This window comes from Homo sapiens, chromosome 6 (genome assembly GCF_000001405.40).
Source record: "Homo sapiens chromosome 6, GRCh38.p14 Primary Assembly".
Classification (NCBI taxonomy): domain Eukaryota; kingdom Metazoa; phylum Chordata; class Mammalia; order Primates; family Hominidae; genus Homo; species Homo sapiens.
The window spans coordinates 167,989,833-168,127,240 of NC_000006.12; the positions used below are offsets into that span (position 1 = coordinate 167,989,833).

Genomic DNA, 137,408 nt, shown 5'->3' on the forward strand with positions numbered 1-137,408 from the left:
GTCCTTTGCCCAACAGGTGGTGACTTTATTTCCATCCAACTCCATCCCTCAGCACCCCCAGCGCAATCCGGCCTCCCTGTACCCACGCAGGCCCGCTCCCCCGTCTTTCTGTTGCCCACGGCCAAATCCCCCAAAGCCCAGGGCAGCCCCACGTTGAGCGCAGACCATCCTGGCGCCATGGATTTTCTTAGAACTGCCGTTCCACGCCGGGTGAGTCCCCGGGGCTCTGGAACCGTGGATTTTCTGGGATTTGCCGTTCCACGCCGGGTGAGTCCCCGGGGCTCTGGAACCGTGGATTTTCTGGGATTTGCCGTTCCACGCCCGGTGAGTCCCCGGGGCTCTGGAACCGTGGATTTTCTCGGAATTGCCGTTCCACGCCCGGTGAGTCCCGGAGGCTCCGGAACACGGTTTCTAACGCGCAGGCTGATGATTTCTAACACTCACGTGCGTGGTATTTCTTTCTTCCCCAGAGACGATCTGAGCCTTTGGGGGCCGGGGACTGAATTTGGCTGCAGCCTCTTCTTCAGTCCCATGAGGGTGGGAGAGGCTTCCCGGGCCCCCGCTCAGGCCCCACGGATCCGCCGGTGCCCTTGGCGGCCTCTTCACCCCCCGGGGCTCTGGGGAGCCTCGCTCCTCTGCAGTTCTCTGTTAACACCTTTCCGCTTCTGAGGAGCTTCACACGGAGAATACGGCGATTTTCTGACCTAATCGCACCCCCTCCGCGGCCGTCTTTGCTCCACAGTTAGTTTCGGTGACTTTGCAGCCTCCCTGCCCCGCTGCGCCCGGCTCGCCCCCGTCCCTCTGCTCCTGAGGCCCTGAGCTTGGCCGTCTCTGTGCCAGGACTCGGGCCTGGGCTTAGCTCCCCGGAGGCACCGCAGGCAGCGCGCGACCCCGAGCTCACACGCGGGCATCGCCGAGTCACACGTGGGCATCCCGGGCCTCACACGCAGCCCCTCTTCCAGGACGTTCTGCCTCCCCGCACCTGGCCGGGACCCTCAGGCTCAGCCCTGGGGATGCCTCCCCGACGGCTCCTGTGGCTCCGTGCCCCGCGCGCCCCTGGATCACCTGGAGTTGTCCCCACCGTGTTCCCTGCTGCAGTGAGTCCCATGCAGGGGTGGTGTCTTCTCTTACGTGGGCAGGTGCATCTGGGACAATCAGCAACCATTCTCTTCTCAGAGGAAAGAGGAGAGGTTCAGCTCTCCTCTGCTTCAGCTTCGAGGTTTTAAGACTTTAAATTGTCTTTGATTATTTTCTATGCAATAGTACAAGGGAAAGATTGAAAAGAGTCGCAGTGAGGCCACGCGGATTTCCACCCTGTACAACAAACAGCAGTGTCTGCAGAGAAACACACGCTCAGCCTTGAGCCAGCTGGGTCATGTCATTCAGGTAAAAACAGCTTCACCAGAAGCCAGAGTTTTAATTCATGCAGTGAATGTTTATGTTTGTTTCTGGTGAAATGGTTTAAATTATGCTTGTCAAAAGACATGTAATCTTATGGAAGTAAAAGAAGCCTTCATTGAAACCAGGAAAGCCCCTCGTGTGTTAGATACAAGTTTCCATCACAGGCCCAATCTGGTCTTCTTTAAAAGAGTATACCATCGTTACTATTTTCTTTTTTTAGAAAAAAAAAAAAAAAACACCAGAGTCTCGCTCTGTCGCCCAGGCTGGAGTGCATGGCGCAGTCTTGGCTCACTGCAAGCTCCACCTCCTGGGTTCACACCATTCTCCTACCTCAGCCTCCGGAGTAGCTGGGACTACAGGCGCCCGCCACCACGCCCAGTTAATTTTTTCTATTTTTTGGTAGAGACGGGGTTTCACCGTGTTAGCCAGGATGGTCTCGATCTCCTGACCTCGTGATCCGCCCGCCTCGGCCTCCCAAAGTGCTGGGATTACAGGTGTGAGCCACCGCACCCAGCTTATTTTCTCTTTCTTTTTTTCTTTTCTTTCTTTCTATTTATTTATTTATTTATTTTGAGATGGAGTCTCACTCTGTCACCCAGACTGGAGTGCAACGGCAGGATCTTGGCTCACTGCAACCTCGGCCTCCCCGGTTCAAGTGATTCTCTTGCCTCAGCCTCCTGAGTAGCTGAGACTACAGGTGCCTGCCACCATGTCTGGCTAAGTTTTATATTTTTAGTAGAGGCAGGGTTTCACTGTGTTAGCCAGGATGGTCTCCATCTCCTGAATTTGTGATCCGCCTGCCTCTGCCTCCCAAAGTGCTGGGATTCCAGGCGTGAGCCACCTCGCCTGGCCAAAATTGTTACTATTTTCATAATCAATTGCAGATGTTGTTCACTCTGGGAGTTCTGCTTTCTAATACACACTAAACAGAAGACTAAACCTAAAACCAAAACAAAACATAGGATTGGGATTCTGAGCAAATATCAGAAGGAAAAATACATTTTGTCCATGAAATGAATTATTTCAAATAGCTGTGGTAGCAGTTCAATTTTCTGAGTCAAAATTCTCATTTTAGTTAATCAAATTAAATCATTAAACTAAAATCTTACTTTAGTTAATCAAAGTTCTCAATTTAATTTTAATGTTAAGTGGTAGAAAACATGTTTATACATGTTAGACTAAATAGATCTGGTACAGCATGTCATCAGATGTGAACAGCTCCTGTTAAACTACTAATAATTTCTAGAAAGTTAGAAAAATTGTTATTCCCTATAGTATATTTGGCAATTCTCCAGGGTGAGCTTGTAGGAGGATATTTTTATACCTTTGGTTGAGAACATTGTTTTACCTTTTGTTTTAAACAATGTGACCATATAATTACTACAACAATAAAACATCTGTAAACAGGATTAATCTGTTCTCTATGTTAGTCAGAATTAGAGATATCCCACCCCCTCGTAAGCTGCATTAGTGTATTTAGAATAGATTTATATAAAATTAATTTTCATTCTCTTCCAACTGAATAAAATTAATTGAATAAGTTGTATGTATAACTTTATCTGTACTCCATATAAGAAAAACACTTTAGTTTTGATATTAAAATGTTTATTAATTCGTTATTAAAATGTTTCCCAAACATATGAAAGCCGTCTCCATTTTATAGAAAAGGAGATTTGACTAAAGAAACGAAGAATACTTTAGTTATGCTCCTGTGATTTAAGAGTATCTGATATTAAATATTAAGCAGTAGTGTCCTGGTTCTGTCACATCTTCCCATGGAAGATCCTTGAGATAATTTCATGGGGAGAAGAGGACTTTCCACGCAGGACATCAGTTGCTTTGCTCCCAAAGTTCTCTAAAAGCGTTCATATGTATTGTGCCTGGAATTTTATTATGTACATTTACATGTTAAGTTGTTTTCACCGGCCCACGTTTTCCACCATGTGCTCGTGATAATTGAGCTTCCAGAAGGCAGGTCTGGATAGTAGATTAGGAGGGTGGTCCCCATTTCACAGGCGGTGATGAGAGGCTCTGAGCCTGAGCCAGCATCGTGAGGAAGTCAACAATAGACGGAAACACGGCTCGCGCCCAGCATCGCCCCACCGTGCAGTGAGCGGCCCTTCCTACGGAAATTGGTGAAACACTTGACTTTCTGTTTCTTAAATACTTTAAGGGCATAAAATCACATGTACTGCTTTGAAAGTAGAAATCCCAGATGTATTGAGTCAGAACTTCTGTAAGTGAGCCGAGGCACAGGCAGCATGAAAACAGTCCTGGCGGGCATCGACAGGCCCGGGCCGAAGAACTTCTGCTTTACACCCTTCCAGTTAACAACATATCCCTTATATTAATTGTGTGGGTATGTTATTATTCTATAGAAACATATATAACAAATTCTTATGTAATTATACTGTGATCATTAATCATATAATTTTATGAATCGTGTATGTTCTTATTTTATAGAAACTTAACCAGGATATACAGGCGTTTCATTCTTCTTCTCGGGCGCTCTTAAGAGATTATCAGGATGAGTATCAGGACCGTGTTTCTGAAATAGTGACCGCGGTGCAAAGAACACAGCAGAGTGCCGAGACCCTGCTAGGTAGGAGGGCACCTTTCACCGAAGCCGGGCCAGTCCACACTCGAGAGAAATGTTTGCAGTTTTAAGAAAATGACCGGCTAGAATTTAAGTTTCCATTTCTTCTTCCTTTTAGCTGACACCAAATTCCACAGGTGAGGGCAGGCACTGTGTGACTCGGCCACGCTGGCAGGTGCACTGCTCCCTCCCAGCTCCCACTGCAGCCCTGCTTGCTGGAGGAGCTCCTTGTTCTCCTGGTCACCACAGGGCACTTCCCCGGTCTTGACGGTCACTGCTGAACTGGCACCTGTGTCCACGTTGGGCGTTCTGTGTCAGAGTTTCCTATAATATGACGTGAGATTTTTTTTTTTTTGTCTTATCAGTTCAGTTCTTTCTTCATTTCTAAGAATGCCACAGCATTTTGGCTACTCTTTTGTTATAATGGATTTATTATCTTCAGCTACTGTGCTTGAAGCCTGTGGAAGAGGTTACTTTGGTTCTGCAGTTTTAAACTCATCGTCCAAATTGCACTAGCCGGCCAGGCCCGATGGCTCATGCCTGTAATCCCAGCACCTTGGGAGGCCGAGGCGGGCAGATCACATGAGGCCAGGAGTTTGAGAGCAGCCTGGGCAACAGGGTGAAACCCGTCTGTACTAAAAATACAAAAATTAGCCGGGTGTGGTGGCGCATGCCTTCGATCTCAGCTACTTGGGAGGCTAAGGCAGGAGAATTGCTTGAACCCGGGAGGCAGAGTTTGCAGTGAGCCGAGATCGCACCATTGCACTCCAGCCTGGGCGACAGAGCAAGACTCTGTCTCAAAAAAACAAAAGAACCAAATAGCACCATCCCCACGTTCGTCTCATGCTCACAGCTTCTGCCCAGTGTTCAGTGTGTCCACAGGCCAAAGAGATGATGGTCAAGTTAGGAACTTGGTCAAGGGTTGTGCTGCTGATATTCCAAAATAGGTGTGTGGAAACTTTGGAACCTGTACTGATCTTCTGCGAGGCTACATGATGTTTTATTGAAATCACTGCTGTAGCCTAGTTTTCTTCAGTGCACTCTGCTCAGTAACTCCCCTAAGGCCGTGTTTGTAGGAGTGACGTGTGCATGCCTGTGTTCTTTTTTTGGGGGGCGGGGGGCGGCGGGGGACAGAATCTCACTCTGTCGCCCAGGCTGGAGTGCAGTGGCGCCATCTCAGCTCACTGCAACATCTGCCTCCTGGATTCAAGCTATTCTCCCACCTCAGCCTCCCGAGTAGCTGGGATTATAGGCGCCTGCCACCACGCCTGGCTAATTTTGTATTTTTAGTAGAGATGGGGTTTTACCATGTTGGCCAGGCTGGTCTCGAACTCCTGACCTCGGGTGATCTGCCCGCCTCAGCCTCCCAAAGTGCTGGGATTACAGGCACGAGCCACCACAGCCGGCAACGCCTGTGTTCTTATAAGCCATGTGCTCCAGGGAAAGGGACAATCATGTTATTTTGTGAAAAGCAGTGTACTTAAGCTTTGAAAAGGTGAAACTCAAAGGGAGAAGCAGGGAGCCGCCAAGGCTCTCCCGCAGAGGGAATGCTGACGTGTGAGGAGGCAGGGCCTGCTGAGGCCCTGCCTGTGGGAGCCACGGTGCAGTCCTGCCACACAGAGGGGTCCCCAGGCGGCTTATTTGTGCCCAGGCGTTAGGCTCAGGGGCTCGGGGCCTCCTTACCTGGCTTCCCTGGGGGCGCGACTTCTCCCCTCGAGTTCCATGCTCCTCAAAGATGAGCCTCAGCCACCTCAGGTGCCCAGGCAGCTCCTTTCAGCCGTGCTGACAAGAGGGATAGTGGGGACAGGCTGGTGGCTGGGGCCGGACACACTCAAGGCTCAGATGACCAAGTGACTGGGAGGGTCTCTCTCTTGCTGTGGGGGACCCTTCCCGCTTTCTTACGCCCACATTCAGTCTGGACCCGGTAACGGGTGTTTCTTTCAGAAAGGGAGCGTGCGCAGTTCTGCAAGTCCAGCTTGGTTTCAGGCCTCATGAGAGCTGCATCTGCGCTGAGGGGTCCTTGTCCCTGCAGGTCCTCGGGCCTGGGGTAGAAAGCCCCAGGCTGGGCTGCATCCTTTGGCTAAGTGACATGTGGAGGGGTCCCTGGCTATCATGACGCGTACAGCCGCGAGGCGTCCTCTGCAGCACGACACCGAGCTCCATGTCACACTCACGCTGCCTCCACGGCAATGGCCAGTCTGGGGATTGGGGTGTCCACGCTCGTCCAAGGCCCCCACGCGATGCCCACTCATCGCCACATCACCTGGCACCATCCTGGTAGGACAGAGGCGGGAGTAGAGGCCCAGGCCACTGTAACAATCCACAGCAGCAGAGCTGGGCCCCAGCATCTCCTTCCCTGCCCCACTCCCCCCTCACCAAGGGCTCCCAGGTGCTTTAGGAGCAGAGACCTCCTTGGCTGCCATGCAGACGATGGAGCAGCATTCACGGGCTGATGGCATTTGAGGCTGATGACGGACGGGGTGACTGTGGGGCCAGGTCCCCCAGGCGAGCTCTGTGAGTCCTTGGTCGTGGTGGAGACAGCGCAGCCTGGGTCCAAAGCAGTGAGGAGCACAGGCCACAGCACGCAGCCGGCCCTGGAGGACTCCATTATTTTTAAAAATGTCTCCCATACTTAGAGAAAGGAATTTGACCTGCTGGGCCCCATGGATGTCCTCTCCGGTAAAATGCCTCCGTCCCTTTGTCCTTTCAGCATGCCAGTCAAAGGTGGCGCACCTGGAGCGGGCCTTGCAGGACGTCAGTGCGCGTCACCAGCTGGAGAGGCAGAGAAGGAAGGTCCCGCACAACAGCCTGGTGGTGGGTGTGGGCGTCAGGGGAGACCTGGGGCGGCCCCGGGGAGAGGCCCACGCAGAACGTGCAGAAGCCTCCTCGCCGGAGGGACAGCGGGAGGGACAGCGGGGGGACAACAGGGGGGACAGCGGGGGGGGGACAGCGGGGGTGTGACAGCGGGGGGGACAGCGGGGGGGGACAGCAGGGGTGGACAGAGAGGTGGACAGCAAGGGGGACAGCGGGGCGGCCTGGCCGGAGGGCAGAGGGGCAGAGCTGCGGGGGCTGCGACCTGCGTCCTCTTCACCCAGGAGGCGATGGCAGCTGGAGGACGGGTGAGGGCGCCGCAGGCTGATTTAGGCTTTCGGGGTCACTCTGGCTGCTCGGTCGGGAGGCCACGACGGGGAGCAAAGGGGATGGCTGCAGTGTCACGGGGGCTGGTGGCCTGGGCCACATTGGTGGCGATGCAGGAAGTGGGACCGGCTGCTGTGAGGCACAAGGAAAGAGCTGTAGCGGGCAGTTGGGGGCGGGGGAATCTGCAGAGATGGGGGCGGGGGAATCTGCAGAGATGGGGGCGGGGGAATCTGCAGAGATGGGGGGCGGGGGAATCTGCAGAGATGGGGGGTCGGGGGAATCTGCAGAGATGGGGGGCGGGGGAATCTGCAGAGATGGGGGGTCGGGGGAATCTGCAGAGGTGGGGGCGGGGGAATCTGCAGAGATGGGGGCGGGGGAATCTGCAGAGATGGGGGCGGGGGAATCTGCAGAGATGGGGGGCGGGGGAATCTGCAGAGATGGGGGGCGGGGGAATCTGCAGAGATGGGGGGCGGGGGAATCTGCAGAGATGGGGGGTCGGGGGAATCTGCAGAGATGGGGGGCGGGGGAATCTGCAGAGATGGGGGGCGGGGGAATCTGCAGAGATGGGGACTTGCGCGGGAAAAGCAAGGATTTTGCTGTAACTGGAGATGCCGGTGGAGACTGCCCCTGCCCCTGCCCCTGCCCCTTCCTCACCAGCACCTTCCACCCACGTCTCTCACTGCCCATTAACAAGACCCAGAGGCTCTCGTGCTTTCTTGGTCGAAGGTATGAGACCTGAGATCCCATGAAATTTAATGTAAAGTCTCAGGGTTTGATTTTGCAACACGAGGATGCCAAGGTGGATGATTGAGTGGGTGACCCTCGCTTCTGTGAGGTTTGATTTTGATGGTTGCACTTTGGCCAGTTTCTCCGAATTCCACCTGCCCGAGGCCCACGAAGCCAGTGTTCCTGCGAAGCTTCTCTTCCCTGGCCATGCCGAGAGGTTCTCCAGCTGTTAGATGTGTCAAAGAATAATTCTCATTTTAAGCATCTACTTATGTAGTTCAGTGCTCCAAACATTGATATAAGAGAACATTTATTGAGTGCTTCCTGTGTACCAAGTACTTTTGAAACCATTTGGTGTATTTTCTTATTTAATCTTCACAATAGCACCACCTCTCTGGGTTGCTATAAAGACAAAGGGAGATATCAGTGAAGCACCTGGCACTTCAGAAAGTCTCACTACGCTGCAGCTTTTTTTTTTTTTAATCTGGAGCATGAAAAAGATAATATGAACCTTCCTAAGATGGAGTCAAGTCCCACAAGGAAGAATTGGTTGTGGAAGTTTCTGAGTGTTCCACCTCAAGCCTGGTCTCCTGGTCTAGCTGAGGAGCGTGCAGTGCGCGGCCCATGGAGAATATGCAGGCAGAGGCTGATCCCAGCTTCTGTGGGTTCATAGAGACCAGACGGAGGCTGTAAATCATTGGCCTATGACACCCACTTGGTTTTCAAAATGTAGAAGGAGCTGCTCAGCATGACAGGGTGGATAAACTTGCTGTGGATCCAAGACAAGATTTCAGAATGGATTTGGCAAGTTCTGAGCACATACGGAGAAGATGTGTTGCTCACTGGAAACCAGTGGAGTTTATGAGAATAAAAAGCTTCTAATTTCCTTCCAGTCATTAAATCAAGGAAATATGACAGATACTGAATTTCCAAAATCCCCTCTAAAATGCCTAAAATGTCGAGCCCAGGATGCCATTCAAAGGGATTTTCCTTGGTACTTATTACCAAGGGATACCCCTTTGCCAAGTGAACACATTTGTGAAGTATGAATCCAGAAGTTTAAAATAACTGTTCATGGCCGGGCACGGTGGCTCATGCCTATAATCCCAGAACTTTGGGAGGCCGAGGCGGGCGCATTACCTGAGGTCAGGAGTTCGAGACCAGCTTGGCCAACATGGTAAAAACCCTTCTGTACTAAAAATACAAAAATTAGCTGGGCGTGGTGGTGGGCACCTGTCATCCCAGCTACTCTGGGGGCTGAGGCAGGAGAATCACTTGAACCTGGGAGGCGGAGGTCGCAGTGAGCTGAGATTGCATCACTGCACTCCAGCCTGGGCGACAGAGCAAGACTCTGGCTCAAAAAATAAATAAATAAAATAACTGTTCACTACCCTGCAGGGGTCTTTCGAAGTGGAGACAGGTGCTGCAGATCTCACGGCCGCGTCTCAGGAGCTGGTGCCCGGTGCACGTTCAGTGGGGGATGCTCCGCAGTGCAGGCTCGCGCCCGGGTTGACACGCAGACCTCTTGATCATTGCAGGAGCTGAAACGAAATATCAGAGTTCACTGTCGGATTCGTCCTTTGTTGCCTTTTGATAGTGAATCCGACGATCCAGTTTTGCAGAGCAGGTAACCTGTGTTTGCACGGTGTGTGTATGTCTGTGTGCTCAGGGAAAAGACAGAGGAGTGGCACAATTTTAAATGCCGTCTACTGTCCTGTCCCCGGTCCCAAAGCAGGACATTCTCGAGTTGTGGGTGGGGGCTCTGTTTAAGGATGGCGCTGTCTTGCTGACAGTGGACACTCTGCAGCCCTCTGTAATACGGCCTGCAAAAGGCCAAACTGCCTGAGCAGGCCTCTCGTGCGTGGTAGTGGTTCTGCACCTGAGAGGGCGTCCGTCTTTTCGTGGTTTGCCTCTGCGGGGTCCGACCGAACAGGGACAGGCTTTGAATGGACTTTTCCCTTTATGTCACTATATCAAAAAGGGAGCACCCTGCCTTTATGAACCCCAAAGACCACCCACTCCGCCATGCAGGCAGTCAGTGAGTATTGACTCAACTGATACTTTTGACTTAGAGAAAGTTTTGATGGTATTCATGGATACAGCAAAATTATCTGAAGTTCATTTACTCAAATGCTTACTTGAAAACCATACTCAATATGACTTACTTCCTTCCCCATGAAACAAACCCCCTGGAAATCCCCACTCCCATCCTGACCACACCTGACCCTCCCCACTCCCATCCTGACCACACCTGACCCTCCCCACTCCCATCCTGACCACACCTGACCCTCCCCACTCCCATCCTGACCACACCTGACCCTCCCCACTTCCATCCTGTCTACACCTGACCCTCCCCACTCCCATCCTGACCACACCTGACCCTCCCACTCCCATCCTGACCACACCTGACCCTCCCCACTCCCATCCTGTCTACACCTGACCCTCCCCACTCCCATCCTGTCTACACCTGACCCTCCCCACTCCCATCCTGACCACACCTGACACTCCCCACTCCCATCCTGACCACACCTGCCCCTCCCCACTCCCATCCCGACCACGCCTGACCTTCTCGCCCTCCCTCCATAAACCTGCCCCTCCCCACTCCCATCCTGACCACACCTGCCCCTCCCCACTCCCATCCTGACCACACCTGGCCCTCCCCACTCCCATCCCGACCACGCCTGACCTTCTCACCCTCCCTCCATAAAGCTGCCCTTCCCCACTCCCATCCTGTCTACACCTGACCCTCCCCACTCCCATCCTGTCTACACCTGACCCTCCCCACTCCCATCCTGACCACACTTGACCCTCCCCACTCCCATCCTGTCTATACCTGCCCCTCCCCACTCCCATCCTGACCACACCTGACCCTCCCCACTCCCATTGCCGACCACATCTGACCTTCTCACCCTCCCTCCATAAACCTGCCCCTCCCCACTCCCATCCTGACCACACCTGGCCCTCCCCACTCCCATCCTGACCACACCTGGCCCTCCCCACTCCCATTGCTGACCCTCCCGCCACTCCAAGGTGCTGCGCTTCCCGGCTGTCCCAACGCCATATGGGGTTGGCCGTATGCACCAGTTTGCTAGGGGCACTGGGTCCCACTCCTGACTTTGCTTTGCTCAGGCTGTTTTTCTGGTCTTGGTTTCCTCCACTTAATCTGTCCAAATGAGCTTTCCCTGGAGGGCCTGGCTTGAGCCTCACAGTGTTTGCATCCTGCAGTTTAGCACCTGACTTGAGAAGGTCTTTAGAAAGCACTTGGCCGGTTCTACAGTGTGAAACAAGAAATTCGGATCTTTTGATAGTCATTGAAACTTTTTCTTTTCAAAGTGTTTAGACATGATTGTGCTGGCTCTAGTACTTTCTGCACTTTTTTGACTGGTGGCCACTTGTCACTTGTCAAAGGACTGGAAATTGGGCCTGTCGGATACGTCAGTGTGGCGCGGGACAGGCCAAGTGGCCCTCATTCAAAATGTGTGGGACCAGAAGAAGTGTTTCCGATGTTGAATTGTTTCATATTTTCGAATGTTCGTGTTTTGTATGGACCGGTTCAGCAAGATAATCCAGTGGGCATTTTCTTTCAGCGTCATCTCAGTGCTCAAAACGTTTTGGATTTTGGAGCATTTTGGATTTCAGGTTTTTGGATGAGGGATGCTCAGCCTGTAGTTAATGGCCCCCAGCGGTGATCAGCTTTCCTGAACTTGCCTTTTACATGGCACTTCCAGACGGCTTTTGTTACACACCAGCCTCCCTGCGAGCCTCCCACCATAAGAGGCACATACATGCAAATGAATGCAAATGAAATCCCATCAGAAATGGGGCTCCTCAGCTGCAGTAGCCTCATCTGAGGCGTGGCCTCGGGCAGGTGAGAAGACACCTGAGGCGTGGCCTCGGGCAGGTGAGAAGACACCTGAGGCCGTGGCCTCGGGCAGGTGAGAAGACACCTTCAGGCGTGGCCTCGGGCAGGTGAGAAGACACCTGAGGCGTGGCCTCGGGCAGGTGAGAAGACACCTGAGGCGTGGCCGCGGGCAGGTGAGAAGACACCTTCAGGCGTAGCCTCGGGCAGGTGAGAAAGACACCTGAGGCGTGGCCTTGGGCAGGTGAGAAGACACCTGAGGCATGGCCTCGGGCAGGTGAGAAGACACCTTCAGGCGTAGCCTCGGGCAGGTGAGAAAGACACCTGAGGCGTGGCCTCGGGCAGGTGAGAAGACACCTGAGGCGTGGCCTCGGGCAGGTGAGAAGACACCTGAGGCGTGGCCGCGGGCAGGTGAGAAGACACCTTCAGGCGTAGCCTCAGGCAGGTGAGAAAGACACCTGAGGCGTGGCCTCGGGCAGGTGAGAAGACACCTGAGGCATGGCCTCGGGCAGGTGAGAAGACACCTTCAGGCGTAGCCTCGGGCAGGTGAGAAAGACACCTGAGGCGTGGCCTCGGGCAGGTGAGAAGACACCTGAGGCGTGGCCTCGGGCAGGTGAGAAGACACCTGAGGCGTGGCCTCGGGCAGGGGAGAAGACACCTTCAGGCATAGCCTCGGGCAGGTGAGAAAGACACCTGAGGCATGGCCTCGGGCAGGTGAGAAGACACCTTCAGGCGTAGCCTCGGGCAGGTGAGAAAGACACCTGAGGCGTGGCCTCGGGCAGGTGAGAAGACACCTGAGGCGTGGCCTTGGGCAGGTGAGAAAGACAGGCAAGTTTCCATAGTCCCAGAGGCTTCTTTCTCCTGGATGGTGCGGCTCTGGGCTGTTTGGCTTCTCAGAGCTTCCTAAGAAGCTCCATAAACGTGTGTGTGGACTGGCACATTGTTTGTGTTCATCGGCTTTTGGTTTTGAAACATGTTGCATTTTTTCAGATTCATGATGGCTTGCAGATGCTTGATTTCCTGAAGGGGAGAACCTGATGAGCTTGTCTTCTAGATCAGTGGTCCCCAACCTTTTTGGCATCAGGGACCAGCTTCCTGGAAGACCAGGTTTCCACGAACTGGCGGGCCGGGGCAGGGATGGTTTCAGGATGACTCAACTGCATTTCATTTATTGTGCACTTTATTTCTATTATTATTACACTGTAATATACAACAAAATAATAATACAACTCACCACAATGTAAAATCAGTAGGAGCCTTGAGCTTATTTTCCTGTAACTAGAGGGTCCTATCTAGCAGTGATGGAGACAGTGACAGGTCATCAGGCATCAGAGTCTCATAAGGAGTGTGCAACCTGCATCCCTCACATGCACAGCTCACAGTAGGGTTTGTGCTCCCAAGAGAATCTAATGCTGCTGCTGGTCTGACAGGAGGTGGAGCTCAGGCAGTGATGCCAGTGATAGGGAGCGGCTGTAATTCAGAGAAGCTTTGCTCACTTGCGCACCGCTCACCTCCTGCTGTGCAGCCTGGTTTCTAACAGGCCTCCATGGCCAGGGATTTGGGACCCTTGTTCTGTATCACCACCGCTCTAAACTGCGCATGAAGGAGATATTTAAGCGTTCTTACTGGAGTATGGATGACTCTCCCATGCAATGCAGACAGGGAAGATGAAAACAAGAAATAAAGAACAGGGGTATTGGAGTAAAAAAATCAAGAGAAGACAAAAGGGGGTGGGGAAGAGAAGAAAATAATACATAAAAAGTAAAGAGTAAAAAAAATAAAAAGCATAAGGTCCAAAAGGACGAGTGGAGTTTTAGAAAAGGATGGAAGGGTGGATCCATGCACACAGGAAGAGGAGGAAGAGGAGCCAAGCCAGTGTCCTGGGAGACCAGGACAGAGACAGAGATGATGGCAGAGAAGCAGAGGGGTGTTTTAGAGTGACCAGGACAGAGACAGAGATGATGGCGAAGAAACACAAGGGTGTTTTAGAGGCTGAATGTTAGGAATTCAGAAAGCAATTTCTTCATGATGTGTATTTTCAATGTTGTTTCATTCCCTCAGCTCCATCTCTAGAGAAGCGGCCCATGCTGTTGATGACCTGAGTCTACAAGTTTCCTCACAAATTGTATTCAGAGAGCAGCTTCCTGCTTGGTGGGTGTCCGTAGTCCCCACAGATCCCTACAATGGAGAGCAACTCAGAGACTGAATAAATAGAAAATAATTTATTTTAGGCTTTCTTAGTTAAGAAGAGTTGTTTTTGTTCCTTGATTTCTATTGGAACATGAAATTAAGCATTTGACATGCTTTCCTTGTGGGAAACCAGCTCCTGACCCGTAGTTCTATGTGAGGAAGTTACTTCACTTCCATTTATTTTCCAGCCCAAATGATCAATCAGTGCAAATATGAGCAAGTTCTAAAATTTAGAGCACCAGGAAAAGAGATATAAATATAAAATCAGTGATATCATGGGTGAACTTTGTGATTCTAAACTGGAATCAAGCATGATTTTGTTTCTCCTGAAAGCCTCCTTGCTTTTTAGTTTTATCCACGAAAAGGCCGAGAAGTCAGAAGGAGCAGCCCAACACCCCAGGGGTGTCTGAGTACCAAGCCCACTGCAGGAGAAAAGCTCATTTGACACCTCGCATCTGGGCCAGGAAAGGAAGTGGGTGGGAGGAGCCTGGGGCACTTGGGGAGCTGAACAGCAAGGGAGGCCTCAGAACAGAACGGGGGCTGTCCCAGCACATGGAGCCCACGGCAGGCACTCCCTCAACGCGGGATAGAAGCCTGGGGATTAAGGAGGGACTAAAGCAGATTGAAATATATAATTATATGTACAATCTTGAGTTCATAATAATGAGTTTTTAAAAAGACCTCACATTAATTTTTTGGGTGCTAGAACATCAACTCATTATTCCAAAAAGTGATAGAAAGAGAAAAGGGTTGTGATGTCCTTCCTGTAGGAAACATACTCAGGGCAGATGCATGGTTTTTGAGGGAACAGAAGATTCTAGGTAATAAACTCAACAAATGATAAAACTGGAAAACCATCATTTGAAACCCCCAATGAAATGGTGACTCTAGGCCCTCAGAGGATGCTGGTCAGGGGTTGATGGGATCGTCACGATGAGGGTTCAGGGTTGCCTCAAACCCTCTAAGCACTTTCTCCTGAGTGGACGCTGCTCAGGGGTTGATAGGATCTTCACGACGAGGGTTCAGGGTTGCCTCAAACCCTCTAAGCACTCGCAGCTTCCCTGAAGTTGGGATGCAGAGACATGATGTCCCGAGGTGGTGCAGCAGGTGGGACACAGTGGGACTGATGAAGCACTTTTGCTTCAAAATCAAACCAGCATCTAATCAAGTCTTGGGGACAGTCATTTTAAAGGAGAGAAAACCATCTGCCAAGCCAGAATGCGGACATTTCACAGAACAGACTGCCTGGCTTCTCTAGTAATAACTTTTGTTTTTAAAGGCAGGAGGACACAGTAGAATGAGACGTGTCAGCCTCAGTGTGTCCTGGTTTGGAGCCTGGTGTGCACGAGCCACCTGTCACAGGCGAGCTTGGCGTGCACGAGCCGACTGTCACAGGCAAGCCTGGCATGCACGAGCTGACTGTCACAGGCATTGTTGGGACAGTGGGGGAAGTCCGAATGTGTCCTGGGTATATAGGGGGGCAAACCTTCTCCTCTATCCTCCTAGGGTCCCTGGTGGAGCCTGAGAATGGAATTGGCCTAAGGCAGGTTGACGGGGAAGAGCATCGGATTTGTTGAATGTGGGGTCTACCTGACACAGAGCCCCCCGGAAAATGAAGAGTTGAGGAGTGGCACAGCCTGCACGCTGCCCTGCGGGGTTGGGCAGAGGCCACTGTGGACAAGCAACCAAATGAGATGGGAGACAGAGGGAAGGCGAGGGCTGTGCTAACAGGTCTGTCTGTGCAGAGCTGCTCAGCTTCGACCCTGTATTAGCCAGGGATCTCTAGAGGGACAGAACGAATGGAATAGATACATATGTAGAGGAGAGTTTATTAGGTATTAACTCACACGATCACAAGGTCCCACAACAGCCATCTGCACGCTGAGGAGCAAGGAGAGCCAGTCCGAGATCCAAAGCTGAAGAACTTGGAGTCCGATGTTCGAGGGTAGGAAGCATCCAGCACGGGAGAAGGATGTAGGCTGGGAGGCTAGGCCAGTCTCTCTCTTCACATTTTTCTGCCTGCTTTATATTTGCTGGCGGCTGATTAGACGGTGCCCACCCAGATTAAGGGCGGGTCTGCCTTTCTCACCCCACTGACTCCAATGTTAATTTCCTTTGGCAACAGCCTCACAGCCACACCCAAGATCAATACTTTGTATCCTTTAATCCGCTGATCAAGTTGACGCTCGGTATTAACCATCACAGACCCCATCTACTGACGAGAACATGCTTTGTTCCTGGCCCAGCAAGGGCGGCTCTCATGGGAGGGTCAGGTCCTGCCTTCAGTGCAGGAGGAAGAGGGGAAGCTGGAGTGCTCTGCATGAGCCTCCTGCTTCTCAGGAACCTTTAAGTAAAGATAATCCTGATGCCAAAGTGGCATATTTTGGGGTGACATGTTCTGCCACTCTCCATGTGACATTAATTTTGTAAAGTGTGATGAATGGCATGGTGATTGTATTCTATTTCTTTTTTTTTTTTTTAGCGATGGGGGGGTCTCACTATGTTGCCCAGGCTAGTCTTGAACTCCTGGCTTATGTGATCCTCCTGCTTTGGCCTCCCAAAGTGCTAGGATTGTAGGCGTGAGCCACCACACCGGGCAAATTGTGCTTTAAAAGTGTTCTTATCATTTAAAAATGCAGCCTGTAATACTCAGCAATACAACGATCTGTTGTCTGGTTTTGAATGTACAGTATGCTGAGGAAAGGGAGGTGGGTTTTGCAGGAGTGTCTGTGAAACAAGACTGGCCGGATATTCCACACTTGTGGCACCGGGCGATTGCACCTGAGGACGTCTTGTGCTGTTTCCCCCATTTCTGTGTACGTTACAAAGTCCCCAGTGAGAACAGTTAAAAAAATGCTGGGCCTCTCCTTCATTCAGCTTATTATGGTGATCACAAGATGAATTTAGAAAGCACATGAAATGCTAAACACTTCACTAACATTGATAATTTTGAATTCAGGAAAATCTCAGGTCATGTAGGACACAATGGCCATTTTGAAGATGATTTTGTGTCACGTTGATTACCATATGCGGTTCTACAAGGCCCGTCACCTGAATCAGTCTGATGATGGTTACGTATTGTAAACTTTAGAAACTCTTTTTCAAAAGGTAGTTTTAGTTAACGGACTGATAGCCTTATACTTTTTAAAAAGGCCAAGAAAATTGTTATAGCCATACTTTAAAATTGCTCTTACTATGTCCCCAGAAAGAAAAACTTTTACAATTCTTTATTTTAAAGTATTATTGATTGATTGATTGATTCAGCTTTATTTAGGTAAAATCGACAAAAATTGTATACATTCGACATCTACAACATGATAATTTAATATACAGATGTATATGATTACCATCCATCTTTGGATGACACATGTGGTAATCAGTTTTACAACTGAGCATGGTGGCTCACACTTGTAATCCTAGCACTTTGGGAGGCCAAGGCAGATGGATCACCTGAGGCCAGGAGTTCGACACCAGCCTGGCCAACATGGTGAAACCCTGTCTCTACTAAAAATACAAAAAATTAGCTGGGCGTGGTGGTGGGCGCCTGTAGTCCCAGCTACTTGGGAGGCTGAGGTAGGAGATCGCTTGAATCCGGGAGGCAGAGGCTGCAGTGAGCTGAGATTGAATCATTGCACTCCAGCCTGGGCAACAAGAATGAGACTCCATCTCAAAACAAAAACAAAAACAAACACAAAACCATACAATCAGTAAAATGATTACCACAGTCAATGGTAATGACTACCAGGATGGCTAAAGAGTAGAAAGGGGGATTTTATCAGTGATATCAGTTTGCAAACTGAGAAGAGACAGTCTCCAGCTCTCTCTGTTAAAAGGTGAACTCCAGGACACACAGTTTGTGCACAGTCTGTATAAGCTGGCCGAAAATAGCTGGAGGTCTGCAGCTGCTTCTCAGGAAAGAATTGTGCAAGGCTGATCCTCTGCCTAATCAGGGTTGCGGTGGTCTGGGTTGTGAATCAGAGTTAGGGATTTTCCTGATGGCTCCCGTTGTTAGGGAGTTTAGCAAGAGTGTGGTTTTTCTTGTAGCCACAGGAATTTAGGAAGCTGTCAGGCAGCCAAGCCCTGAACCTCTGACTCATAGGTACCTTTTATTTCCTTAATCTTAGGATCCATCTTAGTTGATAAAGAAGCATCTATTGGTCTCTCAGATCACATTTCCCTGTTGTGGTCAGTCATAGCTTGGATTTCTGTGGGCCCACAGGCCCTACTGCATCACTCTTATCTTAAATGGCCTGAGAGAGAACTTCATGGATTTGTTGTTCTTTCCTTTAATAGAACATTCTCTTTAGTTTACTTTATGGATTTGGCCTACCTTATGAAGGAATACTGTATGGATTTGGCCTACCTTATGAAAGAATTTCTTCCTTGAAGCCAAAAGAGATTCCCATAAAACCTTTTCCTGAAGCATTTCCTCTGTGTTTTCTTCCAGTAGTTTAATCACTTTGTGTCTCACATTTAGGCCTTTGATCCATTTTGAGTTGATTTCTGTATAGTGTAAGAGGTGGGGGTCTAGTTTCATTCTTCTGTATATGGATTTCCAGTTTTCCTAGTACCATTTATTGAAGAGACCATCCTTTCCTCAATGAGTGTTCTTGACATCTTTGTTAAAAAATCAGTTGACTATAGATATGTTGGTTAATTTCTGGGTTCTCTATTCTGTTCCACTGGTCTATGTGTTTGTTTCTATGCCAGTACCATGCTATTTTGGTTACTATAGCTTTGTAATATATTTTGAGAGCAGGTAGTGTGATTCCTCCAGCTTTGTTCTTTTTTCTCAGCATTTCTTTGGCCTTTTGGAATCTTTTGTGGTTCCATACAAATTTTACAATTTTTTCAATTTCTGTGAAAAATGTCATTGGTATTTTGATAAGGATTGCATTGAATCTCTAGATTGCTTTGGGTTGTATTGTCATTTTAACAATTTTAATTCTTCCAATTCTTGAGCATGAGATGTCTTTCCATTTGTTTGCATCCTCTTCAATTTCTTTCATTAGTGTTTTCTAATTACCCTTTTAGAGGTTTCTCACCTCCTTGGTTAAATTTATTCCTAGGTATTTTAAATTTTTTGCAGCTATTGTATATAAATGGGAGTGCCTTTTAAATTTATTTTTCATTTAGTTCATTGCTCATATATAGAAACAATACTGATTTTTTCATATTAATTTTGTATCCTGCAACTTTACCGAAGTTGTCGATCAGTTCTAAGAGATTTTTGGTAGAGTCTTTAGGATTTTCTATATATCAGATCATGTTATCTTCAAGCAGGAACAATTTGACTTCCTTCTGTATGATTTGGATGCTCTTTATTTCTTTCTTTTGCCTAATTGCTATGACTAGGACTTCCAATACCATATTGATAAGAGTGGTGAGACTTGGCATCCTTGTCTTATTCCAGTCCTTAAAGAAAAAGCTGAAAGATGTTAGGATGTTAGCTGTGGGTTTGTTATATATTGTCTTTATTATATTGAGGTTGTTTTTTTCTATACCTAATTTATTAAGAGTTGTTTTTTTTTATCATGAAAGGATGTTGAATATTTTGAAAAGCTTTTTCTGCATCTTTGGAGATGATCACATGATTTTTGTCCTTCATTCTGTAGATGTGACCCAATTTGTTTAGTGATTTGCATATTTTGAACTGTCCTCACATTTTGGGATAAATCCCACTTCATCATGGTGTATTATCTTTTTGATGTGCTGTTCAATGCAGTTTGCTAGTACTTTGCTGAGAATTTTTGTAACTATGTTCATCAGGAATGTTGGCCTATAGTTTTTTGTTATTGTTTTGTCATTGTCTGGTTTTGGTATCCCGGTTATGCTGGCCTTGTAGAATGAGTTAGCAAGAATTCCCCCTGCTTCAGTTTTTTTTGCAATAGTTTCAGAAGAATTCGTATTAATTATTCTTTAAAGGTTTGGTCGAATTTAGTAGTGAAGCCTTCTGGTCCTAGACTTTTCTTCATTAGAAGACTTTATTACTGACTTGGTCTCATTACTTGTTATTGGTCTGTTCAGATTTTTAATTTCTTTTTTGTTCAATCTTGGTAGATTATATGTATCCAGGAATTTATCTGTTTCTTCTAGGTTTTTGAATTTATTGGCATATGGTTGTTTATAGTAGTTCTGGATGATCCTTTGTATTTTTGTGGTAGCCGTTGTGATATCTCTTTTTCTGTTTCTGATTTTATTTGGGTCTTCCTTCTTTTTTCTGTTAGTCTGGCTAATGGTTTGTTGATTTTCTTTGTCTATTTTAAAAATTAACTTTGTTTCATTGATCTTCTGTATTTCTTGTGTCAATTTCTTTTATTGTGGTTCTAATCTTTATTTATTTTCTTCTATTAATTATGGGTTTGATTTGTTCTTGCTTTTATAGTTCCTTGAGGTGCATCATAATGTCATTTATATGAATCTTTCCAGTTTTTTAATATAGGCATTTATTGCTACAGACTTGGCTCTTAATACTGCTTTTGCTGTGTCCCATAGGTTTTGGAATGATATATTTCTATTTTAATTTGTTTCAGAGAATTTTAACTTTTTTGCTGTGTCCCATAGGTTTTGGTATGATATATTTCTATTTTAATTTGTTTCAGAGAATTTTAAATTTTCATTCTTAATTTCCGCCTTCATCCATTGGTCATTCAGGAGCATGTTGCTCGATTTCCATGTATTTGTGTATTTTCAAATGTTCCTCTTGTTATTGATGTGGACTTTTATTCTGTTATGGTCGAATAAGACACTAGATGTGGTTTTGATTGAAAAAAATTGTTGAGGCTTGTTTTGTGTCCTAACATGTGGTCAATCCTGAAGAATGTTCCATTTGCTGATGAAAAAATGTATTCTGTAGCTGTTGAGTGAAATGTTCTGTAAGTGTCTTCTGGTCCATTTGGTTTATGGTGCAGTTTAAATCCAATGTTTCTTTGTTGATTTTATGTGTAGATGATCTATCCAATGCTGAGAGTGGGGTGTTGAAGTCCTCAGTGAATATTGTATTGGGGCCTATCTTACCCTTTAGATCTAATAATGTTTGCTTTATATATATATGGGTGAAAATATATTTACAATTGTCATATTCTCTTGCTGAATTGATCCCTTTATTGTGTAATGTCCCTCCTGTCCTCTTTTTTATGGCTTTTAACTTGAAGTCTGCTTTATCTTACATAAGTAAGGCTACTCCTGATTGCTTTTGGTTTCTCTTTGCTTGGAATATTTTTTTCCATCCCTTCACTTGCAGACTATACGTCTCTTTACAGTTGAGGTGAGGTGAGTTTCTTGTAGACAGCATATAGTTGGGTCTTGTTCTTTAATCTGTCAGGCAGTTTACATCTTTAAAGTGGGAAATTTAATTTGTTTACATTCAAGATTATTATTAATAGGTGAGGACTTACTCTTGTCATTTTATTGACTGCTTTTTGATTGTTTTGTCTATCCTTTGCTTCTTACTTCCTCTCTTATTGTTTATTTTTTGCATTTAGGTGGTTTTCTGTAGTGAGTCTGATTCCTTTTGGTATCTTCTTTTTGCATTGGCTATACAAGTGACTTTTATAGTTTTGTATTTTTTATGATGGTGGTTATTGTCTTTTCACTTCCACATGTAAGACACCCTTGAGTATTTCTTGTAAGTCCCGTCTTGTGGTAATGAATTCTTTTAGTTTTTACTTGTCTGTGAAAGATTTTATTTTTCTTTCATTTCTGAAGGATAGCTTTGCTGGGTATAATATTATTGGCTGAATTATTTTTTTCTTTCAATCAGCAGTTTGACTATATTATCCCATTCTCTCCTGGACTGCAAAGTCTTTGCTGAGAAATCCACTGTTGGTTTAATGGACTTATATGTGACTTAATGCTTTTCTCTTGCTGCTTTTAAAATTATTTGTCTTTGACTTTTGACAATTTTCCTACAATGTGCCTTGGAGAGGACCTGCCTGGGGGTTCTTTGAGCTTCCTGGACCTAGATGTCCATTTCTCTCACAAGACTTGGGAAGTTTTCTGCTGTATTTTTATTAAATATGTTTTCCTCAGCTTTTCTCTTCTCTTTCTGGAATGCCCATAATACAAATATTGATTCACTTAATGCTGTCCCATAAATCCTGTGAGCTTTCTTCATTATTTTTTATTATCTCTCTTTCCCTCTGTCTGCCTGTGTTATTTCAAAAGACCTGTCTTCAAGTTTAGAATTTTTTCCTTCCTATTTGGTCTAGTCTGTTGTTGAAGCTCTCTATTGTATTTTTTATTTCTCTATTATATCATATATTTCATTGAATTCTTCAGCTCTAAGATTTGATTCTTTTTTATAATTCTGTCTCTTTATTGTATTTTTCATTCAAATTATGAATTGTTTTTCTATGTTCATTGAATTGTCTGTATTTTCTTGTATCTCACTGAGTTTCCTTAAGATTGTTATTTTGAATTCTTTTTCTGGTATTTCATATATTTCCTTATAATTAGGTTCTGTTACTAGAGGATTATTACTTCCCTTTGGAGGTTACATATTTCCCTGCTTTTTCATGGTTGCTGTGTCCCTAACATTGACTCCTATACATCTGGTGAAAAAATTGTCTCTTCCAATTTTATGGAGTAGGTTTCAGGAGGAAAGACTTAGGGTGCATGGTTCTAGATGGACACAGCAATGTAGTCTCCATATTGTTCCTTTAGCTGTCATACACACTAGTGGTGTTTGTGAGTTTCTCAGTGGCCTACAGTGAGGGAGTCTGTGGTAACAGTGATGCGGCTTTTCCAAGGGTAGGCTCTCAGGCTATATCTCGGGTTCGGGATACACACATGCACACGGTAGGTCACCCAACATGGGGTCTGGCTCATTGGAGTTGGAGCCACATGGCTGTTCCTCCGGCCAGAAGCATGGGCACACAGTTGCTTAGCTGACCTGGGAGTGTGCCTGCCAGGAGTGACTTGTAGGGTTGTTTCTCTGATCCAGGACACCGACACAAGGCTGCTCAGCTCGTCTGGGGTGTGTCTGCTGGGGCCAATTCAAGGGGCTGTTTCCCATGTCTGGGTCACAGCTGCGTGACTGCTTGGCTGGCCTGAGGGTGTGTTTGCCAGGGGCTGCCCACAGGGCTGCTTCTCAGGCCTGGGACGAGGGCACATGGCTGCTCAGCTGGCCTGAGGTATATCTGCCAGGGGTGACCTGTGTGGCTGTTTCGTGGGTTTGGAGTACAGGTTTCAGGCTGTGTGGCTGGCCTGGGATGTGTCCACCAGGGGTGAACTATGCGGCTGTTTCTTGGGCCTGGGGTACAGGTGCAAGGCTGCATGCCTGGCTCGGGGATATGCTTACTGATGGTGGCTGAGAAACGGGGCTGTTTCTCAGGTGCTTATTGGGCAGGTGAGGAGCATGTCTGTAGGGTGTTGGGGTACTGTGGGGCTGTTTCTCATGTCCTGAGCACAGGTGCCCAGCCCCTCCTCTGGCCTGGAGGTGTATTAGCCACTAGGAGGCTCAGGTGCCTCTCCTGCTTGGGGAAAGGTGAACAGCAGCTTGGCTAACTCAAGGGCAGGGTTGCTGTGGGTGGGACTGCCAGGTTCCTCCAGCTGGTAGGGCAGTGATGGGGGTTGGTTTCCCTGCTGTGCAAGGCCGGAGTCACAGCTGATCCTGGGCCCGGGATCCATGCAGCTGGGGTTGTGACGTTCAGCCACCCGTGTAGGCTTGGAGTCATGAAGATGGAGCTCCAAGGCTGGAGAATGGCTGTGGTTTCCATTCCCCAGAGCAGGGTATGCTCCAGAGGTGGCTCTGGTCTCAAGATGGGGCTGTGCTGCAGCAGCTTGGCTCACAGGGATGGCTGGGGGGTGAGCAGTGCACACCTTGTGCTCCTAATCTGGGGCCATGGAGCTGTGTCGTGAATTCTCTGCAGCTCCCAAATGGCTGAGGGCCTGTGAGGACTGCAGGATTCCCCTGCTGTAAGGACTGTAGGTGTTTTCTGTGGGGGCTGGTGGGGATCTGCTGCTTCCCTTTCCCTGCAAGGGGAAGTCCCTTCTGCCTGGGCAGATCTGACCCAGGCAGGGGAGATGGGGCTGCAGAAGCCAGGTGCCTCCCCTCTGCCTTCCTGGACTTCCGGTCAACACAGGTGCCTCTCCACTCCCATGCTGCACTGCACACTCTGCCAGATCTTAGCTCTCTTCCTTCCACATAGTCCGAGCTCAGCTGTGTAGTCATTGCCTTGGTCCTTTCTTGGGCAGAGGGAGCTGAGCACCAGCTCTCTCTCATCAGCGTCTTGCTGACTTTGCTCCCACCATGCAAATATATATATATATATATTTATCTCACTTGATGCCTTAAGCACCAGTATTCTTGAGTCAAACAAAAGGAGACAGATTAAATCCTCATGATCAGGACTTCGTGTTAACAGGAGCCCTTGGGACCTTATCAATCCCCTCCTGTTATAAGTGAACACACAGAGTATTTGTGGTTAGTAATTGCCTTTCTACGCTTCCCTGTTTGCATCCTGGTTAACCTGAAGGAGTTTTTCAGTGAGGAAATGCATCCTGAGGCTGAGGCCTGGCCCCAGCCCCTGGGGAAAGCTTATTATGATTATTAACATCACTGTTTGTTGTTACTGTTCCTTGTTACTTTATTCATTCTCTTGGCAGTCCTCTCCCGTTCCTGCCAAAGTTCCACCGAATCTTCAGATTTGGATATTTGAGGTTTTCCATCTTACTCGTCAAAATAGAATAAAATTTTATTGGGACATTTTGGATTCTGTTTTTAAATCAGAATCCAAGATGTTGCTTTTTAATTTGATAGGCCTGTTCATTGAAGGGCTTCATGCCATCAAATCTGCTGAGAAAGCAAATGATCCGTTTTGTGACCTTGTATCTCCTGGCTCCCACGTTATGTTTTTATTTCCAAAAGTCTAAAGAGAGTTTGAGTTTGTATTGGACGTGTAACACGGCACTTCATTTCCATTTGCAATCTAACTCAGCATTTCATCGTTTGGATTCAATCTATTAATAAAGTCGATCTCAGATGGAGAATCTGGCTGCTGCCCTAGTTCCTGGTAGCTGTCTTAAAGGCTATTTATTTTCATTTTTCATTTAATTTATATCCACTCTGTTGATAATCAGACATGGGAGAACAGATTTCTGGCTTTGTATCAAGTTCTTGTTGGACTGTCTTTGTTCGTCCCTGATTCTCCCTTATTGTTAAGTTTGACAGTTACTGACCTGAATGTCTGAATATAGTCAACAGAGCCTATGTATCAAATGACACTTATTTAGTTACATGCAGCCAATGTAAAGCATATTTTTCTGGTGGTGCTTGGCAGAACTGATAGATTTGATACACCTGAGACAAAATTTTTAATGGTCAGAGACTGTATGGTCCTTAATACATTACTTGTTCTTTTTTAACGTGGGTTCGCTGGGCCTTGAACCACCATCCACAGGACTGATGATATCCACAGCAGGCAGCCTTGGCTTGCACGGAGCTTGTAGATGTGCAGTCCCTCCCTCCTGGCTGTTTTGTGTCTGCCTCTGGGAGAGTCCCTGACTCTGTCTGCATGTTGCTCACGGGTCTCCTCTTCCTCTCAGGTTTCCTTACTTAAAATGGAGAGGGTGAATTCAATGTACTTTTAGCTCTAAAATTTGATGGCAAAGAATTTTATGCCCCAAGTGCTTTTAAAGTTATCCTAGGAAATTGGATATAAATAAAAAACTAGATGCTACAGCATGTAAATGTAAGGAAAACAGTTTTTACTGATCATTGCCTCTGAGCCAGGTGCTTTTCACAGGCTGTTTCATGGGAACCTTGTGATTCCAGAGGCAGGGGCCATGCGTCCCCCATGCAGTTGTGTTCAGGCCTCTTCAGGGAAGTGGCTCCAGATGGGCAGTCCCATCTTGAAAAGAAGGATGCTGTCAAGAGCTTGAAAATTTTGATAAAAGAAAGTTGTTTAAAAAGCCAAGAGAAATGAATCCTTCTTGTGAGATTAAGGGTATTTAGTATCATGAGTGGGGAGGGTTTTTGGACAGGCAGGAACGCATTGAAGCTGTTTGGAAAAACTAAACTTTGCTGTGGAATAATTTCAGATGTTTAAAATCGAACGATCTCACTGTGGAATGAAGTTCTAAATAGCATGGGGACCCTTTGGACTCAGGCTTGTTTTTATGGCTTTGCACGTTTCTTGTATGGTGTCCCTTGAGCTTTCGGGTTAGACACTGTAGACCTTTGTGGTTTTCGTTTGCTTTTCTTTATGGTTAAAGCTTGGACATTTGAAGACAGCAGTAAAACACTCTGGGGTGTGTGTTCCTGTACGGTTCATACTGGAGCACTAGGATTACATTCTGGCATAGCATCAAAGGAACGGTCCCCGAAGTGGACAGCAGAAAAATGAAAATATGCCGCGAGAAAGGAGCAAAGGGCCTAGGCTGGCGGTTGGATTAGGGACTGGGAGGTCTGTTCTTATGGCGAGGCCAGGGGCTTGGTCCTGGCGGGTGTCGGAGTTTTGCTTCGGTGTTTTGAGCGTGAAGGGAACTGAAGAGCTGCTTCTGGCTTAGGGGATGTGACATTATCATGTAAGAACATGCAGGTTCCGAAACAGTTTCTGGTACACAGTGACTGCCCAGTAAATACTCAGCAGAGACATAAGCTTCTTCTGTGAAAGCCGTGCCGGAGCACGAGCACGCGCAACCTCCACATCCTGGTGGTCGTTTCTGTGCTGCGATGGAGACCACGGACCGCCCCAGCCACCGGCTGCTCCTCCCGGCATTGCCAGAGTCACTGTGGTGGGGCCTGCATCCCCACCCACTCTCCCAAAAGTCATCCCAGGAAATTGGATACAAATCACGGTAGCAAGTGACCTCCCAGTCTACCAAATCCAATAAAGAGTTTTAAACAAGGACCCAAGCGACCTCTCCCCAACAGGTGGCATTCTGCGTCACCCACTCCCTCCCTCTTAACTTTCTTTCTTTGGCTTCGGTGACTTCATCTGCTTTCTTCTTTTCTAATTTGCATTTGAGAAAGATTTCTACAGCAACAACATAAAGGACAGGTGGGAGGGGTGCTGGACTGGAGGCAGAGGCCAGTTAGGGGATAGCCAGGGCGCTGTTTCATTACACTGGACAATAGCAGTGGGCATGGGGCAGGGAGCAACCCAAGGCTGCCTACGAGGCACAGCCGAGGCTCTGTCCCCAGGCAGCGCGGGGCTGAGGCTGGCGTTCCGTCATTGCTTCCTGAGCTGCCCCACTGAGAGACACGCCGGGGATTCCCACGGCCTCTCACCTCTGGCAAGACAGGACAGGTTCACTATTTGATTATCTCAGCATTTCACATCGGAGACCTCACAGAATCCAGAGGCAGCAATAGTCCGGCAGCTGCCCACGACTGCCCGTCCAGCAGTAAGCGAGTAACAAACAGCAACAACAACCACAAACAGCTGTTGAATCTCACAGCTTTTGTCTTTATAAAATAGGCCACTTCTTTGACATGTTATTGCAGACACACACACACAGACACACACACTACTAAGAAGAAGGTGTGGAGGTATCATCCTAGCATCCGCTAAACACTGTTATGGAAAAAATCCAGTGCCTCTGGGTTATTCGCCACTGCAGTTGTGGTTTTCATTCTCCCTATCACCCCTGCTATTTCATGAATACACATTTTGTTTTAGAACTGGAACCAATCCAGGTTCATCTTTTCTTTGCTTAAGTGAAACTAAACTAATTTCAGATTTCTTGCTGAAAAATGCCTTTGCTTCCCTTACACAGGATATAATTTAAGAATACAGTCCAGCAAGATCGAAATTTGTTTTTGAAACAGACATGTTAGTTCCACTGGTTACGATGGAATATAATGATGTCTGAGATGTGATTTTTTTGCCATTTGAAAACCTCTCCTGCGAACTGTCAAGGGCCCTTAGAGTCAGTAATTTGGGTGTTGAACCCTCAGCCTGTGGCAGATTGAGGAGCTCTGTTGTGTGTTCCCCAGTAGATGCGACTTTCTTCTTCTCTTTATGGGGGTCGGCAAACCTTTTTGGGAAAGGGCCAGGGAGTTAATATTTTCGTCGTTGAAGGCCACGTGGTCTCCAACTCAATCATCCAGCTTTGCCCTTGAGGAAGAAGCAGCCATACACAGTCTGTAAACAAAGGACGGGGCTGTGTTCCAGGCAAACTTTGTTGTTTACAAAAACAGGCGGCAGGCTGGGGTTGGTGGGGCTTGTGTTTAATTAACGCAGCACACAAAGTCTTATGACGTCGTTTTACTCTTTTCTCTCAGGAAACAATTCTGGTGAAATGTGATCGTCCTGGCCACCCTCTGATTGATAAGACATATCATTTTGAAAGGTAAGTGCTTTTCAAGATGTCCTATAAAGCAAACTTCCATATTAAAAATACAAATTTTGCATTGGGGTTTGAGTAATGAAATATGTAATTTATCCTATCATTTGACTAATTGTGATTATAAATACAGACGGTCCCTGAGGTAGATTTTTCAACTTTAGGAAGGTGTGAAAGAGATACACATTCAGTAGACACTATGTCTCGAGTGCCCATTACAACCCTTCTGGTTTTTGCTTTCAGTACAGTACTCAGTAAACTACGTGAAACAGTCAACACTTTAGTGTACAAGCTTTCCATTTGGTGATTTTGCCCACCTGTAGGCTAATGTGTGTGTTCTGGGCACACTTAAGGCAAGCTAGGCTGAGCTACAATGCTTGGTAAATTAGGTGTATCAAATGCATTTTCAACTTGCAATATTTTCAACCTACAATGGGTTTCTCAGGTCACAACCCCATCATAAGACGAGGGACATCTGTAATCCATATGTTCATTGTTTTAAGTAAATAGACATTTTTTATATATCCAGTTTGTTGATAGTAATTTCGTTGTGATGATAGCAACTAACAATAGGGCTTTCTGTCAGATGCCTTCCTCGGCACTGGGTCGTGGTGTATTCCCAGGGTGGTAGGAGAGCCCCGGAAGGCTCAGAATCAATGCGCGTGGCCTTTGGAAAGCCCTGCTCATCCTCCTTCAGCTACCAAGGGCTGGCTGAGTGGTCCTGCTCCCAGGCTCTGTCCTCCTGCTCCTCGGAAGGACGTCAGTGCCTGAGGCCTCTTCCTCTCCCCGGCAGCAGCCTGTGTCGCTCGATAGGGTCACATCTGGAGAAGGGCAGAGGGTTCCCCTCAAGCCTCCGCTGAGCACTGACCAGCACAGGAGCGGTAAGAAGGAGGAGGCCAGGAAAGAACCACCGGGGAGGAGCCCGGGAGAAAGTCTGCAGAGCTCACACAGGCCTGGGAATTGTGAGTGCTCCCGCCGGGGCAGAAATACCTCGTGATACACAAGGCCTTGGGTAGAGTGAGAAGTTAGCCCTGGAGTAAAGGCTGCTGGTGCCATGCGGCAGAACTTAAATGCAAGCCTCGAGGGGTCAAGTTGTTTCCAAGTAACTGCTGGCATCCCATAATAAAGCCGAAGAAAAATTACTGGGATTGGAGGGTCAAAACATGGCGCACCCAGTTAGGAGTAATTAGCAAAGTCTGACATCAAAAATTACCAGACATGATTCAAGGAAGTAGGAAAATATGACCTCTGATGAGAAAACTCAGGCAACGGAAATAGAGCGAGAAATAACACAAATGATAGAATTAGTAAAGAAGGTGAAAACAGTTGTTATAAATCTGTGTGTTCAAGGAAGTAGAGGAAAATGTAAACACGTTGAGTGGAGATATGAAAAATTATAAAAAGACCCAAATAAAACATCTGGAGATGAAAAAAATGCCATAGAGGAGACGCGAACGTACTGGTTGGGATGCAGGAGAAAGACGGGTGAGCTTGAGGCCGCAGCAACAGAAATGACCAACGTGAAACCAGGGAGACTCCATAGCGAGTGGACAGAGTGGGCTCCGGGGACGGCTGGGCTGACGCAAGCCCCACAGTGCGAATGAGCTTGAGGCCCCTGGACGGCACACTTGAAATGGTGAAAATGTCAATTTTGTTATATGTATTTTTTTACCACAATTAAAAAGGAAGTGAACAGAGCATCATGGCGCCATGGGACCATGATGTATTGGCTTCCAAGAAGCCAAATACAGCGGGAGTTGCAGTCCCAAAAGGTGACGGGAGTGGGCGCTCAGAGAACATTTGAAGAAGTCGGCCGGAGGTGGGGCGCGGTGGCTCACGCCTGTAATCCCAGCACTTTGGGAGGCCAAGGCGGGTGGCTCACGAGGTCAAGAGATCGAGACCATCCTGGCCAAATGGTGAAACCCTGTCTCTACCAAAAATACAAAAATTAGCTGGGTATGGTGGTGCACACCTGTAATCCCGCTGCTTGGGAGGCTGAGGCAGGAGAATCGCTTGAACTCAAGATGTGGAGGTTGCAGTGAGCTGAGATTGTGCCACTGCACTCCAGCCTGGTGACAGAGTGAGACTCCATCTCAAACAAACAAACAAACAAACAAACAAACAGAGAAACACCAGAGATAAAATGACCAGAGTGAAAAGACACGTTGAAGACTCAGGGTCAGACATGAAAATGACCTTAGGCTTCTCCACAGAGCAATGCAAATCAAAAGATACAGGACCAGCACCTCTAAAGTACGGAAAGAGAAACAGTCCATCCAGAGTTCTGTGCCAGTGAAAATGTCTTTCAAATACAAAGACATTTCCAGACATGGGAAAGCTGAGAGAATTAATCGCCAGAGACACACCACAAGGAGTGTACAACGGATTCTGTCCTGAAGGACATGTGGGCATATGCAAAAGACGCTTTTTCTTATTAAAAAAAAAAAACTCTTCCAAATCTAGTTAACTGATTAAAGAAAAATAACAATGGATTGTGGAGCTCATGACACATGCAGACATAAAATGCACGTGAGCAACAGTGTGAAGGCTGGGAGTGGGCGTGCAAGTGTACTTTCGTATGGTCCTTATTTGGTATGTTAGGCGATAGAATCCGATTGCAGGCAGCCTCTAAGTTACATATGGTAAACCCTAAAACAACCACCAAAGACAATAACAAGCTAGAGATATATACAATAAGCTAACAAAAAAAGATACATGGAATTATAAAAAATCCTCAATCAAAAATAAATGTCAGGAAAAAGGGAAAGAGGATTTAAAAGATGGAAAAAGGAAAGGGATGGAAAAGATATATTTACCTGAATGCTAACATTAATCAGAGGAAAGCTGTTCTATATCTCAATAAAGCTATTTTAAAAACAAATAAAGGCGGTCAATACAATGGCAACCCAAATCATAGCAGGATGTTTTGTAGAAACGAAAAAGCTGATGATAAAATTTATATGGAAAGGTGAAGGAACTATAATAGCCGAAACAACTTGGGAAAAGGACAGAGTTGGAGGACTCACACTACCCGATTTAAAGACTTAAAATCATTAAGACAGCGTGATAGAGGCAAACCAACAGACACATCATCAATGGAACGGAGAAGAGTTCAGAAATAAACCCACACAGATGCAGGCAGCTGACTTTAATAGTTTTACTCTTTTAATGGTGGGGGCTGTCCTCTTAATTTATAGTATTCTGAGATATCTACCTTCCATGTTGTTAAGAGAATTTTTCTGGAAGAGCAGGAGAAACCCATTTTCTATAAAATATCTGTCCCAACATCAAAGTCATCAAAAGAAGCAGCAAGAACCGACCCTGCCTCCCCAGCTTCCGCTGCTTCAGAGGAGAAGCTCCCTCGAAGACAGATCATGGTGAAGTTTTCCCCTTTCTCTCTGCTTCAAATGACGCACGAGTTTACATACTGTGCTAACCTATTTCTGTTTATACAATTCATGTGCTTTTATATATAAAATTTATAATTGTAGAAAAATATACCTGACATAAAAGTTTACCATTTTAGCCATTTTTAAGTATACAGTTCAATGGGACAAAGTATGATCTGGTGCAACCATCACCACTATCCATCTTCACAGTGTTTTTTGTCATCCAATCCTGAAACTCCAAACCCATTAAACACTGAATTGCCTGTCTCCCCTCCCTCAGCTGCTGGTAGCCACTGTTCCATTTTCTGTCTGAGAAGTCTTATCTAAGGCATCTGTGCATTTTATCGAAGTCTGGTAGGGAAGGGATGTTCTTTGCAATAAGCCATTCTGGAAATTACAGATAGTGCTGGGATTTCTTAGCCTTTGCGGTCGTTCAGGATCTCAGAGCATGGGTAAAGTTCAACGTTATCAATTTTTTCTCTAGATGCTTTTAAGAGTTTTCTCTCTGACTTCAGTGTTCCAAATCAAAGTGAAGCTGCACTGTTTCACTCGGCAGTTGCTGAGTTTTTTGTTTGTTTTATTTTATTTTATAATACTGCTTGGGACTTTTAATCTTTGAATTAATGTCATTCTTTAAGTTGAACAATTATCAGGCAAAATCTTTTTAAAAGTACTTTCTCTCCTTCTATCTATATCCTTTTAATGAAATTCCTATTAGATATAGATTAGACCTTTTCATTCTACCATCTGTGTCTCTACCATTACCCGCTTTTGAGATGATCGCCTTCCTTGTATCTCTCTGCTGCATTCTGGGTAATTTTCCTGTGACAATCTTTTAATTAATTCACTTATTCTCTCTTCATCCATGGGTAAACTTCCATTTAACCCATCTGTTTTTCGTGCTTGTAAATTATTTGGCTCATTTTTAAATCTTCTTACCCTTTTAAAAATAGTCTTCCATTTTCCTTATGTTTTGTGTTCCTTATTTTGTATCTTTACTGATTTATTTTTTATTTTTTAGTGACAGACTCTCACTCTATCACCCAGGCTGGAGTGCAGTGCTGCAATCATAGCTCTCTGCAGCCTTGAACTCTTGGCCTCAAGTGATTGTCCCACCTCAGCCTCCCGAGTAGCTAGGATTACAGGCATGACTTTATTCATGTTTAACATTGTTTTCTTAAGTCTCTTTCAGAATGTTCTATTGTGTCTGGTTCTTGTGGCGGCTGCTGTATTACTTGTATCTTTGTTGCCACTGACTGTAGTGATTTATTTATTTTGTGTTTTATAAGTTTTTACTGCGAACTTATCTTTGGTGAGGAGTTTTTTTGATTGTTTGTTGTTGTTGTTTTTTTTTTTTTTTTTGGTAGGAGACTTGTGTACTCTTGGCTGTGGGTTTGCAACTATGATTTTTCCTGCAAGGGCCTGGGGTTTCACAAAAGTTCTGAATCAGTTTTCAGGTAACGTTTGTGGTTTGTGATTTCTCTGCCCTGTGGGCTCCTTGCATTTGGATTCTGTGCTCACTTGCGGTGCAGGTGTGAGGCTTTGATTGCTCACAGGAGACCTGACTCCTCATCTAGACTCTCAGGCACGTGGAATACTTTCTTACCACTTATCTGGACCCCCTTTTCAGGGACTAGGCCTATCTTTGAGTGCCCTGGACTTGCACAGCCATGGCACCTCCATGTCCTGCCTGCTGTCTCCAGAGGGCAGAAAACCCTGCCTTGTAAGCCCTGTTGCTTCTGTCTGGATTGGTTCCTCAGCCTGGGTGCTTGCAGTACCAACTCAAGCCTTCTACCCAGCCTTTTTCCACTCTTCATTTCTTGCACCTAGGAAGTTTCCTTCTTCCTTTTTTTTTTTTTTTTTTTGAGGAGTCTTGTTCTGTTGCCGAGGCTGGAGTACAGTGGCACAATCTCAGCTCACTGCAAGCTCCACCTTCTGGGTTCGAGCGATTCTCCTGCCTCAGCCTCCCAAGTAGCTGAGACTTCAGGCATGCACCATCACATCCGGCTAATTTTTGTATTTTTAGTAGAGACAGGGTTTCACCATGTTGGCCCAGCAGGTCTTGAACTCCTGACCTCAAGTGATCGGCCCACCTTGGTCTCCCAAAGTGCTGAGATTACAGGCGTGAGCCACCATGCTGGCTAATATTTGTATTTCTAATAGAGACCGGGTTTCACCATGTTGGCCAGGCTGGTCTTGAACTCCTGAACTCAAGTAATCCATCCGCCTCAGCCTCCCAAGGGCTAGGATTAAAGGCGTGAGCCACCGTGCCCAGCCAGTTTCCTTTCTTTCTTCCCTTCAACGTCAGCAGCATATTTTAAAACATATTTTGTTTCTATTTTATCTGCATTACTTACATGTTGGTTAGGGGAGAGAAAGGGAGTTGTATCTTAGCCACCATGTGTCGCGATCTGGTGCTTCAGAGACAGTGCACTTTGCAGAATGTGTTTTACTACTCAAGGATTGCAATAATATTAGAATCTGTATAGTCTCATGCATTTTTATTATTTACTGAAAAACATTTTATTTGTATATCTAAAACCAAATAACTTGATTTTTTTCCCCTAAAATAATCATATTTAAAAATCTCACTATGAATACTCAAGAAAATTTTCATCAGTTTCACATGTAATAAAGTAGCTTCCTGAAGAAACTTCCATACACGGTGCTGGTGGTTCAATGGATTTAATTTGTAAGAGCAAAGCCAGTCTTCACGTGCAAAAGCTTTTTCTCATGTCTGTGCACTAAAAACAGTATAGAGAAAAATGATACTTTTTATCAGTGTAGAAAAGAAGCAAATTTATGAGCACTTTGGAGTAATAGCCCCATGGCTTAGCTTCATCATGTTTGTTTATGCAAACACTTGTGGAACTTTGCTTCCTCGTGACACACAGTTTTTTTTACAATCCTTCACTGGGCTGACCTTTCTTCCACTATTGATTTTGTCCTCTTTTGATGACTCAATTATGCAGGGGAATAATCTTAGTAAAAACCTCTCTCTTTTTTTTTTTTTTTTTTTTTTTTTTTTTTACTGTGCTTCAGAGTAATCTGGTGTTGGGCTAGGTAAGGAGGGAAATGGGGTTGGCCTGACTCCTTCCAGGAGTTTATACCCTAGTTGAGAACTAGGCTTGGGATGGGAGGCTTGGGAGATCTTTACAATGATAAGTAATATCAACGTTGGCAGAATAAGGTGAAGCAATCAAAATAGGTGACATAATTGGCCAAGGATGGAGAAGAAAGGAATGTTCGGGGCCGGGCACGGTGGCTCACACCTGTAATCTCAGCACCTTGGGAGGCCAAGGCGGGTGGATCATCTGAGGTCAGGAGTTCAAGACCAGCCTGGCTGGCTGGGCACGGTGGCTCACGCCTGTAATCCCAGCACTTTGGGAGGTCTAGGTGGGTGGATCACCTGAGGTCAGGAGTTCGAGACCAGCCTGGTCAACATGGTGAAACCTCATCTCTACTAAAAATACAAAAATTAGCTGGGCGTGGTGGCACACGCCTATAGTCCCAGCTACTCGGGAGGCTGAGGCAGGAGAATCGCATGAACCCGGGAGGCAGAGGTTGCAGTGAGCCGAGAATGTGCCACTGCACTCCAGTCTGGACGACAGAGTGAGATTCTGTCTTCAAAAAAACGAAAAAGAAAGAAAGGAATGTTTGGAATGGAACAGGGTTAATGAGGGAAGCACCTCTGGGGAAGAGGCCTTGAGCCTGGACTCAGCTCTGGAGGTTTAGGTGGGACAGGCATCCCAACAAAGGACAGAGACTCATCAGAGACGCGGGGACGCTCACTGATGAAGGACCTGGGGGTGTGGCTGGGGAATGTCTCCTTCGTGATGAATTCTTCTCAGTTTCCCTGTGTCCCTCGGTTGGAGGCCGCTGCTCCAACTTCTCATTTCCCGCTCCTGCTTCATCTCTTGGAATAGTGTTTGGCACATTATAGTATCTGCTTCTACTATCGTCTTCCCAACTGGAACACGAGCCCCGCGGGGCTGGGGACAAGGTCTTACCTTGCATCCCAATAAATGAGCATTTCATTTAAATTGTGTTTAAAATCGTGGCTTGCTGGATGATGGCTGAACCGTGTCAGCTGGTGTCGGTGGTAGATACATTGTGGTAAAAGCTTTTTCCTTCCTCCCGACCCCACCTCCAATCCTTGCAGTTTACTGTTACACACCCTAGACTTGACTTGGGAAGTAAACAGCGCCAGCTTAAGGAAGCACGTGGCCTATTGATAAAGGATTGGGCTGAATGTTTAGAGCCAAATGCACCCTTCGGTTAAAGTGCTGAAGGATTCAATGCGCACCTTCGGGTGCTTAGCACAGAGCTGCTGAGAAGGAATAAAGTAGGGTCGGATTAGGAATAAAAAGTTTAAAGTATGATCCTTTCCCCACGCGGCTTACACACAGGCTGTGGGTATCGGTCATCACCGCAAAGCAGCCAGAGTCCCACAGAGTGTGCGGCCGAGTACTGAGTGACAGAGAAATTCCTGTGGGCAAGAGAGTCACAGAGTGGCTAGAGCTTGAGCTGGGTGGAGTTTAGTTACATACGTCACCTACACGTAGCCCTTGGCAGTCTCCAAGTACTTTCAGGCCGTTGGTCGTCCCAGGAGGACCTGAAGAGGAAGCTGCGGGGGGCACCACCGCCCAGTCTAGTTAAACGATGGCTTTTAGTAAGCGTTGGATTTGGGCAGAAGGTCTCAGTCTTTGGGTTACACCAGGCTGCTGCTCAGGTCAGTGGAGAAGCACAGGCAAGGGCACTGTGGTGGGGAAACCACCCTCGGGGATCGTGTGACCTTGTTTTGGGGAAGAAGGAAGTGGAGCAGCACAGTTCATGCCGACACGTGTCTTCTCAGAGGGCCCTGTCTCAATATGAATACGCTGAGGGTCGAAGGGAAACATCAAAATTGTGCTGTTAGAAGTGAACAGAAAAATGGAAGAATTTGTGCAACTTGCTGTCTATCTATAGAGTTAGGGGAGACTTTAAATATAAATCTCTGCAAGAATTCATTCTGGGGTAATATTGTTTAGCATTCAGGATCACCGTGTTTTTATAAACAGTGGAGCATATGGTTCTTATGAAATCAGAACATTGTTGGTTTTTATAACAGCTTTTTATGGAACTAACGAATGTCAAAATATTTTATTTCCATTCTAAAAAAAATTCCAACACTTTCAGCCCTTAACTTATTTTAAAAATAAATTTGTATGAGGGGGAAAGTTCAATTTTACTATTCAGAAAAAATATTAATAGGTCCAGGGTAAGAAGAAGGTTATTTTCTAAGTGAAATAAAAATATTATTTAAAAAAGGCAAACCAAAAGTAATGCCACTGATCCAAAATGCAAGGAGAAAAAGAATAAGTCATGTTCATTGTTTTGAGAAGAATTCATTTATCAGGAAGCTGAAGGACTGCTGGCTGTATTCTTGTAGAACAGGAATTTACAATGTGATATTCCTAACTGACACATTTGTGTGAAATTTCTATAGTCGTTCAAGTTCAAGCATTTTTCTGAGCACCTATTATGTGCCAGGCACCCTGTTAGACACAAGGGATGTAGGTGAGAGGAAGGCAGCATTTTTGCCACCAAGACCTAGAGCTGTAGGGACCGTTCCCAGGAGGCTGCGCTGAGCTCAGAAGCCACCAACACAGCAGTGGGGCAGGAGGCAGAGATGGGGGAGGCCCTCGACCTGGGGCTTGACAGCTCAGCTAACCAGGAGTTAACCAGGCATAGAAAAAGGGAAAGGTGGCCGGGGGTGGTGGCTCACGCCTGTAATCCTAGCACTTTGGGAGGCAGAGGCGGGCAGATTGCCTGAACTCAGGAGTTCGAGACCACCCTGGGCAACATGGTGAAATCCCGTCTCCACTAAAATACAAAAAATTAGCTGGACGTGGTGGCACACACCTGTAGTCCCAGCTACTTGAGAGGCTGAGGCAGGGAGAATCGATTGAACCAAGGAGACAGAGGTTGCAGTGAGCTGAGATTGGGCCATTGCACTCCAGCCTGGGCGACAGAGCAAGACTCTGTCTCCAAAAAAAAAAAAAAAAAAAAAGAGAGAGAGAGAAAGAAAAAGGGAAAGGAGATTCCAGGTTGGGGGGAAAATGGTCAAAGTTATGAAGAAAAAGAATGAGAATGACAGGGTCCAAGCACAGGAGCCTTGGGTGTGGCTGGACATGACTGTGGGAGGTGGGTGCTGGGGGTGCCAGGTCCCAGGGCCAGCTTCCCACTGGCACCGGGACCGCCCCTCCTCCCCGGACAGCCGCGTGGGCAAGGCCGGCTTCCCTCCACATCCCCACGGAGCACGAGGTCAGATGCATGGGTTGTTCCGGTCCGTGGGTGAGAAACGGGTTCTCTGTGTCGCGTCTCTTCAGAGCGAAGTTGAGTCTTTTCGTGTGCTTCTGACATTCGCATCTTTTTTTCTGTGCATTCTTCACTTCTCTACAAGGACTGACCTTTCCCTTCTCTATCTCTAGGAGCACTTGATAGAACAGAAATATTTAAGCCGCCGCTACTTTCTCAGTCTGTCGTTTGCTTCTGGTGTCTTTGAGCCACACGAACATGTTTACATGATCGTAGGTAAAAAGGCTGCCAGGTTCCAGAAGAACCCCCCTGTGGACTCTGCTGGGACACGCATGGCCGGGTGGTTTTCATTAAACTCGTGGTCTGTTGGGAATGTGTCCTAGTCCATTTTATAAAGAATTGACCCCATTTTATCTTTTTATATCTATTCATTTACTGCAACGCCACTTATTTTTTAAAATATTAATTAAAAATAATATTTTAAAATTTATTTATTTAAAAAAAGGATATAGAGATGGAGTTTTGCCCGTTGCCCAGGCTGGTCTCAAACTCTTGGGCTCAAATGATCTGTCCACCTTGGCCTCCCAAAGTGCTAGGATTACAGGCGTGAGCCATCGTGCCCGGCCTGTAACACCACTTATTAAAACACCTCTCTCCCCACTGACCTGAGATGCCCCTTTATCTGACAGCCCGTTGCCACATGGAGTTGTATCTGTCTTCCTTCGGCCTACTTACTAATTCACGCAGCAAGACCAAGCTGTCATAGATAGAGTCTCAGAGAAGGTTCCAGTGTCTGAGCCCGTCCCATCCCAGTTCCTCTATTTTCCAGGGCTTCTTTCTATTCTCGTTCTTTTATTTTGCCAAAAAAAATTGTAACAAAACTTTGGAGCTCCAGGAAAAACCTGACAGCATATATAGTATTTTGGGGGGGATTGAGGTAAGTTTATAAACCAACTTTGGAAAAACTGGCATCTTCATGAGTTGACTCTTCTATTCAGGAACATGCCGTGACTTTTCACTTGTTTGAGTTTAATCATGTATTTTCAGGAGCCTTTTTATCATTTTCTTCATGAAGGATTAGAACATTTCTTATTAAGTTTATTTCCAGGCATATTTTTGTTGCTATCACTGATAGAGTCTCATCTCCCAGCATGTCTTCTAACTCTGTTTGTATATATAGAGGCTATGGATGTTTTTACATTAATTTTATGACCTGCTGTTTTGTTAAATTATTTTACTGATTTAGTAATTTTCTTTGTCTTTTCATTTTGGATTTCTCAGATGTATGGCCATATTAGCTCCAAGTAGAGATTGTTTTGCCTTTTCTGATTCTTATGTCACTAATTGATTTCTTTTGTTCAACTGCATAAGCCAATCATAGCTCGTTGCAATATTAAATAGTATTGCAGGTAAAGAGTATTGCAGGTAGTTGGCATCTTGGACTTTTCCCTCCTATTATGGGAAAAACTCCAGTATTCTTTAAAGGTAAGATGTACACAAAACCTAAAATATTTACGATCTAGTTTTTTCAGAAATAGTTTGCCAACCCTTGCCATAGATTAGGAAACTTAGAAGGCAGCAACCCTGTGCAATGTAGATGCCATGATGAATTATTATTTCTAAAACACCAGCTGGAAAAAGTAACTTAACTAGACAATTAAGGAAATGCGAACACTGACTTTTGGATGGTGTTAAAGAATAACTAACATTCATGTTAAGGCATGGTCGTGGTAATACTGTTACGTTTTCAAGTCATGATCCTTTACAGATATACTGGCCTTCCCAGCTGACATGGACCTCAGGTCAGCTTCAGCGTGAGAAGCAGGCCAGGCCTGGGTCTGGAGCCGTCCTGGCCTTCCCAGATGACATGGACCTCAGGTCAGCTTCAGCGTGAGAAGCAGGCCAGGCCTGGGTCTGGAGCCGTCCTGGCCTTCCCAGATGACAAGGACCTCAGGTCAGCTTCAGCGTGAGAAGCAGGCCAGGCCTGGGTCTGGAGCCGGGTGATGTGCACATGGGGCTCACTTTTCTATTCTTTCTACTTTTGTATCTTGGTGTATTTTCTGAGTGAAAAGTTAAAAAAGATCTCAGCCCTGAGCATCTTCCCACACAGTGCTCACCACACCCTCTACATCATGCATGTGGAACACCTCATAAGGGTCCCCTCCCCCATGTCAAATTAATGCCGCTGCTGGAGGCGAAGTGGATCAACTGAGCGTCAGGACACACTTGAAAATGAAGGAAGGAAAAAACTTGGTTCCAGCTAAGTCAAAACCTGTCGTTCAGGAAACTGAGGTTCACATTAAAGCATACCTGACCAAGTGCAACCAACCACCAGTGCTGGGCAGCTGCCAGGGAGCCTGTTCTCTCACCGTGCTCCAGGCTTCTTTCAAATTGTGCAGGAAACGGCATTTTTTGGACGTTGCTTCCTATTTTATTTGTACCTGTTTATAGACCCAGAACCACATGAGGTTTCCTTTTCAGAGTGGACATCCAGTCCCATGATATCAATTCAAGTTCTGCTGAACTGACCTGGGGCCTAGGAAAACAAGATTTTTAAGAGCTTGAACATAAAAATCAAATGTTATATATCAAATATTGCTCAGAGTGGGATTTTTACATTGTGATTATTGGGCCCTCTAAAGTAGAGCTAATTTAGTTATGGGATAATTATATCCTCCCTCTGTCCCTCTCTCTCTCCCTCCCTCCCCCTCCTCCTCCCTCCCCTCCCCTCTCATCTTCCCTCCCCTCTCCTTTCCCCTCCCGCTCTTCCCTCCCTTCCCCTTCCCTTCCTTCCTTCCTTCCTTTCTTGCAAGCATCTGTCACTTCATTTATGCTTATTACATTTTCATAGCAGAAAGTACTATCTTTACTCTTTATTAACCTCTGTTATCTTGAAAAATAACACAGATTAATCTTTTGTTGAAGAATCCTGATGGCGTTGGGGGGATGGGAAGTACACGGGGCGTTGTGTTCCCAGGTTTCTGAGTCTGCATGCTAGAGCCGCTTTCTGCTGCTTCTATTAATACAGCATTTTCACTTTGTCTCTCAGGGTTTATGGTCCAGCAGAGTCTCAGAGCGCGGTCTTTGGAGATGTGTGCCCCCTACTCACTTCTCTCTTGGATGGGTGAGTTAAAATATTTTTAAGGCCAGTCATCATAGTTACATTTGAATATAAAGAAGCTTCACTGTGCTGTGGAGTGAGAATGTAGCATTAGAGTCTGAGCATTCTACAGCACTGCAGAGCATGCCCATGGGTCACCCAGCATGGACTCCACTTGCATCCGTGGAGACTATTTCCGCACCCTGGGAAAAGGAGTGAGAATGATTTGGAGAATGCTTGTTAAATGAGCATATCCACCTGGGATTCCAAACTCCACTTTAGTTACAGTGCATGTGGGCTTAAGCCTGTGAGTGCAGCTGCCATTCTCTCTGGGATTCTAACATTTCAGAATTTAAAAAAAATCTGTAAGGAATGTTAATGTCAGATTTAGGGACTTTTCCCTTTGGGAATCAGCCTTCTATTCTTGCAGTATACAACTACTGATGTCAAAGGCAGTGGGCTGTAATTTAGGAATGAAGAATTTTTTTTTACTTAATGGAGACACCTTAAGCCAATACTTTCCACTCTGGGGCATTTTGAAGAATCTCAGTTTTGTGGCAGAAGTCCACATAAAGTTCCTGACGAAGACTTACTTGCATTGTCCAGCAAAGGCTTCTGCACAGCCAACCTCAAGGAACCTCAAGGACCTAGAAACTGTAATTACACAGTGTGCTGCGCGTCCCAAAGGCACATGATCCAACGAGTAGGGTCAAGTCAGGAAGCTCCTGCATCTGACCACGCACGCACGCGGGGCCGCTCCGCCAATCATGATGCAGTTGCTGCTTCAACTCTTCCTCCAGAGGGCTGGGATTTTTATACCCATCTGAAGAAATGGTTTTGAAAATGATAGGGGAGTCTCTTTTTAAGTAGGCATCTTTTAAGTAAGCAGATTCCAGAAATAAAAAAGACATCGTGGTCACAGTGATCACTGCCAGAACTGCCTTTCCAGGATAATGCGAAACAGATGGAGTTAGTTTGAGTTCTGAGTCTTGTCAGCAAAAAGAGTCAAACCCTGTAAAATATTGGGAGAGATTTATCCTGAGCCAAATATGAGTGACCGTGGCCCATGACACAGCCCAGGAGGTCCTGAGAGCACATGCCCAGGGTGGTCGGGCGCAGCTTGGTTTTGTACATTTCAGGGAGACATGAGACTTCAATCCAATTCATTTTAAAAATACATTGGCTCTGGAATGTCTGGGTTAAGGTAAAGGATTATGGAGACTAAAGTTCTCATTTGCAGAGGAAGCCTTTAGGTAGCAGCTTCAGAGAGAACAGAGTGTAGATGTTTCTTATCAGATGTAAGATCTGTGTCGATATTAAGGCTGCAGGGTATCGTGAGGCCTGTCCGGCCCCCACTTCCCGTCATGGCCTGAACCAGACTCTGAGGTTAAATTTTAGAGTGCCCTGGCCAAGGAGGAAGTCCATTCAGATGGCTGGGGGGCCTTAGAATTGTGTTTTTGGTTTACAGCTTCCTTCTCCGGGAAGTTTCCTTTTAATGTTCATTCTTAAATGGTTGAAAGACTCCTGTAAGAACCCGTTTATCTGTTGTAGTCAAAGATATTCTCCACACAAAGAAATGCATGTAAATGAATTCAGGGAAGCTGGAAGAGACATAGCCTATAGTGGGGTTTTGTTATGAATGCCTTGAGACTTTTTAATCCTGGAAGGAAAACTCACAGGATGGTAACGCAGAGGCCTGATCAGCTTGGCGGGAGCTTGTGGTTTCCAGGCTCTTGTGGCTGGAATGTAACAGTCAACCCTAGTGACTCAAACCGTCAGCCCCAGGACTGGGCTCTGCTGCTTTTCCTGTCCTTTTCTAGGGGAGACTTAGATGTCAATCAGAACACTGTCTTGCAATCATTTTGTCAAAACAACAAGCTTTATTTGTTGGACTTGTGGTGGGTACACCACGTTAAACCGGTATTGATACACCGGAGTCACAGTTGACCAGTTAAGTCAGAATTTCTGAGTGCAGGACTTGCTGAATCTCCCCAGATGACTCGGACGGGGGGTCAGGGCCGGAGATCCTGCTCTGAGGCATGAACCCACTTAGCATCAGGTCAGGTGGACCCATACCTTTACAACCATGAACATCTTAAACATCATGACTAAGAGGATGATTTTCTATCATACTTATTTTAAATATTCTTCCAAATATTTCTGATCCTCCCATTAATATTTTGGGCTAAATAGCACAATTGGAAGGAAATGTAGGGATGTTGGTAGTTAACTTCTCTGAAATAAGCTGCAGTTAGCTAATTGAGAGTCTTGGGGCCGAGAGGCAGCAGGTGCTACGTCACAGAGAGGACCTCAGCACATGTGGATTGACTGTGGACATGAACACCTCAAAGTCGCTTCCAATTACAAAATACAAAATTTTTCTTTTGTATGAAACATACGCAAAAATGGCTCATGCTTGTAATCCCAGCACTTTAGGAGGTTAAAGCAGGAGGATCCCTTGAGTCCAGGAGTTTGAGACCAGCCTGGCCAATATGGCGAAACTCCATCTCTACTAAAAATACAAAAATTAGCTGGGCGTGCTGATGCATGCCTGTGATCCTAGCTACTTGGGAGGCTTAGGCAGGAGAATTGCTTGAACCCAGGAGGCAGAGGTTGCAATGAGCCAAAATTGTGCCATTGCACTCCAGCCTATGTGACAGAGCAAGAATCCGTCTCAAAAAAAAAAAAAAAAATAGATAGTTACAGTGAAGGTGTGGGGATTTAGGAAGGCCTTGCTAAGGTCAGAATCCCTATGTGAATGCTGAGCTGGTGGATGGGGAGATGAAAACACCCAGGAGAAACCGGGATGGATGAACCCACGCTGTGTGTGTGTCAGTGCAAATACCGTTTAATCCAATGTCGTACAACAAGATAGCAACAAGGATAGATTATGCAAAAAATAGTTGTAGTTAAATGAAAACCTAATTTATAAGAAATGGAGTAACAGGAGAATAGGAAATGAAATGTATTGAAGTTTCTCATACAAGTGAAAATTTTTCCTGGAATCTTCTTGGCACCCACGTGTGTTTTGCTGGACTGAATCTGCTCTGAATTTTAGGTACAATGTTTGTGTTATGGCGTATGGACAGACGGGCAGCGGAAAGAGCTATACCATGCTGGGACGCCATTCGGACGACGGCCCTGTTCTGCCGCTTGACCCACAGAGTGACTTAGGAATTATCCCTAGAGTGGCTGAGGAGCTCTTCAGGTACTGCCGATGGTGATGAGTGGGGCAGAGAAATATGGCAGGGAAGCCAGGCGGTCAGCACCTTGGTTATCACGTGGGAAAAATTATTACCATTTGAAGAAGGTGATCAAACCCCATAATCTCATCAGATACATTCAACACTATGAAGTGCTTTCATACTTCTGGGCATTATTGCTACCAATCCTGTGATGAAATTATGTTGCAATTCCATCATTAAGACTAAACTTTATTTTTAAATTTTTTTAGAGACAAGGTCTTGCTTTGTCGCCCAGGCTGGAGTGCAATAGTGTGATCTCAGCTCACTACAACCTCCACCTCCTGGGTTCAAGCGATTCTCCCTCCTCAGCCTCCCGAGTATCTGGTATCACAGGAGTGTGCCACCACACCCAGCTAATTTTTGTATTTTTAGTAGAGACGGAGTTTCGCTGTGTTGGCCAGGCTGGTCTCAAACTCCTGACCTTAGGTGATCCACTCGCCTCGGCCTCCCAAAGTGCTGGGATTATAGGCATGAGTCTCCCTGCCTGGCTAAGACAAAACTTCTTGAAAGAGATCCCGAGTTACAGGGTTCCTTAGGCAGGGGTGGAGGTGGGGGATGGTGAGGGATGGAGGTTTTCTGTCCTGGAATGGGAAGCACAGAGGGAAAACTCCCGTCCTTCCGTCGCCCTTCCTCCTGCCGCCATCAGGAGTGTATGCATTCGCTTCTCTTCAGGGGTCCAGCCAACATGGCCTGCGAAGATGCTCCCGACCCGTTAGCACATTCTCGAAAGAGACCCACTGCCCGTGTCATGATTTCACCAACATAGTTAGTTCTAGGGAAAAATAAAATAGTAAAAAGTCGTCTCAGTGGCCGGGCGCGGTGGTTCAAACACCTGTAATCCTAGCACTTTGGGAGGTCGAGGCGGGCGGATCACAAGGTCAGGAGTTCGAGCTTGCATGGATGGTGCATGTCATTAAATATTCAACCAGTCATTTTTCCTTCTGCTAAGCAAACTCTTTAAGTTCCAGAAACAAAGGCTCAGGCAAGAGCCCTGGGGAACTGAGGTAGAAAAAACAAAGGCTCAGGCAAGAGCCCTGGGGAACTGAGGTAGAAAGCGGGAGAGAATGGTGGGAGTTTCAAGACCCCCCGCCGCGTCTCTTCTCGTCTGTGAGAGCGGGGACACCACGGTGGAAGGGGGCGATGTGGTGTGGCAGCACGTCCCGGACGTCGGCTTCGCAGTGTTCCCAGTGTGAGCTGCGTGCGTGCTTCCGAGGCCGTTTCCCCCTCAGCTGGGCTTAGAGATGCACGATGCACAGCCAGTGAGAGCAGGCGTCGTACATTCCACGGCTGCGTTTCCGTTTGGCTCTGGAATTTGCCGACGGAAGCATATCCAGGGCGGCAAAGGGATGCCGGGGCTGGAACGGCGCGGCGGAGGAGGCGGGAACGGCGCTGCGGGGGGGGCGGGAACGGTGCTGAGGTGGTGGCGGGAACTGCCCTGCGGAGGAGGCGGGAACTGAGCTGAGGCAGCACTGGGAAGAGCTGTTAGCTGCCTAAAAGTGTTAGGGAAGATCCATCAGGAAGATGGCCAGGCGGCTGCGCCTCTCCAGAAACCGGATAATCAGCGTTACCAATGGGCCCATCGCATTACTGGCAAGCGTTTCAGTCGCCTCGTTTCTAAAATGGTTTTTCCGTTTTGCTGTTCTGAGTCTCGGGTGCTGTGCGTCTCCCTCCAGGGCACAGTGATTTGCGGCACTGGAATCCCTCAGTCAGAGTCTCAGAATCTCTGCTCTTCCAAGTGAGTGGCCCCGGGCAAGGCCGTACTCTCCCTACACCTCACCTTCGTCGTTTGCAGAAACGAGAATCGGAGCAGACACGGACCGTGTCCTCCCTCATCACATCCACACACGACCTGGAGAGGGGTGCACTGGGCCAGGGCTGGGGGTGAGCTTGGGTGTTCGTGACTCAAGTTGCAAACGGCCCTCTGCCCAAAATGATACAAAACCACAATGACATCAGTGCTGATATCAGAGATAGTTTACAGGAACCCTTTACCCTGAAAAGGACTACTCTTAGATTGCTGAAGTCACCAGATAAGCCATTTCCTGTCGTTTTAAAGTAAATAAAATGCTACTGCCTGGATTCCTTGGCTCTGCACGCCTCTCTCCTTTCTTCTAAACCTGGTTGTTGACACCGCCTCCTTCCCGACTGCTCTCCGCTGTCATCCTTATCAACAGGAGTGTGTGATGTTTCTCCACCTGCTACACACTGTCAGAGGCACAAGGGATCCAAAAGTGCATGTGATCAGTTTTCTGCTTTTAAAAAGTCTAGAGTGGAAACGGGTAATTATGACCCAGTAGAAAATGGGCAGGAACAGATGGCAGAGACAAAGCCTGGCCCCGCCCCTCCCCGCCCCAGAGAGTCAGGGGAGCTGCGTGCATTGGAATCACACTGTTCATTGCAGGACCTGGAGTCCTTTGCGTGTGTGCCTCGCCTTCTCAACACTTTGCTTCTTAAAGGCTAAGACTGCAGCCTGTGGTTTTCACCATTGTCCCTAGAATCTAGTCAACAGCCCAATGATTACTTGTGGGAAATCTCTCAAATTAACTCCTCGGTATTATGTAATTGAGAAATCTCTAACTTAGGTTTTGTGACACTCAAAGAGACAAACTGACACATAAATGATGGGCCCAAGTGTGGAGGTTAAGTTTCTGGATATGTGGTGCATTTTGCCTAAGGTGTGGAGAGGAGGAGAATGTAAAAACTCTAGTTTAGGCTGGGCATGGTGGCTCACACCTATAATCCCATAACTTTGGGAGGCTTAGGCGGGTGGATCACCTGAGGCCAGGAGTTTGAGACCAGCCTGGCCAACATGGCAAAACCCCATCTCTACTAAAAATACAAAAATTAGCCTGGTGTGGTGGTGCATGCCTGTAATGTCAGCTACTCAGGAGGCTGAGGCAGGAGAATCACTTGAACCTGGGTGGCAGAGGTTGCAGTGAGCCGAGAATGTGCCACTGCACTTCAGCCTGGGTGACAGAGCGAGACTTTGTCTCAGATAAATAAATAAATAAATATAAAGTAAAATAAAATCTGTAGCTTAGCTAACTTCATGTTTCACTGTTGCACACACTCAGAGTGTTCTCAGCAAACCCCAGTGCTGAACCTGTCGAATCCAAATCTTGATGCTTTGCCAATAATGATTTTTACCTGAGAGTTTTACTTACTTTCTCTTTCATTTTAGTCTTCATCATTTTCTTGACTGTTTGTCATTAGAAGACAAAACTCCTCTAGATCTGGATGAAAAACTCAGCCTGGCAGCGCCTGGGTGGGAAACATTCCTGCTGGATTTTCCCTTGAGTACAGATAGCATCCTGTCACTGAGGACTTCCCGCCCGGTTCTCAGAATAGCCTTAGGAACAAGAAAAGCACAATGCTCACCATCGGATTGACATCACCATGCAGGTGGTAGAGAGGCGGTCACCTCCAGCAGAAAGAAAGAGGCCTTTGTTATTTGGTGACGAGGTTGGAAGGGGAGTTTTGTCAGAGACAAACCAGAAAGCCAGAGGGAGGAGAGAGAAAGGGAGGGAATCCAGGGTTAGCACTCACCCATTTCTTGTTGTGGGATTAAGGTTTTATTTCTCTCTCTCTCTCTCTCTCTCTCTGTAGTATCTTTATTTAAAAACATTCCTACAAGCCAGTGCATAGTTCTTTAAAACATGGAGCAAAATAAGATGTGCAGCTGCTTTTTGTTTTGAGATGGAGTCTTGCTCTGTCTCAGCTCACTGAAACCTGCACCTCCCAGGTTCAAGCGATTCTCCTGCCTCAGCCTCCCGAGTAGTTGGGACTACAGGCATGCACCACCACGCCCAGCTAAGTTTTGTATTTTTGGTAGAGATGGGGTTTCACCAGGTTGGCCATGATGGTCTTCATCTCTTGACCTCATGATCCACCCACTTCAGCCTCCTGAAGTGCTGGAATTACAGGTGTGAGCCACCGTGCCTGGCTGTGCAGCTGCTTTTTAATGAGCCCGAGCTGGTTTTACGGGTCTTGCAGGAAAGTTGCAGTTGGAAGGCGTAAGTGGAATTGGAATAAACTCTGGACTGAAGCTTCCCTGAAGTGGAAAAGTTTTAAAATAAACAAACCCCATCACTGGAGAAGTGCTAGAGTCCTGAACATCCTTGCAGCTTGCCTTGGGTGTCTGCAGTGATTGGTCAATGGGGCATGGTAATTTCTAGACCACAGCCATGGGATAGTCAGGCTTCTTCGCCCTGTGTGTTTAGAATCCTCAGTGTACTGGTTGCAAAAGTGTTGGTTTAAATATAACTCTGATAAAATAACTGCTCCCAAGACACGTATTCACCCTACAACCTAAATGGCACACCCTATTTCCCTGAGTGATCTTCGGGTATGTAACATGCAGCCCTCTGCTCGGACCCCAGCAGTCTTACTGAGCATCCTGTAGGGCGTCTGGGGCTATGATTGGCTTACACTGAAAATCACTCTGTGAGACTTTCTGTAAGTTTCTCTTGTGTGTTTTCCCGCAGGCTCATTTTGGAAAATACCTCAAGAAGCCCAAAGGTTGAAGTCTCCATAGTGGAAGTTTACAATAATGACATTTTTGACCTTCTGGCCAAAGACAGCATTGCAGCAGTGTCGGGGGTCAAGCGTGAGGTGGTGACAGCCAAGGATGGACGGACAGAGGTTGCGCTGCTGGCCTCTGAGTGAGTACTGCACCTGCCCCGTGCTGCTGGCCTCTGAGTGAGAATGGCACCTGCCCCTCCCACCTGGTCAGGAGGCTGCACGTCTCTAAACGAGCTCCCCACGCCCAAGGATCCCAAGGAGAATCGGCCGTGGTGGCCCGATCAGTGCTCCTTGTCACTGAGTGGTTCCTTGTGTGTTTTCATGCTTCGTATGTGTTGCACAACTCTCAATTTGCTGTAAGAATGATCTTTCTTTAAAGGTGGCTATGTCAGGATGATATATTTGTTAATTAGCTGGAATGGGTGATCATTTCACAATGTATTCGCATATCAAAATATCAAGGTGTATACCTTAAACATACACAATTTTCATGTCATTAATATCTTAAAGCTGTTAGAGATAAAAGTAAAAAAAACCACAAAAAATATTTTTTACAATCAAAATTAAAATAAATAAATGTATCTTTAAAAAAACCTTCATAAGAGCCCCTCAGATGGGCGTCATCCCATCTGACAGATGAGGAAGCAGACTTGTGGAGGTGAAAGAACTTGCCCACCCCACTCAGGCTAGGAGAGATGAACTCATCCACATTTGTAAATATCAGTATTTCACAGAATATGATAATGAATCCTCTTGTAAAAGTGAGGATCCCCCATATTAAGTATTTTCCTCAAAGTTCCCTATTGTCAAATCCACATGGATGTGCTGGGTTTGCCCCAGTGGGGGTGCAGCTGGGAGGTGACAGAAGGAACCCTCCCCATGAGTGAGGGCCCAGTCAGGCTGCCCATCCTGGGCCCCGGAGGCAGCAAGGGAAGGGCCCACCAGCCATGCTGAATGTTTCACAGAGCTGAAGGAAATCATCCATGCAACCCTGATACGGTCACACAAAGTCGCCCAAAATTTGAGCCTTTGACTGACAGACTGTGATGGAAATGTTATCTCCTGCTGATTAAGAGCTCTGATTAGCAGTCATATCTCATCCACTAACACGGAGAAATGGGTTAAACCTTTATTTTACAAATCAGATTTGATACACAAAATATTTTTAAAACATGGTTCCTGGAGGCTCTAATAAATAAAGGAATAGGTGATGTTGAAAAGGTTAGCAACCTCTGATTTTGTTCTGAAACAGTCCATTATTTCAGGGTCAGCAATTAGAGATGCTATAGGTTGGTTAGGTCTCAAAAGGAAAAAGTTTGCTTTACCATGATTTATTGTGCCTGAGACTGGCTTCAGTACCCCACTGGCACGCGTGGCTCATGTGAGAGGCTTCCCTGAGCCGAGGAGTCTTGGAAGTCGCCTTAGGTAAGGGGGGCCGCCCTCACTGTGTTCCCCACTGCTTGCCTTGTCTGTAGGGCTGTCGGCAGCGCCTCGAAACTGATGGAGCTCGTTCATGGAGGTCTGCAGCTCAGGGCGAAGCACCCCACCCTGGTGCACGCGGATTCCTCCAGGTCTCACCTGATAATTACGGTGACTCTAACCACAGCCTCCTGCTCTGACAGCACTGGTAAGTCACCATTTGTGCTTGGTCAGTGGCAAGTAATAGAAAAACCCACTTAAGAAGAAAAAAATCAGGCCAGGCACAGTGGCTCACGCCTGTAATCCCAGCACTTTGGGAGACTGAGGCGGGTGGATCACCTGAGGTCAAGAGTTTGAGACCAGCCTGGCCAACATGGTGAAACCCTGTCTCTACTAAAAATACAAAAATTAGCTGAGTATGGTGGTGCAAGCCTGTAATCCCAGCTACTCGGGAGGCTGAGGCAGGAGAATTGCTTGAACCCAGGAGGCAGAGGTTGCGATGAGCCGAGATTGTGCCATTGCATTCCAACCTGTGCGACAGAGCAAAAACTCTGTTAAAAAAAAAAAGAAGAAGAAGAAGAAGAAAAATCAGCATGCCTGCAGCATCCAAGGCCTCTCATGGGACCCAGCATGGGAACAGCAGCCACACCTTTTCAGTATCTGCATCCCAAACCCAAAAGTCCACTGGGATCCCAGGCTGAGAAGAAAAAGTGAGAGTGGGAGGGAGGAAAACACTCTGCTAAATAAAATATAATGCAGAAAGAAAAGCAGGGCATAATACACCTTGGAGTACATGCATTTGTCATGGAAGAAACAATGAGTGTAATTTCAGTTTAAAACCAAAATTTCAAACTATGTAGTATATAAAATGATTCCAGTTATGTAACAGAAAGAACACAGGCCTGTGAAGCCTGGGCTGCAACTCTCAAACTTGAGCTGCGTCCAATTCCCTGCAGCAGGTGGTGGGAACTAATAGCAGACACCACCCATGCTCAGGTTCAGCAGGGCTGGGACTGGACCCAGAGTGTGCGTTTCTGCAAGGATGCGGCTCCGGGGACCACACCTGGAGAGCCACGGGTCTGGGGCCGGAACATGAGACTGTAGTCCCATCAAAACCTGGTCTCAGTGGGTTGACACTGGAAAGGCCATTTCTCACTCATATTGAAGGCCAGTGTGGCTGAACATTCCCCATCCTTCTTGCCACCGTGGCACTTGAAACATTTGGCCTCCAAGGTTGCTCAGGCAAGGGAAGGAGAGGTGACGGGGAGGTGCTGACAATAGCCCCTGGCCAGCCCAGAGTGGGCCACAGCTGGGCACACGGCCTTGTACCGCAGGGGCTGGAAAGGCACAGGCGTGTGATGTTTAGGGAACACCAACAATCTCTACCAAAAACGCTCCCGATACAGGGGCGGTGTGGCTGCCAGTGGTGGTGGGAATAAGACCGGATTTCATGTCCTTTAAAAAAAATTGTGTATACTTTCTATGTTTTGCACAGTGAATAAATGTTATTTTGCTTTTTTAAAAAACCTAAGAAGTTTGTTTAGGAATAACACACTACAAAGACATTTGCATTAAAATTAAGAGCCCTTTTGTTAGGATTTGTGTGGAAGATTATCGAACAGATTGTAGAATTTATTTCTAAAAGGGCTCATAGATTTTCTGAGTGGGATTTTAATTAACATGATTACCAAGTCTTCCTAAGAAGCATTATTTGATTTCCTCTGGGCCAATTAGGCATTAGTTCAACCTTCCACAGTGAAGAAAGCTGCTTTCTAACTTGTGTTTTCCCCCAGAGAAGCCACTATCCCCTGGACCTCTGCGGAAATCCCACTTCTTACTGGGTGGGAGGTGTGGGCAGGAGGGTGCAGTTCAGAAGCTTCTCGGCTCTGACTGAGGCAAAGCACAGCCTCATGGCTTCATGCAACTGTTTTCCTCCTCGTCGCTCCTTGGTCCCTTGCAGCAGACCAAGCCTGCAGTGCCACCCTCCCCAGGGAGCAAACAGAGGCAGGAAGGGCAGGAAGGAGCCGCAGAGCTTCTCAAGGGGCCTTGGCTCCACAGCTGGTTCCTGGGAACCCCGCAGGGCATGCGGAGCAGGTGCAGGCTCGACTACAGCTCGTGGACTCGGCCGGCAGCGAGTGCGTTGGTGAGCAGGGGCAGGCATTTCCCTGGGGGGTGGGTGCTGCAGAAGCCTATGATCTGATGGAGCTGGATGTGCAACCAGGCAGCCCGGGAAGCTCTGGGCGAGCCAGGCATTTCCCCCTCCACAGGTGAGTTCCAAATCCCGTTACATTCTCAGGGATTGGTTCTCTTACCCCGGCAACCCGAGAGTCGTGTTCCTCACACGGGCCCTCTGGGAACAGAAAACCTGAGTTCCCAGCAGGAGCTCGCTTTGAGCTGTGAGCAGAGCCATGAAAGACACTCACTCTCATGCCTGTCCCGTCCATGGCCTCCCCTCTACCTGCCTGAGAGCCGCTCCTCCCAAGGAGCCGGTTTTGCTTTTCCTGCCTCCTTTCTTGGTGCAAACGGTGATGGTGCGTGGCGGTCCTGTCCAGGTGTGTCTGGAGTGACCGGGTTGGCCCTGAGGGAGATGGCGTGCATCAGCCGCAGCCTTGCGGCCCTGGCAGGCGTCCTGGGGGCTTTGTTGGAGCACCGTGGCCATGCCCCGTACCGGAACAGCAGGCTCACCCACCTCCTTCAGGACTGCCTCGGTAACCGTTTTCCCCAAAATGCCCCAGGATGGGGGACCACGTACCCCAGGACATGTGCACACACTTCTGGCCTGCACGTCCTCGAGGGCCACCCATGCACCCCCTGCACCTCCTGTGTCCTCGCTGTGGCTAGCTGGCACTCCCACGGCACGGTGGTCATTCTCCTGCGCCGTCTCACCTTGGCCTGATTGTGTGCTTGTTCGGTCTGTGTGTGACTTGCCTCCTGGTTGGGGCTCAGTTTCTCAAGGGTGGCAGCCCTGGCCTTTCTCTTCACCAGGGGTCCGCCAGAGCAGCTGAGGGCTCTCTAGGCTGCTGCTGCATGTGTGGCCTGGGTCCCTCCGGCTGTGTAGACCTGCTTAGGCCCCAAGTTCCTTGGGTCTTTTGGGGGCAGGTGCCAGAAGCCTGGACGCAACAGATTAAGCACCAGTGCCAGGTGGGGCACAGGCGGCCCCTGTGTGGAGTCATCCAGCTGTGGCTGGATCTGGGCTTTGCGGTTTTTGGGGAGCTCAGTTAGTGCCCCCTCCCCCGACTCAGACTCCAGACTGGTTGAAAGGGAGGACCCGAGGAAGCATTGCGGCTCTTCCTGACTCAGGGTGCAGGCAGAGTCCCCCAGAGGTGGCCCTGGGCCCTGTAGGCCGTGTCCTGAGAAACGGCCACTGCAGGACGGCAGGGGCACATGGCCACCACAGTCGGGGGGCTCCTCCTTCCTGGGAGGGCCACCCTGGGAGGTGGTGGAGGGGCCGCTGGTGCTCGGGACTCGGGGAGGCTGGAATGTTCCAGACACTCTCCCTGTCTCTCATTGTGGGGTATTTCCCCCTCTCATGGCAAATTGGCTTCCTCCACACGGTGAATAACAGGGCTGTTCACAGGAGCATATTTTTGGATTCTGCCTTTAAGAGAGAGACCACCTGGTACTCTTGGATTCCAAAGTTCGCAGCCCCAACAGAGAGACAGGGCGACCTGGGTCAGGGGCACAGCCCACCCGTGATCTCAGGGGCGGCACCGTGGGGCACACAGTACCTGAGAGCCAGCAGGTCCCTCATGGAGCCCTGGCCTTGGCCTCTGGGGTCTGCACTTTTCCTCCCCCTTAGCTCTCCCTTCCTTCTCCACTGTTTTTGGTTTTCATCTGTAATTCTTAACCCTCGTTACGGGTCCTGAAAAACAGGAAGAGACAGCATTCCTCAGGAGGAGAAGTCCTGGGCACACGGCCCCTGCCCCAGGGGGGCCTGAGGGAGCCACAGGGCCATGGGCCGTGAGCAGCAGGTGTGGGCATGAGGGAGATCTAGAAAGAACAGCCCCAGGGGGCTGAGCGTCCCTCAGGGTCATGTGCAGACTCAACCTAGGGCTGACTTCATACCTCCCAATTCCCGGGACACAGGAGTGTGAGTAGAAGGCCTGCAGCTTCCCCAGGTGAGGGGCGCTAGTGACCGGCTGCTGACCCTCCCGGACCCAGGTGAGGGGTGCTAGTGACCGGCTGCTGACCCTTCCAGAGGGTGAGGGGTGCTAGTGACCGGCTGCTGACCCTCCCGGAGGGTGAGGGGTGCTAGTGACCGGCTGCTGACCCTCCCGGACCCAGGTGAGGGATGCTAGTGACCGGCTGCTGACCCTCCCGGAGGGTGAGGGGTGCTAGTGACCGGCTGCTGACCCTCCCGGACCCAGGTGAGGGACGCTAGTGACCGGCTGCTGACCCTCCCGGACCCGGGTGAGGGGTGCTAGTGACCGGCTGCTGACCCTCCGGGACCTGGGTGAGGGGTGCTAGTGACCGGCTGCTGACCCTCCCGGACCCAGGTGAGGGACGCTAGTGACTGGCTGCTGACCCTCCCTGACCGGGGTGAGGGGTGCTAGTGACCGGCTGCTGACCCTCCCGGAGGGTGAGGGGTGCTAGTGACCGGCTGCTGACCCTCCCGGACCCGGGTGAGGGGCGCTAGTGACCGGCTGCTGACCCTCCTGGACCCCCGTCCCAGGAACCTGCCAGACGTGGCCACTTTCCCGCTGGGGCGCCGGGCGGCCCTCTCTGCAGCCGCCCATCTCGGGCCCTGGTTGCTGGCATGTTGGCACTTTCAGATGCTGCTCTTCTTTCCAGCTTGCATGTTGTTTTTCTATTTTAAAGGAGGCGATGCGAAGTTACTGGTGATTCTCTGCATTTCTCCCAGCCAGAGGCACCTGGCACAGACGTTGCAGGGCCTGGGTTTCGGGATCCGAGCTCGGCAAGTCCAGCGAGGCCCTGCCCGAAAGAAGCCGCCCAGCTCCCAAACGGAGGGGAAGAGGAGGCCGGATTGAATGCATTAACAAGTTTTTCTCCTAAAACTGTGTTTCTTGTCCTTGCTTTATAATGCATATGTGCTTAGAAATAAACAGGTTTCACGTGGACTCAATAAACCTGGCTTTATTCCAAAGCACCCTCATGAATGTGGATGGGACCTCCAACTCCTGCCAGACCATCAGGCAGGGCAGGCTTCACAGAGGAGCTCCTTGCAGTGCGGCGGCCACCAGGTGTCACAGCAGGCACTCGCTGTCCTCATCAGACTCTCCCCAGAGGCCACCCTGGGCCCTGAAGGCCCTGCCCCGGGAAACTCGGGAGCCGGCAGAAGTAGCTGTGGGCAGGAGGGCAGGGGGCGTGAGTGCCCCACAGTGGGAGCTGGTCAGCCTGGGCCCAGTGCAGATCCCACCCGTGAGCTGGGGAGGTGCTGCTGGGCACGTACGGCCCCAGAGCCACCAGGCCTCACACAGAGCTGCCACCTCCGCCTCCTCGAGTTCGTGCTTTTCCTTTCCCCCCAGGCTCCCTCTTTCTTCACCACTGTTTTTGGTTGTCCACCACACTCCGCATGAGGAGCTGTGCCAGGCAGGGAGGGGGCGTCTGGGGCCAGCCTCACGAACCTGTCGTCTCATTTGACACAAACGCGGCCCCCAGGATTCCTCACCACAGGCTCCAGGACCAGATGGACTCTGGTTTCCATGGTGGCTCTGCCACCTCCCAGCTCTGCATCCCTGGACGGTTTGCTTGGCCTCTAAAGCCTGGCTTCCTCCTCGGCAAAGCCAGGTGAAACCAGAGGGTTGGGAGCCTTAAAGGAGACAAGGAGCAGCTCTGGAGACTGGCCTGTGACTTCCCCTGCCGTGGGGCTGAACTGGCACGTTTAAGCCCCACCCCACCACAGGGCTCCTCTCCGCCTCACAAGGGGATGCATGGTGACAGCTGCCCACCGCGTCCTCTGCTGGAAGGGTGCCCCCTGGGGCTGCCCCCATTTCCACCGGGCCCGCAGTGACAGATGTACCCTCTCGGACCCAGCAGATCCAAGAGCAGGGTCCCAGGAGGAACGCATGTGCGGAGGAATGGGGGGTCACAAGCACAGACCAAGAATACCCCATTTCTTACCAGCAACCATTTTGGCTCTGAGAATTGGCTGGGAAGCAGGTTTTGGAGAGGAGTCACAGCTGGTAGCTTTCAGATGATTTCAATGCCAGGAAAATGTTTTTTTTTTTTTACTCTATCCTGTTTATGCAAGAGGGAGGTAAAATGTCTTTTCTAGTAGTTAGCACAAACCAAGTAAACCTGTGCCCACATGCGGCTCAGGTGAGGAGCGTGAGCTGTGGTGGTCCTGACTCATGGCGGGCAGAAGGGTAGGAACCCCCTCCCTTCCTGGGAGCCCAGAGCAAGGGGTGGAGACAGGCAGGGGGTGTTCAGAGCCCAGTGTGCTAACGGCCTTTTCCTGTACTCCTTTTCCCAGGGCGGAGCATTCTGCCTCACTGCGAGTGGGGACCTGGCCCAGGCTGCTGGGGTCCAGCTTTTAGTCAGGGTGGCCAGGAGGGCAGGTGCACGGGGCATCATGCGCTGAAGACAGAGATGCTGGGCTTCTCCCTGCCAGGAAAGGACTCAGCCAGTGGGGCTGAAAGCAGAGACATCTGCTTCAACTCATGGTTTTTAATATAATTGGGTAGAGATGATAGACAGTAGATAGGTGAGATGATGGTGAGATGGTAGATGATCAGTCAGTGAACAGATGGCAGATCTGTAGATCCATGGATGATAAACTCATCAGCAGATAGATCAGATTTAATCTCATATATAAAAAATATGATCGTTTCAATGTGTAATCAATATGAAATCAATATAGAGATATTAATGAGATATTCAAGATTCTTTGTCCACACTAAGTCTTCAGAATTGGTGTGTTTCCCACTGACTGACAGCGCCCCTCAGCACAGGCTGGCTGCGAGCTTAGGGGGCCACAGGTGGGCAGCCCACCTAGCCCTGTGCTGAACCCCACAGACAAATGCCTCCATTTTGTAACACCACCTATTTTTAAGGATCCCTTGATTATCCTAAAGTGAAATTATACATAGATTATATAATCCTAACAGAGCATGCCTTTTTTAAAAAAAAAAAAAGAATCAATATAATGATGTAACTATAATATAATGGAGAAATAGGCCAGATGCGGTGGCTCACACCTGTAATTTCAGCACTGTGGGAGGCCGAGGCGGGCGGATCACTTGAGGTCAGGAGTTTGAGACCAGCCTGGCCCACATGGTGAAACCCCGTCTCTTCTAAAAACACAAAAATTAGCTGAGCATGGTGGCAGCTGTAATCCCAGCTACTCAGGTGGCTGAGGCACGAGAATCACTTGAACCTGGGAGACTGAGGTTGCAGTGAGCCGAGATCGCATCACTGCACTCCAGCCTGGGCGACAGAGCGAGACTCAGTCTCAAATAAATAAATAATAAAAATAAAAATATAATGGAGAAATAAAAAGTTTTTTTCTGTGTATATACACATAAGTATATTTCAATTCGTAAAACTTTCAAAACAACTACATCTGAACACACAGCGAAGTAAATGAGTTTCGGTATAAGAAGGAAGACAATATTCAATTTATGTATATTCGACAATTTAAAAATAAGGGCCAAGTGACTGTATCTGTGTGTGTGTGTGCACGTACATGCATGTAAAATCTCCAGGAATGTGGCCGCTACAAAAAGCAGACAGACACACAGACATGGAATTGTCACAAGTGTCCCATTTGTGACTCACATGTCACCAGCAGTATAGCAATGTGATATAATTTTGTACATGGTGAAAACCTCTTGGTAATGTTACAAAGTTTCAGCTTCTCTTGGTTTACACAACTGTTGCATTCCTGACACATAATGTACATTAAAACTGCAGAAATAATCCTTCCTGATTTTATGGAGAGCAGTGTGAGGTTTCAGGCCTGGATCACCAAATGCAGGATTTCCACCTGTGAATGTCTGACGGGGGCTAAAGCCACGTGGCCCCCGGGACAGTATTTGCTGGGTGGGAGTGTCCTGTGCCTTATGGGGACCTGGCGTCCTTGGTGCCTGTCTGCTCAATGTCACTTGTGTCCCCTCATCATTGTGATGACTTGAATGACCCCACAGGTTCTGAGATGCTCCCTCAGTGCCCAAAATAAAATCAAACTTCTCTTTAGGGTTGGCCCTTAGGCAGGCAGATGCCCCTGGCTCAGGAAGCCCCTCACCGGCTTGCTGAGGTGCGAAGTTCCTTTAGTAGGACAGAGACACCAACGCACAAATGATGGACTCAGGAGGTGGCAGCTCTGGTGAGATGGAAGCTTCTCTGTGGAGCCCGCACTGAACAGCAGTGCCAAGCAACAACTGCCGCCAGGCCCTGCCGTCCTCCTTCTGACCTTGAAGGGCCCGAGCTGCTGCCATAGCGTGACCGAAGGGACAGCCTGGCTGAGCCGCGTGACACTCGACAAGCCTTCTTTGTGTGTTTGATGAAGTTCCTCTCTGAGCAAGGCCGGCGTTGTGATAACCAAGCTGCCTTTGTAGAGGATGCGTGGACGCCTCGCCCCACAGCTGCGTGGGGCCCACAGTGGTGCCCCGAGACGGGCACCGTGTGAAAATGGCAGAGCTTCCCTCTGGGGAAGTGTTGGACCGGCTCTGGCCAGCCTCTACGCGGGATGGCAGAGGCGCGAGTGACTCAGGAACCTGCCAGTCACAGCCTAGAGCAAGGGCGTCTACAGAGACTGGGAGTTGGGGCAGTGGGCGTGGGGGGCGCTTGGGCCCCAGGCACCGGACCCCACTGCCTGCCACCCTCGACGCCCCCACGCTGCAGACTGGAACCCTCTGCCCCATCACAGGGCGTGCAGCTGAGTCCTCGCTTCCCAGGTTTTCGTCTGCCTCTCACTCCCAACTCCTCATTTCCTAGAAGGAAGCCTGGGCCCAGTCTTCACCCTGGTCCACTTGGCCACACCCAGAGTGCCAGGGTTTCAGAGCAAACCAGCCCAGTCTCCAGGGTGTGGGGCTGCAGGCACTCACCCCACCGCTGGCCACCACCAGTGATTTCAGTGGCCCATCACCGTGGTGCTGACACGCTGCCCCTAAGAAGGGAGAGGGAGGGACGGACCCAGGAAACATACAGAAAAAAAACCCAAAACTAGTCAGTGACTAAAACTCAAAGACGTCCCATCAATTAACAGCTCTGCTCTGGGGTTACTATCTTCATGTTCATTAGCTTCTTCCTCTTGGCTCAGGGCCTCTGAAGGTGTTTAGGATCAACCCATTTGAAAAGCAAGGACGCTGAGGCTGTGGAAGTCCACGTACTTACTGACTCGCAGCGCCTGTGAGTGGGCGGGAAGGAGCGTCTGCCCCTCAGTCGTGGTCCGGCTCCTTCTCTCACAGACGTGGACCTTTGGAGGGCAGTCCCAGCGCCACGGAGAAATGCATCTCCAGAAACACTCGTGGCTTCCTCAAACTGAGCACAACCAGACCTCCCCAGCGCTGACCTACGGCACAATTGTTCATGCACGAGAGCCGCCTTATGGGGTGAGTGCGTGACTCTGGTGCGAGGTTTATGTTCCCAGGGCTGACATGTCTGGGAGCTTCACAGCTGGACGAGGCATATTTGGAGGGGCGCCTTGAACCTGGACAGCACCCCCTCCTTGCCTCCCTCAGGCCGTTTGGCCACAGAACCTGTGACATGGGCAGGCTCAGGAGAGGAGAGGAGGAAGGGAAGGAGCCCAGGCCCCGAGGAGGGAAGATTGCCGGGGGCCAGGGTGGGGGTGGGGTGGGGTGGGGGCCCAGGGCCCAGGGCTGGGGCAGCTCTGGGTGCCAAATGCGGTTTCGTCCAGAGGACACTGCAAGGCTGGAATGAAACACCCTGTCCTCTTCAGCTTGTAGCGGGTCAGAGGCCGCTGGTTTTGAAGAGATTTGCCAGTGATCTGTGGGAGGAAACACTCAGCAGAGGTTTAGGTGGCACGTGGAGACTGTGCGGGGAATACAGCCCAAATGGGGAGGACAGAAGACACCACAGCCACCCAGGGTGTGAGAGCTGCGACAGGCGCCTGTTAGAGCGGAACCACAGGGGCCCGGCCCCATCTCGGGGTCCGGGGTGGCTTCCCTGCGGGGGCGGCCTCTGTGCAGAGGCCTGAAGGGTCCACAGTGGCAAAGGGGGAATGACAAAGTGTCTGCCTGTGCCGGACCGAGTGATCTGTACTATAATTACCCTGTGAGGGGCGCACGCTGCCGTCCTAGAGCGTCACAGACACCAGCCCCCGGGCCTGTTGGTACTCGCCGGAGGTCCCTGCGTGCCCAGAGTCCCGCCCTGGCCATCGTTTAGTGTGAGGCAGGAGGGGGCCAGATATGGGGGGGACGCCTGGCTCCCCCAGATCTCTCTTGCCTGCTCTTTCCTCCGCAGGCTGCCTGTGCCCCTCCCCCGTAGCCAGGAACAGGCCCTGGGGAGTGGTGGGAGGCCGTGCAGTGAGGCTTGCGGCCCTGGATGCTCCCTCAGGACTGTCTGGGACCAGGCTCGTCTCACAATCCGAATTAACTGCAGACCTCACTTCGAGAACAGCCTGGCCCAGCCCTGATACTCGGGGAAAGAGCAGCGGTCGGAGGAGGCAGGAGGAGCGCACGGAGGGCAAGCCGGGGGCCCATGTGTGGCTGGGGCAGCCGTGGCCTCCTCAGCACAGTGTGAGCCCAGCAGCCTTGCCGTGGCCAAGGCCCTGGGCCTGGGAACTTGTAATCCAGTCGCTGACTTTGCTTAGTTAGCAGAAATGGAAGACACCTCATTTGTGGAGACCGAGGTGGTGGAATGTTGACCCTGGGGGTGTTGCTGTGGGAGGCCAGTGAGCTGTTAGCCCAGTGGGCAGGACCTGGGTGACCGACGCCCTGGGGGTCTCATAACTCCCTGGACCTTCTCCTTTCTTGGTGGAGCTTGGCCAAAACCCACGGATATTTTACATCTGTTTCCCTGAAGTGCTAGGGACGTTCTGTAGTTTCAGCCATGCTCCTCGGGCAAGCCCCGGGATGGGGTGGGGGGGGCCAGAACAATGTGGGGTGGGCGTGGCCGGACGCCAGCTGCCCCTCAGCAGGGGCTTCAGCTCCATCACAGCCATGTGGACTGTGGCTCAGCCTGGGTGGACAAGGAGGTGTATACAGTTAGCACAGCCAGAGCAAGCCAGCCCTGCCCACTGAGGTGCACAGAGCACCAATCCGCTGGCCCTCCCTCCCTCTTTCACCTGTTCTGTGCCCATTTATTGGCTGCCTCCTGTACCGGGGTCTTGCTTTGGCACCGAGGAAACTGCAGTCAAGGCCGGAGGCTCCTGCCTTGAAGATCCCAAGACCGGGATGGAGACTGATGAGCCGGATGTGTCCCAGCGTGTAATGCAGGGTGGGCTGAGTGCGCCCCCCGACGTCTGTGTGGGAATCCTCACCAGCAAGGCCATGGTGTTAGGAGGGGGTGCCTGTGGGAGCCGGTGAGGTTGTGAGGATGGAGGCTCACGGGTGGGATTAGTGCCTTTGTAAGGGGGGCCCTGGGAGCTCGCAAGCCCCTTCCGCCCTGAGAAGACGTAGCGGCCAGGGAGGGGGCCTGGACCAGGAATGGAACTGGCCGGCACCTCGATCCTGGACTTCCAGCCTCCAGAATCATGAGGAGTGGGCAGAGTGAGGCCACACGGCCTATGAAGATCTGTTGTAGTGACCAGAGGGAAGACACAGTGCAGTGGACACGCCGGGGCTGGTGTGTGTCCTGCAGCCTCTCTGGGAGCCCAGGGCACCTGCTCCCAGGAATCACATGTGAGAAGCAAAACACAAGGACAGGCTGCGGGGAGGCGGCCCCGGACCCCCACTGGATGCCTCACTTCACACACCTGCCACCGAGGGGGACAGTGCCGGCCTCCCAGACCTGCACCCCAGCCCACAGGTGGGCACTCCACCCATGCACTGTCAGGGCTGCCAAAGCCTCATGCCCTCCCACCACCTTCTGCTGGGCAGCCCCTTCCTCAGAGAACAAAGAGCATTTTGGTTTTTTTTTTGAGACAGGGTCTTGCTGCATCGCCCAGGCTGCAGTGCAGTGGCATGATCTCAGCTCACTGCAGCCTTGACCTCCTGGGCTCAAGTGATTCTCCCACCTCAGCCTCCCGAGTAGCTGGGACCACAGGCGCCACCATGCCCGGCTAATTTTATTTCTATATTTTTTGTAGAGATGGGGTTTTGCCAGGTTGCCCAGGCTGGTCTCAAACTCCTGGTCTCAAGTGATCCGCTCACCTTGGCCTCCCAAAGTGTTGAGATTACAGGTGTGAAGCACCGTGCCTGGCCATAAAGAGCATCCCGGAGGCTCCTGAGGCGCGTCCTCCTCCCAGCCCACCTCCTGCAGAGGCCCCCATTGGAGGCCGGCCTGTTCCCACTGTTACGTGTTCCCATGTCCGCTCAGGAGGGAGCCTGGCCCGCACCCCACAGGGCACACTCCTGCATCTGGCTCTGAGGACATGCTTCTTCCTCTTCTCCCACTGCGCCAGGCCCTGCCGCCGCCCCAACAGCGTGGATGTCCAGGGCTGTGGGCGGACAATGGCCCTGATGTCCAAGGACAGACAACAGAGGGTGCGGCGAACAGGTCCCCACTTGGTGACGGTGACGTCCAGTTCCTGCTGCGTGCACTGGTTTGTGACAGCAGCAGTGGCTGAATGGAGAGAACCACACCCCTGCCAGCGGGAGGCCTGGCTGGTCACCTGAGCACAGATGCCAGGGCAGAGCCAGGAGGGGACTCAGGATGAACACTGCCACCCTGGGGCGGCTGGAGAACCAGGCATGGGCCGGCGGCGAGCCGGGAGGGAGCCCCAGCCTGTGCCCAGTGGCCCGGGGGCCTCATCCGTAGCCAGGGGATGTGAGCAGGGAATGGCAGCCGCTGTGTGACCCAAGGTTCTGAGATCAGAGGAGTCCTCACCCTGGGCCCCGTTTTGAGGCCTGAAACTTCCATGGTTAGATGGTGATGGGGAGCCCTCCTTCAGGGCAAAAGATAAGATTACAAATTCTAAAGTATGAAAATAAATCTAAATACAGAAACATTAAAAAACCACCACATCACAAAGTTTAAAAAGCTGAAAAACACAGTAACACAATATTTGGTGACGGTTTTATTGGTGAGCTGCCTGTGATTAATAAACAATTAACCCGCGCCATTTTCCCCACTGCGTGTTCACCTCTTCACGCGCCTTTGTAGAATACCAGCTTTCTCCCGGCAGGGCTGCCCCGGATTTGTTTTCTAACCTTGGCACCTGGAAGGCAGCCTCCCCATCACAGCTCGCCGCCGTGAGAACGGTCATGGGCCCGGCTGCAGGACCGGCATTGCCTACCACGTCCAGCCTCCCACTGCCAGCTCTGTTTCTCTTCCAGTCCCCACACCTCCCAGGTTGGGAGTACATGTCCGCCTCACCAGGTGACCTCTGGCCCTGGCCATCCTGTCCTGAGACTCCCTGCTGCTCCTACAGGTAGAGACGACATGACTGGGAACCCCGAAACGTCTCCCAGCAGACCGAGCCAAGTGTGTGTCCAGTTCAGCCTCCCCTACGCGGGCCCCACACACCCACAGGGCCCTCAGTGCCCCTCAAGGCGAAAGGAGCGTGACGGATGAACCCTGAGTGGAAGGGGCCGCCTGTCCCAAACACGGACGGCTTTTTCTGCAAGTTTTACAAACTGATAAACCTTTGTGAATGCACTCGCAGGGCCGCAGAGCTCAGCTTTCCCCGTGGCTCTGGCACATTTCCCCCGCCTGGGGAACCCAGAGTCCATGGGCCACGACGGGCTGATGCTCGGCTTGGGAACCACCTCTCCTGTGAGATCCCAGACACACAGGCAGTTGCTGGCTGCCCCGGGCCTCCCAGATGGGCACCTGAGGACCCCGGCCTCCTCCTCCTGCTTGGGGTTCAGCCCAAGAGCAGAGCTTCTCAGGCCGTCAATTACTGCAGATGGAGCAGGCTTTCCTGGAGGAAGGATGAGCTTTGTCTGGAATTCTCCATCTTCCGTGAGGGAGGCTGGGCTGATGGCTGAGGGCCCAGAGGAGTCCATGCTTCAACACAGGCAAGAGGGAACCGGCCACACCCTGCCCAGGGCCACCCTGTCACCACTCCAGACCAACTGCCCCCAGGAGCAGGGTCTGCCGCCTCCCACACCCCACCCAGCAGGGAGAGCTGCGCCCTCAGACCCAGACCCCCGCAGCAGCAATGCAGGTTCCGGGGCCCAGCGAGACCCACAGAAGCAGACGCAGTGGGGGGCTGAGAAACCCAGCCTGAACAAGCTCTCTGGGTCGTTCTTGCGAGTCTGGACCTGCCAGCTTGACCGCTGACCTGGCCCGGGCCACAGGACTGACCACCCCAGCCGGGCTCATGCGAGGCTGTGATGCTGGAGGTCCTTGGCCTGCTCCTTGGGGGTCCACAGGGACTGGGACAGGTGGTTTTCTTTTCCTCTCCACTGACAGGGTAAGACAGGGATTGGGGACTTTACCCTGTGCCCCTCCCCCACCGGCCTGCCTCATGCCACCTGAAGGCCACAAGCCCCCCTGTACACAGCGGCTTCTGCTGTTTGCAGGCCACCCCCAGCCCTGCCCCCCACCCTCCTTCTTAGGAAACATCCCTGTCCCTACCAGTCGGTGTCCATTTTTCTGGAAAATAGCCGTATTGCCTAAAAGACCTCTGATCTCAATCTGTGCAAAAAGAAAGGTTGGCTTCCCCGACTTCCCGCAGCCCCGCTCTCTGCTGCTTTCTGTCTGGGAAGGAGCCCCCTCCCAGGATGGCCTTCTGCTTCCAGCTCCGCTCCTGCCCCTCCAGGTGTGGGTGACGTGGAAGGGGGCTGTGGGGAGGGGCGGTGAGCAAAGCTGAGGCTCAAGCCTTAGGGGAGTCTGCCCCGGCCCCGGCTGGGTGTGTCTGAGCTGGTAGCCCACATGGGCTTCATGTGGCCTGCCTGGCCGTCCCCTCTTGGGCAAGTCTCAGGGCAGCGGGCCTCTAATTGTCCTCTCCACATACCCTGAACACCAGAGATTAGAGTCTTTGGAGCAGCCCTACCCGGTAGTTAACAGGCATCTGGCATAATTCTCCATGTCTGTCCACAAGGCCCAGAGGAAGGACAGAAATAGGAATCCCCAGTGGGGCCAGAGAAGCTTCTCGGGTCAGCCAGGGGCCATGGCTGCCTCGCCTCTGCCAGGACACAAGGCGCCGGGCCAGCTTCACTGATGCTTCCACAAGTTAGGGGTGGGCTGGCCCGGCCTTTGCTGCCCCTGGGGTCTATGGCGTGTGGCGAAGGTGACTGGCAGGGGAAGCCTGGACATGGGGAGTGTGCATGTATGGATGTGTGCATGTGTGTGTGTGCATGCGTGTGCATCTGTGTGCAGATGTGTGCGTGTGTGCATGTATGTGTGTGCATGCATGTGGATGTGTGCATGTGTGCATGTAGGTCTTGGCTCAGACCCTGCTTCATGGTGGACACCACCTGCTGTGTCTCCCCAACACTGGTGTGTACCTTCCCTCATGGTCCATGGGACTGGGCTCTTGCTTCCAAGTTTCTTCAAAGGAAGAAGATAGTCATTGCCCCGGAGCGGGGCAAATCAATCATCTTGTACTAATGGGAATGGCTTTGGGAAGTGCCCACATGCTCACATCTGAGCCAGCACTAGGCGCACCTCCCCTGCCGCACAGGAATTGTGGGCAGTCTTGCCCTCGGCAGCACTGGGGCTTGTGGCCATCTACAGAACGCAGCCTTCTGTGGCCGATGCCCCTGAGTGAGTTACAGCCGGCATCTCACCAGCCCCCCAGGCAGGCTGGTCCTGGTTCAAGCAGGAGGCATCTGCTCGGGTTCTTTATTACACGTGCCTGGGGCACACACACGATTCCCTTTCACAGAAAGGAGAGGGTCCCCCTGGATGGACCCGTCAAAGAGGCGGCCTCAATGCACGCAGCCCTGCACCAGGCCATGGGGCTCAAGCTCATGCTTGTCTCCAGTGAGCTGGAGGGTGGTGTGGCGTGGTCTTCACCACACACAGACAGTGAAGGGGGCAGTGGTGTTCAGGGCACAGGGCTGAACGATTGTGGCCTCTCAGTGCTCTGGGATGGGCCTGAGACTAGCAGGGATGCACGGGCCATTCCTCTAAATGCAGAGGACAGCAGGTTTGCACGTGTGCAGGAGTGTTGTGCAGGGGGAGGAGCCCTGGGGAGACCCTACCCTGGTGGCCTTCCAGAGCCCACAGAACCGAGGTCGCACTACCCGTGGAGCCCACCGGATCAGAGCAGGTGCCATGCACAGCTAGTCCCCCACTCTCCGTCTGTCACCAAAGCTTCGCCCCTCCGCCAGCTGGGCTGCACCAGCCCAACCCCAGCCAGGGCAATGGCTTAAGGAAGCCACCTGTGAGCAGAGTGGGTCCTGAGGCCTCATGGCTGAGATGGGAGCAGAGTCGGCTTCAGCTCCGGGGCAGTGGGGTCTTTGGAAGCCCTGGCTTGGAAGGGAAAGCACAGCCATTGACTGTGGATGGTGGAGGAGGGTCTCTGGCTGGATCTCAGGTGACAGAGCTGGGCTTGCACCACAAGAGGGGCCTCTGTCTGGCAGGCCCAGCGCTTGCAAACAGGAGTTGCAGAGAGGGGTTCAGGTCTGGGAGGAACCTGGGTCCTGCACAGTGATGACTGTGAACTCCGGCTTGGGAGCTCTGGCAGCCTGTGCCCATCAGGACTGTCTCTTGGGGAGCTGACAGTGTGGGAAACTGCAGAGCTGTCTCTCCAGGGTCTGGGCCCAGCTGTGTCACCTTCTCTCCCAGATTAGGATGGGTGACAGGCTGCCTCAGGGGCCAACACCATGGCTCTCTGGACACTTGACAGCCAGACCTTGAACTGGCTCCCTGAGACCCTGAGGGAAAGAGCTCCCGGGTGTATGGCAGACAGGCATGAGGTGCGGGACCTGTTTGTTACCTCCCAGGTTGATGTCAGAGCCAGCTCCACACCTCTTACAGGTGAACCTGTGGAGCGTGCTGGCTGCGGAAGTGCAGGCAGCATCTGGCGGGCAGGAAGGGACGAGGGCCATGTGGAAGTGGGGTGGGCAGGGGCTGAGCCTGGCGGTGCGGACGGTACTGCTGGGTGGGTGGTGCCTACACCACAAACTCCTGTGGTGGAGCCTCTCCGAACAGGTCCAGGGCGAGACAGTTGCTGGACCTCTTGCTGGGGAGAGTGGCCCTGGTCTCGCAGGGGCCTGCCAGCCTGCAGTCCAGGGCGCGGTGGAAGGTATGGCTGAGTGAGGTGGGCGCTGGGTGCAGGGCCAGCTGGTGCAGCTGCATGTCGTCCAGGCCATGGCTGTGCTGCTCCTCACTGACCCCGGCTGTCATTTCCTGGATCTGCGGGGAGAGGCCATGGGATGAGGCCTGCTGCCCCCTCTCACTCCCACCACCGCACACGGCAGCCACACTGCTTGTGGCCACAGAGCCACACTCCCTGCCAATGCCCACCCTGCGCCGCAGTGCATGGCCGGCCTGCCCCTGGACGGGTCCCCCAGCACACACCTCTGCGAGAGAGGCTTGGCATCTTCCTTTGATGCATTTCAGGAGGCCCCCACCTTGCCCAGCTTCTTTCCTGGGGCTGCTTTCTGCCTTTTAACTCAGTGGACCTGGACTCTTAGCGTTTGGTGTAATTTAGGATCAGGTCTGAGTGTGGGCCTTGAACACTAGCTCTGGAAGCACCTCAGTGGTCAAGAACGGCCTCCTATTTTATACGGGAGGAAACTGTCTGGGTTCAGAGGTGACTGTCCAAGGTCCCGTCCAGGTGGGCGGCCAGCGGGCAGCGTCATCGCCCTTAAGTGAAGCCTCCAGCCCGAGCTTCTCGGCTGCCGTGGCCCCTCAGATCTGCCTTGGACCACTGTGCTCCCAGGAGGCAGATGAGGCCCCTGGTGGCAGGTGGCAGGGGCAGGGGCAGGCCACGCCGAAGATTGCCCAGCGCCAGGGTCTGACTTGCCCTTCTACGCGTGTTTCCTTGTTTTTAATCAATACGTCTTTCAAGAGTGACAGTCCCTGGCCCAGAGCTCAGGCGGCTTCGGGCAGCCGTCTCCTCCACTGAGTGGGCTGACCTGGGTTTGGGATTGCCCCCACTGGGATGGGCCCGCGCCTGCCAGGACTTGCAGCCTCCCCTCCCTCCTCCCGTGCCCAGCCCTGTTCTCTCTCCATCCAGCCTCCGGTGCCCAGCCCTGTTCTCTCTCCATCCAGCCTCCCGTGCCCAGCCCTGTTCTCTCTCTCCATCCGCCTCCCGTGCCCAGCCCTGTTCTCTCTCCATCCAGCCTCCCGTGCCCAGCCCTGTTCTCTCTCTCCATGCAGCCTCTCGTGCCCAGCCCTGTTCTCTCTCTCCATGCAGCCTCTCGTGCCCAGCCCTGTTCTCTCTCTCCATCTGCCTCCCGTGCCCAGCCCTCTTCTCTCTCCATCCAGCCTCCCGTGCCCAGCCCTCTTCTCTCTCCATCCAGCATCACGATAACTAATCAGCCACAACCGATTTTCTGTGTCTTTCCAGGGGGATTCTGAACAGGGCTGACCAGAGGGGGCCTCACCCTCCTGTGGTGGAGCCGGGGGCGGGGGTTGGGGGGTGGGGAGGGCAACTCGGAGCCTGGCTGGGAACCCTGAGCCCACCTGTTCCCCACCTGGGCATCCAGGAACCACTGGCTCGCTTCTCCTCTAGCTCCTCTGGGGGATCCTAAGGCTCAGTAGCTCTACAGGAAGTGGGGGAAGCCTGGAGCAGCCCTGCACACACAGCACTAGGCCCCGGGTGGAGGAGGTGGACGAAGGGGACGGGGCAGCCAGTCTGCTGCATGGCAGGTTGCAGGGCCCAGGTGTCCGGGTCCTGCCTACAGTGGCCCGGTGACACTCAGGGCCCGGCCACCCCAGCCCCAGGCAGGACCCCTCCCTCCCCACAGTGAGCCGACTCACTCGGCCCTGAGGCTGAGGCCTCCACCCACGTCCACCTGCCCCAGTGCCCGAGAGCCTTGCTGCTCCCTGACTTGCCCGCTGCGTCTCTGGGGATGTCAGTCGAGGGACCCTCTGATAGGCCTAGGAAGGTCCCCAGGGCCCCTGACAGGGGACCTAGGAGAAGGGGGTGGAGGAGCAGGGCCAGGGCTTCTGGCCCGTGGGGGGGACTCTACCTGGTGCACGGCCTCGGCGCTCTGGCCTCTGGTCCTGACCTGGGTGCAGGGCTCCTGACGAGTGGCTGTGGGAGGAGGCAGCCGTGAGCACAGGTGTCTGGGTTCTGCCCGACATGGCTCCTCCCCAGGGCAGTTCCCTGCACTTCTGGGGCCCTGGTCTCGGACCGGCATCTCCTGAGGCTCACACCGCCCCCTTGCTCTCAGTGCGGTGACTGCTTTTGCTCCATTCCCCGACATCTGATAAAACGGCCCCTTGCTGTGCAGATGCGGGATTAGCACGGTGATTCCCGCTGGGTTACAGGCCACAGAGCTTGCATACATCCTCAGAGATGGAGGCCAACCATCCCTTCCTGGTGGACCAGACACTCCAAGGGCAATGGCGGACACAGTGGCTTAGTGACAGGAATGCCTGGCCCTGGGAGGCCCTAGGTGATGTTTTGTGACCCTGGATGGCCCTGGGTGACTGTAGGTGATGCTGGGCGGTCCTGGGTGACTGAGCCCTGGGGCTGGTCCCACCTGATCTCATCACATCCACCGTCAGGGCCGTGGGGACACTCAGAGACCAGCAGAGCTCACGTCCCCTTTCTGGGGCAATGAGGAAGCTCTTCAGGGCCTCATACACAGGGACTGGGCTGGACGCATCCCTCAGGACAGGGTGCTGCATCCTGGGCCAGGTGCACACACAGTCCTACACACAGGGAATGGGCAGGGTGCATCCCTCAGGACAAGGTGCTGCGTCCTGGGCCAGGTGGACACATGGTCCTAGAACACTCTGAATGGCTCTGTCTTCTCACTCCTACTCAACTGAGTATAAAAAGACATGAGTCTAACCCAGGCTTTCTGATGGGAGGGAAGCTGGTAGGACAGGGCTTCCTAGGAGTAGGGGGCTTCCTAGGAGTGGGGGGCTTCCTAGGAGTCAGAAGGCTTCCAAAGAGTTGGGGGAGTTCCTAGGAGTCCACGGGGCTTCTTAGGAGTGTGGGGGGGGCTTCCTAAGAGTTGGGGGGGTCTCTAGGAGTCCAGGGGGCTTCCTAGGAGTGAGGGGACTTCTTAGGAATGGGGGGCTTCCTGGAAGTGGGGGGCTTCCTAGGAGTGGGGGGTTTCCTAGGAGTGGGGGTCTTCCTATGTGTGGGGATGGGATTCCTGGGAGAGGGAGGGGCTCCCTGGAAGGGGAGCTTCCTAGGAGTTTTGTTGGGGGGCTTCCCGGGATGGGGAGCATTCCTTGGGAGGGGGGTTCTTCCTAGGAGTTGGGGGGGTGCTTCCTAGGGGCCAGGGGCTTCCTAGGAGTGGGAGGGGCTCCTGAGATGGGCTTCCGAGAAAGCTAAAGGACCTGGACTCATCTGCAACCCCAAGAGGATCCCACCTCTCCTGTCTCTGATCCCAGCCTGCAGCTGCCCCTTGGCAGGAACAGGAGACTCGGGCACAGCAGGCTGCAGGCAGCTCCTCCCTGCCATCTCTGTTCTTCCGGCATGTTCTGGCACATTTCCTGGGACTCAGGTCACAAGCAGCCCAGCCCCTCACGTCTGGCCACTGGAGGGCAGGCCAGGGCTTTGCTGCCTCGGTGTCCAGGGTCAGCCAAGCTGGGGCTGGCTGGACCACACTCACTGTCCCTGAGGCCTGGGCATCTCCCTCGGGCCCACCTTGGCTGTCACCACGTGTGCTGGGGTGGCTGCGGCTGGTCCTGGGGCTGGAGGACGGCTCCTTCTCATGGAGCCCGTGGACCTCCAAGGGCACGTCCACAGACATCTCTCTGGATTCCCTGAGCCAGGAGTTGGCCTTGATGCCTGACGTGTAGGAACTGCCGTGGCTGTCGGCGGAGTGGCGTGAGAGGCAGTGGGGGCAGTGCTGGCTGCTGACCCCACTGCCCGGGAAGCTCCTGCTGGCCAGGTCCAGCTCCAGCTCATCGCTGATATAGGACTCCCGGTAGTGCTGCTTCTCTGTGGGGAGTGGGGAGCACAGTGAGGGCGAGCTGGAGAGGGACCAGCCCTGCTGATGCAGGAGGAAGAGCCCGGGAGACAGAAATGCACACCCACAGCCCAGATGAGGACGTGGAACAGGCAGGGAGACCAGGCCTGCGGGTAAACGCTGAGGCCAGGCCTTGTGCTCAGGTGAGGACGTGGAACAGGCAGGGAGACCAGGCCTGTGGTAAACGCTGAGGCGAGGCCTTGTGCTCAAGGTGAGGACGTGGAACAGGGAGGGAGACCAGGCCTGTGGGTAAACGCTGAGGCCAGGTCTTGTGCTCAGGTGAGGATGTGGAACAGGGAGGGAGGCCAGGCCTGTGGGTAAACACTAAGGCCAGGCCTTGTGCTCAGGTGAGGATGTGGAACAGGAAGGGAGACCAGGCCTGTGGGTAAACACTGAGGCCTTGTCGGAACCTGCATTTCTTGCTCTTTGTGGGCACATGATGGGAGGAGAAGTGGAAAACAGACCAGGAAACTGAGAAGTGGAAACCTCAGGTGGCTCCTCAAGCTCCCAGCTTCCCCCAGTCCCATCTATAGAATTCCACTCCAGGCAGAGCTGGGGGCCACCACTTCGCCCTTCGACCTCAGCATCTGGGGGACGTGGGAGTCAGGAGGCCACAACAATAAGAGACAGAAGGCATAGTCCGGCCAGAGCCCAGTGTGCCCAGCCTAGCCCAGAAGGCACAGTCCGGCTGCGGAGCCCAGCATACCCAGCCCAGCCCCACCTTCTGCCTCCTCCCGCTGCCGCAGCTGTTGCAGAGTGGGCCGCACGCGGAGGTGGAGCTGGTGGCTGGCGCGCAGCAGGTGCAGCAGGTGCCTGGACCGCCAGGTGCACCCCGTGTAGTAAACCAGCTTCTGTGCTGCGGGCAGCCCATCCAGCTGGATCTCCAGCTTCTTTCCCTGAGCAAACAGGAGAGAAGTTGCCACTCCACAGGTGGAAAACCACGCTAGCCACAGGAAAGGATGATTTTAAATGTCAGCCATGGCCCCCAGGGGGACGAGGCCCAGGTTTTCACTTCGCAGTGCAGATGGCTGTTGGCGGACACTGTGCGCGGACACTGTGCTCTGCTCCGCCCTTGCTTGAGAGGACACAGCCCTCCTGGCTAGAAAGTGCCCGCAGCAGTGTGAGGGGAGTGGAGGTCTGGGGTGGGACAGGAAGACCTCGGTCTGGCTGTCCAGAGCAAGCCTGCTGTCCAGCAGCCCCCACAGTCACTGCCCTTTTATCCCCGGCACCCGGGCTGTGGGGTGACCCTGGGTGACAGCTCTGGGGCCGGGATGAGAGGAACAGAGGCCACACAGGTGCGTTTCTATGACCTGCTCTTCTTTTCTCCCTTGATTTTCTCAATTGGGAGCCAGAAGTTTTCAAGCGATAACAACAACTAGACCTCACCGGGCAGCTAAACACCCCACGCCTGCAGGGCCAGGGCCAGGCACAAAGCCCGTGAGGCCAGGACGGCCCTGATGCCCCCGAGAGGCCGGCAGGAAGGGACCTGCACCTCTTCGGGTGCAGAATTGTCCAGAAAATGCCCCGAGGATGAAGCTGCATCTGCCCAGGCTTTCCAGGGCACGGGGACCCCCCAGACACCCACCAGAAATGCCAGCTTCCCAACGTGGGGCCAGGGGAGGTCGTACAGCAGCTGCGGAGCACGGTCCACCTCCTGCGGGACAGCAGAGGCAGGGCGCGTCCAGGCAGGGCCAGCCAGCGCCCATGACCGCTGCAGGGATGCTACACAGCCCAGACTCCAGTGGGGAAGGGAGGAGGGGGTGGGGGCAGGACGAGGGGCTCTGTGAGGCTGGAGCCCCTTCGGTCACCTGGTAGATGTGCACTCCCCTGAGGGCCAGTCCCAGGATCACGGTGGGACGACCTTCCTTCTTATCCTAGAGGACACAGGTCAGAGGTCAAGTTGCAGGCCTGGAGGTGCTGGGCCTCACTGATGGCAGAGTATGGTCAGTCTGGCTAGGGGCCGAGGGCTCCATGGACCAGGCTGAGCTCTGGGGCCCATTTACAGACAGTCTCATTCACTCCAGCATCAGATCAAAGGCATAGTTGTCATAGCACAAGCACTGCCTTTCATCATGCCAGATAAACACCAGCCACGACCTAAGAGAGCCTGGCCATGCCGGGCCCGGGGTCCTGGTCCCACTCAGCCACGGGGGCTCCATCCATCCCTGCCCTGGGGTCCTGGTCCCATCCCACTCTTAGCCACGGGGGCTCCATCCATCCCTGCCCCGGGGTCCTGGTCCCACTCTTAGCCACGGGGGCTCCATCCATCCCTGCCCTGGGGTCCTGACCACTCTTAGCCATGGGGGCTCCATCCGTCCCTGGCCTGGGGTCCTGATCCCACTCTTAGCCATGGGGGCTCCATCTATCCCTGCCCCGGGGTCCTGGTCCCACTCTTAGCCATGGGGGCTCCATCCATCCCTGCCCTGGGGTCCTGATCCCACTCAGCCATGGGGGCTCCGTGCATCCCTGGCCTGGAGTCAGAGTCCAGCCCATCGCTGGCCGCCCTGGGCTCGACCTTGTGCAGCCTGAAGAAGTGCACGGGCACGTCCTCCAGCCGGCAGGCCTCCTGGATGAAGCACAGCATGGCCTCCTTGGGGCTCAGGCCCTGGCGCTCACGGTGCAGGGTAGGCATGTGCCGGAGGATGTAGTCAATCCCCCTCTTGGTGATGATCTGAGGACAGAGCCGGGAGGTCAGCTCAGACCCCTGCTGGTCCCCCCTTCCTCCTTGCCAGCCCCCTGCTCCGAGAAGCTTCCCCAGACTCCCACAGCTGGTGCCAACCTCGGTGGGCAGGGCCAGGGCCTGGCTGCTGAGCCCAGAACCAGAGATGAAGTCTCAGTGCCCACTGTGGCCCTGGGCCCTGTCTGATTTCCTGTCCCCCTCGGGTCCTCCCCAAGGGGAATGGCAGCAGCCAGCCCTCCTCAGACGTCTGCAGGTGGGGACTCTACTCCCAACGAGCCCTGGCTCTTGGGAACCTGCCCAGTGAGGACCAGCTGGGGCCATCACCGGGACCGGGGTAAGAATCGCAGGGACGTGGAATCACTGAGGGTGGAAATGTGCTCAGAGGCCAAGGGCACGTGTGGCATCCACAGCACTGGGAGGAAGCCTGGCTGGGCCCCACCCTGACCTCAGCGACTGCCTCAGAGCAAAGGTGAGAAGGCCCCAAGGTGCACAGGATAGAGAGGTACACAGGGATGAGCGGTCAAGGAGAGAAACCTTAAAGTTCACCCGGAACAGGGCCTGCATCCCCGGGGTGACAGCCATCAATCCGCGCGGCCATCAGGCCAGACAGCGCCTGGGACTGGGCACACAGTGGTACAGCCCACGCCTCTCCATGGCCCTCCTCCCAGGGGGATGCCACTCCTTCCCTTACAGGTGAGGAAGCTGAGGCTCAGAGACTCCTACGGGTCCCAGGATACTTAGAGAGAAGCAGGAAGGTTCACAGCCACAAGGCCCGTGTGGGTCACATTCCACAGCCAGGCAGCCAAGGGGCTCAGAGAGGTGAAGCCAGAGTGCAAGGCCACACAGCTGGCTGGGTGCGTCAGGAGCACAGGCACCCACACCTGCCTGCTCAGGGCCACTCCTCCCACACTGCCTGCCTTTGGGGGTGGTAAGGACCCTTGGGCCTTCAGGACAGAAGGACAGGTGATTGCCCTGTTTCCATCCCTGACCCTTGCTCCAGCAGCCCCTGCCAGGCCCTCAGTCCCCTGCTCCCATGGATGGCACCCGGTGGAGGTGGACAGGCACCAGACTAGCAGTGCTGGGAGGAGGTGGGCCCTGACCTTACCCACTGTGGGAAGTAGGAGTGTGGCTCGAAGTACCTCCCGGCATGGGCCGACTCCCGGTGCTCGCCCAGGTCAGCCTGCAGCGCGCAGGCAGCCAGCAGGAAGTAGGCTTCCTCCCGGTGAGCGCACTGTGACCTCAGCACGCGCTCCTTCAAGTGGCAGTAGTACAGGTGCCGTGCCCTGTGGTCGCTGGAAGGTGGCAGGGAGTGAGTTCCAGGACGACCGGTGTGGGGACTGCTGGCCCCTCTGGCCCTGCCTTGTCCCTCCCCACACCAGCTCCCAGGGCTGTCCTGAGCCCCTGGTACCTAGTTCCTGTCTTGTTATACCCACAGCTGTGTCCCTGCAGGGCCAGCACGGCACAGGCCCACACTCTTCCTGGAGCGGGGCACAGGTGACTTGCTGCCACCAAGGAGCCACTAGATGAGGCTCCACCTGCCGAGGTCCCACTCCTTCCCCAGTGAGCTTGGCCTTCACCAAACCAAGCCCCAGTGCAGGAGAGGTGCACAGAGCCCGGGCGACTCGAATCCCTGGAGGTGCACAGGGCCTGGACAACTTGAATCCCTGGATGTGGACAGACCTGGCTCCCAGAGCTCACCGCCCAGCACGGGGCTTGGCCATGGCTGGTATTCATTAATCACAGGCCAGGTGGAGGCTCGCCCAAGATGCAGGTGCAAGATCTTCTCATATAATTCCCCCGAACTGGCCCCATAGCACCAGGTAGCTCCATCCATCAACCCAACACTTTCCAGACCTCCCCTCCAAGGCTATCCAGAACCTTCCACATATTCACACACCCCTCACTCTCCAGAACCTGCCACACAACCACATACCAGTGTCTCCAGGGCTCTCCACACAACCACACACCTTTCACTCTCCAGAACCCTCCCACACAACCACACGCCCCTCACCCCCTAGAACCTTCCACACAACCGCACACATGCCTTTTGGAACTGGCAGGGATTGTGCCTGCTTAGGGAATTCCTGGGAAACCCCCTTAGGTTTTCCCCCAGGGTAAACCCTGTTCACGCACCCCTGAAGCTCTGTTCTGGAAGTAAGTCTCAGGATCCTCCTGAGGGACGTCTTTGTTACCCTAGAAGCTCTAAGGCAGCTCTGGAAGAAGCAGCCCCCGTTGGTTTAGAGTGCAGCCCACCAGATGTACAACTTACCCACTCCTGTCGGGGAAAGCTTCCCACTAGACACCTGCAGAGTGGGCAGTGAACAGCGAGAACCGCCACGCAGCAAGCATAGCAGCCCTTAGCCCAGCGACCTCCAGAAGCCTCGCCCACCCCCGGATGGTATACCCACCCTAGAGAGTACGAGTCCTGGCATTTGAGGAAGTACCACTTTAGGCCGGGCACGGTGGCTCACACCTGTAATCCCAGCACTTTGGGAGGTCGAGGCGGGTGGATCACCTGAGGTCGGGAGTTTGAGACCAGCTTGACCAACACAGAGAAACCCCGTCTCTACTGAAAATACAAAATTAGCCAGGTGTGGTGGCGCCCGCCTGTAATCCCAGCTACTCTGGAGACTAAGGCAGAAGAATCGCTTGAACCCAGGAGGTGGAGGTTGCAGTGAGTCGAGATTGTGCCATTGCACTCCAGCCTGGGCGACAAGAGTGAAACTCCGTCTCAAAACAAAACAAAACAAAACAAAAAGAAAAAGAAAAGAAAAAGAAGTACCAATTTATGACACAGTCTGTATACCTTTCGATTAAATAGAATTCCTGTGTTAACCCCAAAGCAAACAGCCGATATAGTGGGGTTGTTTGTTTGTTTTTTGTTTTTGGATAAACTCAAATGTAATGTGTGGCCTTCAGGGGACTTCCACGTCATGCGGCAGATTTTCAGTATTCCAGGAAACACCCCTTACAGTCCGCATGCCGTTACCTTATGACCCTTCCGTTTTCCACGTAGTGCTGCACTCGGAGGAAGGCCACGAAGGGGGCTCTGGGTTTCTCATTTCCCTAGTGGGGAAAATGCAAGAAAGAGCAAGTGAGCCGCAGGGAGGTGCCGCTGGCTGTCCTGTCTTCCCAGTTGGGGGGGCCTGGATTGCTTCACACTCAGCTTAAAGTCGAAGCTCAGGTGTCTGCAGCCATAGCTGACAATTCGACTCATGGTATTTTCTACCCGGAGAACCCTGAGTGGGACGTGGTCTACAGCGTTCAAGAACATCTGCAAAGGCGGGCTTCGGGCGGGCACACCTGCTTGCAGCCTCAGGGCTCACCACAGTCCCCCTGCGGACAGCCCCTCTGGACGGAGCAGCTGCGTGGACAGAAGGCAGCACATTGGTCCAGCACAGTCCACCGCGGTGCCTGCCCTCTCCCACCCCACGCATCCCACCACTGTCCACCGTGGTGCCCTGCTCTCTCCCAACCCACGCATCCCCGCGGTCCCCCACAGCCCACCGCGGTGCCTGCTCTCTCCCACCCCACGTGTCCCCGTGGCCCAGCACAGCCCACCGCGGTGCCTGCCCTCTCCCACCCGACACTCTACACTTACTTCATTTCTTTCTTTCTTCCAATCTTTTGAGAAGTACTTGCTGAGCTTTTGCTCCAAATCCATAAATATATACTCATTGTCTGAAAGCAAAACAAAAGGCTTCATCAGAGCAGTCACCATGCTTCTCAGGTGTCACCGTGTGTTCAAAACTGAGTGTGGCTTGGAGAGAAGAGATGCACAGCTGAAAACTGTGCGTCTGCAGCTGACGCTGCATATGGGGCTTTCCTTGGCTGACAACGCAGAAAGCATCTTAACACACATGCAGGTGTCAAATGCTTGCTTACTAAAACAATGTTCCAACGTGTAGGAATATTACAAGCTGATATTCAAAACTGGCACATGCTCCGGGCACGCCCTTTGGGAAAGCAACTTAGCAACATGTATCCCTACCCTCTTCCTCTGCAACCCAGGCACCCCTCTCTCAGCTATGGAATGAGTCGTTTAAAAAATAGAGATGTCAGGGTTGGATGCGGTGGCTCAACCTCGTAATCTCAGCAATTTTGGAGGCCAAGGCAGGAGGATTGCTTGAGGCCAGGAATTCAAGACAAGCCTGGACAACATAATGAGACCTTGTCACCACAGGAAAAAAAAAAAAATTAGCTGGGTGTGGCGGTGCATGCCTGTAGTCCTAGCTACTCAGGGGGCTGAGGCAGGAAGATTGCTTGATCCTGGGAGTTCAAGGCTGCAGAAAGCTATGAACGTGCCACTGCACTCCAGTGTGGGTGATAAGAGTGTGACCCTGCCTCAAACAATCAAGCAATCAATCAATAAAAATAGAGATGTCTATAATCTAGTACCAACGTGATCAACTTCAAGTCAATGATCCCAGCTTTACCTGTTAACCTGGTTTCCCTGGAAACTATAAGAGACGCTTCTTTCTAAATTAGGTGTTTCTATATTTTAAAAATATTTACCAGCATGTGTTTTCTTTATGGCCTGGAAAAATTAAACAATTTTCCTAGAGAGGAAAATAAAGCCTAGAGAGACACCATTCCTGCTGCGACTTAAAGCAACGTACAATCCCTCCGTGTCTGCTGGGAACTGGTTCCAGGACTCCCCTCGGATATCAAAACCCGGGGATGGTGTAGAGTTTGCATGTACCCTATGCACATCCTCATGTACACTTTACATCATCTTGAGATTCCTTATAATACCTGATGCAATGTAAATGCTGTGGAAGTCTTTGTTGTACTGTGTTGTTAAGCTCATATTATTTTATTGTTGTACTATTTATTGTTATTATTTTGAGTATGTTCAACATGAGGTTAGTTAAATCCAAGGATGCGGAACCCGTGGATACAGAGCACAGTCTACTCTTATTTATATTAGAAAACCTGCAGTCCTGAGAATAAAAGCCACAGGGAAAAGTTAGTCCCTGATAAGGCAGTACTCCCTTACAGCCACCTGCATTACATATGAAGATACTCCATCCCCAAGTGCTAGCACATCTGCAGATAAATGAAGACACCAGTGAGGAAGACTTACCCACAGAGGCCTGCAGAAAGGGCATCACAGGGCCGGGTGCCTGGCTCAGCCCCTCTCTGCCCTGCCTGTCTTTCTAATCCTTAGTACCTGGCTCTTCTAGACGGCGTTAGACCCAGGGGGAGGCTCCAAGGTGTCACCAGCCCCAGTTTACTTTTGTGTCAGGGAGGATCAAACACTTGGCTCATCGGTAACAACCACAGCAACTCACTGCTTAGACACTGGGTGCCATGCTCTGTGTTAAAGACTCTGAACCAATCCCTACATCTTCAACCTGATGGCACTGTTATCTACCCCCATCTCACAGACAGGGAGGCCCAGACTTGCAGAGTCTAGGGGAGTCCCCACCCCACCCCATAACAGGCCAAGGACCCTCAGAGCCAGGGGTTAGCAAACCAGGGCCCCAGGCCAAACCCCAGCACCCACTCGCTCTTGTTAATAAAATCTTGTTGGTAGACAGCCACAATCATTCTATTACATCATGTCCATAGCTGCTTTCGTACTGCAAAGTCAAAATATTTACTATGTGGCCTTTTACAGAAAAAGTCTGCCAATGCCCGGTCTAAGCAAATGCCGAGTGAAAAGGTCTAGATCACCATTCTCTGGTCCTGACTCCCCCGAATTCACTATTTGGGTACTCGAGCTTGAACTCAGTGTTTGCAGCATGAGTGGCAGATGTTTAGCAATGTTCGCTAAAGGATCTGGGGTTACCTTTGCCTCGGTAAGGTCAGCAAAAGGCCTTTTATTTGTACATTCATTACCTAAATCACCCCACTGTATCCTTACCAACTCCATCTCAAATCATAATAAGGAGGACAGAAAATGAACTCCTTAAGCTTAGTACTTCCTAGGACTTAACCTCAAACACTACGAGAACAATACTTGCGGCAACACCGATCTAGAAGATGAAACCACTTGTTTCTCAAAATCATCACTGTCCCCCTAAACCCCTGCACCCCTAGCAGTGGGACAGCAGACATCATCACCTCTGGTGATGGGCGCACCCTTCTTAGCCCGGCCACAGTGCCCCGCTGTATGGTCAAAGCAGTCTAGATGTCACTGTGAAGACATTCTTAAGATGAAGGCGACACTCAGGCTGGGTGTGGTGGCTCATGCCTGTAATCCCAGCACTTTGGGAGGCAGAGGCAGGTGGATTGCATGAGCCCAGCAGTTTGAGACAGCCTGGGCAACATAATGAGACCCGACTCCACAAAAAAATACAAAAGGTATCTGGCTGTGGTGGTATGCATCTGCAGTCCCAGCCACTCAGGAGGCTGACGCCAGAGGATCCACCTGAGCCATGATCATAGCACTGCATTCCAGCCTGGGTGGCAGAGTGAGATGAAGGAAGGAAGGAAGGAAAGAAAGAAGGAAGGAAGGAAAGAAAGAAGGAAGGAAGGAAAGAAAGAAGGAAGGAAGGAAAGAAAGAAGGAAGGAAGGAAAGAAAGAAGGAAGGAAGGAAAGAAAGAAGGAAGGAAGGAAAGAAAGAAGGAAGGAAGGAAAGAAAGAAGGAAGGAAGGGAGAGAGGGAGGGAAGGAGGGAGGGAGGGAGGGAGGGAGACATTTACATCAGTAGACTTTGAGCAAAGCAGATGACCTTCATACTGTGGGTGGGCCTTGTCTAGTCGGTTGGAGGACTAACAGGGAAAGACTGAGGTCCCCTCTGGAGGAAGGAACTCCGTCTCCCGATGGCCCTCGGACCCAAGATGGCAACAGTGGCTCTCCCTGGGTCTCCAGCCTGCCCTGCAGATTTGAGACTTGCCAGCCTCCAACAATCATATGAGCCAGTTCTTTACAATAAATCAGCTTCTCTCTTTCTCCCTCTATGTATCTATACACACACACACTATCTGTAGAGAGAAATGGGATCGGAAGGATACGTGTATACAGACATACACATACGCATACATCTGTCAGGAGTGTGCGTGCGCGTCCTACTTGTCCTGCTTCTCTGGAGAGCCTTGACTGGCACATGACTGTCTGCTGGAGGACCGGCATCTTGCTGCTGGAAGGGGAGATTCTGGCGTTGGCTACAGGCTCCCCTGAACCCAGCAGGGTGGGGACTACATGCACCCTCTAGAGCCTCCTCACTCTCTTCCCAGTGAGAGTCATCCTCTCAGCTCGTGGCAGGCAGATCGGGACACACCATGGAGTCCACAGGTGCCTGTTGATTGAACAAAAGGCCTGAACTTCCCCACTGTGCCCTGCTACCCTTGACACTGGTGTGACAGCACGAGACTCCTGCAGGGCTGGCCAAGGGGCTGGACACCGGCACCCTTGCTCACTGCCACAGGAGCAAGCTCCAGGCAGCGAGGGCCAAGGCCAGGCCAGGTGGAGCCCACTCTCTCTCTATTCCTCTCTGTCTCTGTCTTATTTTGCCTTGCCTCTATATCCAAGCCCCAAATCACATCTCTTGTTTTTTGCTACAGGCCTCAAAAATGTACACAATTCACAAAATGTCTCAAAAATGTACACAATTTACAACTTAAGAGATAATTAAAGTAAGAAATCCAAGCACTTCCCGTATAAAAAGTCCAAATCTCCAAAGCAAGGGCTCTGGCCAGAACCAAGAAGGGTGTCCTCGGGTCAAGAAGGCCCTGGGGCCACAGGGCTCTGCTGGGTGGAGGTGCCAAACCGCAGCGCCAGGGAGGTTGAGGGGCCGGTTCTGAGTCTGTCCTCCTCCTGCAGAGGCGGATTCCTGGATCACCAGGAGGAAAGGTGACCCCAGATTCCTTTCTTGTCCCTGAGGCCAGTGAGCTCGGCCACAGGCTGTCTCAAATGTCCAGTGTCAAGGGGACAGGGAGAAAGGGGACATCATCAAGAAAGACGTGAGAAAGGGTTGGTTGGCAGGAGTCGGAAAGCCCTCCCACCTGGGAACTCCCTCCGCAGGGTAAAGACAAGGCAAACACTGGCTGATGAGCCAGTAATCTCCCTTTGTGTGCACCTGCCTGGCCGCCAGTGGGAGCTGTTCCAGGCCACCCTCCCAGCCCCTCCTGTTGCTCAAGGCTGTCCCAGCGCTGCAGGCCCTCATCCTGTGCTGACCTTCAGGACTCAAGGACCCCTGCCTCCTGCCTCCCGGGCCTCCCCACTGCTGGCCCTTGTGCTCAGACACACGGCAAATGCCCGTGAGCTCTCCCCTTAGCATCTGGGCAGCTGATGACACGGACACTGTGCCTCAGTCGAAAGGGAAACAGGGTTAGAAGCCAGCCGATGGCGTCCAAGCCGGGGCTGCCGACTTCATGACCTGTCTGCAATTCCCCAACACCGAGGATCATCAGCACATAAACCGGGAGAATCCTTGGCCACCGGGAACCTGCCCCGCCTGGGTGATGGATTCCTGGGCAACAGGAGAGACGCCCTGCCCTGCACCCCCTGCTGGGAGGGGAGGTCCTTCCCCAAGGAGCTGCCACTGGACCTCTGGGGGACCCCCACACTCCACCCTCAGAACCCCCCAACACCACCTGCTGTCTCTAGGTTTCGGGGACATCAGGGGCTGTGCCTGAACTCCGGATAGGGCTGAACTCCCCGTGCCCTCACACCCGTGGTCGCCTTGCGAACCACGTCTCCCAGAGGCCCTCTCAACCACAGCGACCCGCCCTGTGCAGGGCCTCCCATAGGGAGGGGGATGCCCTGGGGCGTTTCTCGCCTTGGGAGAGCAGGGAAGCCTCAGTGCCGAGAACTTGGGCACAGACGAGGCAGAGTGGAGCGCGGACCAGAGCTCGCCCCCCAAACACGGCGGCTCCAACATGTCGGTGAACGTCCGGCGGTGATGAACATGATGCACAACCAAAGCGATGGGTCCTGGCCCGGGTTTTGCGGGCAGCCCCTGAATTCCCCCCAATCCCCACCCCGCCCTCGATTTGTTTTTTGGCTGTTAAAGAGACTTTAAGCCTTTAAGAAATAAAAGATGCCAAGAACAGGGTTGGGACGCTTGAACTTTCTTCCCTCATTCTGTCCAGACTAATTTTCTTTTCATTTCTAAAATCACAGAGAGATGACACCAACCACAAAACCGAATAGCAAAACTGGACTCTCCAAAGTCAACATCCCGCCCTCCCCTGAGTGACTCTCACTGTGATTAAAAGTGGGGCCTGGAGACTTCTGTCCACAGCCCTCAGATGGCTCAGGTTCCCATGGGGGCACAGGGTCTGGGAAGCTACGTGTTTTGACTGGGCTCCTGCACAGGGTGGCATGAATGGCAGCTGTGGACAAACATATTAACTGGGCTAGAACTTCCCTGAAAACTGGGAAAAGTCCACCAGTATTCAACCTTGACAGCAAGACTGACATCTGCTGCTCCCGGGTGTAAGCCCAGTGCTGGGTGTAGTTTCCCACCTCCCCACCCCCAGTCACCCCCCTGCAACACCAAGTGAAGCTGCTGGAGGCTGGAATCGGGTGGGGGCTGCCTGACAAACACAGCAGCAAAGGGAGGCGCCCTCCAGCTCTCCCTGCTCCCCACCCTGCCTGGAGAGTCTGACACAGGAAGCCCCAGATCCACACCTGCCCTCAGGGGCTCATGGTGTCCACTCAGGGTCCCCTGGGGGACTCAGGACTGGGTCTAAATGCATGAGGTCACATCAGAAAGGCTGGCCTGCTGGACCCCATCTTATTCCCTCTGCCCCCCAGGGTCCTCCTTCCACACCGCCCAGGGGTCCCACAGCCCCCAGAGCAGCCCTGAGATGGAGCTAGGGTTCTGCTCCAGGCGGAGATTAGGGAAGGAGGAGACTGAGACAGGGGCACTCTCGCCTCTACTTTGAGGCACAGAAGGGGCCGGGGCCACCCGCGCTGAGGGAAAGGCTGGCTTCTGTCCACACTCACGATGGTTGGAAGAGAAACTTAGGATGGAACCCCAGGGCACCACACAGGACGGTCACAGCAAGATGGCTTCGTCCAAAAGGATCCTAAAATCTCACGCTCCCTTCACAGCCCCTGACAAGGCGCTGCAGACACTGGGAGGATGGAGTGTGGGTTCCGGTGTCCCGTGCAGGGTCCCCGGCTCACTCACTCCCCTAGACAGAGGGCAACTTGTTCTGGGGAGAGCTTGGGAGAGGTCAGCTCAGCCCTGTCCTCCCCAGGCAGCAAGACAGGGGGATATTCAGCCACCGCTGGTCAGCACTGAGCTTCATCTCCATCTGTCCATGCCCCATGTAGCCTCCCTCGGCTTGGCTGGGGAGAGGGGGCCAGGGCTTGTCTGTGCTGCCAACCTCAAGCCCCCACTATAGATGAGAAGCCACCAGTCCTTAGTGAGACTGGATACAGGCGCTGCCACTCACTTCCTGGGGCAGCAAAAAGTGCACATGAAGCACTTTGGGTTCTCACGGCTCTTCCATGCGACACAATCCAGCTGCAGGGTCTGTGGAGCCCAGGGGACCGGCCCCACTCCCCTCCACCTGCCGTCTGCGTGTACTAGAACTCCAGGTACGAATTCACATAGATCCAGGGTCCTGCTACTGTACAGAGGTTTCCAGAAGCCCCTGGAGCCAACTGCCCCCCAGAACAGCACAATCGGCATTGTGCAGGTGTGGTGTGTGCATGTTTACATGTGTGAGTGGTGCGTAACTGCATGTGTGTGGTGCGCACATGTGTACATGTGCGAGTGGTGTGTAACTGTGTGCATGTGTGTGGTGCATGCATGTGTACATGTGTGACTGGTGTGTGCATGTGTGTGGTGTATGTATGTGTACATGTGAGTAGTGTGTAATTGTGTGCATGTGTGTGGTTTGTGCATGTGTACATGTGAGTGGTGTGTAACTGTGTGCATGTGTGTGGTGCATGCATGTGTACATGTGTGACTGGTGTGTGTGCATGTGTGTGGTGTATGTGTATGTGTGAGTGGTGTGTAATTGTGGGCATGTGTGTGGTTTGTGCATGTGTACATGTGACTGGTGTGTAACTGTGTGCATGTGTGTGGTGCATGCATGTGTACATGTGTGACTGGTGTGTGTGTGCATGTGTGTGGTGTATGTATGTGTACGTGTGAGTGGTGTGTAATTGTGGGCATGTGTGTGGTTTGTGCATGTGTACATGTCAGTGGTGCGTAACTGTGTGCATGTGTGTGCTGCATGCATGTGAACAAGTGTGAGTGGTGTGTAACTGCACGTGTGTGGCGTGTGCATGTGTACACGTGCAAGTGGTGTGTAACTGTGTGCACTGTGCATGTGTGTGGTGTGTGCATGTGTACATGGTGCGAATGGTGTGTACCTGCATGTGTGTGGTGTGTGCATGTGTACATGTGAGTGGTGTGTAACTGTGCATTGTGCATGGTGTGTGCATGTGTACATATGAGAGTGGTGTATAACTGTGTACATTATGGATGTGTGTGGTGTGCCCACCCCCTTGACCTCCAGCAGATGCGGCCCCTGGGCATTCCTGCAGGTGGGGACTGAGCGATGCTTACTTCTGACCACACAGAGGCCAAAGAACTGCGCGTCTCTGATGCTCGCCACGTTGCACACTTGCTGGAAAAGCTCGCGGCCAGTAGCCTTCACCTGCAAAAGAGGTGGGGAGGGGTTCAGGGAGGGGCCGGCACCTGTCCCCAGGGAGGCCACCTCAGCAAACGAGGCCCAGCGGGGCACCAGGTGGACGACCCAGTCAGGCATCCCCTGCAGGTAACAGGTCTGGGTCTCTCACTCTCTCCCAAAGCTAAACACCGCTGCATGCCCATCAGAGCACCTGTGAGTGCCGGGAAGTGAGGGTGGAGGGGGTGGGGTGCTCTGGACAGTGGATCAGGGCTGCCCCCTCCATCCCTGTCTGTCTCTGGTGTGAGGATTTCCCGAGACCAGTCAGGGACACACGATGCAGCGTCAACTCCAGGGCCGCCCTCTGGGCTCTGTCCTCGCACGGCACAAATGAATGCTTGGTTCCCCATGAGCGCGAGCATCGGTGTCTCACATCATCCATCGCCCAACTGATGCGAGTGATCCCAACAGTGTTCCTACAGCTGAGCCTCTCACGGCAGCCTCTAAACACCCAGCGTCTGGTGCGTGTCCCTGTTTCCGGCGTCCCGTGTCCACATTTCCGGTGCCCGGTGTCCACATTTCCGGCGTCCCGTGTCCACATTTCCGGTGCCCGGTGTCCACATTTCCGGTGCCCGGTGTCCACATTTCCGGTGTCCCGTGTCCGCATTTCCGGCGTCTCGCATGTGACACTACTTCACGCCTGTTCAGCCCCGGCATGGATGGGATTGGCGGGCATCCCCTGCAGAGCTCTTCCTGAGTCCTGTCTGTTGCAGCGCTGGGGCCCATCCCTGGTCACCGGGCAGCAGAGGCAGCGTTCTCAGGCAGAATCGCAGGGCGCCAAGCCTGTGACGGAGGGTGCAGGACGGTTGCCGTGCGCTCTGCTCTCAGACTCTCCCGAGGACCCTCACTTGGGGCTCCAAGAGGAAACCTCACAGCAGGGCACAGCTGGGGCAGCTGGATCTGCAGGAGGCCATTTTGCGATTCTTCATTTGCATGTTTCAAGTCAAATGAGTATCCAGCTTACTAATCCTGAGTTAATCCTGAGTTACTGTAAGACTGACTTCCTTATTGATATGGTTTGGCTGTGTCCCCACCCAAATCGCATCTTGAATTGTAGTTCTCATAATCTTCCTGTGCTGTGAGAGTGAGCCGGTGGGAGGTGACTGAATCACGGGGGTGGTTCCCCCATCCAGTTCTCATGATAGTGAGAGAGTTCTCATGAGATCTGATGGTTTTATAAGGCACTTCCCCCTTCGCTGGGCACTCATTCTCTCTCCTGCCACCCTGTGAAGAGGTGCCTTCTGCCATGACTGTAAGTTTCCTGAGGCCTCCCCAGCCATGTGGAACTGTGAGTCAATTAAACCTCTTTCCTTTATAAATTACCAAGTCTTGGGTATGTCTTTATTAGCAGCGTGAGAACAGACTAATATGATTATTGTCTGCTTAACTTGGTGAGGGGCAGGCCCCACAATGACGGTAACACAGATCTTCAGTGAGGGTCTTCCCAGCCCATCCCTTTCGAATAACTGGGCTTGACACATATTTGGTTGAATACAGGGTTCCTGTCTAACTGCAGACACAGGTGTGCACACACTCCAATAGAGCGTTCCCTGTCTAACTACAGATACACACGAGTATACACCCCAATAGAGGGTTCCTGTCCAACTGTAGATACGGATGCGTGCACACCCCAACAGAGGGTTCCTGTCCAACTGCAGACACAGATGCATGCACACCCCAACAGAGGGTTCCTCTCCTACTGCAGACTCAGATGCATGCACACCCCAACAGAGGGTTGCTGTCCTACTGCAGACAGAGATGTGTGCACACACCAACAGAGGGTTCCTCTCCTACTGCAGACACAGATGCATGCACATCTGATAGAGGGTTCCTCTCCTACTGCAGACACAGATGTGTGCACACCTCAATAGGGGGTTTCTGTCCAACTGCAGACACAGATGTGCACACACTCCGATGGGGGGGGGTTCTTGTCTAACTGCAGACATAGACGACTGCAAACCCCAATGAGGGGTTCCTGTCCAACTGCAGACACAGATGTGCACACACCCTGTGGGGGGGTTCCTGTCTAACTGCAGACATAGATGACTGCACAACCCAGTGAGGGGTTCCTGTCCAACTGCAGACACAGATGTGCACACACCCTGTGGGGGGGTTCCTGTCTAACTGCAGACATAGATGACTGCACAACCCAGTGAGGGGTTCCTGTCCAACTGCAGACACAGATGTGCGCACACCCCGATAGGAAGTGGCTCTGTGGTTGCCAACTTGCCAGGCCCAGCAGGGGCCACAGGAGTTGCAGAGGCACTTCAGGGAGCTCCGTCAAAAGCAGATGAGCACGATTCACCTGTTCAGAACAGGCGGTTCACTATGTTCTAGCTGCATGATCCCTCAGTTAAAATCTTACCGTGAAGTTCCGTGCAAGAAACCTAAAAGTTCCAGCTCTTATGGGGTAGGGGGCCAAAGCCCCAGCATCTTCCCCACAACAGGTCCTCTTATGACCCCTCCCCCAGCCCGAGGCACTGCTGGGGACCCCAGGAAACTACAGGACATCCCCCATTAGCTCAACTCCAGCTTCTCGTTGCTGGGTGGGGACACAGAGTCTTGGGGAAGATTTTGCCACAAACATAGATGTGGGCGTTTACGTAAACACAGAACTCTATCCCGAAGCAGACAAGAGACTCCCAGATTCCCAGGGGACTTGAACCAGGATATTACTAGCAAGTCATACTCCATTCCAGGTAGCAATGATACATTAGCTATGCAGAAAGTCATCGTTCTTCAACAAACCACTCTCATTTTAATTGCCACATTTTCATTATCCACATTAATCATTAAAATGAAAGTACCATCTCAACTCCTGTCGCCATGAACTCAACTAAAACAGGTAGACAAAATGGGGGAAAGGGAAAAGAAAAGGAAATAGAGAAGCATAGAGATGGTGACGTCTGAACACAAGACAGGAGCTGCTCCTTGGAAACCGGCTTCCTGGCGCTCTTCCCTCAGCGCTCCCTCCCGGGAAGGATGTGCTGAACCATAAACTTATTTCTCACAGCAACGTCTATCAGGGATGTTTCCTTCACAGGCCCAGTGAAAGGGCTGGCCCTTGACACCTCACAGACACCTGGCCTAAGCAGAGTGAGGCGGTCCAGGGACTTTCCATACACAGGCTGTGTCCTGAGGCTCTGCTCACCCCATACCCCTGCTCACCCCCACGGCCCTGCTCACCCCCACGGCTCTGCTCACCCTCACAGCCCTGCTCACCCCCACGGCTCTGCTCACCCTCACGGCCCTGCTCACCCCCACAGCCTTGCTCACCCCCACGGCCACCCAGGGCCCTGCTCACCCCCATGGCTCTGCTCACCCCCACAGCCCTGCTCACCCCTATGGCCACCCAGGGCCCTCCTCACCCCCATGGCTCTGTTTACTCCCAAGGCCATCCAGGGCCCTGCTCACCCCCACGGCCACCCAGGGCCCTGCTCACCCCCACGGCCACCCGGAGCCCTGCTCACCCCCACAGCTCTGTTTACCCCCACGGCCACCCAGGGCCCTGCTCACCCCCACGGCCAGCCGCAGTTGCTCCCGGCTGGGCAGCAGCACGAGGACATCCCTGTGTTCCGAGGCCATCGCGTCCATTCCCAGGGTCGGCTCCTGCTGACTGCATGCAGGCCTCTCAGGACTGGGTTCCATACATCGCGCCCCTGAAGGAGGGAACGTGTCAGGGTTTGTCCGGGCGGGGTCTATGCCCCTCCCTCTCGGGGGCACCGCCATGCTGTCGTTACTCGGCCCTCCCCCGCCATGGGTCGCAGGTGGGTGCTCAGCACCTCCCAGATCACAGCTGTGCTTTCCGGGACCCGCCCTTGCCGAGCTTCTCACTGGGAAGGGAATTGAGAGGGAAGCCTGGGCTGGGAATCCAGCATGGCCAAGCCAGGACAAGGGTCAGAGCTGCAAATAGCTGGGTGTGTGGAGGGCGCCAGGAATGCAAATAAACAACCTCAGGCTGGGCACCCGCCATGCAGCACTCCCATGCAGGGTAGCTCAGCAGCCAGCCTCGGTGTGGGCCCCGTGAGAACCAGGCTGGGGGAGACAGGACCCAACTCCTCCACCTGACAACCCCTATCTCCTCAGGGTGCCTGCTCCTTCTTCTATAATGTGGAGAGGGCTATGCAAACCCCATGGGCACAGATGCCAGAGCCAGGGCTGCTGGGGAAGATGGAGCAGCAGCAGGGCAGGACGAGGAGGGCGGGAGGAAGGCAGCCTGGGTGGGCACCCTGCCCCACACACCTCCTGTGGCATCTGTTATCGACCTCAGGAAGCAGCACAGCTGCCGTTCCTGGACAGGTTCTGCCAGGAGGGACCCTGGCTCCCTTTAGGGGCTGGAAACTGAGGACACTTCCTTCCTTGTCCAGGGCCAGCAAATCCCTTCCTGCCTGCAGCAGCTGGAAGGCCAGGAAGGGGGTCCTGGCTTGCGTGGACAGCAGCCGGGTGCATCAGCACGAGGGGTGGGGACATCTCCCGCAGGGCCTGGAACCCCTGAGGCCGCTCAGCAGAGATGAGCAACGCCTTCGAGCTCTTTGGCACAGTGTTAGGTGGGGAAGGGACCCCAGGATCCTGCCTGGCCCTGGGACCACCCAGACCTTTGGGCGCTGCAGGTCAGGAGAGGCAGTTCCCACGGGCCTGGGCTGTGGAATTCTGTCCTCAGCCGTGAGCTCCATCAGTTTCCTGCCATGGAGTCTGGGATGCTCTGGGACCTTCCTCTAGTAAGGGGTCTGGACCTCCGGACGGGCCGTTGTTCATCTTAGGAAATTCGCACTCCAGCCGCCTTAAGGCCTGGCCCGGTGGGTTTAGGAAATTCGCACTCCAGCCGCCCTAAGGCCCGGCCCGGTGGGTTGAGAAGATTTAGGAGGCTTAGGCCTCACCTCCCCCGGACCCTGGACTGACACTGGCTCCCTCCCTCCCTCCCTCCGCTCAGATCCAGACCCTTCCCAGACCCTCGAGGCCACACATGTGTGCCCAAGACAGCAGTGGCGGTCTCTTTTCTCTCCACAGCAAACGTAGAGCTGTTCACTATGGAAGATGTGGGGATCCCTTTAGCTGAGAGCACAAAAAGTTTTAAAAATGGCAAAAAAACCACAAAAAAAAACAGCCCCAGAGAGCAGAGGCTGGATCCTCATGGCCCTGTGCCACTGGCGCCTGAGCAGCTCGTCCCTGTGCCGGGTGCCCTCAGCCGCTGCCTGGAGTCACAGTGCCGGCGTATCAGGAAGGGCGGCAGCAGCTGCACCTCTCAGGATGCCTGGGCGCAGGACAGTGGCAGAGGGCAGGCAGGGGCCAGGGTTGGGGGGTGGCAGAACACCACCGGCACACACAGCACAGAGGGGACAACAGGCACCAGGACCCCTCGGTGGGGAGAGCCGGGGACACGGTGGGGAGTTGTGCTGGGTGCACTAATGATCAAAGCGATGGTTCCCCACGTGTGTGCAGGTGCTGGTGTGTGCGGGCGCTGGTTTGTGCGGGCGCTGGTGTGTGTGGGCGCTGGTGTGTGCGGGTGCTGGTGTGTGTGGGCGCTGGTGTGTGTGGGCGCTGGTGTGTACAGGTGACCGTGGGCCAATGAGCTCCAAACATCATTAGTGAGAAGAAAAGGAAAAGGAATGGAAACTCCACATTTGTATTGATAAACACAATAAATGGATTCTTGTCAAAGCAGGACGTCCCTGGCCCCAGCTCCTTCCTTCCCACCCAGAGTCTCAGGGCCACACCGTTGAGGTTCAGACCTCCAGTGAAGGCCGCCGTCCATCTGAGTGCCAGGGAGAGCTGGGCTTGGGAAGCCCCCGTTGTATTCCTGGGAGAGCGCGGCTTTTTCCTGAAAACGTGCTGAGGCTCCAAGGCAAGGGTGGTCGCCATGAGTACCTCCCGCCAGGGCACTGAGGGGACACCAGAACCTCTGTCCTCAGCTCATCAAGAAGACAACTTTGCACCCTGAGAAGGCAGAGGCGTGACCGGGCCCCAACACTGACCCCACCTCTGAATGTCTTGTCTTCTCGACTGGCCTGTTCGTGATGGAAGAGGCTGGCCTGCCACGTTCGTGATGTCAGGGCCGGGCAGTGGACGGGCAGAGGCCGCGAGGAAGAGGAGACCACCGCCCAGATCTCCTCATGGCTGAGCCCTGGAGTCCTCCTCGGCCCAACTCTCTCTTCTTCTGGACGGCTGGTTTCCATCCTCTATCATGAGATAGATAGAGGCCTGCTGAGAACATTCTAGAACTCAAGCTTCGGAGCTCTAGGTCCACAAAGCACAGGTTTTGGAAAACAATGTGGGAATGCTGTTCCGTGGTGAGAAGGAAGGCAGAACTGACACAGGCACAGGACTAAACATCCCACTGCAAGGGAGAAGCTGGATGCAAAAGGCCGGGCTCCATTCCGAGACATCCAGCAAAGGCAGCATCTTCGGGGCCAGGGAGCTGGCAGCAGGGACTGCAGAGGGGCGAGGTGTCCTCTGGGGGTGGTCGGATGGCAGTGATGGCTGCACAGTTCCTAAATGCTCTGAAGTTTATGAAACATTTCGCTTTAGAGGAATATATTTTACAGTATGCAAACTATATCTCAATAAAGCTGTTAAAATACACAAGTTATAAAACAGTCACGCAAAAAGCCTTCAAGATACGGCAGGAAGTGCACCTGTGCGCCATAGGTCAACCCATTCCACCATGTGGGCGTGAGTGTGAGACACGTGGGTGCTGTGTGAGGGTGTGCCTGTGTGGATGTGAGTGGGCACATGCTTGCACACGTATGTTCACATGCAGCCTTCATGTCCGGGAATGCTAGGGCTGCCCACCTCTCCTCCACGTCCTCCTCTGCACAATCAGCAACACCGACTGATCCCTTTCTGCACGTCACAGACCCAGGCGAGGCCCTTTACCGACTCGGCTGCGATGGCCGCAACACCCAGTCTGTGGATGAGGAGTCTGGGCTCAGAGGCCAAGCTGCTCAGTGAGTGGCCAGCCGGGGTCTTGCTCCATGCTCAGCCTCCACCCCCACCATCGAGCCTGTACTCTGCTCTCTCCCTTCGGCCACCCGACCCCTCCTGGCTGAAATCCAAAAAGAAACCCGGTGTCTGCTGGAAGGAGCCCAGGGGTGCCCGCTGGGTCCCCAGGAGGTCCCTGCTGTCCGTCAGCACTGCGAGGGCTTCTCGCCGTGCTCAGTAACACACTTCCTCTCCTTGCATGTTTTCCCAGAAAAGAATGTTGGCCAGATGCAGCACATTTTACTCCTTTGGTAAGTAGGGAAACTGAGGCACACAGCAGCTAAGTGACTTGTTCAGGGCCCCAGGCTCCAGGATTCCCGAGACCCACCGCAAAGCTCCTCCCCGAATCTACTGACCCCCTCTTCAGAAATCATCTCAGAAAAGAGAGTTCATTCTTATGAACAAACCACGAAAGCCTCGTCTTCTGGGATGACTGAGGCTGGTATCTGGGAGATGCATCATCTGACTTTTGCTGCTCTGCCCAAGCGGATAGTGCAGGGCCTGGGTTGGGGTGCGCAGCAGGGTACAGGGCCTGGGGCAAGGTGGGCAGGGTGCTCCCCACCCCAGTTCTTCCCCAGGCACTGCAGGGTCCAGGTTGGGTGGCTTGTGAGTGTCCCAGGCAGCCACAGGAGCTGAGGAATCCAAGCCTGGCCCAGGGGCAGATGCTCTGAGGAGCCCCTCACCCGTGGTGAGTTTACATGTGGAGCGCCGGAGGTGCTTGCCAGAAAGGAAGGAAAAGGGCAGCTGGAGACAGCCCTGCGGAAGCCACGGGGCCGTATTTATTCACCACCTGCTCAGACCTCGTAAGGTCCACGAACACCCTCAGCCCAGTAAACAGGGTGGGAGGGTGCAGGGCCCAAGCCCATCACCCGTCTCTGTGGTGCTAGCTTCTTGGTCTTCCAAACTGACCTTTGGCTGTTGAGAAAGGTCAGTGATGCACTGCAGGGTGTCTCTGCTGTCTCAGACAGGATGGGCGCTGGAAAGGCCGTGACCTGCCTGCCTTATTTATCTTAGCAGCAGGAAGGGTAAGGCATTCCTGCAGGTGAGGCAGCGGTGCCGGCAGGAACCGCCCCAACCGAACTTCAAAAAGTGATTCAGAGAAAGGAGCCGCTGTGAACTAAGTGCCATGAAACCAGAACAATCTCCCATCGACTTGAATGAGAGGTTAAATCAACAAATTAACCCCAACGGGAAAGATGACGGAGAAGTCTGCCTGTTAGGACACTCCATGGGAGGAGGGCGTGAAGGGCAGCTGTGCACTCCCCATCAGGTGGCTGGGCACAGAGCAGACTTGAAAGGCCCCTCTGCCCCTTGGGAGACAGGGTGGCCAGTCCCAGGGAATGGGGCCGGCAGGGCTGGGGCCCCAGCCTTCAGGTGTGGACAGCCTCCCTGGCAAACACACATCTATCTGGGATCTGGAAAGTGTGACTTTCATCCTGTCCCTGGCCGGGGAAGACAGCAGAGCCAGGAGGGCAGGAAGATGGCTTACTGATGGCTTATTTCCTTCTCTTTTTGATGAGATGGGGAGGAGATCTCTCCCTTTCCAGCCTTTAATGTAAATCAATTTACTTGTTACAAAGTCTCATCTTATTTAAGGCTTCCTAAATGAGGGTCTCCCACACCTGGCCCCTCTACTGAAGCCTCACTGCAGGCCTGGGGACAGAGGGTACCCCGAGTCCTGTGGGTCCAAACTGAGGAAGAATAGCCTGCAGCTTCTAGCAACTCCCACGGCCTCCCAGGTGCAAGTTGTGAGGTGTCTTCTTGGGAGAAGACTAGAGACGGCAGGTGGGGTGAAGGAGAACCCCGTTTTCAGGGGTCTGCCTCTTCCTATTGGAAACAGCTCACCCCTGGGAGCTCCCCAGCTTCTAGGGATTAGACGGAAGCCTGGGGCATCATGAAGGCATGAAACCCATGCTTTAGTTAGAAAGGAAAAAGGATTAGGAGCCTCCAGGGCAGGTGGGGAAGGTAAGTTATTTCTTAGCACTGCGCGTGTCGGATTATGATGGACAGTGTATTTGTGTGTCTTCAGTTAAACACATTAACTGCTGAATTAAAAAAGCCATAGAGAGCCAACAATTACAGAATGCCCCTGACATGCTGCTCCTGCCATCTGTTAGAGGAGAACAAATCCCACAAAGAAGGGGGCTGGACGGCAGGGTTTTGGGGTGCCCCTGGACCAAGAAGAAAACCCCAGAGATGCAGTCTCGTGGGGGAGGTGCATTGAGCTTGGTCCCCAGACTGCCTCTTCCCGTGGGCCCTCCCTGTGCTGCTCCCAAACAAAGGCAGGCGTGCAGGACCCGGCTCCCTCCGTGAGAGCGCCTGCAGCCCCGCTGGCTCAAACTCACCTGCCCTTTGGAATGACAAGTGTGCGGAATTTTGTAGGGAAAAAGCCCTCTTGTCCCTTCTGTGTTATCCTCCCAAGACCAAGACTGACTCTGAGACCAGGACATAGCAGGCGTCCCATGGTCGAGAGGTCCCGCCTCCCACCTCATTCCTCCCCATCACAGGGAGAGAGCAAGGCCTGCCCCAAATGAGGGTGGCAACCAAACAGCCACAGCAGGGGGCTGGCAGCAGAAAAGGTTGAGGGGCTGCAGCAGCGGAGTGGGCTGCTGGGGGAGGGCGGGACCCACTGCAGGCCCCGTGGACGTGGGTGTCACTCCCTCCCGTGTTCCTGGTCTGTGCCAAGCAGACACATTCCCACAAAGGGCTGGCAGGTCCCTCCACCACCACTGAGCTCCACAGTCCCCAGCTTCTGGTTATAAGGAATATTTGGAGCAGTCGGTTGGCCCCGAATAGAGTCCCTGAGCCAGGCAGTCATTAACTGCAGACCAGGATGCAGGGGTGACCTGGATCCTAGAGAACTAGAAAGGCCCCAACCTGAGGGCCTGTGGGGAGCCAGGCCATTCTCACCTGATGCACAGTGTGGAAGCTGCAGGAACTGACTCCACCAGGCCTTCCAGAAAGTGGCAGCCGCCTGGCTCAGGATGGCCAACACTCCAGCCTCCCTCCACATGGCCACAGTGAGGCCGCCTGGAGGGAGGGAGACCTTGTGGCGGGGACATCGGAGGAGCCCTCTCAAAGGCTTGGGACAGCTGTGGGGGGCCTCTGGGCACTCCAGCCCCTGGGAATGTGCCCCTCTTGCCATTTCTATGAATGGCCACCCACAGCCACACGCCCCACCATGGCTCCCCAGGACGGGCCACTGGGCTCCAGGGGGTGTGCAGAGGAGGTCGGTCACTTTCAATGAAGCCACAACCTCTGTGAGAACAAAGGGACCAAGGAGGCCTGGACGGAAGGGCGTGGCCACCAGCATGGCCACCGTGAGAACTGCAGGGGGATCTGCAACTGCCTCCCAGGTGTCCCTGCTCCAAAGCCTTCCATGGCTCCCTATCGCCCAGCCATAGCATCCAAAGCCTTCCATGGCTCCCTATCGCCCAGCCACAGCATCCAAAGCCTTCCATGGCTCCCTATCGCCCAGCCATAGCATCCAAAGCCTTCCATGGCTCCCTATCGCCCAGCCACAGCATCCAAAGCCCGTGTGGTCCCTCGGCACACCGCAGAGCTGCAGGACTAGGGCAGAACTTCTGGAATGTTGTGCTGGGTGCTAATGGTGAATCACTTCAAAATTCAAAGTTTGGCGAAAAAGTGCAAAGAGTAGAACATAGAATTCACACACATTAAACAGAGTGGCCCCGTACCTCCCTGTCATGAGGGCTCCGTGGGATGCTGCCTGCCTTCCGGCCCTGGAGCCACCCCATCCCCAGCAGGGACGCCAGCCATGTCCCCAGCGTGGACACCTATACCCCAGCATGGATACCACCAATGTCCCAGCATGGATGCCCACATTCCCAGTGTGGACACTGCCCATGTTCCAGCATGGACACCCACATCTTCAGTGTGGACACCCGCGTCCCCAGCATGGACACCCGCGTCCCCAGCATGGACACTGCCCACGTTCCAGCATGGACACCCACATCTTCAGTGTGGACACCCGTGTGGACACCCATGTGCCCAGTGTGGACACTGCCCATGTTCCAGCATGATGCCCACATCTTCAGTGTGGACACCTACACCCCTAGCATGGATGCCCATGTCCCAACATGGACACTGCCCACGTTCCAGCATGGACACCCACATTTTCAGTGTGGACACCCACATCCACAGCGTGGACACTGCCCATGTTCCAGCATGGACACCCACATCTTCAGTGTGGACACCCACGTGCCCAGTGTGGACACTGCCCATGTTCCAGCATGGATACCCACATCTTCAGTGTGGACACCCATGTCCCCAGCATGGATGCCGCCCATGTTCCCACTGTGGACATGGGCCACTGGCTGTGCCTGATCATGCATCCCTTGGGCCGTCGTCTGTCACCCCCCTCGGCATCCCCATACTGCTGTCCTTGTGGAACAAGCTGGGCTTCTCCCTGTCTCCCCACACTGGATGGCACGATGTTCCATGGAAACTGTGGGGGCCGGGGTGAAGCCCATGTGACCCCGTTCTGCTCTGGTTTGTGCCCTTGGGCACCTGTTAGCCAGGACCTTTGCTCTTTGCCTGGAGTGAGCCACCCTCCTCCTTGAGGCCTGATGGAGTGACCCAGCCGCCTCAGAGAGCAGTCCCCGATTCTGTGGTCACCTCAGCCCTGCGCTCACCAGCCACTCACCTCTCCCCGCTCACACTCCCTTGGGCCTGGTTTTCAACCACTGATTTCAGTCTTGTTTCACTTTTTTTTTTTTCTTCATGTGGTGTCTTGCTCTGTTGCCCAGGCTGGAATGCAGTGGTGTGGGCTTGGCTCACTGTAACCCCTGCCTCCTGGCTCAAGCGATTCTCCCATCCCAGACCCCTGAGCAGCTGGGACCACAGGCGGGAGCCACCATGCCCAGCTAATGTTTTGTATTTTTTGGTAGACACAGGGTTTCTCCATGTTGCCCAGACCGGTCTCTACCTCCTGACCTCAAATGATCTGCCAACCTCGCCTCCCAAAGTGCTGGGATTACAGGCATGAGCCACTGTGCCCGAACTTATTTCACCTTTTTATGTGAGAAATTTTGCAGACAGTGCAAATGATTCCTCCTACAGAGTGGGGTACATGTTGGTCAGCAGAGTCTCCCACTCCGATAACAATGTCAGTCAACCCAGGTGCACAGAGAGGTTAAAGGGCCCTGTCAGCCGCACATCGTGAGACGGCTCTGTGGGGAGAACGCAGGCTGCTGTCCAGGTGAGGGTGCAGTGGCCCTCCTCCCACCACTCAGAGCTCTGACCTGCGTGGACTGGCGTGTGCAATGCGTGCGCTGGCATGTGAGATGCACGGGCTGGCGTGTGGAGCATGTGAGATGTGAGGACATCCCACTCCCAGGCTCTCAGGCTACTCTCTGGGGAGATTGGGCTCCTGGGTCACGTCCCTTAAAGAGGGGCTGAAGCAGGACCCATTCCTAGGTCCATCCCCTTCTACCGCTGTTCCCAGGGTCCCCAAGGACGCTGACCTCACCACCCGTCTGGGCACGGAGACCCCCGGACCCTCACACTTCCACCCCTCTCATGGTGCTTCCAACCCTGGCCCCAGATCACAGATTGAGAACCTCAGGACCTGGGAGGGGCGGCATGAGCCAGCAGGTCAGACACAGAGTGTCAGTGAGGGCGGGGCTCTGTGTGTGCTCCCAGCAGGGCCTCTCAGCCCCTGGGACCCTGCCCCGAAAAGGCTCTCTCCCTCTGGTTCCGAGTCTCCCCCGCAGGCCCTCACCCCACAACAAGCTGGGGGTTAGGGCGCTCTTCGTTCCCATCTTAGAGATAAGAAAGCCGGGGCTGAGAGAAGCTGGTGGGGGACGTCAGGGCCCATGCTGCCTCTGGGATGCTCCGGCTGGGGTCTCAGGGTGGGGACTATGTGAGCCCGAAGACTGCAGCCACCACCCTCCCGCCGTCACCTGCCCCTGCTGGGAGGCAGAGGCCCCTGGGTGCTCGGGTTCAGTGCCTGCTCTCCAGAGTCATTGGATTTTATTCTTGGAAAGAAACTGCGGGCGGGGGAGTGGCCGGGAGGCAAGGCGAGCACAAAGGCCTCTCAGCTGCTACTGCTGCCTCAGCTCTGGACTTTTCCCCTCCACCCAGAGGGCAGATGCTTGGAATTCTCCCTGCTGCCTCCCCCGGCATCTGATCTTCTCAGGCATAAACACTCGCCTTGTGGGACCTCAGCTGCTGCCGCTGTTAACTCAGCACTAAAAAGTGCTCTAACCTCCTGGAAGGAAGACAGGAGCTGTGAACCCATCAGGACCAGAGGGCCAGAGGCTCAGGCAGGGTCAGCTGCAGCCAGGCAGGTGGGAGGGCTGTGTAGAGAGAACCCCCAGGCTACCCTGTCACTCCTGTCCCAGGCAGGAGGGCTTTGTAGACAGAACCCCCAGGCTACCCTCTTACTGCTGTCCCCTGCACACAGCACCAGCTAGCACAAGCCTTCCACTGCAAGGCAAATGTTAACTCTCATAAACACATGCGCTACTAACCAGGTGTCCGTGTGACCCACCGGCCTGCCTGTCAACCTCCCCACTCCTTGTGTCCGTGTGACCCACCGGCCTGCCTGTCAACCTCCCCACTCCTTGGGCCTGCTCTCAGACACTGATCACACGTGCCCTGCTGAGAGCCCAAGTCCTCCCCGCCAGTTTGGCTCCTGGGGAATGGGAGCTGTGGCTTAGGGGAAGGGTACAATTTGGGAAATAAAATAACTTCATCCCAGGGCTGGCCCCACACCAGGGCCATACACAGGGGCCAGCAGCCTGCCTGGGGGGCTGCACTGGGTGGTGAGAGTGGGCCCTGACACCGGGCACAGGTTCAAACCCAATCAGCCTCCGCCAGTGGTTCCCTGGGGGTCCCTGGATTTCTGTTGCCTTTGCTCCCTCAGCTGTATAGGGAGATCCTTCTGCTGCCAGTGGGTGAAGGGACCCAGGGTGTGTCACAGCCCCTGGGGCACAGTCACTGTCAGCCTCACAGTGGTTTTTAGAGAACGTTTTTGTGGAGCAACACCAGCTCCTCCTCTAAGGCCCGTGGCCCTGGAGGGACTCTCAGGAGGCTGTGGCCGCTTCCTCCTTCGTTCAGGGACCAGCCTTGAGAAGGCGCCTGGGGTCTGGTCGGCTGTCCTCTCCCATGGGGAGCTGACCTCCAGGACACAGGTGGAGGAGGACCGAGGCAGGAATGGCCGCCTCCAGGCAGCTGTGTTTATCACGCACACTGTTTACCGTCACTGTGCACAGATAATCGACCATCAGCAGCTTCACTGCTGCTTCTGAATTCTCTATGAGGGTGCACCCCTTCCAGCAGCACTGGGGCAGGCCCCGTCTGTCCTCAGGTCCCTGGGAAGTTCCTGAGGGCCGCCCAGCGGGGAGCGGAAAATCGAAGGCGGACGGGCACAGCAACTCTGTTTTACACAGAGACACTGCTCAGGTTTCACTAGAAAATGGAACTCTGCTCCTAAAATCAGCGGGAAGCCGGGGCAGGTGAGGGAAAGCACGTGAGCCCCGCAGTGAGAACAGACGCTCCCATGGAGGGGCACGAATCCCGCTGGCGCTGGTGGTGCCCTGTCATCCGTTTATTTAAGGGACGTGCTGCCCTCCTCGCCGGCAGGAAAAGCAGCTGCTCAGCACTCGCAGCCCATCCTCCACCTGCTCAGGCTGTAGGATGCGGGACTCAGTCTCTCAGTCTCAGCTTGGCTCTCCACCCCGCGTCCAGACAGTGAGCCAATCCCGGCGGCGTTACCCCCAGAACCCACCCAGCCTCCATCTGACCCCGTTCCCACCTCCACGTCCACCACTGGGACCCACCCCTGGTTGGCTCGTCTCCCTCCTGAATGTTGGCAATGGGCTCTAGAGTCTCCTCTGCCATTCTTGTCCCTCTGCCCCCCACGCTCTCAGCCCCGTGATCATGCTGAACAGAAATCACAGCAGAGAACTCCTGCTCAAAGCCCACAGACGGCTCCCACCTCCCTCCTGAGCAGCTAGAGGCCTGAGAACCACCACAATCTCAAGTCCCTTGTGGGCTGGACTTGTTCGCTCTCTGGCCTCACCGTCTGCTCCCACTAAGGGGTCCCTGGGCTGTAGCCACCCTAGCCCCTTGCCTCCCTGCCCCTGGGCCTTTGCACATGCTGTCTGAGGAGCTCTTTCCCAGCGTGGCTGCCCAGCCCATCTTCTCCCTGTTCTCACTGCCGGCTCTGATGCTGCATTCATGGGGAGGCCTGTCGCAAGCCTGCATGTTCATGGCTGCATACGGCGTTTAGAGTAACTTGACCCCTGCCTGTTTGCCTGTTTGTTGTCTGTTTCTCCCTGGAAGGAAAGTTCTGCAAGGTCTTACTTGCTGCTGTTTTGTTCCCTTCCATCTCCCCACTGCTGAGAGCAGTTCTTGGCCATGGCGCGTGCTTAGCAATGTGTGCTGCGCTGAAGTTTGGAGGAAACAGATGACACCCAGGGCACACGTCCACCATGCACGGTGCTTCCATGTGATTCTCAGCCGCCCTCTTGGGGGCTACTCTGTCCATTTTACTGATCTGCCAATCGGGGCTCACGAAGCCAGCTCCAAAATCCAGGTCTCCTGGTTTCCATTCGAGGCTTGCCCACCGATCCAGGCCATTTGCTGGAGACCTCAGGTCGGCAGGAAGCCCTCACTGGCCACCCAAGCGGACTCCCGGCTCCGCTCTCTGCCCTGGGCTCCGTGGGGAGAAGGTGCCTGTAAACTATGGGGGGTTATGAATGTGAACCGCGAAAATGATCATGAATGTGAACTGCAAACTTTTCAGAGCTTAGTGCAAAAAGACAAAAGATAGCCCACACCTTCTTCCTGGTTCCACCCAACTTCCTGGTAACTAAAATGGTTACTGCCAGCCGATAATAAAAGGCCAAGGAGCCCCGGGGCTGGAGACCCTGCAGTGTGCGCCTTCCCGACACAGGGCCAGGCTGCAGGTGGAGATGCCCCTTCTCTGAATCCTCTTCCACGGACTCTGCTCTCTGTGCCCCAAAACTGCTCCAGCTGGTTTTTCTGCCTGGAATGTCCTTTCCACCTGTGTCACTGCCCAGAGCCATCTCTGTCTCCCCAGGCCCCCAGCAGAGTCCTCCTCAAGTCCTCGCCCCTCCTCTTGTCTCAGGGTCAGGCTCCTGGGGACTCCGTGGCCTCGGTCAGGTGTCAGCAGGATGGCTCAGGTTGGATCTCCACTGGGCGTCCTCGCCCTACAGAGCAGTGTCTCTGGAGCCGGTGGGCGGATCTTGATGCAGAAACCCTGGGAGAGGCTGGCAACTGCATTTGGCGGGGCCCCAGCATCTGTGTATCTAGCAAGTGCTGGTGCTGCCGGCCCAGGGACCCTGAGAACACGGCCTCCGAGTGACACATGGGCCCAGTAGAGGCCCACGGGCTGGAACCGAATCATAGCTCCTCAGACAGACAGGCTGGGATGCTACTCCGCGGAAGCGAAACGCAGTCACCCAGAAACAAAACGGCCTCTGTTCTGCAACCCCAGGTCCCAGACTAATAGACTCACTACAACGGGCCCAGCCATGCCTTCATTCCACTCACTCCGGATCAGGTGTCACTAGGAAGAAATGGTCAAGAGTGGCCAGTGGCCAGTGACCAGTAGCCCCACGTTCAGGTGTCCAGCACAGGCCAGTCGGCCTCCCCGTGAGGTCCTTGAATGAGCCAGGCTCTGTCCGGCCTCCACAGCGCTGCACTTCCTGGCCCTCTGCTGGGCTGCTGCTGGCTCATCTGTTGGCTCAAATGTCATCTCTGTGGACAGAGCGCTGCCAACCACTCAGCCAGGGGCCTCGCCAAGGATGCACCTGTGTGCCACAGTGCCCCGTCTGCTCTGAGGCTTGATGGGACCAGGATGGTCTTCCTTATTCATCTATCATGTGTCCTGCTCAGTGTCACAGCAGCTCCTCCACCCCACAGTCCTTGTGCATCTCCAGGACTTTGCAAAATGTTCTCGATAAAGACTCATTAAACAAATGCACACTGGGCTGCTCTGGACTGAAGGTCTGTGTCCCCCAAATTCACCACGTGGAAATTCTCACGCGAGGGGGATGGTGTTAGGAGGCGGGGCCTTTGGGAGGTGATGTGGTCATGGGGGTGGGGCCTCAGGAATGGGATTAGTGCCCTGTATAAGAGAGACCCTCCGCCCCTCCATCATGTGAGGTTTGGGAGGTGATACAGTCATGGGGGTGGGGCCTCAGGAATGGGATTAGTGCCCTTTATCAGAGAGACCCAGAGAGACCCTCCACCCCTTCATCATGTGAGGACACTGCAAGAAGGTGCCGTCTGCAAGGAAGCGGCCCTCACCACACACCAAATTGCCCAGTGCCTTGATCTCAGGCTTCAAGCCTCCAGACTGCCAGGGCTGATTGTCTGTTGTTTAAGCTCCTGGTCTGTGGGATTTTGCTACAGCATCCTGAAAGGACTAAGACACTGTCCCAATCCAGTCACCACCAGGGTGACCTCTGCGGCAGCCACCCCGTGAGCAGGCCTGGCCAAAGACGAGAGGACAGAGGCAGCCTTGACCCTGGACAGGCACACAACGTCGGTGTATCAGTCAGTTCTCACACTGCTCATAAAGACATGCCCGGGAATGGGTACTTTATAAAGGAAAGAGGTTTAGAGGACTCACAGTTCCACATGGCTGGGGAAGCCTCACAATCGTGGTGAAAGGTGAAGGAGGAGCAAAGAGATGTCTTCTATGGCGGCAGGCAAGAGGGCGTGTGCAGGGGAACTCCCCTTTATAAAACCATCAGATCTTGTGAGGCTTATTCACTATCATGAGAATAGCACGGGAAAACCCGCCCCCGTGATTCAGTGACCTCCCACCGGGTCCCTCCCACCACACATGGGGATGATTACAGTTCAAGGTAATAACCTTGGGTGGGGACACAGCTCAGCCATATCAGTTTTCATATCACTGAAAACAGGTCCTGGGATCCAGAGCTCTCAGAACTCAAGGTCACGGTCATCATTCATCAAACATCCACAGCCTGGCCTGTCAGCAAGTACCACCGACGGCTGTGAGCTGACCGGCCCCACCTCACACTCGGCCATGCCAGCCCTGTGGAAATGTCGCCCCAGACCTGACAAGCAGCCTGCAGTGTAGACATTTGCTGAACTTTCACAGGAGACTCAGGCTTCCTGGACCGAGCCCGGGGCTCCCACTTGCCGGGCAGCATCCTAGGAATTTAAATCAAGGCAAACTCAGTCTTTGTAAGGAACCTCTGATGAGGTTCTCAGATTTTTGCGTAGGCAGACTATGGGGATTAGAGGCCAGAAAGCCTCTGGAACTATTCGGAGACTGTCCACTGAGCACATGTCCAGAGCAGGATAAACATGACCTTTATGATTAGACCCTCTGAGCAGCTGAGGGACAGCGGCTCCTCAGAAGTGATCAGCACCTTCTGCCTCTTCCTTAGGAAACAAGGTGGGTTCTGGCACCGGTGGACTCCAGCAGGGAGCAGCTTCTTTTGTTCGAGGTGAAATGAGACCTAGGTTTCTTTTGTTTCTTTGCTCTGTGGTTGGTTTGGAGTAGTGATTCTAAACAGCGGCCCTCAAGGCTTCGTGTTCAGTGTGGGATGCTTGTAAGGGACCCTCGCCCTCGGCTGACCCCTGTGCTTCTCCAGACTCTCCCTAGCAGATGACCCGGGAGCCACCCCTCTCTAGGTTGGCCGACTCGGGAAACCCTCCCTGCTCAGCAAGGCTTGGCCCACTCTGTTCTGTCCAACTGCCCCTCTTCCCAGGCAAGCTGTGTGTTTTTAAAAATAGATTTTATATTTTAGAATAGTTTTAGGTTCATAGCAAGATTGAGAGGAAGGTGCAGAGAGCTCCCATGTGCTCCCTGCCCCCACCCGCACACGGTCTCCCCCACCCACGCACGGCCTCTCCCCACCCACATACCGCCTCCCCCCACCTGCGTACGGCCTCCCCCACCCACACATGGTCCCCCCACCCACACATGGCCTCCCCCCACCCACACACAGTCTCCCCCCACCCACACATGGCCTCCCCCACCCACACATGGCCTCCCCCACTTAGTGGTGTATGGGTTACAATCAATGAGCCTGTGCTGACTCGCCACCGTCACCCAGAGTCCATGGTGACACCAGGGCTTACTCTCGGTGCCAGCCATTCAGAGTGGTTCCACTGTCCCCAACTCTCAGCCAAAGCAGAACAGCTGGGGAACGGGGTGAAGGTGCTTACACCTTTTCCAGATGTGTTCACACACAGAGTCACATCGAGCAAAGGGTTTACATTACCCCCATTTCACAGTTGGAGTAAACCGAGGCCCAAGAGGAATAAAAACATTGCCCAAGACGGGTGCCTGTAATCCCAGCTACTCTGGAGGCTGAGGCAGGAGAATCGCTTGAACCCAGGAGGAGGAGGTGGTTGCAGTGAGCTGAGATAGTCATTGCACTCCAGCCTGGACAGCAAGAGTAAAACTCTGTCTCAAAAAACAAAACAAAACAAAACAAAAATTGCCCAAGAAACAATTACAGAAATGAGAACCAAAGTACCCGGCCAGGTGCCACTTCTACCGGCCCCTCCCTCGCGCAACCCCTTCTGTAACTCACCAGGGACTGGAGCCCCAGGGCAGGTCCAGTGTCCCCAGGGGCCAGAGCAAGCTCTGGGCCCAAGGATGCCCTGGTGCCTGCACAAGGGGTGCAAGGGGTCAGAGGTGTCCTGGACCCTCAGCAGAGAGTGGAGTTACCCCTGTGTGTTTAGAGGGACTTGACAAAGCTCACCTAACAGAAGGGAGAGTGACTGTTTTTTCTGTACTTCACATCATGAATTGAAAAATCAGGGGTCAAACTGTAGAAGGGGCACCGAATGACCACAGCAGTGTGGTGCCTGAGCCGCCAGGGACAGAGTACGGAGCCCACCTGGCAGGATGTTGGGGACAGCACTTGCCTGTCCCAGGTTCTGTGGCAGTTTCCGATGCCCAAAAGAGGCATCTTCCGCCGACGGGCACAACGGACCATAGTGCTCCCTCCCTCCCAGGCAGCGGGAGCATGGAGCTGACCTGTTAGCTGCTCACAGAGGTCAGTGAGATGCAAGCCTGACCTGGGCCTTCCTGTCCTCGTGGACAAAGCAAATTGCCTCTCAGCCTCTACACCCACCACAGGGCGAATGCAGCCACCCAGCCCCCGCCAGACCCCTGGCAGCCCCCGGCTTTGGACCGGGGTCCTCTGACTGTCCTTCTGTCTGTGTGCTCAGCCAGAACCCCAGAGGGGCCTTTGTCACAGTCCTGAACTGCTCCCTACCAGGCCTCCCGGGACCCGGCACCTGTCGCTGGGGAACAGGCCCAGGGCCCAGGGTTCAGACACAAATGCTCAGTGACATCGATAGAGTAATGGGCCTCGTGCCTGGTCTCCCTCCACAAACCCTGGAAGGTGCCCTATACGTTTCCAGAGTCTTGAAGGAAACCATTGGCCCAAATTGTGTTATTCATGGAAAGGCACCAAAACAATTTAAAATATGTGAACCTCCAATCAGCACTACCCGGTTGATTTAAAACCCCACACGCCGCCATCCATTTAATTTTGCTACATTTAAGGACAACACAGCTGTTTGGGGTTGGGGGCCGGCGGGGGCCGGCGCCTTCCCTTTATCTGAAGTCCACAGGCCTGGTCCACTTTCCAGGCACAGATGTGGTTTCTCCAGGCCCTTGAAGTTTGCAGAGAACTGTGCATCTGGCAGCACACGGAACACCGTGAGGACGGCCCAGCCCCAAGAGCTCCCATCTCCGGGGCCAGCACTGAGAGGCAGGCACCCTCTTTCCACAAGAGCCCAAATGGAAGAGTTCTAAGACACAGTAACTTCAACACGTGCACCTGGATGAAGGAGAAGCCATCAGCTTGGAGCAGGCAACGCTGGTAATTCTAGGCCTGAGACAAGGACAGTGGAAGAGGAGGACCCCTGGCTGCTTTCAGGTGGGGAAAGGCCAGCTCCTCACTCCCACCTCCCACTCGGGAAGCCTGGGCCGCCTGCACCTCTAAGCAGGACCGGTTGATCAGATGAACAAGCCAGTCCCCTGGCAAGACCTTGGGCGCGCAGCAGCCACTGGGCAGACAGACAAGGGCCCAGGCTGACCCTGACAGGGGGTCCGGGACAGTGTGCTGCCCACATTCAGATGCCTGGGTCGTTGGGTCATTGCTGGGCACCCTGCAGATGGGAGCAGATGTGACTCTAGGGGATGTCCAGGCCACACAGGGCTGGCCCACCAGGAACTGGGGTGGGTGCCCTGAGCCCGGCTCCCAGGAAGGGGAGAGGAGGCGGCTGTTGCCTTCAGGGCTCCTCGGCCTTATCAGGAATGCTGGCCAGATGCTCCGAAGCCTCCTGTTAGGATATGTTTCCCTTCCTAGGTGGCATCAGAGCGGTGGGCCAGTGGCTCTGGCCATGGAGGCTGGTCGAGGGATGGAGGGGGCGCGGCTTTTGAGTGTATGCTGCTGGGTGGAGGCTAGGACCTAGCCCATCTCTGACTCGTTCACTCACAAAACAAAATTGTGCATTGACTCTGGGGCACAGAAGGCCTAGGGGCACAAAGGCAGCAAGAGGAAGATTCATCCTGTGAGTTCAGCGCCAGTGACAATTGCCTTGGCACCTGTGCGGGGGTTGGGGAAGCTCCCTGGAGAGTGGGGGGTGGGGGGTCCCACACAGGTAAGACCCCGGAAGAGGCTCCATTTCCATGTATTTTGCATCTCCTATGTGGGGCAGAGCTGGGACAGGTGCTTTACTGTCACCTCTTCCTAATTCCTGCTGTAACCTGCAAGGTTCTTGCACACTGCCCAGCGTCCCAACACCTCTGTGAGCCGAGGCCAGAGCCCAGCTCAGCCTGCTGAGCCCAGAGCACCTGGCCACACTCCACCGGCTGCTCCGTGTGTTCAATCACCACCATTATAACACAGCTCACACTGCGACTGGGACACCATGCCCCAGTGTGTCCACGGTAGGAAGTGCGAGGCCGCCAGGCCACCTTCCCTGCACAACACCATGCACGGTGCTGGCTTGGGATGTGACATTTTGGCAGCCAGTGCTGACCAGCGCACACCTCCATGATGCACCAATGGATGGCCGTGGGTCATTGGTGGGGCACACAGCCCTGCACCAGGCAGCCCTAGCCCCGCTGACGGGACAGGTGGGGCCAGGTGGGCTCCTGAGGCTTGGTTGGGGGCACCCAGTGGAGAGCATGGGGGAGGTGCCTGCACCTCTGCCCTCTCCAGAACATGGAGCCCAACGGGGGCAAGACCACCCTCCCTTGCAGCAAAGCCCTCCCTGGCCAGTTCCACTGTCCACCCTGGGTCTCTGCTGTCCCCGGCTCTCCTGCTGGGCTGCAGACACAGCAGCCTCTCCCTCTTTTGACTGTGCCCTCCCTCCCATCTGCTGCCCCAGGGGTCTTGAACACATCAAGAGAGGCAATGGCCTATTTGGAAGTCTCCGACTGGGCCCGGGCCCCTCCGCTGTCCACCCCCAGTCCGTCTGCCACCGTGTGCTGTGCTCACCGTCCCGGGCCCAGGACACCCCAGCAGGCAGCCACCACTCCATAAACACAGATGGACTCTGACTAATTGTTCCACTTAGGAAATTTGGACTTGACAATGGGTTTATCAGGGAATCAAATGCATTTCTGCACTTGGAATATGTTTGGCTTAGGAGGGGTTTATCAGCAGGTCCCATTGTCATTTGAATGTCTGACCTTGAAAGGCAAATGGTTCCACATGCTTCCCAGAGCACCTGGCGCCGGTGCCGTGTCACTCATGCCCGCGATAATCTGCTGCAGGCTGCCTGCCCACCGGGCAGCAGTTGGCAGGAGACGCAAGCAGAGATGGCGCGCTCCTGCTCACTGCCCGCCCTGGCTCTATAAATATTTGTTCAAAGAAAGAAGTGACCTTCCAGCCTCAGTGGTGCCTTCCAAGTGGCACTCCCCCCACCGAGCCTAGGCCTGCTCTCCCTCCCACACTCCCCCCACCGAGCCTAGGCCTGCTCTTCCTCCCCGGGTGGGGTTGGGATGGAAGAGAGACAGGGTCTGGGTGAGCCACCGGCTCTAGTCATGGCTAGGAGGAGCAGGAATGCCTGCCTGGGGCAGGGGCTGCACCCTGTAGGCCACGTGGACTGAAGGAGCCCACCCGGCCGGCCCTCAGCCTTGTGGGCCCTCAGCTTCTGGCACCCTGGGTGATAAGTGTGGGGCTGGCAACACCTCTCCCGTGGATAATGACCCCCCACCAGCCTTGGTGACCGGGGCCCAGGCAGATCCTGTGCTGAACTCATGGGTGTTCCCAGCCCAGGCGACACCGACAGGACTCCTGATGTTTGATGGGACCCCCAGCACCATTCCACCTGGGGCCATGGCCATTGTCACCTGGTGCTCCTCCAAATGTTCCCGGAGGGACCCTAGGAGAGGTGAGGTCTCACTGACCCCGCCAGCAGCAACAGCAAGAGCCCCCGCTGCCCCTGGCCTGGTGCCTCGCCCACATGCTCAAGGGGACGGGAGAGCAGCCCAGGCAGGGTGACCGTGGCTGCAGTGATGGCTGCACTGGGACAGGCACCACCTGAGATTGTCCCCAGGCAAGACAGGCCTGGGGTCCACCTATGAGGAGGGGAGACCTGAGCCTGTTCAAAATACAGCCGTTTTCAAAACTGAAGGTAAAATTCCCATCAAATCCAAAACCCTGGTCTGCATCTCAGTGAAGATGCTTCGGACAAAGCTCAAGGCAGTGACTCTGGGTGGGGAAGTTTGTGTCCTTGGGAAGCCACTGTACTTTTAGAATACTGAGCCTTCCAAACAGACACCTTGTACATGTCAAGAAAATGACCCTATTGCTTCTAAAACAACAAACAAAATTGTGAAACATCAGACAAAATCTGCATTGTAAACAACCTTGCCCTGCCACCTCTCCCAACACCGACTTTAAAAGCTTAGAAGCCCCGAGTGACAGCGTGGATAAGCAGACCAGCTCTAGTGCCTCCTTAGCTATGCGAGGCAGTCGCTGTACTTGCAGGAAGTGACTGAACCCCTGCAAGGCCGAAGCCCCTCCCTTAGCAGGGGCCGAACAGACCTCCTCGCCGGGAAAGCAGTGATCTGTGAGGCTGAGTCTGGGAATCCCCCTCTCCAGAAGAAATGAGATGCAGCCGCTCTCCAGGTGCTTAGGAGGAGCTGTGGGGTCTCAGCGGAGGAACTTCACCAAAGACAGTCAATGCAGAGCCGATACGTCCTGGCTAAACTGGATCTCCGTGGCAGGCGGCCCCGCCTGGCCTGGCTTTCGGGGAGACATTTCCTGCTGCATCCTGCAGAGAACACCCTGCGGTCCTCAGGTTCCTGACTTCCTTAGTCTTCTCGGGGCCTAAGGTTTCCTGAGTTCAAGTTCAAGTTCATATCTGAAGGGGTCTGACAGGCGCCAGGCCAGAATCCTGGATAACTGGCACCCCAATGACCACTCGGCTGTCTCTGGAAACTTCTCCATGGGTCTGGACCCCCTGCTCACCTCCGGGGTATGTGTTCCCAACTGTGGAGCTCATACAAGCCCACCAGGCCATTCTAGCCATGCCCAGAGACTGGAAGGGGCCCTGTAATGCACCCTGAGTCTCAAGAGGCCTCCCCATTGTGTGACCAAGCCCGGGGTGCCTGGTGACCTCTTGTGCTGCAATCCTGGGCACCAGAGAAACCTTCTAAAGCCCACGGGGGATAAAGGAGACACAAATGATGCTGAGTGGGGGACGACTAACAGAGCCCCCTGTGCCCCCGGCCAACCAGGCTGCACTCCCCGCCCCACCTGGAGTGGCTGGTGCTGGGGACGGCTCCTCCCCAGCTCCCGTTCTGTCTGCCTCTTTCTGCAGAAAGACAGACTACACCTGCCCTGGCCCGCGGGAGCACATAGGGTAGGTGAAGGCACAGCCCACTTTGGTTTTCAGTCGTCTTTTCCTTAATACTTAATGGGGCAGGGGGTGGGGGAGGTGGGGCTGGGGCGGGGAGGTCCCACAGAGGAGGGCTGAAGTTCTGAAGAGGCATGGGTGGGGAGAGGCGGCATGGGTCGGGGGAGACGAGATTTAGGGCCACCCAGCGACGGCGCCCCTTCCCCACCACCCCTGCTCAGTCTACTCAGGAAACATCACCACCTAGGCTCTTCCAGACCCTTCCGGACCCTTCCAGACCCTTCTGGAGGTCCTGCTCCCACGTTCGCTCACCTCCTACGCCAGCCTTACTTTCAAAGACGGGAGAAAGGGGGAGCTTTGGACGACCTCATGGAACAAAGGTGAGGATGTCTTCACTTTGGTAATTAAATGCTTAGATGTCATTTTGTGACCTGATGTCTGTTCCTGCCCCTGCAGCACACAAATCACTCAAACCTGCACCCTGGCCAGGGTCTGCACCTCCTGCTCCGAGCACTGGCGGTACCTCATCTCGGGTGCCAGCCTTTTGGCTCTGGAAGCAGCCACAGCTAGGACTGCCGCTGGGAGAGGAGAAAACTTGGTTTGTAGAAGGCAGGAGCAGAGCCTGACTCCAGGATCCTCCAGGCCTGTGTGGGCACCTTTTAGGGTCCAAAGCCCTCTAGAAACACGCTCCAAAAACCAAATTCCAGCCCACACCAGGGTGAGGGTGGGGTGGGGAAGGGCGTAAAGGCAGGCAGAGCTTCCGATTCCCTTAGCCAGCATCTGCTTCTGAGCGCAGAGCCGCGGGGAGGGCAGACAGGAGGCTAGGGGAGGGGACAGGGGAAGGGGGGGGTGTTGGACTGGAGGGGAGGTGGGGAGAGATGGGGGAAATAGCGGGAGGTAGGGAGGAGGTGGGAGGAGGTGAGGGGGAAGTGGGGGCGGGGGGGTAGGGCCAGGGCTCCTTCCAGAAGGCAGGCAGGGTGCACTTAGCCCGGGGCAGGGACCCCCATGGGCCGGCGGGTCCTCCTAGACCCGCCTCAGTCCTGGAAACCCCGAGGGGACGACAGCGGAAGCCGCCTGGGCCCTGCGCTCTGGGCCCTGGGGTGCAACCCCTGAAACTCGACAGTTAGCGCCACTCCCCGCCTCCGGGGTCCCCTCATCTGGTGGCGGCGGCTGGAGAAGGGCGCACCCCGCCCGCGGAGACCCACGCGCTCACCTTCCGGGGGCCGAGGTCCGGCTCGTCGTCCGGCTCAAGGCTCCGGGCCGTGGTCCCGCCGGCGGTGTAGAAGCGGCCGCCGCTCTTGTGCCCTCCGGGTGGGACCACGTGGGGAGGCAGCGGTGACCCCGGAGGGTGACGCGGCCCGGGGTCCGGATTGGCCGGCGCCGCCCGCCCCCTCCCCGCCCAGCCGACCCTCCCCGGCAGGAGCGCGGGCCGTGCAGGGTCTCGGGGGTCGAACCGTCCTGGAGGTCACACGGCCCCAGAGTTGCCTGTCCCAGGGGTCGCCCAGTCCGGAGGGTCGCTCCATCCCCGGGTCACACGTCCCCCGATTGCCCGGCCCAGGGCTGCAGCATCCCAGCCTTGCAGAGGCGATCGCGCCACCCACCCCAGACGGGCCGCTCCCTGCGCGGACGCACCGGGTTCGGCGCCTTGCAGGCTGCTGGCGACCCCGCTGCCGGGTTTCTCCCCGGACCTCACGGCCTGGACAGCACACTCGGAACGGCGGCATGCATTTGAAGCCATCGCTGCCTGCGTTGTCGGTGGATGCGGTGGACCCGGGGCGGGCAGTGCGGAGCGCGGAGGGGAGACCTGCCCTGGGGCACAGTGGCGGGGAGGGGATGGTCCTGGGGTTTGCATGGGTGATGGGACAGTTCCAGCCCCGAGAGCGGGAAGACGACGCGGCGGTGGAGCTCTAGGAAGGGATGGATGTTATCACCGTGCAAAACCAGACCACCGCCCAGGAGGGCAGTTGAAGCTTCACTGGCCCAGGGCGATTTGCCCCGTCTGAGGGTGACATTTGGGCAGACACCTTTAGGAACGAGGGAGGAGGCCTCTTGGATATTTAGGGGGAAGTCGGGGGTCCCAAATTGAGGACCAGCAAGTGCAGAGGCCCCAGGCACGCTGGGGGCTGAGAGAGAGCAAAGAGAGGGAGAGAGGGCGTCATTCCTGACCCCTGAGGCTGAGCTCCCAGAACCCAGCCTTGGCTGTGTTCTGAGACTCTGGGGAACCAGGTTCCAGGCCGCCCAGCATCAGGGCTCGGGGCGTTTCTCTACCGTCCTGGTTTGGATTTCTCCTTCCCCTTCCTCCCCCTGCCCCAGGCCTCATATGTTCCCAGTTTTCCTTCAGTGCTGATCTTCCAGCATATAATACTATTTAGCCATTCATTTTGACAGCCTCCCCCAGTTAGAATTTAAGTGCCAGCAGGGCAGATATTTTTTATCTGTTTTGTTTACTGCTGAAACCCAAGCACCTCCAAGAGCTGCTGGCACTGGAGAGTTCTTGGCGGAATGAATAATTCATGTATCAGGGCCCAGATCAAATACAGCAGCTCAGGTAGAGTCCTCCCACTCCATTCAGTCATGTCAGCGCACCTGGCACCTTGCCTTAGGGGAAGTAGCTCCTACGTGGATTTAATTCCCTTCTCCTCCTCTTCCTTCTGCACTCCAGCAGGAACAGAGCAATGCACCATTTAAATGAAGGTGGTTCATGCCATCCACACACTTGCACAATAAGGACAACTGGGTGGCAAAGAGCTCGAGGGTTGAATCAAGAGGTCACAGACCAGCAGGAGCCAGAAACTAAGACGGGCTTGATGTTGTGGTGCCTGGGTGTTGTGTATCTGCCCTGGGTGATTTTTGCTTTTTGTTTATTTATAAGCTGGTAGCAGACAGGTGACGACTTCTGTATTCACCTGCCCGGGTAGTCTGGAAGCAGCCTCTTCGTCACACCTTTCACCCAGGCAGTGAGCCCACTCTTGGTCCACTCTGATCTCCATGGGGCCCTTGCTCAGTCATTGCGTCTGGTCCTGTGCTCTGTGGAGATGGACTTGGTCCTCCACATAGCCCCGGATGACAGCCTGCCTGCTGTTTGGAGCTGGCTGTGATCTCATCTTTGAATCACATCTCAGCGTTGCCTCTTTCCCTTGTAGACCTCTTTATTCTCTGCATTGCCACAAAATGACGTGCATGTGAGTATTACGAGGTTACTTTGTGAAAAGGGTGTTGAAATAACAGGTATTGCTGATGTCCAGTACATAAGTGTGTCAGTGTACGCAGAGTTATCACACATGGCAGCAGCGACTTGATGGAGAGAGCGAATTGGGATTTAACTCAGGAGCCTCTTCAGTGTCACAACGACTCGGCAGCAATGGCCCTGCCTGGTCTAACTTACAGGACACACAACTCGTCAATCCTCATGTGTCCAGAAGGTGCTAGAATGACAGCTGCTGGTGCTGCCGTGATGCCACCCACCTGGAGACGTGGTTCCCTGGCGTGAGGGGACGTTTTATGTGACATTTGTATAATAAAACAGCAAATGGCTCTTGACTGTTCGGATTGGGAGTTTAATGCTTCTTTCTCCCTAGAAAAAGATAAAAAATTTTATGCCTGGGGAAGAGGAAGAGGAGGAGGACAAGGATATCACTTCAAATTTTAATGGAGAAGACAAGGAAGACAATTTGAAAAAACCATGTTTTAATATTTACAGAGAAAAGTGTCTGGAGGGAAATATATTAAAATACATCAAAAGGAGTAAGATGTCCAGGTTTTTTTTGTTTTTGTTTTTTTTTTTTTTTGCTTGTTGATTTTTAAAAACAAATAGTTATTTGTATAATAAGGATTAACAAAAAAAAAATGAAAACAACCTTGCTGAAAAGTAAATGTTTTAATTCTAGGAAACAAGGTGGTTTCCCTGTGTTTGATTTCTGGCTGCAAACGGAGCAGAGCTTTAGGACCAGGAGCCAGCAGCCTGGCTCTTCATACCTGCTGCGGCCAGGAGAGGTGCAGCCTCTCACTGTCAGTCATCTGGTCTCTAGCAGCTTCTTGAGTAACTCGCCCCAAAGCACCTGTGTCAGTTTCTCCTCGGGGAGCGCTCCTGCAGTAAAATTTGGCCCCAGGTGTGTTGTATTTTGTTGCTTTAAAAGGCTCCCATTGCCCTTCTCTGAACGTCAGCTTTGTCTTTGGACCACACCCGCCTGAAATCCATGTTCCCGACACTGGCCTTGGCTGCCATGCCTCACCATGTGAGTTTTCTCTTAAATGGAACAGTTGTGAAGAGATTTTTTTCTTTGTTTTTGGTGTCTTGCTTTTTAAAGGGCAGCTACAGGAACTCTCACTCATTGCTGGTGGGAAGGCAAAATGGCACAGCCACTTTGGAAGACAGTTTGGCAGCATCTCACGAGACTAAACGTACTCTGACCACAGGATCCAGTAATCACACTCCTTGGTATTTACCCCAAGGAAATGAACACTTAGATCCAGCAAAACCTTCATGTGGCTGTTTATAGCAGCTTTATGCATTATTGTCAAACTTGCAAGCAACCCTGATGCCCTTCAGGGGGTGAATGGATAAACCGTGGGACCCCAAAAAAATGGGGTGCTGTGCAGCAGCTGAAGGGGCGGAGCCACGGAGCACGGGAAGGTGTGGAGGAGCCTTCCAGGCAGGGCCCACTCAGTGAAGGAAGCCGGCCTGAAAATGCTTCCAACAGCATGATTCCAAGGACGTGACGTTCTAGAAAAAGCGAAAAGATGGAAATAGGGAAAAGATCAGTGGTTGCCGGGACCTGGGGAGACGAAAGGATGCATAGGTGGAGGAGAGAGGATTTTTAGGGCAGTGGAACTCTTGTCTATGACATGGTCATTGTAGAGATGTGTCATCGCATGTTTGTTGGAACCCAGGGATGCGCACACGGAGACTGAGCCCCAGTGTGTACTGAGGACTTCAGTCAGCAACCGCATCCCACTGTCAGCTCACCAGTGAGGACAGCTGTGCTATAGCCACACAGGATGTCAAGAATAAGGGAAATTGGGGTGTGGAGAGGGGTACATGGGAACGCTGTACTTTCTGCACAATTTTTTCTGTGAACCTAAAACTGCTCAAAAAAATAAAGCCTATTAGAAAAATGGGAGTAGGATGTTGTACTTTTAGCTACCAAGGGTGTTTGTCCCTGTGAGTAAGAGTTAGGGAGGGAGGAATTGGCTGGGTGTGGAGGCTCACGCCTGTAATCTCAGCACTTGGGAGGCGGAGGCAGATGGATTGCTTGAGCCCAGGAGTTTGAGACCAGCCTGGTAAACATGGTGAGACCCCATCTCTACAAAAAAAAAAAAATACAAAAATTAGCAGGGCGTGGTGGCTCACACCTGTAGACCCAGCTACTCGGGAGGCTGAGGTGTCTGTCACTGCACTCCAGGTTGGGCGACAGAGCTGCCAGGAGAGGTGTCAGAGCCCCAGCATCAGAAAAACAGTCAGCTCACGGGTGGTAGGTAGTAAGAAGAATTTATGGACAATGGCATAGGTTTGAAAAAGGAGAAAAAGAACGCTGCAGAGGAGTGCAGTGAGTGTCTCAGTGAGGGGACGGAGCGTGTGATGGTCGATTTTTCTTAGGGGCATTTATGGACCTTAAAGCAGGAGCTGAGGGCAATTTGGGCCACACTAGCCATGGAGGTCATGATAAACTGAGGGTAATTTGGGCCACACTAGCCACGGAGGTCGTGATAAATGACTACATCTTTAGAGGTTCTGTTGCCCTGACGTCAGCAAGGGATGCCCAGTGAGTTTCAACATGCATGCGTTCCAGAGATGTATAGAAACCCTAGTTACTGATGACTTGTTGGAAAGAGGCTTGGAACCAGATGCTGGCTTTAGATAATAGGGAAGCCTAACGGCTTCTGAATTTCTCAGATAAGGAGTGCTGTCTCTGGATGGCCTGCTTGATGCCCACCAGGCGATCTTTGCTCTCCTCAAGAGCCAGATCTTGTCTCAAAAAAAAAAAAAAAAAAAAAAACAACAACAACAAAAAAAGGGTGGGGTGGGGGAGGAGTAGAGACGGGACATTTTGAAGACTTGAAGATGAGTTAATAGACAGTGATGGGGCTGTCTGAGGGTTTTTCCTGATGGTTGCTCCCTGGGCCATAGGCAGGTTCCAGCCAGGCAGAGGGAGCCCAGGCAGGCGGCACCCTTGCTCCAGGGGTGGAAGGAGGTGTGAATGGCAGAGGCTGCATGCTTCAGCTGGGGCTGATCTCTGTGGGAGGGAGGACACGTGAAGGAAGGAGGGGCAGGAATGGAGGACGGAGGAGGGACGAGGGTGGGGCTGTGCCAGACACTCCATGCGGGTGCTGGGTCAGGTCTGGTGGCTCCTGGGAGAAAATTTCCCCCTTTCATTTTCAAAAGATGACATCAAAACAACTTAAAGTCTTTCCAAACACAGTTCCCTGCACCCACCACTGAAGGCCATGATATAAGGAAGAACATATGAAGGAAACATGTTCCTCTCACGCATCCCTAACAAGCAGGCTGTAGGAGCTCGTCTGTTGTGAGATGGAGCAGGTCCTGAAGTCATTCCTGATGGCTGGAATTTTCACAAAAGTTTCTCACAGCATAGCACTAACAATCCAGTAATTTGAAAAATGATGAGTTATTTCCTCAACAATTTGCAAAGGTCAGAATTATTATTTCTTTGCCATTCTTTTGGTAACAAAAGTTTTCTTACTTGTCATTTGTGGGATGTTTTTGCTGGGTGACGGGCAAGTAACATGACACCACCCTATGAGCTGTGTTTAAGCAGAATTTAAAAACAAGGGGCTGGGCGCAGTGGCTCACACCTGTAATCCCAGCACCCTGGGAGGCTGAGGCAGGCAGATCACTTGAGGTCAGGAGTTCGAGACCAGCCTGGCCAACATGGTGAAACCCCATCTCTACTACAAATACAAAAATTAGCTGGGCATGGTGGTGGGTGCCTGTAATCCCAGCTACTTGGGAGGCTGAGGCAGGGGAATCGCTTGAACCCGGGAGGCAGAGGTTGCAGTGAGCTGAGATTGCGCCACTGCACTCCAGCCTGGGTGATAGAGCAAGACTCAGTCTAAAAAAACAAAAACAAAAAACAAGGTAGTTGGGGAGTGGGGGAGGACCATGAGAAGTGGGAATCTGCAGCCCCCTGAGGCCTGGCCGGGCCAGACCCCGTCCTGCTCCCGAATAGCCGCTGGCAGGATGCCCAATGCACCCACCCTGATCTGAGCATCCCCTCAGGGAACATTTGCAAATTGAGTCCAACAAGAACCCACTTGCCATCAATTCTGAATTTTTGTGTTGTGAGTCAGGCATGCTGTCACCCCAACGCAATAAGGCTTCTGTTTGACAAAAATCCAATTATTTGCCTAATAATCTCTGAGAATATTTCATGCTGACCTTTCTTAACAATAAATGTGGAAGCTGGTGGGGGTTTGAGAGAACTCTCTTCCTAGCATTGGGTCAGGTTGACACAGTCAGGATGTGGAGTGTCCTGGTGATATCTGCCTGCTTATATTTATATTACCCACCTGCAGTTTGTCCCAAATGCTGTCAGCATAAGCCAGTTCCCTTGGTGACTGAGAGAGGCTTTGAATATTTGGAAAACATCCAGCCATGTATTTCTGTTCCCAGGAAATATGTAACAAGTGTTTTCACCATTTCTTCATTGCACTAGGTCTGGAAGATTAAAAATTTTGTGTGAGTTTAACATTTAGTAACAGAATGTGAGCAGTGTTTTCTTTCTAATTACTAATTTGTTAATCTCACCTCAAAATTTAACTGTTAAGCAGACATTTAAACAAATCAAAATTAACATTTAAGCAAATCAAACTTAAGATTAAGATTTTAAATCTTAAATGAAGCAAGATTTTGCAAACTAATTTTGATTAGTAAAGTAAAAAATATTTTTATTAACTACAGCAACCTTCTGAGTCTTTGCAAATATTGTCTTGAAAGGTAGAGGCATGCCTCTAGAACACTGCACAAAGATAATTTTCGTAGTGATCCAGCTTTGAAAAGGCTCTCACATTTTCCCCGGTGTTCTTGAGGAAGAGAGAGAGGGAGGGAGGGAAGGAGGATTATAGGAGCTCTGGGACCCTTAGGGCCAGTTCACTCTGTGGGACATGGGCCAGGTTCAGTGATGGTCCACTTTGTCTGGAGCCATGAGCTTCAGGAGACCGCCCTCCTCATGTGTCCAAGGCCCGTGGAGGGGAGTTGCTCAGGGTGGTAGTAGGCGCCTTGGCCAGCCTCCAGCAGACAGCTAGGGTGTGTCTTAAACTGGAGAGAGAGGGGGTTACACTTCTAATTCCAAAAAGTCAATAAACAATGCCCCTTCCTTGAGTGTTCCAGGGGACACCTGGCCTTGTGCGGAGGGCTTGGCTTTTTGCCTCACAGACACAAGCCACAGCAAGTTGCCCACGACATCAGTTTCTTAAGGGCTGCGATGACAAAAAGTCACAAAACTGACAGCTTAAAACAGTGGAACTCTACTGTCCCACAGCTCTGGAGGCTGGAGCCCAAAGCCACGGTGTGGGCAGGACTGTGCTCCCCGAAGTCTCTGGAGAGGATCCTTCTTACCTCTTCCTGGTTCCTGGCGTTGCTGGTGATGCTTGGTCCTCTCTGGCTTGCAGACATGTTGGTCCAAGCTCCGCCTTCCCATCACGGGTGGTCCTCTCTGTGAGTCTCTGTCTCGTTTCCTCTCTAATAAGGACACCATCATATTGAATTAAGGACCCACCCTATTCCAGGTGGCCTCGTCTTAACTAATTACATCTCTGAAATGACCCCATTTCCAAGCAAGGACACATCCTGAAGTCCTGGGGGTTAGGACATCAGCTCTTTTGGGAGAGGACAGAGTTCAACCTGTATGATACATCCCTAGGACAAGTGATTCTTTATTTCGAGATTGGGGCTGCTGTCACCAGGACCAGGGTCAAAGGGAGGAAGAGCAGAGCAGAGGGAGAGAGGAAAGACCGTTTTCCAGGCTAATGTGATGCGTGCTGCTTGTTTCTAGGGTAAATGCAGGAGTTCGTAGCACTGATCCACGGGTGGAGGGCCCTGGGTTCTCCCAGAGTAGATCGACTTTCTGGCCATATTTTCTAGGAACATACCTGCCTTCTGACCCACCTGAGCCAAGATATTCACTGTAAGAAGACTCCGCCGCCAGCCGATGGCACTCAGGCCTAACAGGCAGCTGGCCCTGCATCGGTGACGAGGGACGCCTCACTTTACCTTTTCTATGGGCCCCATAAGCCATGTAGGGTGACAGTTCCAGCTCAGCAGCAAAGTGACATTATCAACGCCATCAAATACTGTTAAGTGCTCTTGTTCCAGTGGAAAGAGCTCAAAGTGAAATTTAAGCACCGCATTAGGGAGATGAAGCCAAGCTTTCCACATGCCCAAGGTGGAGTGACTGGGAAGGATGGAGACCCCACTGAATTGTCTTTCTATCAAATAAAGAATAGCAGGAAGTGGGAACCAGTGTCTGAGGTTTCGCTGAGCTCGGAATCAAGCCAGATGGAAATTGTCTCTATGCTGAGATCTAGAGTGGGGAGATTTCAGTAACGCAGCCTTGGGAAGTCAGCAAGTGCCCAGGTAACAGATATGCAGTCACTCAGCTGCAAAGCTTTAAGAACACTGTCTGTGATAGACGGGCACCTCCGTAGTATATGCACCGTGCCTTTCTGGCTACCTCTAGTATAATGACTATATTTTACTTTTTTTAATTGATGGAGCTAAGTTTTTAAGATGTGCTATGTTGCACAGTGATGCCTTCAGGATGAATAAGGTGCCTGTCACTGAATGCTCCCACCCTAAGGGCTCCAGATGCTGTTACATGAACAAAAATTCCTATTATCTTTCATTTTAACTTTCTTCTCCATTCATTGTCAGCCCATCAGTTATCACTTCTTGACATGATCAATATTTCTTCTCTTGCCCCCTTAATTTCCTTTTTCCAGTCTGCCATGGCAAAGCAGCTCAAGAAAGGCTGTAAGAATGGAACCTTAGGTAATGGTCAGCTGGCTCTGCATAAATGGCCAGCCATTGCTAGCTGAGGAAAATGAATGACTTTTGTACATGAAGTTTGGGGCCTTTAGAAAAATTATTCAGGGAGATCTTTTCAGCCCACTTCTTAATTCTTTGTTGTGTTATGGACAGCTGAGCTTCTCCAAGAAGGGACTTTCAGATAGGATACATGTCACCTACAGTGTCTCAAAAAAGACTCAAATCCAACCTGTTATGAAATGCAGGATTTAAGCAAGTGAGCAATAAAATGAATTTAAAGAATGATGTCTCAGTAAAAGCCAGACATTTTTATAACAGATTATTATATCCCAGTGACTTAGACTTCCCAATTACTGTGGTTAAAAATTAAAATTTTATATTGTTTTCTATTTAATAACTCTGTAAACTTTATACAGCGTGACTAAGTGTCATACTCAGATGTCGTCATACTTAGGAAGGTGTGTTTGGGAAAACAGAATGCAATTTTGGGTGAGGTTAAGCATTTTCCCATCCAAATCCTACATCAAATTGAAGATTCATTCAATTCAATCAACAATTATTTATTGAGTACTCACTGTTTGCCACCGTGTCCCCAGCAAAAGGGGCAATATCTGGACCCCAGACCATACACATTTGAATGACAGAAGGTTGGCATAGATGAACTAACGAATGTATTATTGATAAATTGTGATGCTGGGAGGAAAATTGGTAGAAAGTTACGATGGAAAGTAACTGTTGGAACTTACTTAGATTTGTTGTAGAAAATGGGTGTTTGACTCTGGCTGTGAATGAGTTCACCAGTCTAATCAACATGAAATTGTGTAGACCACTCTCATAGAGGACCAAAGACCCCGGATCTAATCAATATGAAACTGTGTAGACCACTCTCATAGAGGACCACAGACCCCGGATCTAATCAATATGAAACTGTGTAGACCACTCTTGTAGAGGACCACAGAACCCGGATCTAATCAACATGAAATTGCATAGACTACTCTCTAGAGGACCACAGAACCCTGGAGTCTAATCAATGTGAAATTGTGTAGACCATTCTCTAGAGGACCACAGACCCCAGATCTAATCAATATGAAATTGTGCAGACCGCTCTCATAGAGGACCACAGACCCTGGATCTAATCAACATGAAATTGTGTAGACTGCTCTCTAGAGCACCACAGACCCCGGATCTAATCATCATGAAATCGTGTAGACCACTCTCATAGAGGACCACAGACCCCGGATCTAATCAATATGAAATCGTGTAGACTGCTCTCTAGAGGACCACAGACCCTTGATCTAATCAATATGAAATGGTGTAGACCGTTCTCTAGAGGACCACAGACCCTGGATCTAATCAATATGAAATCATATAGACCACTCTCTAGAGAACTACATACCCGAGAGTCCGGTCTCTTTCCTGCGGGCCTCCAGCAGACATCAGTCCAGCCCCAGGAAAGGCTGGTCACCAGGAACCACTGAGGGGCTCAATCCATGGAGGTCAACAGGGAAGAAGCCAGGATGAGTCAGTTTTCTAAATTCAGTGACGGGGCGACCAGTAGACAGCCATTTGCTGATGTGAGGAACACATGAGGAATACCAGGTGGATGAGCATTCCAAGATTGGAGTTCACCTTGGTTTATGTTACTTTTAAGACATTTGTGAGATATCCAATAACTCAACTAGAGGCAGCGTTCAATGTTCTGGGTGGACCCCTGGACCACATACATTTTGATGGGAGAAGGTTGGTAGTAAGGGCCTGGCTGGGGAGGCCTCATCACCCCACGACTGTTCCCTCCATGTGGCCAATATGGCAGTGGAGGTGGCTGCTACCCCTCAGATGTTCCCTGAGGAGCCATCAAAGGGGGCAGAAGAGGCAGGGAAGCTTCTGGAAGGAGAGGACTTAGGCTCTCAGGGTGAGTGGGAATCGCCGGGCCTCGGGGGAGTGAGGGGGACAGTGGTTCACAGACATGGGAGTCCTGTGGAAGGTGTCTCGAGGGGATGCCTATGCAGTCAAAGAGGGAGGGGTCTGTTCAGTTCCTGGGGTTTGTGGAACTTTCCCTAAACCCTGGCTTCAAAATGAAGGGGGTTTGACCGGATGTGATGGAAAGAGAAAAGCTCTGGTTTAAACCTCCAGTTGTGACAGATGATAAAGAGGCAGGCGAGACGGTGGAGGGAGCAGTCAGAGCTGTCCCTCTGTGGCTGAACTGTCCTAACCCCTGGGACCTCAGGATGCAGCCTTGTTTGGAAATAGGGCCTTTAACGAGGTGATTAAGGGGAAATGAGGTCCTTCAGATGGGTCCTAGTCCAATGACTATCATAACTTATAAAACACTATATAATTTATAATGAATAATCCTATACAATTATAAAAGAGGAGGTTTGGACCACACACACATAAGTGCACACACATGTACATGCATATGAGCACATAAGCACACCCATGTGTACACACAACAACCGTGTGTGTGTACATACACACACACAGAGACACCTGCTACAGACTCTCCTCCTGCCAGACTGAGATGCAACCGCCCTCAATGAAGTGTCTGTAAGAACCCTGCAGTACATGAAAAGAATTACTAACTATGCCCATTCTAGGATTATCTATGTGGCTTAATATTGGGAAATCCCTTAATCGAATACGGTTTCTCAACAGAGCAAAGGATTAAAGTTATAGGGTGTTTTGACAGTTGCTCTAAAATTACTTGTAAGAGCTCCCAATATTTTCATGACAGAAATATTTGATAGAGTTGGAATAGAATGATGCTTTCCTAAACAGAAGATTCTTTCAACCAACAAACATCATTCTTGACAGGAAGACACTGGCCATAGACCCATTAAAGTCAAAATAGTGTGCCCCTGACTCTTACTGGTATATTACATTGTTCTGGAACTTTTAGAAACACCATAAAATATGAAAAAGAAGTTATTGGCACTACTGTTAATAAGGAAGACACAAAAATATAACTGATTGCAGGTGATATAATCATTTATTTAAATAAAAACCTAAATATGGTAAGGAGTTCAATCCTTAAAAAAAATAATTCATAGGTATACTGAATTTCTAACTAAAATGTCCAATTAAAACATTTAACGATGAACACACAGATGAAAATAGCCAAGGAAGTGCTGGAGGAGGTGGACAGGGCACAACATCAGCAGAGGACAGACAGATGGGGCGGCGGCTGACTGGCAGAAGGTGCAGGTCCCGAGGTCAACGAATCCACTGTGTGGAAGGTCATGATGGGCGAAGCATTCAGAAGGGGGTCATGCAACAGACAGTGCCAGGAGGCCCACTGAGGGTAAGAAGAACTTAGATTCTTACTTCTCGCTATACACTAAAATAATTCCCATCGTAGTCAAAGAGTTAAAGATGTAAAAAGTAAGCCACAGAACAATGAAAGGTAGTTAGGAGCACTAGACATTGTTCAAGGCCTTAACACACATTCACCTGGATATTTCCATGGAATGCTTCTTGCATTGCTGTTTTTATGATTATAGAGGTAGAGAAAATATTGACAACCAACAATGGAGAATTGGTTTTAAAGTACTACTTTGCATCAAGATGATAGAATATTTTTGTAGATTGTAAAAACTGTATTTTATAACCTTGTTTTCACATGGGAAATTTTTATTTTATGAAAGTACAGGATATAAAAGTATCATACAACCCAAATTTTATGTTTAATAAGTGGAAAGAAATACATTAAAGTGTTAGCAGTCATGATCAGAACATAGAATTTTGTTTTCTGTGTTACTTTTATAACAAAGGAAAGTCCTGAAGTCAAATCGGCCTCCTTCCCATTAAGGTGTTGAAAGTTTCCTTAGGGCTTAAATGGATGACTGATGGCCTTGGATCTAGAATTCTCTACGTGTGTGTGGACCAAACAATTGCTGTCAAATGGAAATGTGGGTATTGACTTAGAGACCTTTCTATGTGATTTCTGCCGAACCATGGCTACAGCAAACCTGTGACAACTGTGTGCACATCACTGTGCCGAGACTCGACTCAGAAAATTGGGCAGTGCCTGATCCCGATAACCAGGGCACCTGCCACAGCCCTGCCACGGCTCTGGGATGTGTGCTCTGCCAGCTTTTGCCTGTAAGTGACCAACAGAGGGTTGCCCGAGCTTGTGAGGAGTGCAGTGTTTAACCTCATCAGCAGGAACACTGGCGAGTGATTCTTATTTACCAGTAGAGATTTCCATCTCTCAAAATTTTGTATTTATGCAGATTTATTTACAGTTTTGCATAAGCCACAAGATCTGCTTGGATCCCAGAACGACTTCTGTTCATTGTGGCAGGAAAGGAAGCCTTTAGACCCATGATGTGGGGTGTGTCAGAGGAGTGCAGAGACACACACATCATTCTCAACCTTCGCTGAGGCCTTTTACGTTTTATCTTTTTTCACCCTGAACAAAAGTGAGTTTGATAGAAGATACAGAGAAGATCTGTTAAAGATGAAACAGAGTAAAATAACAACAAGAACCAGCCCTAAACCAAGACCTCATAACATCGGTGCAAAAACCAGATGAGAGAAACATACAGCGCGTGGTCACAATGCCCCAGCAGCAAGTGTCTCGGTGCCATTTGGACAATTTCATGTCAATTTCATATCATCTCCAAAATGGGAAGAATTGCCCTTGGTATGAGAGAGTCCATGTCTCCAGTGAAGGAAGATGGCTGGCAGACACTGCATTCTGGGGAAGGACAGGTACCGCTGCGCTCCCGGAGAATGGGATGGGGAATCATTTCAAGACGTCTAACCTGGTGATGATACTGGGAATAACTGTTCTCTGGAAGTGTTGTGTTTGTCTTCCTGTTTGCCACCTTGTGATCCAGGAGACCAGGTCAGGAAAAGAGAGCGAGAGACAAAGACTGATGGGCAGCCTGCAGGGCCCATCCACCCATCTACCCACTCATCTATCCACTAATCTACCCATCCATGTATCCACCCGTCCACCCACCTACCATCCATCCACCCATCCATCCATCCATCCACCCATCCATCCATCCATCCACCCACCCACCTATTCACTCATCTACCCATCTAGGCACCCATCTATCCACCCACCCTTCCATCCACCCATCTGTCTACCCACCCACCGACCCATCCACCTATTCATCCATCCATCCATCCATCCATCCATCCATCCATCCATCCACCCACCCACCCATCCATCCACCCATCTGTCTACCCACCCACCGACCCATCCACCTATTCATCCATCCATCCATCCATCCATCCATCCATCCATCCATCCACCCACCCACCCATCCATGCATCCACCCATCCATCTATCCACCCATCCACCTATTCATCCATCCATCCATCCATCCATCCATCCATCCATCCATCCATCCATCTATTATATGTCATCTATCTACCTATCATATATAATCTATGCATCAATCTATCATGTGTCTTCTATTATCTCACCTACCTATTCATCTATCATATATCATCTATTCATCTAGTCACCTATCCATCTATCATATGTCATGTATCTATGCAATTATGTATCCTATGCCATTTTTTCATCTATATCATATGTCATTTATCATCTATCTCTTATATGTCATCTGTCTGTCTAACCATCTATAATATGCCATTTATCTATCTATCAATCATATGCCACCTGTCTATCATACACTGTTTTTAAAATCTATCTGTCTATCATATACCATCTGTCTATCATATGCCATCTGTCTATCATATACCATCTATTATATACCATCTGTCTATCGTATACCATCTGTCTATCATATGCCACCTATCATATACCATTTTAAAAATCTGTCTGTCATATACCATCTGTCTATCATATGCCATCTGTCTATCATACACCATCTGTCTATCATACGCCATGTGTCTATCATCTGTCTCTTTGTCTGGGAATTCATGTAGGATCTATCCCTTTGGATCTAACATAATCCACAGGATTCTGGAGTTCATGTGGGTCTCCAAATGTCTCTGAGGCTGAAGGGAAGGACAGGTGTGATTACCCCCACTGTTCAGGAGGTGTCAGAGCCAGGGGACCTGTGCTGCTAGTCTGGGTCATGGACGCCCCCACTCTTGTGAGGGAGAAAGTCGGGGTCTTCTGTCCAGTGTCCTCTTCCCTGTGGTCATGGAACATTTGCTCAAGCAGGCAGGGGCAGCACCTCCCTCCCAAGCCGGATGCATCTCTCTCAGGGAAGCCCAGACTTCACTCTTGCTACAAATGACCAAGTCCCTCTTGACCCAGACAGGGCTTCCACTGGAGGGATATCAGCCTCTCTCTTCTGGTGGGGGACCCACAGGGTCCTGACACTGGTCCTATCTTCAAGGGGGATACTGGTGGTGTCCCCAAGCACTGTGCTCCCTGGCAAGGCCAAGCCCGTGGCTTCAACGTCTGCCTCCTGGAGTCCAGGCCACTCGAGGAAGGCACTGTCTTGGACGTTCATCACCCACTGCGGGCAACCCAGGAGAAACCTGGGAGAGTGTCCCCCAACTGGGCCCAGCAGCCCACAGAGCTGAGAAGACAAGGCGTTGTTCATGGTCTCTGTCCACGCTGGGCCCGGCAGCTCGCAGAGCAGAGCTGAGAAGAGGAGGCATTGTTCATGGTCTCTGGCCACTGAGATGGTGGGACAGAGGTGGAGCAGGTGACTTTGCTGCCATTCCATGATGCTCAGAGCTCATGAATAGCCAGTCACACTTACTCCAAGCACGAATTCTGGTGGTTGTTCCGCAGTTTTCACTTTGTGGATGACAGAGCCAAGATTTGGGACTGGAGCTCACGGTGCCCAGAGATGCACAGCGGGATTTTCCCGCCACGCCATGCATTCTCCACAGGCCGAGAGTGTGCTGTGAAACCGCAAGGCTGAAACCACCTTCACGCTGGGAGCAAACGAAAGGACCCGAGGGCAAGGAATCTGATTGGTCCCCCAGTCAGATGTCAAAGGTCAGCTCTTCAGAGTGAGTCAGCCGTGAGCAGCAGCGGCTGATGGGCAGAGTCCACGAGTGAGCCCGGGTGCTTGTCAGTCCCTCCAAGGCACAGGAAATGCCCTGTTTTTCAAGTGTGCACATACACTAAGTTAGTAGGACAAGTTACATATTCCCACGTTGTTTTCCAGTGGCCTGTTTAGGGCTGGGCTTCACGTGTTCCCTGTGCTTTCCGCGTGCTGAGGAAGGCCTGCGTTTCCCTCCGTGGCTGTCAGCCTTGGATCTGATTGTGGTATGGGAGGGGCCGGCTGCCTGTGAGGACTCCACAGCATCCCCAGCTCCATCTGCGATGTGATAGGAGCTTAGGAGAGCTGCCGTGGGGCCAGAGGGCGCTGGGTTCCAGCCTGCCCAGCATGTCTAGCGATTATTGACAGTTTTGTGTCCTGTTTTCCCATGGATCCAGGACAGCAGAAGACAGAACCAGGTTCTCTTCCAGAGAGGCAGATTCAGCCAAGGGCTGGCCCCATCATAAGCAGGGCAGGGGGCAACTCCTCCACCACTGTCCCGACTCAGCCAGGCACCTGGGATTCCTGGGACCACAGACCATGCAGGGCAAGACAAGAAACTCCCAGCACATGGGAAGTCTTCTGAGGGCAGCAGTTGGAGCTAAAACATGTTTTATTCTGAGGTCGAGTAGAGTGATCTGGAAATTGAAATGAAGACAGTTTGAGAGTCTGAGTGACTGAAAATAAAATACAGATTGCCATTGAATAAAAAAATCACAAATTAAAAAGTGCATTTTAATCTAGGGTCACAAAGGTATGTTTTTCAAAAATAATCACTTTTTTATGGAATTATGGGATTTTGAGACAAGATTGTATCACATTGAGGTCCGAACAACTGAATTATCAGTGCCCTGTTACACCCAGAAATTAATTATATTTTAATTTAATTTTGCAAATTACCTGGAGCCACCAAGCTGGGTGGGCTCATGGCGCTCTCTGTTGGTCGCATGCAGAGCTGCCCCATGTGTTTTTTTTGACTCCTTTCTTTGGGTTGGTGTCCCTGTACCAAAATCTTCTTTTCCTCCTCTCCACAATTCACAGTGGAGTCATTTTCTGCCGGGCAATGGCATTCTCCTACTTGTCCACATTCCACCTCTTGTCATGCAGAATATCTGAGCCAAGAGAAAGGAAAATAGCTCTGAAAAGAAATAGCTACACTGGCAGAGTGAAGGTGGTTAAAAGCCTCTGAACCCTCGGCATGCCTGCGCCTGCTTGCGATTTTGGTGGCTTAGATGCCATATGAGCAGGCCTGCTTCTTTTCCTGGCCTGCAAAATAAATACGCACTTTGCTATCTCTATATTTTCTCATTGTAATACTATCATTGTTGTAACATCAGCTTCCACTTTAAATAATCTCATCGTGTATTAAATAGGTATCTGTAAATTAACCTAGGACTATGCTGTGGGCTGAATGTCTGTGTCCCACAAAATTCATATATTGAAATCTTCACCCTCAAGGGGATGGTATTAGGAAGTGGAGGCTTTGGGAGGGGATTCGTTCATGAGGCCAGAGCCCTCGTGAATGAGATGACTGCCCTTACGAAAGAGAACCCAGAGGGCTCCCCCATCCCTTCCACCCACACAAGGTTACAGCAAAAGGACAGGAAAAAAAGGAAAAGTCTAGGAAGCAACCCTCCCCAGACGCCAAATCTACTGACCCCTTGGTCTTGGACTTCCAGCCTCCAGCACTGTGAGAAATAAATCTCTGCTGTTTAAGCTGCCCAGTCCATGATTTTTTATTACAGCAGCCAACACAGACGAAGACAGACTGCACCCACAGCTTCACAGCAGCCCATGGGAACGTGTCTGGGGAGCCGCCTCTGACTCCCTTAGGCCTGTGGACTGGCACACTACTCCTGCACTGCACTGCCTTCCAAAGAGAGTCGCCAGCTTCGTGCTCACTTCACCCTTTGGCAACCCAGGAATGGCTCCCACCCCAGCTGAAACCTGCCCAGAAGACTCAGGTATGCTGTAGTGCAGTCTGCATTACCCACCGTCAGGGAATTGGCCTCTAATTAGAGCAGCTCTTTTGAGGCACAGACAGGTGGCTCCAACCAGAGATGGTAGGATAAGCCTGCCCACTGCCGTGGAAACCATCCATTGGACTGTTTCTCACCAGCAAAGCCAAGCACTGGGAAATGTACATGTGCCCTCTGATGGTCGTCTAGTGTTGTCTACCACGCATGTCACTTGTAGGTACCTTTATGTCCAACACTGATAGAGCTCTGCTTCTGGGTCCAGACATCTTCTTTGCTAATATTTTATTCTTTCTGGAAAGGTTCAGTAATGTTCTTATACCTCTGGTCAGTAAGTTTTCCCAGGAGCACAGTGTCTAACTGTAACCATCAGCTTTCATTTCAAAGCAGTATCATCACTAATCATCACCATCATCACCACCACCATCTTCAATATACCATCTTTACCACCATCATCTTCAACATACCATCATTACCACCATCATCTTCAACATACCATCATCACCACCATCTTCACTACTACCATCATTATCTTCACCACTGTCACCATTGACTTCAACATCACCCAACATCACCACCATCATCTTCAACATACCATCATCACCACCATCTTCACTATTACCATCATCATCTTCACCCCATCACCACTATCTTCAACATCACTATCATCACCATCATCTTCAAGATACCATCTTCACCACCATCTTCACTATCACCATTATCATCTTCACCACCATCACCATTATCTTCAACATCACCATCATCACCACCATGATCTTCAACATACCATCTTCACCACCATCTTCACTATTACTATCATTCACCATCACCATCATCATGATCATGATCATTACCATCACCATCATCTCCACCATCATCATCACCACCATCACCACTACCATTATCATCATCATTATTTTTATCAAAAGAAAGCTTATGAATCGTGGAGCTTGGATTTAAGCTTCAGTGGTGGCTTCCAGAGTGTACACTCTTCCTCACTGCACTCTCTTGTACCGCTAACTTTATCTGCCTCAGTTTCTCTATTTTTAAAATGGAGATAGGAACAGTGCCTCCCTACTGGAGGCTTTGTGCAGTTGAAGTGACACCGTGCATATAAAACGCCTAGCAGGATGGCTAATATGCACCCAGTCAGTGTTAGTCTGTGAGCCCCAGTGGTTTGTTTGAGAAACCCTCTATGGAAACAGTGTGACGTTGGCTCTTTACTCAAATTTAAACCTTTTATTTAATACTATAAATTCACTTATTAATAGAATTTTTGTTCTCTGAATCAGAAGACGTGTATTGTGGAACAGAAAGAGCACTGGCTGAGGAGTTAAGCATCCTGGGTTCTGAGCCCCAGGCCTCTTGTTCTGTGATTGGCAGGTGTGGTCCCAGGCCAGCAGCAACAGCACCACCCACGAAGGTACAATCAGAAATGTGAATTCTCAGGCCCCAGCCTGGATCCTGTGAATCAGGCACCTGGGTGTGGGCCCAGCAATGTGTGCTAGAACCAGCCCTCTTGGGGGCTCACTCTCTGAAGCTGGTCACGTCACTTAGCCTCTGTGGCCCTGCCTGTTCATCAGTCAAATGAGGGGTTTGGAGCAGATCAAGCAGGTCCTCCCCACCTCCCCGCTGCTGTTCAGATCCTGTCTGGAGCTGACTGTGACAGGGAGGGCAATGGGGTGGTGGGACTCAGCACACAACACAGCAGCTCTGCCTGAGGTGGTGGTGCTGAGTTCCTCTCCAGCCCCAGAGGCCGTGGGTGGCCATGACACTGTGGCCCTGCCTGAGGTGCTGGTGCTGGGTTCCCCTCCAGCCCAGAGGCCGTGGGTGGCCAGGGGAGCCCTGGGGTGCCTCTGAGTGCCCCTGCCCTCAGCTCCGGTGACAGACGCCGCCTTTGTATTTCCAAAGTACTGGGATGATTCGATTCTGCCACGGAAACTGAAAGAAATGAGTAAGAGGAGAGAGAGATGTAAGAATGGAAGCCAGCCAGGAAGGAGAGGAGCATCTGTGTGCTGTGAAGGGAGGCCGGGCAGATTCTGCACCAGGCCTCAGGTCGCCAGATAACCTGTGACCCGTTCAGCACCAACTGTGGACACCGTTCATTCTGGCCCACTTGTGTTCTGCCTAAGAAATGCAAATAAAATCACAGCTCTCCCACAAAGCCCTCCCTGCAGGTGGGTGTCTCTGTCCTGGAGCCTGCAGAGAGAGACCAGCCCCACCTCCTGCCTGTCTCACCATGGGTGTCTTCATCTGTGGGCACCCTTCTGTGGTGACCTTTGGGGCGGCTGGCCTGTGGTGAGCCTGGGCTTGCCGCTGCATCAGGGTGGTTTCCCATCCGTTGGAAACTGAAGCTTCTTAGCCCCTGACAGCGGACAGGCCATGCAGTTCACCATGAGGGGAACAGAACTGTCCCGCACCCGCACCCCCTTCCTTCCTAGATGGAGAAGCCTGACGGTGAGATTCTGCAGCCGAAAGATGAAACCACCTGGGGCCAAGGTTGCTACAAAAATGAGTTTCTCCAATTTCACTTGTCCCCACAGTAGATTTTGGTTGAACAAGAAATAAGCTTGTAATGATTCAAGCCCCTGAGAATTTGTGGTCATTTTTAATGGCCTCATAAGCCTACCCCATCTGGATTAATAGACAGGAAGGGTTGGAGAGAGGAAGGGGCAGGGTAGGTAGAAAAGGGAGAGGGGCAGGAGGGAAGGAGAGAAAGAGGTAGGGGGAGGGAGAGGGGGAGAGAGGGAGAAGGAGTGGGGAGACGGGAGAAGAGAGAGAGATTCTCTGTTAACTGCCTCAAGGAAAGGGATCAATGCATATGCAAAGCCGAGTGTGCTGCAGAGGATTCCAACAGGTCTCAGTTTCATTAGCGACCAACTGAGGCCATGATTTTAACCCAGTCTTTGGAAATTAAACCATCTCTTAGAGGAGAAGCATTTGCGTCAAGCATCGCCGAACCTCCCAGCAGGGATTCACACAGGGTTTACGTTGCCAGCTGGGTCTGGGTCCCGCGGCGGCACTGCCACCTGTCTCAGGAGGGCTTCGGTTCAAGTTGGTGCTGTCGCTTTGAAGGCCACCCATGGCTTCATGGACGTCAAGAGGGTTGGGCCAGGCTGGAGAGAGGTTGAGGCTGGGAGAGAATCACAAGAATCTCCCACACCTCCTTGTCTGGGAGACTTTGTGCTTAGACTCCATATTCCGCTTATAGGATTTTCTAAGCCTCGCGTGGAAACACCATGTCACACTATGGAAGTGGCATTAAGCTGCAGTCAGGGTCCTGGGGCCTAGGTTCTGGTTCTAACCTCTCGTGGCCACTCACTGGCACACTCCGTACCCAGGATGACCACTGTCGTGGTGTGCCCTCCACGAGCTCACCTCTGTCCCCTTCTCTGAGGTCATTCTGATTTGAAACGTTCTTGATGGGCGGGAGCTGGTTGGATGATTTGAACACTTAATGCTGCACCCTGTGCTGTCCCTCTTTGTCCAGAGACGCATTTGACACAGCAGCCAGGATCCCCCTTGGCCGCTGCTTATGGCTGAGTCCTGACTCTGTGGCCTTTTCTGTGCTTGGGGGTGACTCTTACCCTTTCTCAGTCCGAGGGTGATGGCTGATCTGATCACTGATTGCATTGCCAGCTGGGAGCCCTAGAGACACACCAGCTTCCATGGCCGTGTTTGGGACGGCCCCCAGTTCTTCAACAGCTGACATTGTTTGGCTCTGTGTCCCCACCCAAATCTCATGCTGAATTGTAATCCCCATGTGTTGTGGGAGAGACCTGGTGGGAGGTGATTGGTTCATGGGGGCAGTTTCCCCCATGCTCTTCTTGCGATAGTGAGTTCTCATGAGATCTGGTTGTTTGAAAGGGGATAGCACCCCTTTGCCCTCTTCCCTGCTGCCATGTGAAGATGTGCCTGCTTCCCCTTCACCTTCCACCATGATTGTAAGTTTCCTGAGGCCTCCGCAGCCATGCCTCCTGTACAGCCTATAGAACAGTGAGTCAATTAAACCTCTTTTCTTTATAGATTACCCAGTCTCAGGTAGTTCTTCATAGCAGTGTGAGAATGGACTCATATCACAGCGGACAGCACCCCGGTGTTCTCACCCCTCTGACATCATGGTGCACTCAGGGAATGAAATGAAGACCAGACTCCTGCTGGCTCAGGGTCACCCATCCACTCAGTCCCAATGCACAGCAGCATGGGGGAGCGATCACTAAGTTCATTTACCCCTTAGGGGGAGTGAATTAACCTCACCCAAGCTTTCATCTTAGCCTGATTCACTCAAGGGATTAAACCCATCTGGGGATTATAGACTGGGGCTTGTGAGTCCTCTTAGGTGTTACAAACTGTCTTTTCACGCCTTCAAATTGGGAGGATTTTTATCACTGATGAGTTTTGCCACTGAAAGTGTGGTCTCAGGACTGGCAACCTCAGCTTCCCTGGGAGCTGCTTAGAAATGCAGACTCTCAGGTCCACCCCAGACCCAGTCAGGATCATCCTAACAAGCCCCCGCTCCTGGGGCTCCTATCAGGTTCAGTGTGGGAGGTGCTTCTCTGGATGGTGTTTCTCCAACTTCAGCCTTCAAGAGGGTCACCTGCTGGGCCTGTTAAAGTGCAGATGACTAGGCCCACCCCAGAGTGGCTGATTCGGGAGGTCAGAGGGCTGGACGGGGCCTGGGAATTTGCCTTTCTGACGAGCTTCCAGGTGAGGCTGATCTGCTGGGTTTGGATCACACTTAGAGATCCACTATTCTAGCAGGCCTCCAACTTTTTGATCTCAGGATCCCTTTGTCCTCTTCAAATGTATCAGGGGCTCCAGAGAGCTTTTGCTTATGGGCTACAGCCACTTATATTTGTGGGTTTTACCCACTTACTTATACTGATACATAGATGTATTTATATATGGGATGATATGTACATTCTATTCTCACCAGGTATTGAGCATTTGAGGCAATTTACCTGAGCCTGTTGACTTTAAAGATAAGGAGGCTGTTGATTTTCAGAGCACTACGTGTAAACGCTGATGGTTGTCTCAGGCATTTTTTCCTAATCTGATGGAGTTTTTCTAGAAAATTGTATTTCCAGAAGAAACACAACAGGAGAGTGAGCTGGTTATTGACACTTTGCCCCATGCTCTCCATGGTGTGGTTTTCAATTATGCAAATGAACCCAGAGGTTTGGCAATGTGCAGCTGCTTTGCATAAAAATGCAGATAAACAAATAAGCCTACCCCAGCTTACGCACACACATTCCGCCAGCGAGGATCGTATTGCCACCTTCCTCACCCTCAGAATCCACACGGGCCCCAAACAGAAAAGAACCAGTTTGTATAAGGTGATTATTTTAACAGGATTAAAAAAGAATTTAATGTTTGAATAGGTAATATATTCATGATTCAAAAATAAAAATGATATTAATGGATACACATTGTGAAACCCCCCTCACCTGCCCCCCCATCCCTAGAATAACCGCATTTATTAGTTTCTTCTGAACCTTCCAGGGTGATTTATACAGGTATAAGGAAACACAAACATATACTCTTGTTGTCGGCATTAACACAATCTTAGCGGTATGTTTGTGTCAGTGCATTGTCTGTATCTTTGTGAATTTGATGGGCATGTGGCTCATTTCCACCTTGAGCTGATGTAAATGATACTGCAGTGATTCACCTGAGTCATACATTGTTCACATGGTACAAAGATGACAGTGAGAGCATGGGACCCACGAACTGCAGAAGCAAAGGGGTGGCTTTCCACCGGTCTGTCTCCATGCATGGGTTTCCGATGTTCAAATGGCCCCGGGATAAACAATGCCTCCCATCCCTCACCAAACATATTTGGGGGTACCCTTCCCTCACCCAGGGGACGGAGTGATCTGGTGGAACTTCTACTACCCACCTCAGACGCAGGCCAGGAGTCCATGGATGACCCCGACCATCCACCCTGCCTCTCCTGGCTTGGCGAAGCCGCATGTGAGTCCTCAGGCCTCCTTGGCTGTGGCTGGAGCTGGCGGGAGGAGCATTTGGAGGGGCAGGGTGGCCAAACGTGACACTGGGGTATTCAGAGGAGACCATGACTGGGATTCCTACTTTATAGAAGGGGAGTTCATTAATTCGTGAGGGAAAGAAAGTGAACAAGAGGTTCAGGTTATTTGGACGGAGGGGGTCACTGTCCCAGGCCCTGACGGCTCTCGGCGCCCAGCACCCCCCACCACTATTCACGCCTCCCCTTTCTCTTCCCTGAGCAGGGGCTGCGGCTCCCCGGGGGAGAGGACATAGGTCCTGGCTTACTGGCCCGATTGTCTCTGGTTCTCACATCCCGAAAGCCTTGAAAAGGGAAAGAGGCTCTTTTAGGAGCATCCCAGAACCCCACAGTTCTCTGGTGGAGTGGTGACACACTGCACACATTCACAGAGAGAATCGTGAGCGCCGGGGCAGGTGCGAGGTAGGGAGAGGTCACAGCCAGACAGCGCTTGCCTCTCAGGACCTCCTAACCCTGTGTTTTTTCTGAGATAGGAGTTTCCTATCCAGCCCCCCGGGGTGAGCGTGGCCACACCTTCATGGTTCATTGAAAGCAAAGGCGGGACTGACCGGAAGATTCCAGAGGCACACACAGGGCACAGGAGGCTTGACTGAGAAAAACTCGAGAAAGATGCGAAGTCCCAGGTCGGAGGGCATCAAAGTGCACGTGCCAGTCACCGTGACCAGACGGCTCACCGAAATCCCTGGGCCCAGGAGTCCTCACGCTTCCTGGAATCTGAAGGTGGGTGGCAGAGCCAGGCCAGGGCTGCAGAGCCTTCTCGACTTTGTGTCTGCAGCTCAATCCTGGCCCTGGGAGGCCCCTCTAGGAAGGACGCAGCTCTGAACTCACGATGAGTAGTGGGCTTGGCTCAGGAGGAAAGGGAGGGAATTCGCCAGTGGAGAATTCTTGGCATGACTTTTCTTTTAACTTTCTGCTCGTGTGGCGAAATGTACATCGCTTTGCCATGTCGACCGTTTTATGTGTGCGGCTCAGTGGCATTAAGTACATTCACAGTGTGGCGTGGCCCTCACCGCCATCTCTTTCCAGGACGTTTTCGTCAGCCTTAATAGGAGCTCCATCCCCATGGATCTGACTCCTGCCCCTCCTGCAGCCCTGGGAACTTCTGTTCTATTTTCCATCTCTAGGAATCTGACTCTTCCAGGTGCCTGTGTGAGTGGAACTACACAGTGTTTGTTCTTTTGTGTCTGGCTTGTTTCATTCAGCATAGAATGGCTTTTATCAAAAACATGGAAAACAGCGAGAGTTGAGGAGGATGTGGAGAAGTTGGTGACCTCACACATTGTTGATGGGAGCAGAAAATGGAGCTGCCACTGTCAAACAGCTTGGCAACACCTCAGAATTAAGTATACAGTTACCATATGATCCAGTAATTCCCCTCCTAGGTGTGCACCCCAAACAATGGAAAATAGAGGTGCAGAGGCTTGCACCCCGTGTTCACAGCAGCACCATTCACAACAGCCGACAGGTGGGAGCGAGCCGAGCATCCAAATGGAGGTGCAGACAGATGCTTGCACCCCGTGTTCACAGCAGCACCATTCACAGCAGCCGAAAGGTGGGAGCGACCCGAGCGTCCAACAGGGGAACAGATGAGCCAAGTGTGATGCACACGCAGCGGCCTGTTATCCAGGCAGAAAACGCCATGACGTCCTGAATCCGGCTGCAGCAAGGCTGGCTCCTGGCATGGCTTCTGAGGAGCTGCATTGGGAGTGACCTGTCTCACCTGGGAGACGGGTGTGTTGCTCTGTTCCGGAAGGCACTGGCTCTAAGCCCCCTGGCCCACCTTGTGCAGTTAGCTCTGCACAGATGCAGGAGGCCTGCACCGCCCACCCCCAGGAGGCTCCAGGGAGATGGCCTGTGTGGTTTTGCTCCCTAACTCCCTCGCTTCGGGTGTGAGTGCCAGTGGAGGTCTGAGAACTTTCAAGGTGAGCAAAGAGGACCCATTCCTACAGCAGCTAGCTCTCAGATGGCGTAAGTGGGGGAGCTGGGTGGTCAATGGCATGCTCTGGAATGTTCCGGCCTGG

At 52.1% G+C, this 137,408-nt stretch overlaps 2 protein-coding genes and 3 long non-coding RNA genes across 22 annotated transcripts, besides 15 other annotated features; 2 read left to right on the plus strand and 3 right to left on the minus strand.

Moving 5' to 3' along the window:
• Positions 352 to 852: an enhancer, noted in NCBI's record as "H3K4me1 hESC enhancer chr6:168390864-168391364 (GRCh37/hg19 assembly coordinates)". NCBI's record gives its function as "activates a minimal SCP1, AML or CMV promoter by ChIP-STARR-seq in primed H9 embryonic stem cells {active_cell/tissue: H9 hESC(primed)}" and the evidence as "EXISTENCE:reporter gene assay evidence [ECO:0000049][PMID:30033119]".
• KIF25-AS1 (KIF25 antisense RNA 1) lies at positions 4,355 to 7,245 on the minus strand. The gene is made up of 4 exons (NR_103750.1): positions 7,074 to 7,245; positions 6,406 to 6,769; positions 5,681 to 6,271; positions 4,355 to 4,632 (listed from the first exon to the last, which is right to left on the minus strand). It is a non-coding gene; the product is annotated as a KIF25 antisense RNA 1 (long non-coding RNA).
• Positions 7,246 to 7,838: 593 nt separating this feature from the next.
• KIF25 (kinesin family member 25) lies at positions 7,839 to 55,259 on the plus strand. Of its 5 annotated transcripts, NM_030615.4 has the most exons (13): positions 7,839 to 9,038; positions 9,260 to 9,488; positions 12,711 to 12,827; positions 13,782 to 13,871; positions 28,141 to 28,208; positions 39,660 to 39,845; positions 40,941 to 41,015; positions 44,050 to 44,199; positions 48,721 to 48,897; positions 50,233 to 50,384; positions 52,137 to 52,319; positions 52,729 to 52,884; positions 54,995 to 55,259. In NM_030615.4, the coding sequence occupies exons 6-13, from the start codon at positions 39,754 to 39,756 to the stop codon at positions 55,162 to 55,164; spliced, it is 1,155 nt and encodes a 384-aa protein (NP_085118.2). In that variant the 5' UTR covers positions 7,839 to 9,038; positions 9,260 to 9,488; positions 12,711 to 12,827; positions 13,782 to 13,871; positions 28,141 to 28,208; positions 39,660 to 39,753; the 3' UTR covers positions 55,165 to 55,259. The 5 variants fall into 5 exon arrangements, with proteins under 5 accessions (NP_085118.2, NP_005346.3, XP_047274705.1 ...); NM_005355.5 differs by lacking the exon at positions 52,729 to 52,884; XM_047418749.1 differs by lacking the exons at positions 7,839 to 9,038; positions 9,260 to 9,488 and having other exon boundaries at positions 10,688 to 12,827.
• Positions 17,292 to 18,491: an enhancer, noted in NCBI's record as "BRD4-independent group 4 enhancer chr6:168407804-168409003 (GRCh37/hg19 assembly coordinates)". NCBI's record gives its function as "activates an origin of replication core promoter dependent on BRD2, P300/CBP, MED14 and CDK7 cofactors, and independent of BRD4, by STARR-seq in HCT116 cells {active_cell/tissue: HCT116}" and the evidence as "EXISTENCE:reporter gene assay evidence [ECO:0000049][PMID:35650434]".
• Positions 22,418 to 23,334: an enhancer, noted in NCBI's record as "H3K4me1 hESC enhancer chr6:168412930-168413846 (GRCh37/hg19 assembly coordinates)". NCBI's record gives its function as "activates a minimal SCP1, AML or CMV promoter by ChIP-STARR-seq in primed H9 embryonic stem cells {active_cell/tissue: H9 hESC(primed)}" and the evidence as "EXISTENCE:reporter gene assay evidence [ECO:0000049][PMID:30033119]".
• Positions 35,527 to 35,705: a silencer, noted in NCBI's record as "fragment chr6:168426039-168426217 (GRCh37/hg19 assembly coordinates)". NCBI's record gives its function as "represses an EF-1alpha promoter that drives an FKBP-Casp9 reporter gene in an ReSE screen in K562 erythroleukemia cells {active_cell/tissue: K562}" and the evidence as "EXISTENCE:reporter gene assay evidence [ECO:0000049][PMID:32094911]".
• Positions 39,609 to 39,790: a silencer, noted in NCBI's record as "fragment chr6:168430121-168430302 (GRCh37/hg19 assembly coordinates)". NCBI's record gives its function as "represses an EF-1alpha promoter that drives an FKBP-Casp9 reporter gene in an ReSE screen in HepG2 liver carcinoma cells {active_cell/tissue: HepG2}" and the evidence as "EXISTENCE:reporter gene assay evidence [ECO:0000049][PMID:32094911]".
• A 102-nt stretch (positions 55,260 to 55,361) lies between the features above and the next one.
• On the minus strand, positions 55,362 to 56,330 carry LOC105378135 (uncharacterized). The gene is made up of 3 exons (XR_943283.2): positions 56,258 to 56,330; positions 55,806 to 55,946; positions 55,362 to 55,478 (listed from the first exon to the last, which is right to left on the minus strand). It is a non-coding gene; the product is annotated as an uncharacterized LOC105378135 (long non-coding RNA).
• Positions 58,585 to 59,084: an enhancer, noted in NCBI's record as "H3K4me1 hESC enhancer chr6:168449097-168449596 (GRCh37/hg19 assembly coordinates)". NCBI's record gives its function as "activates a minimal SCP1, AML or CMV promoter by ChIP-STARR-seq in naive H9 embryonic stem cells {active_cell/tissue: H9 hESC(naive)}" and the evidence as "EXISTENCE:reporter gene assay evidence [ECO:0000049][PMID:30033119]".
• FRMD1 (FERM domain containing 1) lies at positions 63,263 to 103,224 on the minus strand. 13 transcript variants are annotated; one of them, NR_110312.2, is made up of 16 exons: positions 91,511 to 91,725; positions 89,050 to 89,192; positions 85,413 to 85,503; positions 77,535 to 77,614; positions 76,923 to 77,297; positions 76,407 to 76,502; positions 76,067 to 76,146; positions 75,039 to 75,225; positions 73,769 to 73,924; positions 73,062 to 73,127; positions 72,839 to 72,907; positions 71,975 to 72,149; positions 70,929 to 71,225; positions 69,292 to 69,356; positions 67,673 to 67,891; positions 63,263 to 67,507 (listed from the first exon to the last, which is right to left on the minus strand). NR_110312.2 is itself a non-coding variant. In XM_011536138.2 (13 exons), the coding sequence occupies exons 1-13, from the start codon at positions 103,146 to 103,148 to the stop codon at positions 67,265 to 67,267; spliced, it is 1,659 nt and encodes a 552-aa protein (XP_011534440.1). In that variant the 5' UTR covers positions 103,149 to 103,224; the 3' UTR covers positions 63,263 to 67,264. The 13 variants fall into 13 exon arrangements, 12 of the variants coding, with proteins under 12 accessions (XP_011534440.1, XP_011534439.1, XP_011534445.1 ...); XM_011536138.2 differs by lacking the exons at positions 67,673 to 67,891; positions 76,067 to 76,146; positions 76,407 to 76,502; positions 91,511 to 91,725 and adding an exon at positions 103,139 to 103,224 and having other exon boundaries at positions 76,923 to 76,999; XM_011536137.2 differs by lacking the exons at positions 67,673 to 67,891; positions 76,067 to 76,146; positions 76,407 to 76,502 and having other exon boundaries at positions 76,923 to 76,999; positions 91,511 to 92,084.
• Positions 69,079 to 69,580: an enhancer, noted in NCBI's record as "H3K4me1 hESC enhancer chr6:168459591-168460092 (GRCh37/hg19 assembly coordinates)". NCBI's record gives its function as "activates a minimal SCP1, AML or CMV promoter by ChIP-STARR-seq in primed H9 embryonic stem cells {active_cell/tissue: H9 hESC(primed)}" and the evidence as "EXISTENCE:reporter gene assay evidence [ECO:0000049][PMID:30033119]".
• Positions 88,371 to 89,092: an enhancer, noted in NCBI's record as "H3K27ac-H3K4me1 hESC enhancer chr6:168478883-168479604 (GRCh37/hg19 assembly coordinates)". NCBI's record gives its function as "activates a minimal SCP1, AML or CMV promoter by ChIP-STARR-seq in primed H9 embryonic stem cells {active_cell/tissue: H9 hESC(primed)}" and the evidence as "EXISTENCE:reporter gene assay evidence [ECO:0000049][PMID:30033119]".
• Positions 92,021 to 93,021: an enhancer, noted in NCBI's record as "H3K4me1 hESC enhancer chr6:168482533-168483533 (GRCh37/hg19 assembly coordinates)". NCBI's record gives its function as "activates a minimal SCP1, AML or CMV promoter by ChIP-STARR-seq in naive H9 embryonic stem cells {active_cell/tissue: H9 hESC(naive)}" and the evidence as "EXISTENCE:reporter gene assay evidence [ECO:0000049][PMID:30033119]".
• Positions 93,022 to 94,021: an enhancer, noted in NCBI's record as "H3K4me1 hESC enhancer chr6:168483534-168484533 (GRCh37/hg19 assembly coordinates)". NCBI's record gives its function as "activates a minimal SCP1, AML or CMV promoter by ChIP-STARR-seq in naive H9 embryonic stem cells {active_cell/tissue: H9 hESC(naive)}" and the evidence as "EXISTENCE:reporter gene assay evidence [ECO:0000049][PMID:30033119]".
• Positions 109,399 to 109,900: an enhancer, noted in NCBI's record as "H3K4me1 hESC enhancer chr6:168499911-168500412 (GRCh37/hg19 assembly coordinates)". NCBI's record gives its function as "activates a minimal SCP1, AML or CMV promoter by ChIP-STARR-seq in naive H9 embryonic stem cells {active_cell/tissue: H9 hESC(naive)}" and the evidence as "EXISTENCE:reporter gene assay evidence [ECO:0000049][PMID:30033119]".
• On the plus strand, positions 109,472 to 111,092 carry LOC107986548 (uncharacterized). 2 transcript variants are annotated; one of them, XR_001743902.2, is made up of 3 exons: positions 109,472 to 109,998; positions 110,344 to 110,385; positions 110,601 to 111,092. It is a non-coding gene; the product is annotated as an uncharacterized LOC107986548 (long non-coding RNA). The 2 variants fall into 2 exon arrangements; XR_001743903.2 differs by having other exon boundaries at positions 110,627 to 111,092.
• Positions 116,128 to 117,115: an enhancer, noted in NCBI's record as "H3K4me1 hESC enhancer chr6:168506640-168507627 (GRCh37/hg19 assembly coordinates)". NCBI's record gives its function as "activates a minimal SCP1, AML or CMV promoter by ChIP-STARR-seq in primed H9 embryonic stem cells {active_cell/tissue: H9 hESC(primed)}" and the evidence as "EXISTENCE:reporter gene assay evidence [ECO:0000049][PMID:30033119]".
• Positions 127,517 to 128,016: an enhancer, noted in NCBI's record as "H3K4me1 hESC enhancer chr6:168518029-168518528 (GRCh37/hg19 assembly coordinates)". NCBI's record gives its function as "activates a minimal SCP1, AML or CMV promoter by ChIP-STARR-seq in primed H9 embryonic stem cells {active_cell/tissue: H9 hESC(primed)}" and the evidence as "EXISTENCE:reporter gene assay evidence [ECO:0000049][PMID:30033119]".
• Positions 131,213 to 131,774: an enhancer, noted in NCBI's record as "H3K4me1 hESC enhancer chr6:168521725-168522286 (GRCh37/hg19 assembly coordinates)". NCBI's record gives its function as "activates a minimal SCP1, AML or CMV promoter by ChIP-STARR-seq in primed H9 embryonic stem cells {active_cell/tissue: H9 hESC(primed)}" and the evidence as "EXISTENCE:reporter gene assay evidence [ECO:0000049][PMID:30033119]".
• Positions 135,207 to 135,720: an enhancer, noted in NCBI's record as "H3K4me1 hESC enhancer chr6:168525719-168526232 (GRCh37/hg19 assembly coordinates)". NCBI's record gives its function as "activates a minimal SCP1, AML or CMV promoter by ChIP-STARR-seq in primed H9 embryonic stem cells {active_cell/tissue: H9 hESC(primed)}" and the evidence as "EXISTENCE:reporter gene assay evidence [ECO:0000049][PMID:30033119]".

Coding starts and splice junctions, on each gene's coding strand:
- FRMD1 (XM_011536137.2), bottom strand. CDS start 91,706: ATGGAAACCAGCCGTCCAGAAGAAGAGAGAGTTGGGCCGAGGAGGACT. Junction 77,000..77,534: donor GGAAGAAAGAAAGAAATGAA/GTAAGTGTAGAG, acceptor TTTCCCCACTAG/GGAAATGAGAAACCCAGAGC. Junction 67,508..69,291: donor GCGCCGAGGCCGTGCACCAG/GTAGAGTCCCCC, acceptor CTCTCCCCGCAG/ATCCAGGAAATGACAGCCGG.
- KIF25 (NM_030615.4), top strand. CDS start 39,754: ATGACATGGACCTCAGGTCAGCTTCAGCGTGAGAAGCAGGCCAGGCCT. Junction 39,846..40,940: donor CCAGATGACAAGGACCTCAG/GTCAGCTTCAGC, acceptor TTTGTCTCTCAG/GGTTTATGGTCCAGCAGAGT. Junction 48,898..50,232: donor GTTGCGCTGCTGGCCTCTGA/GTGAGTACTGCA, acceptor CCTTGTCTGTAG/GGCTGTCGGCAGCGCCTCGA.